Source organism: Camelina sativa, chromosome 18 (genome assembly GCF_030686135.1).
Source record: "Camelina sativa cultivar CO46 ecotype springtype chromosome 18, ASM3068613v1".
Taxonomy (NCBI): domain Eukaryota; kingdom Viridiplantae; phylum Streptophyta; class Magnoliopsida; order Brassicales; family Brassicaceae; genus Camelina; species Camelina sativa.
This window is the reverse complement of record NC_141897.1, coordinates 1,130,896-1,268,796: the sequence shown is the minus strand read 5'-3', so window position 1 is coordinate 1,268,796 and position 137,901 is coordinate 1,130,896. Positions and strand designations below refer to the sequence as shown.

The window sequence follows — 137,901 nt, the reverse complement described above, 5'->3', positions numbered from 1 at the left end:
GGGTCTTTCTCCAATGTAGGCATCAGGTGGCTCCTTAGCATAATCTTCTTCTCTACACCTCCGAGTTGTTTCGGCAATACCATTTACGGTTGGCAGCTCCGGTTCTCCCTTACCTAGACCTTCTAGGTCTCGTGGTGGTGGAGCATAGAGTGTGGTAATAGAAAAACAAGCCTTGGTAAGGTTTGCTTCTCCTTCTCCTCGAGAGTGTTTACGTGAGTTGGGGCTGAAACTTTGTAACTTGTCTCCCACGGCTTCTACTTCAAGTTCTTTGGCTCCTAAGCTTGCTTCTCTTTGTTGATTGGTCTCGTGTGGGTTGGGGTTCAAGGTTTCGACCTCCATGGAACCTTGTTGCTTGTTCCCTACCAAATCTTCTTGTGTTGAAGTAAAAGAAAATTTTCCTTTTTCTAAAAGGAAACATGAATGTTTTCCTTTTTCGAGTAGGATTTCCTTTTCCTCTTCTTCTTCCCCATCGAATCGACCTTCTTCTTCCTTGTGTCCAGCAACACGTGAGGTTAGATCCTCAATCTTATCAGCAAGATCTTGGTTCTTCTCCTTTATTTCCGATTCAATCTCCTTAAGCAGCTTATGGTTCTCCTTGGTGAATGTAAACTTTTCGGACATAGCTTCTCCAAAACGGTTTTGTTCAAACTCAAGACCAAACATCTTGCTCTCAGATTCATAGGCTCGGTTCTCAAGCTTCTGCACACGCCTACTTGTGTCTAAATCCTTGTTGAATAAAACTCCAAACGTGGACTCATGGTCCTTTGTTAAGCTGGTGACTTCATTTGCCAAATCTCTAATGTTTATAGCATTGTCTTGAGCACTCTTGAGATGTCTCTCTTGTTGTTCTTCAAGACAATGGAGTCTTCTCTCCAAGGCTTCAGCATCTTTAGATCTTTGATCATCTATGCTTCTAACTCTAACAGCAATGTCATCCATCTTTCTTGAAACATCAAAATCGATTTTGTCAAGCTTCTCATGCAGCATCTTCATAGTATCATCTTGCAGATCAGCTAATTGACTTATTAGGTTTAGCATCTTCTCTTCTTCAGCTCTTTGTTGAGTAGACATATGAAAATTGTCTTGATAGACTTGGTGAGGGAATCGAATTAAATAAGGCTCTCGGCGTGGATAGGGGCAGTTTAAATTGGTATCGGGCCTCCTTGGATAAGGCCTTTGAAAACGTGATGGACGGTGACTTGGGACAGGTCCCCAATCTTCATAAACATCATATGGTGCTGGAGATGGTCGGGTTCTAGGGTTACCTTGGTAGATAGCTTCTTCTTGTTGTTGGTGTTGTCGAAAATTGTAGTTTTTGGGAACTTCTTCATTAGGGAACTGATATGTCATGCAACAGTAGAAGTCTTTGAGATCTTCTTCTCCATCTTCTTTAGTAGATGTTAGATCATAGGACTCATCACTCTCTCTTGGCAAATCTTCATATTGGTTCTCCATGGATTTTGTTTCAAAATAAGCATCTCCTTCATCGGCTTGATAATACTCTTCTCTAGTCCACTCCTTGGACTTGTTAGGATCGATTGGGTACTCAAGTGAGGCTCCATGTTCTTCTTCAGCATCAGCAGGTTGATATAGTTTATCATCACACCAATTATTGCATTCACCGGATTTGTTAAGTAGGGCTTCTACTTTCCACTCTAGGCGGCTCTCGATGGTGTCGATGGTGTAGCCCTATTGATATTCTTCGTTCTGTCATCATCAATATACTCCATATGGTTTAAAACCTGATTGTTGACAATTGATTTGTTCCTCCAAGCGTGTAAGTCCTTGGTGATAATCTCGAATATAGCTCCAAACTCAATGCTCATCTTATCCAACTTAGAATTTAGAACTTTATCAGCCTCCTCTTGACTTGATATAAGTTCATTCATCATCTTCATGAGCTTGTCTTCATTTCAAGAGCTCCTTGATGTGATTGGTTTTCGATTGTCGTAGAAAAAGTTTTCATTGACATCGACTTGCATGACTTCTTACGGATCAAGGTAATGGTCCGTCCCGAAGCATGGTACGTCCGTCTGGTATGGCGTGTAAGAGTGGGAAGCTGGGCAGTAAGCTGGTCCCATAGGTGCTCGGCCTCCAGATGGTAGAGTGAAAGAACTACGACAAGGTCGCCTAAGTGATGGTACAATGGTTGGTCGGGAGTGACCAATGCGTGAACCTTGCAGCGAGTGGGCTTGCGGACCGGATGAGTCTCCGTCCGTGGCTCGGTAGCTTGACATGAGTTCAGCAATAGTGAGATTCTCAAAATCTCCTGGGAGAGCGTCGAGGTTCATCCTCAAGGTCTCCTGAAACAATGAAAAACAAAAACAAAAATTAAAAAGCAAGGTGTCCTAGACGTTACTCTAGTTCCTAGACTCTTGTAAACAAACAATCTCTCCCCGGCAACGGCGCCAAAAAGCTTGATGTGCGTGGTTTTTATCAGTTCAATCTTTTACCTCAAAAAGACCACACAATGGCTGCAAGAGCACAGCTAATCGGTAGTAGTATTTCAGGATCGATCCCACAGAGAGAGAGTTGTTGTTTAACGGAATCCAATGGAAGTAAGTAAGGCTGGGACTAAATAAAATGGGGGTTTTGGGTGTCACGGTTGTAGCAAGCAAATAAACGTAAATAAAATGCAAGTAAAAATAATAAAACAAGCGTTGGGCATCAAGGGAAATCGCAGGGGTTCAATGATCTATCTATCTAGGAAAGTTTAGGGTTAGTTTGTTTATCTAAAACTCGGACTACGAAACACTAATGAACCGCTAACTTAAATTTCTCAAGCTAACCATCTAAGATCTCTACACCCCGTTACTCAACTGTGGCAGGCAACGACGCATAGATCAAAGCATTTAAAACAGGTTCGATTCTAATCCATGGAATTCCATAGGTAAGGGGTATGTGCTTCCTATGTCTCCCCATACATCTAAGCTAGGTCAAGCACACATGCAAACTTTTGGTAAAGCACACACACTTTAGATCATAGTTAGTTCATGAGGCTAACTTAAAGCATTAAGTAAAGACTTAGAATTAAAGCATAGAATAAATAGAATTATAAATCTAACAAACCATAAAAATTGCCACCTAAACTAAGATCATCTCTCCCCCCCCCCCCCTTTGATTATCCCTTTAAATTCAACTAGAAAACTACTCTAGCATGTTTAAGGGAATCATCAAAGCAAGGTTTAATAGACTCATAAACATAAAAGAATAAATAGAGAGAAAGGATTTAGATATTACTTCAATGATTGTCAAACAAAGTTGTAGAATCTTCTTCCTTTTGAAACAAAGTACAAAGCGAATAGAATAGAAAGAGTTGGTGGATCTCAAAGCTTCAAAGAGAGGGACGAGAGAGAGAGAGAGAGCTTCTGGTCGATGGCTGGTCCTCTGGTCGTGTCTCTTGGCTGCTCCAATGATTGCACACCCTAAACCCTAGGGTTTAGAAGAGTATTTATAGGGTTTTGTCTAGGTTTAGGGTTTTGTAAGGGTAGAAATGTCTTCTCTTGTTAAGTGCATAGCAAGGGGCGGCGTAGGAAGCTTATAGAATGTGGTGAAGACTTGGACTGGGCCGCCGTGGTGGTTGCTGGTCAGGCTTTTAATAAAAGCCCATTGGCTTGATGGTTCTCCTTACGTCGGTTTGTAACACGTCTCGGTAAATCGGGCATAACTTCCTGATGATTGAATGGATTGACTTGATTCTACTTCGAGGTGAAAGATGACTCTTCCAGTTTTCCATAGACACCAAGTAAGTCGAAAATGTGAGTTCTTGAAGTTCTTCAAACGTTTCCCGTACTATAAAGCTCTGAATCTTTCCTAAAACGTATTTTCCTTGCCTTTTGTTCCTTTTTGCTATAAAACCTGTAAAACCTTCTTGAAACCTAAAATACTTGATAATAGACAATAAAGCCTTGAAATCATACTAAACTCTTCCTAAATGCATACTAAAACTATAGCTAAAATGGGTAAAATATTGATGTTATCAATGACTAAGTTGACACGGAAGGATGTTCCTTTTGTTTGGTCACAGGAGTGTGAGGAAGGCTTTGCAAGCCTTAAGGAGATGTTGACTACTACGCCAGTGTTGGCTTTGCCTGAGCAGGGAGAACCCTATGTGGTTTATACAGATGCATCCAGAGTTGGTTTGGGGTGTGTGTTGATGCAGGATGGGAAGGTAATTTCCTACGCTTCGCGGCAGTTGCGGAAGCATGAGGACAACTATCCTACTCATGACTTGGAGATGGCTGCTGTAGTTTTTGCCTTGAAGATTGGGAGATCTTATCTTTATGGTGCAAAGGTACAGGTGTTTACAGATCATAAGAGCCTGAAGTACATATTCACTCACCCCGAGCTGAATTTGAGGCAGAGGCGGTGGATGGAGCTAATGGCAGATTATGATTTGGAGATAGCCTATCACCCTGGTAAGGCTAACTTGGTTGCAGATTCCTTGAGTCAGAAGCGGGCAGCTTCGGCTCAGGAGCAGGATATGGAGTCTCTGGTAAGAGAGATCAGTGCTTTGAGCTTGTGTGCGGTTTCTCAGGAGTCGTTGGGTTTGGTTGCAGATGATAGAGCGGATCTGTTTAACAGAGTGCGTTTGGCTCAGGAGAAGGATTTGGGGCTGGTGAATGGCTCTAAGGATGTTGCTTCAGAGTATCAGGTATCGGCTAATGGTACTATTTTAGTGCATGGGCGGATTTGTGTGCCTAAGGATGAGGATTTGAGGCAGGAGATCCTGAGAGAGGCTCACGCGAGCATGCTCTCTATTCATTTAGGAGTGACTAAGATGTACCGTGATCTCAAGAGGTACTATCACTGGGTCGGGAAGAAAGAGGATGTGGCTAGTTGGGTCGCGAGGTGCGATATGTTGTCAGCTAGTGAAGACAGAACATCAGGTCCCAGGAGGGTTACTGAAGAGTTTTCCCATTACGGATTGGAAGTGGGATATGATTACTATGGACTTCGTGGTGGGTTTGCCAGTGTCCAGGACGTTTGATGCTATTTGGGTCATTTTGGATCGGTTGACTAAGTCAGCACATTTTCTGGCCATTAAGAAGACTGATTGAGCAATGGTCTTGGCTAAGAAGTATGTGAAGGAGATAGTCAGGTTGCATGGGGTGCCAACGAGTATTATGTCGGATAAGGATTCTAAGTTCACTTCGGTGTTTTGGAGAGAGCGTTTCAGGTAGAGATGGGCATTAAGGTGCATATGAGTACAGCTTATCATCCCCAAACAGATGGACAGTCAGAGAGGACGATCTAGACGCTGGTGGATTTGCTGAGGATGTGTGTGTTGGATTAGGGTGGTGATATACAGGTTTTCATCCAGGGTACCAATCCCCTATGCAGTTGTAGTACAAAGGGTTATCAATCCAAATGGTTGTGTATTGCTAGCAGGAAGGATATGATCAGAACAATGCAAGTCAAGCCAAGCAATTAGGGTTTTGGTTCTAACGATTCCTAAAATAAACAAAGTAAAAGAATATAAACAAGTAAACCACACGACCTAAGCAATCGATGCAAGCAATCGAGTACAGGATCGAGTGGGGTGATCGAGTATGCAAGTGAGATATGAACAGCTCGACGTATTACTCGATACAGGTTATCGTGTACCTGATCGGGTAAGTAGTCGAGTAAGTGAAAGAAATGCAAATAAATAAAATACGAAAGTTCCTAAGGATGGGGGTAATCGAATCCTAAGTGTTCTAGACCAGTACGGATGCCTTACATGCCTCAAGCAATTATTTCCTATATAATGAACCTCTAAGACCTTGTCACCACACTTTCGCACTAGCAACAATCAACCTTGAACACATTACCACACTGTCGCACTAGCAATATGAACAAGCAGGCATTAAGAACGATTCATTATTGTCAGTAGACTTAAACTCATCTAATTTTGTTACTCAGAGTTAAGTAAACCTCTAGCATTGGCTAAATCAAGCATTTTATCTACTCCTTTCGGCTTGTACCATTTGTAAACGCCCTAGATCTAATCTCAACCTTTCGGTCTGTTGACAGCATTAAGAGCACCAATCTAGAAGGAAATCTATCACTCATTTACAATCAACTAAAGCATCCTAACCGATCAAGAACACAAAATCATCTATTCCATCTCTAGAAACTTTACTACACTACTCGGGCATAGAAGCGAATAACAAAGCAATCAAAATGAATGAAAATGACATTGTATTAAAAGATAGAGTAGAGTAGAGAAAGTAAAGGATAAAAATCTAAGAAAACAACAAAATAAAAATGCAAAGCAAGAAGAAAAATGTTGAGTCGCTCAGTCCTCTCACATAAGCTCTCGATCTCTGGTTTGAGGGTCTGCGGCGTGCTCCTTTGCAAGCTAGGGGAAGAGGGGGTTTATATATGGAAACCCATTTGACCTAGCTTCCCAGACCTGCCTGATGATCTACTCGATGGGGTAGACGAGGGTGAAGTTGGGTTACTCCTCGGGTGGATCTTCGGGTTGCTCTTCATGCTCTTGGATCCTCCTCGATCGTGTTGGGGTTCGGACTTGTTCTTGCAGCTTGATGGCTCCTTCGGGTACATGCTCCAGTTGTCCTTGTTTTTCCCCATTTTTGGCTCTTTAGCACCTGTTTTCATCCAAAATATGCAAATGCAGAAATTCAACATCCTAAATGCTCTAAAAGTGAATTCCTACAGTAAATGACCTAAAAATGCTAAGTTAGAGGTATGAACAATGCAAAATATGGACAAAAAAGGATGCTAAAAACATGTAAATTAGAGAGTTATCAGACCCCCAAACTTAAATCTTGCTAGTCCTTTAGCAAGGAAGTAAGAGGGTACGGTTTGAAAGTGGGGACTCATAACCTTAAGATGCTAACCGAAAGATTCAAGCTATAGTCCTTAAAGATATTTTAATGGTGCTAAGATCAATCAACATACTTAGAAATATTTTTCTATGCTTATTACCATGTATCGATCTAGCTCAACCTCCAACTAAAGATAAGGAACATCTCTTTCACATTCAATTAAGTGTTTGGCGAATTCTTGCAAATGGAAGGTGAATCAAGCTCAATCGGTTTCAAGGGTAAGGCTTTTTAGTAAGGTGGTTTCAAACAAATTCTTTGGGTGGTTTTCTCTCAAAAGATGGAATGCTAGACAGTTGTGAAAACTATCTAAGACTGAGAACAATTTGGGCATACAAAGCTTAACTCTTGATGATCTACCCTTTTCTCATTCACTCTCATTTTCATTTTTTTATTTATTTAAATCCCCTAGAATTTAAACTACCCACATCCTTGATTTTAACTCTCTTTTTTTACTCCCTAAGGTTTAGAGTTTTAAACTTTAAACTTCTAGCTCTCTCTCTCTCTCTTTTTTTTGTTTACTTAGAGACTTAGAGCTAATTGATTCTAACCTTAGGGACTTTTTCTTCTTCTTTTTTTTTCTATTCCACAACCCAACCCCAAATAAACATTCTAACCACCTAACCTTCAAAACCGAATCTATTAGCTAGTTCAAATTCTAACTTAGCTAAATCAAGAGGCAGTTCTTTGTCGTTCTCAATACTCTCAAGGTTTCACAACCTATAGCACAATGAAAGAGGCCTCACTCAACAATTTACAACAAGGTTTGAAAGAAAGGTTTGGGTTCATGGGTAGGACAAACGAATCGGGTTAAACGAAAAGATTGGTAAAAAGTGGAGTGCTAACCCGAGTTTGGAGTTACCATGAGCAAGTATTCAAATTCCATAAGCAAGACAATTAAAGTTCAAATTAAATCCAATAATATAGATCTGTTCTAATGTTCAAGCAAGTGGAGGAAGCATTCAATCGACAGAAAGGGTCTAAGCAAAGATTTTTCATTTTTTTCCAAAGACTGATCTAGCAACAATGAATTGTGACTAAGGGCTATAGCTTCAATCCTAAGGTTTGATTTTAAACAAGGTGGTTTTAATCATTGTTCCTAAGATGCATATGCGACAATCCTATATGAAACAAACTAGACTCAATCCTAATATGCAAATGCAACTACATGAACACTCTTTTCTTTTCTTTTTCTTAAAATTTATAATTTTTTTTTTTTTTTGGGTTTTTAATGCACATTGATGCAATGCAGACTCAAATGAATAAAACTAGCATGCAAAATTTTGAAATAATAAAAATTAGAAAATAAAACACAATGTTAAATACATTCTAGGACCCTTCCCCAAACTTAAATTACACAGTCCCTGTGTAAATAAAAGGTTGAAAAAGAATCCAAGAATCACACAAAATGAATTAAACTAAATGCAATGTTATATACAAAGATCGGATGAAAGTGGTACCTCATGGGTTGGTGAAGAAGGAGGTTGCAACAACCTCCATACTCGCCAACGTGTAGCCTGGGTCATCTCCGGCTTCAGCAAGTGCCGGTGTTTGCTCGTCAGAGAGCTCAGAAATGCGCACTGACGACTTACTCGGACCAGCATCCGAGGTGTTGATCGAGGGTGGGATCGCGTAGTTCATCGGGTAGGGCATCGGGTAGTACGATGGAAATTGTGGAAAAGGTCCAGAATGATCACCCGTGTATCCACTCGCAGGGTGCATCGTGTATGGCGTCGTGAATGGCATCTGGTAAGATGGAGGGAAGATCCCTGTGTACTCACCCGATTGGGTGCTCAATGGGTGCATCGAATAGTTCATCGTGTATCCCATCGGGTTGGGCATTGCATAAGCATCAGAATGGCTTCTCCGTGATGCCTCAGGTCGGGTGATGTTCTCCTCGGCTTGGGGCTCATATGATGATGCTCTGTAAGGTTCTGGAGGTGGCAGTCCTTGAGTTCCTCCTAGCGATCTGCTTCTGCCCATCCAAGTTGGTGCTTGTGCCGAGGTAGGAGCTGAGGCACAGCTTGCCTTATCTTGCAACTCCTTGATTTGACCTCCCATTGTCTTCACCGAACCGGTAAGATCTTTTACTTTCTTCGCCAAGAACTTGTTCATCCTCTTCAGCCAGCCGATCCTCTTGTGAGCTTCCCTCACTCCAACCGGTTGCTTTTGAGAGCATACATACTCCTCAAAATCGAACTCCTCTGAGCTATCTCCCTGTCTCTGCTCCTCCAATGGTGGTGCGAAGTCAATGTTGTCGCCCAGCCGAACCTTGGTGCATATGACATTAGGTAGAACCATTTGAGCAGCTCCGGCGGTTGGACGGACAAACTTTAACAGCATCATGTCATTAGGCCTCTCATGGGCCAAAAATCTCGCCAGCACGAGGTAGTCCGCATCCAGCCATCTTGGTTCATGAACAATTCCCTTTAAGGGCACATCGCATGCCACTAGGATCGGTGTGACTAGTCCCCCAATGGAAATCTCTCCGCTTCCTTCTCTTCTTTTCACGGCCCACGATTTCAGGTGGAGGAATTGATCGAGTAACACAAACAACATGCTTGTATCCGCAACATCTCCAACTAGTGATGTACCATCCCTAGTATTGTCCAAAACTCCACACAGTGCAATATCTAACAGCTGGAGCTCATGGTCGTTCACATTCCCAGTCTCTTTTCTAGCAAAAAGAGTACATGCAAGGGACTTGTGAAAATACCTCAAGACAGGGCTCCTTATTTGAGCGGATTTGGAGCTTGTGGACTTGTAGGGGTTCTTGTCTCCTATTGTCAGCCATAGGGACCTCATTTCTTCTTTGCCTACCTCCATACCTTCCCCACTACCAGATTTGAAGCTATACAGCTTCTCCATCTCTTTGAAACTGAGTCGGTAGTCCTTGTTCCTCACGGAGAAGGTGATGAACCCGATCCCCCCATCGGGTAGTAGGGTCGGGTGGTCCTCGAAATAGTGCAGCTTCAAGGTTGAAAGGAAGTGGACCGTCTCCTCCTCATATGCTTCAAGGTGGGCTCGCATCAATTGGCCCAGGTGGCACATATCGAACAGGTACTCGTCGTCTCTAGCGATGCCCAATTACTTCATTGTTTCTCGGTGAGGGTAGCGGGTAACAACAAAGCTCATCTTCCGGAAAAACTTGAAGAGTCTTGCCAGAGTATCCACCTCCTTCTGCTTTATCCTTCGAGAGGCTTGGCGGGTCCTCTCTCTCTGCTCCTCTTCTCTCTCTCGGTCCTCCTCCTCAGCGTGTTGATCCTCTTCCTCAACTGCTCTCTCAACCACCTTCTCAGCCTTCTCCGAAGCCGTTCTCTTCCCCATTGCAACCGCAGCTCTGCTCCTTGATCGAGAGGTGTGGATCTCCCCTTGCTCTTCGGCATCAAAATCGACCTCCATAGGGTCGGTAAGGGTCTTTTCGGACGTAGACAGGTCCCTACGTCGAGGAGAACAGCGGACAGCACTCGCCATTGGACTCGGTGAGCGAACTCGGGGGCCTACTCGATCGGTTACTCGAGAATCAGGTCGGGTGGTGGATCGGGTTATGCATCGGGTTGGGGAGGCTAAACGTCCACCCAACGGTTGGGAATGTGGAACGTTTCCTCTTCCTTGAGACTCTCGAACTTCGACGGCATCACCTCTTGTTGTAGCAGCGACGGAGGTTGATCTTCTTCCCTTCCTTTGGTAGATTTTAGCGATTGGCTCCATGTTTGGTTCCTTGAGAAGAAAAAGGCTAACTCTCGTGGTTAATAGGGTTAGTCCCAAAGAAATCGAATAAAGCTCGAGTTTGAGAGAAAATAGAATAGAAACTTTGGAAAGCAAAAACTCTAGGGTTGAGAGATACTTATCGGTGATGGAAGGGGAGAGAATGTCGAAACCCCTTAAATAGGCTAGGGTTTGGTTGGTGGGCTTCACTGAGAGTGGGCTTCCTTGTGGGATTCGGACTCCACTCGCCACCCGAGCAGGGACATGATCAGGCGAGTCGAGTACGGTGTCGGGTTGACCCTCGGGTTCCTCAACTTTCCTCTTCTTAATTTTCCATTTTTTTTTTTAATAAAATTGCAAAAAGAGAAAAAGTAAATAAAAGTAAGTAAAACAAATAAGCTAAAATTAAAAGATACATTTGGTACTTCCTCCCAAGTGAGCTTGTTTAAAGTCACTAAGCTTGACTCTTTATGCTCCTTAAGCATGGGGTCCATGTGGAAGAGGTTCTGGAATCCTCTCCATTGCAGTAGGCTGGTTCAACAGATTTTCCAGGTCTTGTCCAGGTTCTAAGGCAAATGTGGTGTTGACCTCTTCAAGATGTTGCACCTTCCTTTGCTTGGTCTTTGTAAAGAAAGCTTGACCATCAATGGTTGGCCTCTTAATCCTCTTTTCCACATCAAACTCCATCTTGAAATGCTCACCATGTTCTATTCTGATCTTGCCTTGCTTCACCTCAATCACAGCACCAACTGTTGCCAAGAATGGTCTTCCTAGAATCATCGGATCATCCGGTTCCTTGTCCACATCGAGGATCATGAAGTCGGCAGGCACTTCCAATCTTCCAATCCTGAGAGGCAGGTTCTCCAGGATACCAATCGGATGCCTCACTGTTCTGTCGGCCAGAACCAAATACAATTTACTTGGTTTAAAATCAGTGAATCCTAGCTTGTTGGCAACTGAAAGCGGCATAATGCTAACTGAAGCTCCAAGGTCGCACAAACAGTTCTTGAAGATCCGAGGTCCTATCAAACACGGCAAGGTGAAAGAGCCAGGATCTTCAAGTTTTTCCTCAATTCGCAGCTCAAGATCCAAGCAAACTCCACTTCTCAGAATTTCAAAACCGATCTCCTTGACAGCTTCCTTGACCTCATCCTCCAATCGAGCTTCTTCCTTGGCAGTTTCCTGCTGAAGCTCGTGTGGGAGCAAAAACTTAGGTGGTGGAGCTTTACGCTTAGCCATTTGCTCTGCAAGCGCCTCCAGCTGGATGTCAAGTGCAGCATTAAACCTTTCCTCTAACTCCCCTTCTACTAGTGCAGGTGGTTGAGGCTGATCTATCTTTTCAACATCTACTCGATGCATCATCCGATCAACACCATCGTGTAGATCATCGAGTTCCACTTCGGGTTGTTCTTCGGTTTGCGATTCTCGAACTAGTGCTCGATCATCAACTTGATCAGTCTCTTCGGGTGAAGACTCGGGTTCATACTCGGATATGTAGTACTTGGCCTCATTTCGCATTGGGTGTTCCACCTCCTCCCCTTCTTGATCATCACTGTCCCCAGTGAGGTAGTCCTCATAGTCATCATCAAGGAAGATGGCTTGAGCAGTTGCATAATCCTTGGGGTTTTGAACAGCTTTACGTGGGAGTTGGTTGATCTTTGGGGCTGGTTGGTTGTTGTGATGGCCTTCCAGGTATCGAACCTTTGTGTTAATTGATTCGTACTTGGCATTGAGATCATTGTACCCTGAGTCAATCTTGTTGCTCATCTCTGCGAACCGTTTCACGATGTCCATAAAAGCGGTAGCCTGATTCTGAATCATTTGCTAAATGAGACCGCGTAACTCAGCTTCTTGTGATTGGTTTGGTGGACCTTGGTGTTGTTGGAATCCAGTTGGTTGGTTGTAGGTTCCTGAATACTGCTGCTTAGGTGCATAACCTTGGTTGTATTGGACAAAAGGCTTTTGTTGGATATGGTTCCCTTGAACTGCAGATGGGTAAGTTTGGTCCTGAGGATTCGCAACATTCGGGTTCCGATAAGACAGATTCGGATTCGGCTTGAAGTTGTTGTACCCTCTGTTGTACCCTCCTTGGTTGTTGATGTAGTTAACATCCTATAGTTGCATAGTCTCCCCATCTTGTTGTTGAAACTGCTCTTCCTCTGATATAGCATGAACATGCTTCTGCTGGTTGAGGAGCTGATCGAGCTTGTCATTGAGGGCTTTCATGTCCCTCTTGTACTTGGCATCTTCCTATCCTGTAGATCGCACAGAGCGATCATATTCCTCATTGTAGTTGCCATCAGATTGAGCCAAGTTCTCAACTAGGTCCCAACCTTCATCAACATCTGTGTTGAGGAAGTTACTGTGGCTTGCGGTTTCCAGCAACATCCGTATCTTGGGGACCACGCCTCGGTAAAGTGTGCTCAGCAATGAAGCATTACTAAAGCCGTGATGTGGACATCGAGTAGTGTATCCCTTGAAACGTTCCCAAGCTTCACTAAACGTTTTGTTGTGCTTCTGAACAAAGCCGGAAATGTCATTTCGCAGCCTTGCGGTTCTGGAGTTGGAGAAGAATTTGTCCAGGAATGCCTTCTTGCATGCTTCCCAAGTGGTGATGGACTCCTTAGGGAGTGATTTCTCCCAAATTCGTGCTTTGTCTCCCAAAGAGAATGGGAAAAGCCGGAGCTTGAATCCATCTTCACTGACTCCATTGATCTTAGTGAGGCTACAGAGCCTATCAAATTCATCCAAATGATCCAATGGGTCCTCCATTGGCAATCCATGAAACTTATTGCTCTGTATCATCTGGATGAGACTACTCTTGATCTCAAAATTATTGTTCTGCGCAGCTGGTGGCAAAATGTCATTCCTTTGAGTGTGAGTAGATGGAGCATTTCCTGCTCCTATATTGATCCTTGCTTGAGGAGCTGGTGGACCATTCTGATTATTCATCGTCTCCTCAATGATTGATGGTTCTTGTTGAACTTGTTGTTGTCTGAGTAGCCGAGGTCTGTCGATGAAAGGACTCAGGTTCTGGCTACCTCTGGATCGTGTTTGCATGCACAGGTATGTGTCCGAGTGTGTACACGAGGATCAACTCGATCCAGGTGATCGAGTGAAGGATCGGGTGGGTGCTCGGGTTGTCCCTGAGATTCAAAACAAACAATGCGAAAGCAAACAAGTCAGTATCCAAACCAAATATAAACAAACGAACTTGATCTAGCAAGCGCTAAAATCCGAAACGTAGCAAAAGTAAAACAACCAAATGGCAACGGCACCAAATTGATAGACAGGTTTTCACCCAGGGTATCAATCCCCTATGCAGTTGTAGTACAAAGGGTTATCAATCCAAATGGTTGTGTATTACTAGCAGGAAGGATATGATCAGAACAATGCAAGTCAAGCCAAGCAATTAGGGTTTTGGTTCTAATGATTCCTAAAATAAACAAAGTAAAAGAATATAAACAAGTAAACCACACGACCTAAGCACTCGATGCAAGCAATCGAGTACAGGATCGAGTGGGGTGATCGAGTGAGATATGAACAGCTCGAGGTATTACTCGATACAGGTTATCGTGTACCTGATCGGGTAAGTAGTCGAGTAAGTGAAAGAAATGCAAATAAATAAAATACGAAAGTTCCTAAGGAGGGGGGTAATCGAATCCTAAGTGTTCTAGACCAGTATGGATGCCTTACATGCCTCAAGAAATTATTTCCTATACAATGAACCTCTAAGACCTTGTCACCACACTTTCGCACTAGCAACAATCAACCTTGAACACTTTACCACACTGTCGCACTAGCAATATGAACAAGCAGGCATTAAGAACGATTCATTATTGTCAGTAGACTTAAACTCATCTAATTTTGTTACTCAGAGTTAAGTAAGCCTCTAGCATTGGCTAAATCAAGCATTTTATCTACTCCTTTCGGCCTGTAGCATTTGTAAACGCGCTAGATCTAATCTCAACCTTTCGGTCTGTTGACAGCATTAAGAGCACCAATCTAGAAGGAAATCTATCAATCATTTACAATCAACTAAAGCATCCTATCCGATCAAGAACACAAAATCATATATCCCATCCCTAGAAACTTTACTACGCTACTCGGACATAGAAGCGAATAACAAAGCAATCAAAATGAATGAAAATGACATTGTATTAAAAGATAGAGTAGAGTAGAGAAAGTAAAGGATAGAAAACTAAGAAAACAACAAAATAAAAATGCAAAGCAAGAGGGGGTTTATATATGGAAACCCATTTGACCTAGCTTCCCAGACCTGCCTGATGATCTACTCGATGGGGTAGACGAGGGTGAAGTCGGGTTACTCCTCGGGTGGATCTTCGGGTTGCTCTTCATGCTCTGGGATCCTCCTCGATCGTGTTGGGGTTTGGACTTGTTCTTGCAGCTCGATGGCTCCTTCGGGTACATGCTCGAGTTGTCCTTGTTTTCCCCCATTTTTGGCTCTTTAGCACCTGTTTTCAACCAAAATATGCAAATGCAGAAATGAAACATCCTAAATGCTCTAAAAGTGAATTCCTACAGTAAATGACCTGAAAATGCTAAGTTAGAGGTATGAACAATGCAAAATATGGACAAAAAAGGATGCTAAAAACATGTAAATTAGAGAGTTATCAGGTGGCCATGTTGCAGGGTCCGAACAGGTCATTGATAGAGACTAAGTTAAGTTCGAGGTATATGGGTCCGTTCAGAGTGATTGAGCGGGTGGGACTGGCAGCATATAGGCTGGAGTTGCCTGAGGTTATGTGTGCTTCTATGTCGTGGAAGTGTCTCCGTGAGGATGATTGGGTGTTGGCTAAGATTCCTAAGGATCTTCAGCCTAACATGACTTTGGAGGCGAGACCAGTGAGGGTTCTCGGGAGGAGGATCAAGGAACTTCGGAAAAAGAAGATTTCTTTGATGAGAGTCCTTTGGGACTATGATGGTGTTGAGGGAAAGTTTCCTGAAATAGAAGTTTCTAAAAGAGGAAAGATTCCAAAAGTGGAAAGTTCTAAAAATTGAAAGTTTTATGGGAGTTAGAATTGTCCATTTTTAGTGGTTGTGGGCCTTGGAAGGGCTAGTGTGGCCTTCGTGGTCGACTTTTGAGTCATTGTGCCCGGGTGTGGCGGTCTTTTGAGACATTGTGTGGCCTTCGTGGCAGACTTTTGAGTCATTGTGCCCGTGTGTGGCAGTCTTTTGAGAAATTGTGTGGCCTTTGTGGCGGGTTGTTTAGCCAATTGTGTGGCCTTTGTGGCGGGTTGTTTAGCCAATTGTGTGGCCTCTTTGGCGGGCTGTTTAGCCAATTTTGTGGCCTTTGTGGCGGGATGTTTAGCCGTGTATGGCCTTTGTGGCAGGCTGTTTAGCCATTGTGTGGCCTTTATGGCGGGCTGTTTAGCCGTGTGTGGCCTTTGTGGCGGGCTGTTTAGCCAATTGTGTGGCCTTTGTGGCGGGCTGTTTAGCCAGAGTTGCCTGTTTAGGCGGTCCTTCGGGACAATTGGTCTTTGTGACGGTCCTTCGGGACGAGTGGCCTTGGTGGCGGTCCTGTTTAGGATATTTGTTTGGCCTTTGTGGCGGTCCTGTTTAGGACATTTGTTTGGCCTTGGTGGTGGTCATGTTTAGGACATTTGTTTGGCCTTGGTGGCGGTCCTGTTTAGGACATTTGTTTGGCCTTTGTGGCGGTCCTGTTTAGGATATTTGTTTATCCTTGGTGGCGGTCCTGTATAGGACATTTGTTTTTCCTTGGTGGCGGTTCTGTTGAGGACATTTGTTTGGCCTTTGTGGCGGTCCTGTTTAGGACATTTGTTTGGCCTTTGTGGTGGCTCTAGTGGTAGTCAGATGATCCATGTGTGGTCATGAGGTATTCCAGTGAGGGGATATGTGGTTGGTAGGACATTGTGTTATCTTACGCGAGCCACGTGAAGGAAACCTGGTTAGGGATAGGACTCAGACGTGTTCAGAATTGTTTGCTCGCGACTCTTAGGGGACGTTAGTTCTCCTAGTACTGCCATATACTGAGACTTTGTGGCTTGAGAGTATGGTTGGTATATCGACTTCGGATGACGATCCGGGGGCGCGCTGTACGGTGGCAACCCGAGAGACGAATATTGGACTTCCTTTATATATTATGGCATGCGGGCTTAGGCCCGATGAGGAGCCAATATTATGGCATGCAGGTTTCAGCCTGATGAGGAGCCAATAAAAACTCAAGGTCGAGACCTATGAGTAAAAAAAAGTCCAAAAGTCGAGAGCAAATAATGCCTGGAGCGTGAGTCTATCGCCTAGAGGTAACCTTCGTAGGTCGGTTGGAGAAAGTGTCGGTCGTGGAGACGGTTGCACTGTAGTTCTTGGCGGACGATTATTCGAGATTCGAGGACGAATCTATGTTGGTGGGGGAGAATTGTAACATCCGTATTCCGGGAATAGAATTTGAGATATGTTGAGTAAACCAAAAGAGTGAATTTTAATTAATTTTGGTTTAATTAAATTCTTGTTTAATCTAATTAAACTAAAAACTCCTAATCTATTTCTCAAAGTCACACCTCCTCTCCTGTTTTTGCTATTGTCGACATTTTTACGAGAGAGAGAGGGAGAGAAAGGGAGAGAACTCTTGGTTGTTTAGTATAAAGGAGGAACAGAAGGAGATGAAGCATTTTCTTTAGAGTAATGAGAGAAACAGAACTGTCAGGGTTTGAAAGAAGGAAGATCCGATTACTCAAACCGTTTCAAAAGGTATTGATTTTTGGTAGGGTTGTAGCTAAGAGTTTTTCGTACACTCTCCTGTTTACAGAAGTTAATTTGAGTTAATATTCTAGGAGATATTGGCAGTTTTGTTGGGCGTTTTGTCTCAGTCGCGGATTGAGACCAGCGGGTGTTTTGGGACCGATTGCGGTTTCATCTGAGCTCTGATCGTGCTGAAATTTTGTGGAAAGCTTCGGGACGTATAGACTTTTCTTTTAACTGGAGGGATTAGAAAGTTAACGGTTAGTTTTGATTTCGTAGTTTCACTTGTGAGGTTGTTCTTTTCTGATTTTTCTAGCAGTTTTTTTCAATGTTTGTTTATTGTTGTGATTGGTTGTAGGAGCGAGTTTGGTTGTTCTTGGATATTGGAGAGCCTCTCATTTGGTTGTTTTTATTTTCGTGAATCACTTGTTAAGGTGAGTGCGTGACCATGAGGTTATCTAAGCGATAGGGTTGTATGACTTGTTTTGTGTGATGATGTGTAGGTGTGGTGAAAGTGTTATTGGTTGTTCTGTTTAATGGTTGGTTTATTATATTTTATTTAGAGTTGTACTCTTGATTTTCTTGTGTGTATAGCTCTTAGATGGGAGGATCGCCTCACTGGGTATTTCTGGTAATACTCACGCATCTCGTTGTGTTTGTGGTGCAAGTAGAGGCAAAGTGTGATTGTGGGATCATGGCAATGAAGAGGAGGATGTTCTAGTGGCTCGCTTGGTTGTTGTATGACTTTTGTTAGATTGCTAGAGTTGATTCCTAGAATGTTGTTTAGGATTGTTGGTTTTCTGGTTTATGTTGATTGGATCTTTAGTTTATGGTTTTCGAATTATTACGGTTTATTTGATATTGGTTATTGGTTTATTGGTTATTTATTGGTTTTATTATTTCTGCTGTTTGGTGTGATTGTGGTTAGGTGGCTAGTGGGTATGAGACCACTAGCTTAGATGTTCATTATTATATTATATTTATATATTTATTATTTATTAATTAAAAAAAACGGGTCAGGTCGTTTCAGTTCAATTGGTGACAGCTTGTCCTGTGGGAAGGTTGTTAAAGGGTGGGGACCAGGGTTCGAGGAATGCCTAGTGCACCAATAACCTACTGGTGGATTTGGATAAATAGTTCCTATCCACAGTAAGAGGTTAGGATCGATGCCCTTGGGGTCTGTTGGGGCGGCTAGCGGTGGGCTAGTGGGGTCTGCGGGACGGGTTGTCACACCTACTCACCAGAATTTAACGGAGTTGCGGAACGAAAAAACCGAACTCTGAAAGAAATGATGAATGCAATGTTGTCGGAGTCAGGGTTACCACATAACCTGTGGGGGAAGCTTTGCTTACCACAAACCACATCCTGAATAAAATACCGCCCAAAATAACTGGCGATACGCCTTATCAACTTTGGAAAGGAAATGTACCATCATACAAATCACTTAAGTGTGGGGGTGCCTCGCTAAAGTCGCAGTGCCATTGATTGTATTTTTATTGGATATGCACACAACAGTAGTGCTTATCGGTTTCTGGTTCACAAATCAGATATTCTGAATATTCATGTTAATACAATAATGGAATCAAGAAATGTGTCTTTCTTTGAAAGTACTTTCCCGTGTAAGGATAAACAAAATCTGAAACGTACTTGGGAAGTGAGAGATGCAATAACCGCTACTAATGAAGCCAATACCTCTGGTACCTCGGTAAAACAAGTAGAAAAAGAACCTAGATGTAGCAAACGAGCTCGCCAGGGAAAAACTTACGGTGAAGATGTCTTGATGGTTCTTCTTGCCGAGAACGAACTAAGAACATATAATGAAGCCATGACTACACCCGACGCTCCTTTGTGGAAAGAAGCCGTTAATAGTGAGATCAGCTCCATTATGCAAAATCATACATGGGAGATAGTTGACCTACCCTTCAGGTTTAAACCACTAGGGTGTAAATGGATCTTCAGAACAAAATTAAAAACCGATGGCTCTGGTGATAAGTACAAAGCTAGACTTGTGGTGCAAGGATTCTGACAAAAAGAAGGTCTGGATTTCTTTGACACCTATTCTCTTGTAACGAGAATAACGTCAATCAAAATGCTAATCGGGATTGCAGAATTAAGAGACCTGGAAATCCATCAAATGGATGTAAAAACCGCCTTTCTAAATGGTGATTTAGACGAGGAAATTTATATGAAATGCTAAACTGCTGGCAAGCCATAAGAAGATTATTAAATTACATAAGATAGACAAAAACTTATGGGCTGCACTATGGTAAAGAACCAGCAGTTTTAGAATGATACAGTGACGCCAATTGGATAGCTGATTCCAAAAACCCAAAATCCACAAGTGGATATGTCTTTACTTTAGGAGGTGCAGCACTTTCATGGAAATCTGCGAAACAGACTCTAACGGCTGGATCAACCATTGAGTCGGAGTGTATAGCTTTAGATAAAGGCGTAGAAGAAGCAGACTGGGTTCAAAAAATTTTGGAAGATATTCCGATGTGGGAAAAACCTGTGTCGGCATTACGTATACACTGCGATAGTCAATCAACTATTGCCAGAGCACACAATACTCACTACAATGGCAAGAACCGTCATATTAGAAGACGTCATAAGACCATTAGAAACTTGATCACTACTACAGTAATCTACATAAATACAGTTTTTAATCTTGCGGACCCCTTTACTAAAGGGCTAGCTCGAGATCAAGTTGTAAAATCATCAAGAGGAATGGGTGTAAAGCCTACAATCTAGGAGGATGTTTGATGGAAACCCCACCTAAATGACTGTAGATCCCAAGAATTAGGTTCAAAGGGAAAACTAAATCAAACAAAATCAATTTGGAGTATTGTATGACTAATAGTCACATCCCAGTTCCCAAGATGAAAAACAGTACTTCTTGTGTCTTTAAAGGTTAAGCAATGCTTTTAATGATCAAGTCCATAAGCTTTGATATATCAGTGGAGCATTTCCTATATGAAAACTTCTTAAAACAAATGCTAATGGCAAATCACCTAGTGAGTATGAAATGAGGCCGTTTCTAGGAGAATAAAATATAAGGTTATATTCTCAACTTCATTCATGAAATCCAGGCATGTTCACAGCCAAAACGAACACAATAGAGAATTTGGTTCTTCGAGAAAAAGAAGTTGGGTTATACCTATTGTCTCGGTTTACATAAAAATCTGGGTGGTTCAAGACATCATGTTCACCTCCTAGCCAAGTAAATCCGACAGATATTAATAATGAGTAGTTCAAGGCTGAAAAATGCTACTATCTCATACACAGTTATTTTTCGCATACACTCTTGAAAGTCGAGTCTCTCTATTCAGTCTAGCTTTTATTTTTTATTTTTATTGAGTCAGTAAAATCTTCATATGTTTAGGGTAAATTTTGTTCATGTGGGGGATTGTTGGAACTACACTTTTGACAACATGGTTTTAGCCAACTTTCCGGTGAATTTTACGGTGATTTCTGTCATCAGAATGACCGGTTTAAATGACTCTTTGGATTCCTTGTAATGAGCACTATAACATAGTGTAGTTACTTGTCAAAATCGAAGTTATAATGAATGAGAAATTAATCTCCAAAGTGGTTAGCTTGAAAGCTTATAACTGCAAATATTTGCATTTGTTCCACGTTGGAAGATTGGAAAGTTTTCCCACTAATATATGGGAAGAGGATATTACGTTGTATGGACCGGACTTGTTTTAATATTTTGGAGTAAATTTATTTGCAACTTATATTACATTTCATGTTACGTTATTACGTATGTTGCATATAATATTCAGAATCTTATTTGCAAAGTCAAATCGAGTTTGTTGTGTTTAAAAACAAACAAAGTCGAAGTCTTATCAACTGAAACGGAAGAATAAGTCGGTACGGAGATCTCGCCAACGTGTGAGACTTGATCGCATCTTCACCTCTCCTCAACTTCCCGAGATATCAGCCCACGAGCCAGATTTTGTGGAGAGCATCTCGTCCTCCTCTCCATATAAATACAGAGCTCTCTCGTTCATTATTTTCACGGTTGCTAAGAAGATTAAAACTCTGAAACAAAGATCCAACTCTCTCTCACTCATCTTTCTCTCACTACAAAAACGTAAGTGTTATCGTCAGGCGTGTATCGTTGCGCCAACGTTCGTTTGAGTCCGTAATCAAGTGTTGTGATACGGTCTCGTCTTGGTTGTATCATGGGATCCATGTACTCGTTAAACCGCCACACTGCGGGAACTACTTTGGGTTAAGGAAAGAGATCGTATCTCGCCTCCGAGAATCTATTTCTACTCCTTTCTTTTATCGTTTTACATAGGTGTTATAATCATTTTACATAGTCTATCTCATATTCGGATTTTCGCGGTCCTACAGAAAATGACAAAAATATTTATTTTACTATATATATGTGCTAGACTAAAGTACCAACTCTTTTCAAACAAAGATCCGTATAAACTAATATTGAACGAGAGAGAAAATGGCAGTAGAAGAGGTAGCAGATGATTATACAAAAGATGGAACCGTTGATCTTCGAGGCAATTGTGTACGAAAATCTCAAAGAGGTCGTCGGAAAGCTTGCTCTTTCATCGTTGGTATGTATCATCTAAAGTTTTTTGGTTTTTGCTTTCTCTCATAATTTCATATGTTTTTGTGTATATGATTCAGATTTAATTAATAGTAAGGATCGACCCGCACATTAATTAATTTTTTTTTTATTTGATTTAGACAATAAGAATGATCCGATTAGTTTTTGTTATCAGTAAAGATAACTCCACAAAAATATAGTAAGAGAAATATGATAAGTTTATTCAGGATACTAGGGATCGACCCGCACGTATGGAATTGATTTTTTAAACTAATTTTGCTACAAAAGTTGCAACTTCTTATGTATGTGTTGGATTATTTTTTTGTATAAAGTATGTTTGCATACAGTTTGAAATTGCTGAATATGTTAATTTTTATGAGTTTGTAAACATTTTTAAAATTTGATATATTTAAAATTATTATATGACAAATCAGTCTATATATAAAAAGAATTATAAGTAATTTGAACCATTAGTTAAGACATACGTACGGAGTTATGTTTGTAAACAGATTAATTTAATATAGTACCCGAACTCATATTAGTTGGGTATTTAGTTTGAAGATTTTTGTTTCAATATGGTTTGTTAATGTTTGAATAGTGGTTTTACAGATAATTTAAAAGTCAGAATGATCCAAAGGTCACACCAAGATCAAACTAAACCAAATTAATGGCCGATTAGATTATACTCGTGATATATGCATAGAAAACCGTTAAAAATGATGAAAACCCTAGAGAAATACATATATTTAGGGATATGTGTAATTTATGTTTCCGTTGCATTCGTGGTATGACACAAATTTTGTTTTCTTGGTTAGAAATAAGATGAAATAGAAATTTCCGAAGTTCCGTTTCGGTCAAACACAAATATAATCAATATTATATATCATATGATATAAAAATATTATAGAATTCATTAGTTGACTACTTTATTTTATGTATAATTCATTTACATTGGATCACATATTTTTTTAAAAATTTAAACTATTAGAAAACATAGTTTCGTGTTTTTATTTTTTAAATTTGAATAATTTTATCTTAGATAAATTGGAAAAAAACATATTAAATATAAGATTGCAAGCGTTAATGTATTTTAATTGTAACATATTCTAAGACTTTATTTTTAAAAATTTATTACCAATTTATTGAGATTTCTTAAACTATTTAGAGTTTTTAAAATTAAAGTAATTATTTTTTCAATTCTATTAGTTTGGTTTGATGCAATTATTATAGTAATATAATAATAAAAATCTATACTATATAATGGTGTTTTTAAATATAAATTTCCATTTTGGTACTTATCCATAAATAATATTTTAAAAATTATCACAATTCTAGTAATTATGGCTGTGTAAATCTAATTAATGTTTGTTTTGAATTCATTTTTTTATTAGCATATTCGTGTGAATCAAGAAGATGGTGGCATGGCACAAAATGTAATCTTTACATAATAGTATTTTATTAAAAAACAAACTATTCTAAAGTAATTAGAAAAGAAAAGGGGTAACAAAGTATAAGGTCAAAGAAACAGAAAAATCTTTTGCCCAAAAAAAAAAAAAAATCTCGGCAAATAGAAAACAAATCTGAAAAGGAAAATGGGACTGAGAAAAACTCTTTTGACCAAAATTTCTTTGACACCTCCGCTTTCTGAATCAATTTCTTTGACCTAAACTTACATTAGTCTAATCTTGTAAACTCTGGAATTTCTGGATGGAAGATAAGTTGAAAACAAACATCTCCATTAGTAATTTGAATGTAAAATAAATAAAAACAGAATTCACTTAATATAGATGTAAAATAAAAAGATGAATAAGATTTATGGTACCTTATATTAAATATGTAGAAGTCAATGTGTTCCTCCTGAACTCCCTTTCGCTTTCAGATTCTCTAGTTTTTTACACGAATTTGCTAGTCTGATCTCTGTGAATGAAGATATAAAACATCATTAAAGAGAAACAACAAAAAGGTAACTTTTATAGATTTAAACGTAACTCCGCGAATATGGAAAAATATCAAACCAGTATGGATTACTTTGGCACGATTTTGACTCTGATCTTCTATCCTGTTTTGAAGGACTTAATATCGGACACATGAGTGATGCCATCATTGGCGGCCATCGATACTATGAAGGTGACTTTCTGAGTGTTATTTTAGGTTTGATGTGTTTGGTTGTGTATGACGTCGTGTTTATAGTAGTAGTGGAGGTGCTTTTTTACGATATTCTATGTAATCAATTAAAGATTTTCAGTTAATGTTTACCGGAACAGTAAGATTATGTTCCAAATTATTTTGATTTGAGATGTTATTGTAGAGGATTTTTAGGGATATCATTTGATAGAGTCCAACTTTGTTAGTTTTGGAAATGAGTTAGTTTCGGGTCTGAAATATTTGTTGATTTAGGTTTTTAATTTAATGATTGATATTTATTCAATTTGATTTAGGTTTTTAATTTAATGATTGATATTTATTCAATTTTAAGAATGGATAGTTTCTGAAAACCATATTGTTTGGAAGAACAGATTTTGGGGGTTTAAATGTCGTTAACTGTTGATTTGGTAGGTACGTAATTAAGATATCTTTTCTCCCTATTTATTATTTGAATTTCCTAACAGGTTTCGGCGGAAGAGTATGTTTGGAAACGGTTGTAATATTCCACGATCCGAATAAGATAAAACCGGATCATTTAGGGTCCGCGTGTTTTGACCCCTTTAAATTACTTGTTTGCCCTTGATATAGTTTCTTCTTTGTCTTCCTTTTCTTTTGTCGTGGGGGCATTGAATGGAATTTTCTTGTTTTTTTTTTTGGTTTTTGCTTTTGTACTCCCCAATTAATGTATAGATAAAACCATTAAAACGATTAAACTCTGTTAAAGACAAACACAAATATTTTAAAGGTAAAAATAATTTATGTTTCGCATGTTTCCTTTCATCATGTCCCATTTTGTTTTCTCCTATACGCGTTCTCAGATACATGTCGCATAAAACAATGCATTCCCAATATTGGATATTCCTCATATGGGAAACATTTTGTATTTCTTAAAACTGAGACGAAATGAAAACAAAAATTCCTAAAATCCTGTTTTGTACAAACACAATATAATATACAGTATATAGTATATTTACATACCATATTTAATAGTAAAAATATTACAAAATTAATGACTTTTTTCTTCTTATTACTTCGCATGTTTCCTTTCTCCCTATTTATTATTTGAATTTCCTAACAGGTTTTGTCTAAATGACTTTAACATCCAACCAAAGAGTTAGCTGTGGATACTAAAACAAATCCAACCAAAACAAATCCAACCAAAGTTTTTTGTTTCTTTGTCTAAAAGACTTTAACATCCAAGCAAAGTGTTAACCGTGGGTACTAAAACAAATCCAACCAAAGAATTATGTTTCCCAATATCAGTCACAAGACTGATATTTATTCAACCGCGAGTCCAATTTCGAACTGGAAAATATTCCCAAAAGAGAATCTGACACAACACCATTAGTTTGAGTGTTTGCTTGTGATCTCTCTTGGGTTCTAAAGAAAACCAAACTACCGAAGAAAGAAAACATGAGCAACAACAAAACACAAAAATATGCTTCACTTTTTATTTTAAAAAGAAATATGTATTGAGAATACGTTTTGGTTCTGGAGATGTTGGGGTTTGATAGTTTTTGGTAAATTGTGAGTGATACAGACCCTAATTTCAATTAACACGATGACTGTATTTATAGGATAGGTTAGTCGGTTTCAGAATATTCTTTGGAATTTCTTAATATGCCTAATTGTTTAATATATTCAATAATTCAAATAATACCATCCAAACTAATTATTTGGTATGAATCTGATTAATGCTCCTAGCTAATAGTTAGGGATACTGATTTAGTTTTGATTTTCTTAAATATTTTATATTAATAGTTTTTCGGTTTAAATCAAATTTATATAGGGTTAGTTTTTTTTCAATTGCATTATTTTGTATGAATGATTTGCGGTTAATGCTCTCAGCCAATAGTTAGGGATACTAATACGGTTATGATTTCTTTAAATGTTCATATTAATAATCTTTTGATTTAAATTGTTTTGCAGTTTTGGAATCTGTTTGGATCAGTGTATATCGATTCCAGATCCGAATAACACATGATCCGAACTTAGACATGTTGGCTAACAAACATATCCGCACATTTAGTATATATTAAGTTTCTGATTTTTCTTTTTTGTATTTTTGTTCTGCACACGTTTTTTCAAAAAGAGCATTTCATGAAATTCTCTTCTTTTTCTTTTTTTTTCTAAGTTTACTCTCCAATTAATAGTAAAGATTTTTTTTTTTAAAAGCCATATTTTTATAGGATTATATTTCCGACCCATCACGGTAAAATATAGTTTTGAATTGCTTAATTTATGAGATATGAATATGAAATTCAATTTTTTAAAAAATATTCCGGCTTCGAGTAGTTATGGCAAGTCCAAATAATTAAGATCCTATATTGAATTCTGATTTCTTTATTAAAGTATCCTAACAAAATTTTAAAACTATAATTAAGGTAACAAACTTTATTTGATTCTGATTTGAAGTTTCAATGCTTGATTATGAAGGTAACATAATAAAATTATTCCCTAAAATATAGGTTAGTTAATTTTATTTTAAATTCAGTATACGATTTTTTTGCAACATTGATATATTTCGATCAAAATTTAATGGGACAATTGCATTTTTTGTACATTTATTTGCATTTGAATGATATCGTAGATCTCATATTCGATTTTCGAGAAACATAATCACTAAAGGTGCTGAAATTACAGTTGACTCCCTTACGACCAAACAAAAAACAGAAGCCGAAATGACAGATGTAACCCGAGGAAGTCTGCAATAGATTTCTTTAACGTGAATTACAAATTGACGTCAACAAGAAGACATAAAAAGACGTCTACTCCTTAATTATAATTTAAATTTTAATTAAAAAATTATAAAAAATAATTTGATAAACCTATTGATCAAATAATAACCACATAGACTTCATGCATTAAAATGATATAAATTTACATATAAACGAGTCAAATTAAACAAGAGAAGGTTGATTAGGCAAAAATTATTTGATTTAGGGTTTGCTTAAGTAGACTTCTGTGCAGATTATTGGTGGTTGGCTTTGTTATGCCATCAACCATTAATATTATATTATCTTAATTTCACCGATAATTTAACCAAACCGATAGCTGAACCTAACCGAATATGTACTGATTCTTTGATTTTAATCTAACCAGATATTTTAATTTAACCATATATATACTTCTCTCTCTAAGTCAACGCTAATTTTTTATGTGATCTCTCTCTCTCTAAAATTTCTCTCTCAAAAATTCCAATATTGTTGCTCTAAAAAATTCAGCTACATATACCCACAAAATATTTCGTGGTTACAAAGATATATATGAAAACCCTAGATTCTATTTTATTTTACTTGCCTCTCTCTCAAATATATCTTGGCTCTCAAAAAAAAAAAGTAGATCTAAAACTCCAATCTATCCTCTTTTTCTATCTTGTTTTTTTATTGAAGAAGTTCTGCGAATGTGACTCTACGAATCTCGCTCCAGATCTGACTTTCATTCATATTCAAATCTAATCCCAAAAGTTTTGTTTTAATATCTACCTACCAAATCTAGGTTTTTAGTTTTATGTTGGTTGAATTTGGGTTCCACATGGGTTTTCTTATTTGGATCTGAGAATTGTTATTGGGTAATCTGTTAGAAAAATTTTAGTTCTTTCTTTTTCGAGTTTGATCTCAACTTTTATTTGGATTTTTATGATTTAATTGCTTGATGTCAGATTTTTTACCAAAGCTTGTTCTTGTCTTTAATTTTACAGGCAGAGGAGAAGATTAAACAGGAGATGGTGGAGGCCGAGAATTTTACAGCCAGAGGAGAAGATTAAACAGAAGATGGGGCGGTGGAGCAGTGACGGTGGAAGAGAATTACCCAGAATATGTTTGTAAGTAATTGAGATTTTGAATATTTTTTATTTTATTATTAATTTAATTATTATAATAAATAATTTTTGAGATTTGTAGTTTAAAGTACGGTTTAGATTTGCATTTGTTAAATAAAAATTTGAGATTTGTTACCACTTCATCTTCGCCGCCGTTTCATCTTCGAACTAAAAAATCAAAAAAAGTATTTTTATATTTTCAATTAAAGACTTTTTCAATTATACAAACTTCACACAGAACTCCCACACGTTAACTTCCAAAATAAGTCTAAGTTAATGACCTAACTGCCTGAGAAAACCAAAAACGTGATTTTTCCATATGTATAATATATAATCATTTCAAAAACATACAGAGGCAAGTACATAGAAAAATACTTAGGTTCACCCCTAGGGGGTTTACAAATGAGATGGTTAGGGTTTAGATTTAACAATTAGAACGAAAGTATATTTCGGTTTGGGTTTACAAATGAGATGGTTAGGGTTTAGATTTTATAATTACAACCAAATTATATATCGGTTTGGGTTTATAAAAAAATGGTTTAAGTTTCTAATTTTATAATAAATATGTACAGATTTTATTTCCTTATTTTATATGGGGGTGAATGAAGAGGTTCACCCCTAGTATTACTGAAGTACATATCATATATCAAAGAATGCAACAAGAAAATCTTTAAAATTATTCACCAATTTGCAGTAAATTGGTTTTCAAATTATGAAGACTTCATGTTGATGTCAACCTTGTAGACATAAACTAGCCTATACTTCTCTTGAAGTCTATCTTTTGTGGTCTATTTTTGCAATTACAATTTAATAAAGCAGACACCGGATGAAGTCTACTAGGATGTTGATTTCTTTTGTTGTCTTCCTTTGTTAATTTTTTGGTCAGTTTTGCAATTAAAAACATAGAACAGAGTAGACTTCTTTGAAAGTTTCAACAAGTTAACTTCGATTACAGTCAACTCTAGTTATTTTTGCAATTGACCAAACCATTGACTTTGTAGTAGAATTCTAGCTAACAAGTAGACTTCATCTATCTGTTAACTAGAAAAAGTAAACTTCGTTGTGGTTAGTTTTGCAATTGACCAAGTTTGACTTTCGCCAAGTAGACTACATACGAAGTCTCCAGGAATGTTGACTTCTTTTGCAGTCTGTCGTGGTCATTTTTGGTGTTGACCAACATTTTAATTTTTAATTAGTTGACTTCTTTTGCAGTCAACTAATTAATTTTATATCAATAATATTACGGTCAATGCTTAAATATTTTGGTCAAATCCAAAAATAGCCACTATAGAAGTCTACTCTTTTATTATCGGAAGAAGACTTCGTCTGACAGTCATAACTAAAAAGTCAAGAATTTGGACAATTGCAAAAATACACCTTAGTAGACTGCAAACAAAGTATCCGACATAAAGATTATAATGCAGTCTGAATCATATTTTTTTGTTTTCAAATGAAATTAAGAAGACTGAAATTTCAGTCTGCGGGCTCGAAACTCGATAAACTTTTAATTGCAAAATTGACCACATAGTAAACTTTACATGATATTATGACAGTTAGACTAACAAATGAAGTCTAATTTCGCAAAAAATCAAGAAAAATCACGAAATCTACCGGAAAATAACCTTATCGGTGGTTGTTTCGCAATGTCAAGCACCGAGGACGACGTCTTTAGTCACCACAGAAGAAACCCAGCACCAATTTAATCACTATCCAAGAATCATGACATATAACAAGATAAATGCACTTGCAAATTTTTTTGGATTAAAATGGAGAAGAGATGGAAGAAAATGAAGTTCTCATAGCATTGGATGTTATTTAAGCTTACAAATTCAGGTTGTTGAAGCTTTAAAAGCTTCAAATTTGGTTGTTCATGGTTGTTGGTAAATTGATGGCGGTGGCACAACCGTAAATAAAAGAAGAAGATGAGGATATGGATGCAATAAACATTTTCGCAAGAAATTCAAATAAATCAGAAATAATGGCATTTTTGTGAATATAATGAATGGCCAAAGATTTAATAGGGAGAAAGTGGCAAATGTTGGAGAGAGAAAAATAGGGGTCTAACATTGCAATTGACTCAAGTTAGGGGTCCAATTTTGCAAATGTTCTGTTTCTCTCTTTATTAAAGTATCTTAACAAAATTTTAAAACTATTATTAAGGTAACAAACTTTATTTGATTCTGATTTGAAGTTTCAATGCTTGATTATGAGGTAACATATTTAAACTATTCCCTAAAATATAGGTTAGTTAATTTTATTTTAAATTCAGTATACGCATTTTTTGCAATATTGATATATTTCAATCAAAATTTAATACCATACAATAATTAAAAAATAATTACAACAAGAAAATAATGAAAAATCTAAATTTAAAGAACTGGAATAAGCCAAACTTTAAAGAAAAAATATATAGTAAATAAGCTAAAGTTTTCATATTTGGTAACAAACTATCAACATTTTTTCCATATGTATTAAGCCGAATTAATTATCCTAGTTTTGTTTAGAAATTTTAAAAATCTGAAATAAAAGATAATATTCAAATATTTAATTAGATTTCTATAAATATCTTAAAATTAAGAACCAAAATAAATATGTTTACATTACAATTTCAAATAGTTTGGAAAAATTTTAACCGACACAGTTTTACGGATAAACGCCTGAATAGATATTTTATTCATGAGCCTTTTTGTTTACAGAGTTTGTAATAATAATAAATTAAGATCCTCTAACACATATGGTTTTCGGAAATCTAGACATAGCCATTGATCTCTTGGAAGGTTTTAGAGTTTACTCCTTTCCTTGTGGGATCTTCCCCTCTCTCCCCTCTTTTACATTTCAGGGACTCTTCCTAGTTGGGTTAGGCTTAGTATTGTTGATCGCAACCTCATGGGTTAGACTTAATATATATAGGTCAGTCATATGAGGATTATATATTAAAAATATAACTTATTCCTATTTTTATGTTGAATATCCACAATATACATGACCCTCCACATCTATATATATAGTTTGGGAGACATTTATGAAATAAATCCTGAAGTTCATACTTATTTACAAACATGTCATTGACATTATTTTTTTTATTTTATAATTTAATGAATAAATTTTAACAACCCAGATTTACATTTTACAGAAATCTATACATTAACACAATTAATTGTCCAGTAAAAGATTTTCTACCCGATATCACGGATTGACGGCTTCTCTCCAAAAAATTTCAAAATGATTTTTAGAAACAAATCAGATATTACAAGATATCTTTTTCCATCGTTTCCTCTAATATATGTAAAAATCAAATTAAAGAAACAATGATAAATGCCAAAGAGTATAATATTCCTTCAATCTTCCAAAATAAAACCGATTACAAAAGATTTTATACCTATTTTGTTTCTAAAGCCGTGATTTTGGCATTGAAAGATCATAAGAATTATCAACCTAATGATTAGCCTAAATACTCTAAACCATCACGCCAAGTACTATCATCACCAATACAAAACACACAAAAGCTTACTTAGATACTTGAAGATCGCCTTAGTTCTCTTCACAATGGAAGATGGCTTTGTTAGATGAAGTAGTTCTCTTCACTAATACAGTTTTTCTCTATTCATTTCAGGGTACAAAAATTCATTCCTTAGTAAAGAAGGATTTGGTTTCCAAATATGTGAATAGGCTCCATGTTGGTGACTGGATTTTTGTTAAGACATTTGGGTGAAGAAGGTAATCATAAAGGTTGATGATTAGAACTTAAACATCTTGCTCTCTTTCTATGCTTTATTTGATTCTTTAAGTTACTTATCTAATCAATTTTAATTAAACAAAACCATTTACGTAACTCTAAGTGTGGGTCGAATCTAAAAATCCGATTGATGAACTACTAATAACACTTTTGTTTTTTCTTCCTCACCGTCTTTTCTTTTTCCAGGTCATAACGCAGTCTGTAAGGAAATGAGAATCAACTGGATAACCATGTTCACAAGCATCGTGAGGTTCAATTAGATAACCATGTTCACAAGCATTGTGAGGTTAGAGGTCTCGCATCACAAGTAAAGAAGAACAGAGGTTTGCGTGGAAATGGTCATAACAACCATAAGAATCGACCCACACTTAGAGCTACTTGATAGAAAAACAACCTTTTAACCCCGTTACCGTTGATTCTCTTCATCATAAAATAATTTCCACCCTTGATTGGCCTACAAGCCTAACTCAATCGATGATTTCATGTTGAAAGCAACCCTCAATCGCTAATCTACAATGTTTTTCATTTTTAATCCATTAACATCTCCGTTCTTGCACTTGATGTCCTATTTGATACCTAAATTGAAAGTGGGATCGAAAAAAACCAAATTATGAAGAAAGAACAGAGTCTCTTACCACGGTTCCATTTGATGAATTGTTTACATCTGGATTTGCGGAGTATGGTCTGATGAAATCATCAAATGACAGTTCTAATTATCAAAAAAGAACAAAAACAAAAAAAAAATGTAATTCAACACTAAAGAGATACTTAATGAACTCTACGATATAGTTCCTATATTTTAAAACACAAACATAGTCATTGTACACTATATAATATATAAATAATATATAGATATAAGAGTTGTACATTTAATAAATATAAAATATTAACTATATATATAGTAATTCTATTAAACTAATATTATATTTCTTTTTAAAAAAAAAATTAACCCCACGGTATACCGTGGGTTCCTATCTAGTAATATATAATCTTGTAAACATGACAGACGGTCTATTAAGATAACTAGCATCAATTTAAACTTATCTAACCAGAGTGTAACCAAGAGTGAATTTATTTTCTCCAACACAAATTTAATAATTTAATTTTGCTTTTATGATAACAAATTTAAACCATTTCCAAAAATATTGGATAATTTTTATTTCATAATTAATTTCGTAATTATTGTTTCCATAAATATTAGATTTTCAACTAACAATTTTTGTTTACCATATATAGTTTATTTTTTTTTTGTAATTATATAGACAATTGAACATGTTTGGTAACATGAATATATGATATATATATATATATATATATATATATATTTAAAAATCTCTGTTTTGTACTCCCTAATTAATCCCCTATATAATAAAACAGAAGTACACAACATTGTTTTGTAGACTATATAATTTTAATAAGTTGGTTACAAATAGGTTATAGATCAAGGTCATGCACTCACCTTAACAAGTGATTCACGAAAATAACAACAACCAAATGAGAGGCTCTCCAATATCCAAGAACAACCAAACTCGCTCCTACAGCCAATCACAACAAATAAACAAACATTGAAAACAAACAGCCAAAAAATCAGAAAAAAAACAACTTCATAGGTGAAACCACGAAATCAAAAAGAACCGTTAACTTTCTAATCCCTCTGGTGAAAAGCAAGGTCTATACCTCCAGAAGCTTTCCACAACATTTCAGCACGATCAGATCTCAGATGAAACCGCAATCGATCCCAAAACACTCGCTGGTCTCAATCCGCGAATAAGACAAAACGTCCCACTAAACTGCCAATATCTCCTAGAATATTAACTCAAATTCACTTCTATAAAAAGAAGAGTGTACAAAAATCTCTTAGCTACAATCCAACCAAAACTCAATACCTTTCGAATCGATTTGACCTGTCGGATCCTGCTTCTCCCAAATCCTGACAGTTCTGTTTCTCTCTTTACTCTAAGGAAAAAGCTTGATTTTCTTCCATTTCTCCTTTACACCCAATAACCAAGAGTTAACTCTCTTTCTCTCCCTCTCTCTGATGACATTGTCGACAAAATCACAAAAAAAGAGAGGAGGCGTGACAATAGAAAAGAGAATTAAGGGTTTTTGGTTTAATTAGATTAAACCAGAATTTAATTAAACCAAAATCAATTAAGAATTTCATCTTTCGGTTTTCTCTACATCCCAATTTTAGAAAGGGGATGTTACAATTCTCCTCCACCAACATAGATTCATCCTCGAATCTCGAACAACCATCAGCCAAGGACTCCCGTGCAACCGTCTCCACGGTCTGCACTCCTCCAACCGATCTACGGAGGTCACCTCTAGGCGATAGACTCACGTTCCAGGCATTATTTGCTCTCGAATTATGGACTTTCCTTTACTCATAAACCTTAACCTTGAGTTTTTATTGGCTCCTCATTAGGCTGAAGCCTGCATGCCATAGTGTTGGCTCCTCATCAGGCCTAAGCCTGCATGCCATAATATATAAGGAAGTCCAATTTTTATCTCTCGGGTTACCACCCACAGTGCGCCTCCGTATCGTCATCCGAAGTCCATATACCAACCATACTCCCAAGCCACAAAGTCTCAGAATATGGCAGAACTAGGAGAACCAAGGTCCCCCAAGAGTCGCGAGCAAACAATTCTGAATACGTCCGAGTCCTATCCCTAACCAGATTTCCTTCCCGTGGCTCGAGTAAAACAACACAATTTCCTACCAACCACATATCCCCTCACTGGAATATCTCATGACCACACAAGGATCATAAACATGCCACAAAGGCCAAACAAATGTCCTAAACAGGACCGCCACCAAGGCCAAACAAATGTCCTAAACAAGACCGCTACCAAGGTCAAACAAATATCCTAAACAGGACCGCTACCAAGGCCAAACAAATGTCCTCAACCGGACCGTCACAAAGACCACTTGTCATGAAGGATCGTCACGAAGACCACTCATCCCGAAGGACCGTCACGAAGACCACTTGTCCCGAAGGACCATTACGAAGACCATACATCCCGAAGGACCGCCTAAACAGGACATTGGCTAAACAGCCCACCACAAAGGCCACACAATGTCTCAAAAGACCGCCACACACGGGAACAATGACTTAAAAGTCCACCACGAAGGCCACACAAGCCTCACCAAGGCTCACAACCACTAAATATGGACAAATTCTAACTCACATAAAACTTTTCATTTTTAGAACTTTCGAACCACTTCTTGAACCTTGCCTTCATCCTCGCCTCTGGCTCCCAAGGCTGCTCCTCAACACCATCACAGTCCCAAAAGACTCTCAACAAAAGAACCTTCTTCCTCCGAAGTTCCTTTATCCTCCTCTCGAGAACCCTCACTGGTCTCGCCTCCAAAGTCATATTAGGCTGAAGATCCTCAGGAATCTTAGCCAACACCTGATCATCCTCACGGAGACACTTCCGCAACAAAGACACATGGAAAACCTTGTGGAACGCATGCATAACCTCAGACAACTCCAGCCTATATGCAACCTGTTCCACCCGCTCAATCACTCTGAGCGGACCCATATACCTCAGATTTAACTTAGTCTCTGTCAATGACCTGTTCGGACCCCGCAACATGGCCATCTTGATGCACACTCTGTCTCCTACCTGAAACTCAAGATCTCTCCTCCTCCTATCGGCATAAATCCTCAGCTGATCCTGAGCTTTCTTCATGTTCAGCTTGAGAACCTGAATCTTCTCTGAGGTCTCCTGAACAAAACTAGCACCATACATGTTCCTCTCCCCCACCTGAGTCCAGCATAACGGTGTACGACACGACCTCCCATACAAAGCCTCATAAGGAGTCATCCCAATACTCGTCTGATAGTTGTTGTTATAAGCAAACTCTACCAAGTTCAGGTGATCTGCCCAATGGCCACCCCAATCCAACACGCACATCCTCAGCAAATCCTCCAACGACTGTCCATCTGTGTAGGGATGATAATCTGTACTCATATGCACCTTAGTGCCCATCTCTGCCTAATATGCCCTCCAGAACACCGAAGTGAACTTAGAATCCCTATCAGACACAATACTCGCTGGCACCCCATGCAACCTGACTATCTCCCTCATATATTTCTTAGCCAAGATCGCTGCTCCATCTGTCTTCTTAGTGGCCAGAAAATGTGCTGACGTAGTCAACCGATCCACAATGACCCAAATAGCATCAAAGGTCCGAGACACTGACAATCCTAACACAAAATCGATGGTAATCATATCCCACTTCCACTCGGGAATGGGTAGACTCTTCAGTATCCCGCATGGAACCTGATGCTCAGCCTTCACTACCTGGTAAACATCGCACCTCGCGACCCAACTAGCTACATCCTTCTTCATCTCGACCCAGTGATAGTACCTCTTGAGATCACGGTACATCTTAGTCGCTCCTAGATGAATAGAGAACTTGTTCGCATGAGCCTCTCTCAGGATCTCCTGCCTCAACTCCTCATCCTTGGGAACACAAATCCGGCCGTGCACCAAGATAGTACCATTATCTGAGACCTAATACTCTGAATCCACTGCAGGGCATCGATCCTAACCCCTCACTGTGGATAGGAACTATTCATCCAAATCTACCAGTAGGTTATTGGTGCACCAAGCGTTCCTCGAACCCTGGTCCCCACCCTTTAACAACCTTCTCACAGGACAAGCTGTCACCACTGAAACGACATAACCCATTTTTTTTTTTATTAATAAATAATAAATATATAAATATAATATAATAATAAACATTTAAGCTAGTGGTCTCATACCCACTAGCCACCTAACCACGATCACACAAAACAGCGGAAATAATAAAACCAATAAATAACTAATAAACCAATAAATAACTAATAAACCAATAACTAATATCAAATAAACCGTAATAATTCCAAAACCATAAACTAAAGATCCAATCAACATAAACCAGAAAACCAGCAATCCTTAACAACATTTTAGGACTCAACTCTAGCAATCTAACAAAGGCCAGACAACAACCAAGCGAGCCACTAGAACATCCTCCTCTTCATTGTCATGATCCCACGGTCACACTTTGCCTCTACCTGCACCACAAACACAACGAGATGCGTGAGTATTACCAGAAATACCCATTGAGGCGATCCTCCCATCTACGAGCTATACACACAAGAAAATTGATGTTCATATATTTTATCCTGTTTTCCCTTAATATATTCACATCTTTTGCATCTTTTGCTATCCTTTTTGACCATTATTGCATAGTTTTAGGATTGTTCATGCATTAGAGTATAGTTGCATTGCATTTGCATCTTTTCTTGCATAAACAGGTGATTTTGGAGCCTAAGGAGCATGGAAACAATGCTGAAGAGGAGAAAGCAAGGGAGTTAGAGCTGAAGAACCAAGGTCCGGAGTTTCACTCGACCGTCCACTCGACCAGACACTCGACCGTGTGCGGAGAAGGACTCGACCGTGTGCGGAGAAGGACTCGACCGTGTGCGGAGAAGGACTCGACCGAGTGGAGGGAACAGAAGAAAAGCCAACTTGACCGGTCACTCGACCGAGCACCTGGTCGAGCCGACCGAGCCGCCTAGCTATTTTGTCTTCTAGCATTTTTAGGGCTTCCACTCCTTTTTCCATATAAGGCCTTGTACCATGCAGCCACCAGGAGTCCAGTTTGTTTAGATATTCTCAAACCTATTATTTACCCTTTTGGGAATTTATGCTCTTTGCACTTTTATTTTCTTAGGACTCTCATCTACTTTTGAAGGAAAACAAGAGATTCCTTGATATTTGTTGGTTTCATAACTTTCAAAATATTAAGAATTCGAGTTTGATTCCTTCTTCAATATTGTAGATCTCTGTTTCATCTATCTAATCATGCAAGTTTCGTTATTTTCTGGGTTTATGACTTTGCTCATCATGTTTAGCATTTGTGAGTAGTTGCTTAGGATCTTGAGGATGGGTTAGGCTGGATTGTGGTTGAGGTTTGTTTAGCTAGGTCAAGCTTGATTATTATAGATCTCTTCTAGGCTAGATGTACTCTATGCTGATCCTATAACCGAGAGGGTAGGGTTTGATTTTAAGCTTCTTAGCATCACACCAATGTCTAGGTTGCAAGATAAGGCTAGATCTAGAGATTATCATTAGGCATGCTAAGAGATTAGATGTCTTGTTTAATTTTTGACATAAATGATTTGTTGTTTCATGCTTGTTTGTATAAGTTCTTTGCTTTGTGAGAACAAGTCTAGAAATATATGAGCTTGATTATTTTTGCCATGAGAGTGGATTAACATGTTCTAGGAGATCATTGTCTAGAGATTAGCTTAAGTTGATTGAGATTTGTTGACCAAGTTAGATGACCTTAATCATTAGTCCAGCCCATGAATCCCTCCTCAAGACCTTCCTTGTCTATTGATTTCTTAGTCTAAATCATGTTCCTTCATCGTTGTTTGATTTACTTTTGTCTTGCTCTGTTTTGTTAGCATTGCTCTGTTTCTCGCATTTGTCCGACTCGACCCTGTACTCGATTGCACACTCGATCGAGTGTTTGCTGGAGCTCATCCCCAGAATTCTTGTTTATGCTTTGTGTTTGTCCTGTTTCAATTCTTGTTTCATTTTAGTTGTTTTTCTGTTACATTCATTTAGTTTCCTGTTCATTACTTGCCTTGCATTAGTTTATTACTTGCATTACTATAGTTTATATTTCTGTTTCATTGCATTGTTGTTTAGATCATCATGTTCTCTTTACTTTTAGCATCTAGTTTTATAAGCTTTTACATTCTGCATTTTACATTCATCATTAGGTTGTTAGTGACAAACATCCTTTATAATTGGCTCAACTTAGATAATTGTGCATGTCCTGATTGCTTGCATCTCACTCAGATTTGGATTGACACCTTTCATACTGTAACATCATAAAGGGAATTGAAACCCCTTGCTTTCTACTCATTCATTCATATCTCATATCATTCACCAATCATCACCACCACAAGAAAGCAGAGTTCCAATTTGGCGATGTTGCTACTTTTGAGTGTTTGTTTGTGAAATTTAGGATCCACATAAGTCTAAGATTGAGTTCTGTATCTACTTTTTTCATTACTAATCTCGAATTCTTCCTCTGCTTGTCTGTGTTGCGTTTCAGGCACCACTCGACCTTCAACTCAACCACCACTCGACCGAGTGAGTAATCGAGTACTTGATCGAGCCAAGTCTCGGATACAAATAGACCTCACTTCCCAGTCGACTCGACCATCAACTCGAGCCTGTGCTCGACCGAGTACCTGTCCGAGTGGGCGATCGGGTTTGTTAATGCAAACAAGGTCTCAGGGTAATCACAATCTCCAAAGGCTTCTTGATAACATCAACAGGCTACCTAGAGGTTTAAGACATCAGAGAAGAAGAGTAGTGCAAGAACAAGAGGATCAAGTAATCATGGAGCAACAAGATAACCATGATCAAAGAGCTAGACACATTGGTGATGGGGATGCACCAAACACACATAACCAAAGAGTTGGTATTGTGCCTCCTGCTGTTGCTAATAATAATTATGAGATCAAGAGTGGATTGATCTCTATGATTCAAGCCAACAAATTCCATGGGTTGCCAATGGAGGATCCCCTAGACCACCTTGATGAGTTTGACAGGATTTGTGGATTCATTAAAATCAATGGTGTGAGTGAAGATGGCTTCAAGTTAAGGCTATTCCCATTTCCCTTGGAGACAAAGCTCATCTCTGGGAGAAGACTCTTCCTACTGGAGCAATAACCACATGGGATGCTTGCAAGAAAGCTTTTCTAGCCAAGTTCTTCTCCAATGCAAGAACTGCTAGGTTGAGGAATGAGATTTCTGGTTTTGCTCAAAGGAATAATGAAACCTTTTGTGAGGCATGGGAGAGATTCAAAGGTTTCCAAACTCAATGTCCTCACCATGGTTTCAGCAATGAGTCCTTGCTCAGTACCTTGTATAGAGGAGTCCTACCTAAGATAAGAATGCTTCTGGATACAGCCTCCAATGGAAATTTCCTCAACAAGAATGTGGAAGAAGGTTGGGAGTTGGTTGAAAATCTTGCTCAATCAGATGGGAACTATAATGAGGACTATGACAGAACAGTAAGGTTCACCTCCAGTGATCAAGAGGAAAAGTATAAGAAGGACTTGAAGGCAGTTATTGAGAAGTTGGACAAGATTCTCCTAAGCCAGCAAAAAGCCATTCATTTCATTGGTGAAGAAGAGGTTCCAGTTCAAGAAGGAGATGCAGAGTTTGCTGAGTTGTGCTACATACAAAATCAAGGAGGATTCAAAGGTTACAACCAAGGAGGATTCAAGAACAACAATCTCTCCTATAGAAGCACTAATGTGGCCAATCCTCAAGATCAAGTCTACCCAACTCAACAACCTCAACAGCCTCAACAGCAACACAACTATGTACCCAAGCAGCAACATCAAGTGTTCCAGCCCCAATTGTGTCCCCCACCAGGGTTTCAAACTAACCAAGGCCAAGAACCAGATTTGAGAGCTATGATGCAACAAATGTTGATTGGGCAAGCCAATGGAAAGATGGAAGAGGCAAAGCAGTTTACTGAGTTGAACTAGCGGTTAACATCCCAGTATAATGATCTCAACATGAATTTTGAAGGTCTCAACTCTAGAGTGAAGTATATGGAGAGCAACCTTACTTCTACTTCAGCTCCTAAGCCTAACCAACTCCTTGGAAAAGCTGTTCAAAACCCAAGGGAGTTCACTGCTAAGGCCATTCATGTCTATGAAGAAGAAGTCACTGAGGACAGTGAAATTCAAGCTGGGGAGGATTGGTCATTTCTTGAAGCCCAGAGTGAAGATTGTGCAAAGCAAACTGAATCCGGCATTTCACTCGACCATGTGCTCGAACCAGCACTCGACCGAGTGTCAGCTCGAGTGGTCGATTGAGTTGAAGGATCAGAAGCTGTCAAGCCTGCTAAGTACATTCCTCCTGCTTACAAACCGCCTCTACCATTCCCAGGACGTTCCAAGGCAGAGAAGCTGAAGGAACTAAGGGAAATCATTGAGAGAAAGGAAATGATGGCTTTGCAACAAGAGGAAGTGAGGGCTTTGAAGGAAGAAGCTGTGATTGAGAATAAGGAAGTGATGGCCATACAAGAAGTCATCATTGCTTACCAAGAAGAAGAGAGAGGACCTGCCTTGGAACAATATGATCCATATCCTCTCTATCAGGATTGTTTGCTTGAAATGTCAAAGAAGAGAGCCCATGCTCAAGACGAAAAGGACCTTGAAGAGCTTGAGGGAGTTATCATCCCAATTAAACTTGAGGATCCAAGACCATTCTATCTGCCTTGCTCACTTAGCTATCTTCAGTACAACCAGTGCTTATGTGACTTGGGAGCATCTATCAGTGTGATGCCTTACTCTATAGCACAAAATCTTGGGCACGCTGAATTCAAGTCCACCAACCTTCACATATGCCTAGCTGATGGGTCAAACAAAGATGTGGTTGGTAGGTTGGAAAACATTCCAGTCAAGATAGGGAAGGCAAGGATTCATACAGATTTTGTGGTTCTAGAGATGGATAAGGAGCCTGAAGATCCTATCATTCTAGGGAGGCCATTCTTAGCCACTGTTGGAGATGTTATAGATGTCAAGGAAGGTCTTGTAACCTTGAACATTGCTGAGGATTTAACCATGAAGTTTGACATCTATAACCCAACCAATCTGCCTACCATTGATGATCAATCTTTCACTATCAAGGACAAAGTAGGTCATGAGGTCTCAAGTGAAGTGGCAACTCCAAAGGCTAAGCTCTCTCTTCAAGAGGATTCAGTGGAAAAGCTTAAGGGTTCTGTTCAAGAGTTGACTGAATTGGTGAAGAATCTCCAAATCAAGCTTAACAAGAGGTCTTTGAAGAAAGCAAGACCAAGGCTCAAGATTAAGAAGAAATATGGTTTGTGTGTTAAGGGTGAAGTGATCAAGGGTCAACTTCACATTTATCAAGTGGTACCAGGGAGGATTTCATCACCTCCTTGGTCTCTAAACCAAGCCTGAAAAGGCATCAAAAGTCAAGCTTAGTGACTTTAAACAAGCTCACTAGGGAGGAAGTCCTTAAGGTATCATTGTACATATACTTTATTTTCCTTGTAGTTTTGATTTCTTTTCTTTTATGTTTGTGCTGGGCAGGCTTTTTAATGAAAGTGTAGATGGGTATGGAGAGATTTGGACTTGGGGAAGTAGACTCGCGAGCCCACTCGACCGGCCCATGAGAGGTACTCGACCGAGTTATCAAGAAACTAAGGCCCACTTGATTCCCATTTCTCTTGAATGATCGAGTGGAGGGAGAAAAAGAAGAAAAAATTTTGAATTTCAAACTTTGGTCAAGGAGCTCGACCACTTGCAGTCGAGTGTGGGGACGAGTGGCAGCAAAAAGCAGGTCAAAGATTCCCATTTCAAATTTGAATGGTATGGACGCTCCACCCTTGTCTCCTAGTCCCCTTAGCTTCTTTAAATATAGCTTGACTCGATTCTATGCCTCTCACACTCTCATTTGCTTAAAACAGTTAAAATCAAGTTTAAAATCTCTCTCAAAGTTCATCTTTTTGCTCAAGCTTAGCTCTTTTAGTTTTTGGGTCACTAACCTATTAACTTTAAGCTTTGAGTCTATTCCTTTCAGTTCTATTCCAAAATGTCTTCAAAGATTACTAGGAAGTCTCGACAAGCGGCTGAAAGCTCCCTGGATCGTCGTGATGCTCGTCTTGAATTAAGAGGAGAAACTGGAAGAAGCACTCGACCCACCACTCGAGCAAGCACACGACCGAGTGGTGGTCCAAGTAGGCGGTCGAGTGAGGTTGCGAGATAGAGGCATCAGTCAGCTGAGGAAGACCCTGAGCGAACTGAGAGTGAAGAAGAGATGAAGAAGAAGAGGGAGAAGATGATGGTGAAGAAGAATCTTGTGGCTTAACTCAAAGGCAGCTTTATGAAGCCTTCTTGAGGATGCAGTTCTTGGGGACTAGATACCCACACAAGGAAACCATGGAGAAGCTAGGCATTGATGAAGATGTCGAATGTCTTTTTGAGAAGTGCAACCTAAGCAAGTTCATGGGGCTTTGCATGGAAGGGTATAAAAAAGAAAGCTGTGAATTGTTAGCCACAATCAAGATGCATTGCTACACAAAGAAGGATAAGGAGTTTGGACCTGGTCATGTTGACTTCACTATCAAAGGGAGAAGGTATGAGCTTTCATTGAAAAAGATAGCCAATATATTTGGCTTTGAAGTTGGTAGTGAGAGGAGCATGGTCATACCAAGAGAAGAGCTCTATGCTATTTGGGAAACCATTGGAGACAACATCACATACTCATCCTCCAAGACCAAGGGTTCCAAGATAAGAAGCCCAGTCCTAAGGTACTTCCACAAGGCCTTAGCAAACACCTTCTTTGCTAGGAAGGAAACTGGAAATGTTAATGAGGGTGAGCTCAAGATGATTGATGTGGCACTCAATAGCATAATCCTTCAAGCAAAAGATGGAAGCATCATCCTTGAAAGCAGAGAGGGAACTGACCTTGCAATGGTGCTCATTGACCACATGATATACTTGAGAAGCTGGGTAGGCAAATTGCACAACAAAGGCTCAATGGGAGCCCTAACCATTGGAGGCATCATCACTCCATTACTACAAGCTGCTAAGGTGCCACTTAGAGGAAAGAAGGTCATGCCAAGATGGATTGATTCAAGCTACCTCACCTCCACCTTAATACTAGCCAAGGAAATGCATCAAGGAAATCACCTTTTCAATTTTGAGCTTCCAACAATTGGGAAAAGACAGCTTGTCCTACCCAATCAAGAGCTCACCACCATACAAGAAGGAGCAAACATTGACTTTTGGCCAGCTGATGAGTTCTTGTTTGATGGGACAGCTCAAGTTAGAATTGATGAAGCTAGAGATGTAGAAATGGCTGATGGAGAAGAGCAGTTTTACTTTGAAGATTATGAGCCTAACCCAAGAGATAGTAGAGGAGTGAGAGAGACTAGCAAGAGGTTGACACTCCTACAAAAGTGGAACAAGTGGCATGGGAAGAAGTTTAAAAAGCTGAAGAAGAAGGTGGGCAATATGGCTAAGTCCATCAAGGGCTTAAAGAAGGAGATTGCTGAATTGAAGAGTGCAAACTCATCTCCAAGCCATTCTAGCCCTTTGAGGAGGTGTAGCTCAACTAGAGCACTTTCAAGAGCTGAAAACTCTGTGGAACCGGCTAGAGCTTCAATATACGAGCCAATTCAGAGGAAGAGAAGTTCAAGTAGCCGAGAACAACAATTTTCGAGGCACTCGACCGGTTCACTCTTGCAGCCACTCGACCGAGCACCCCAGAAGCACTCGGCCGAGTTCTAACCCAGAACTCCTTATGGCTTCCCAGCTCCAGCAGCATATCCAGGCTATCCAGGTTACCCTCCCTTCCCACCCCAGTACTTCATGAATCCAGCACTCCTGCAGCAGTTCTACCAGCAGCAAGGTCAGCATTTTCCAACTCGGCATCAAACTCGACCCCCCCCCCCCCCACTCGACCAAACACTCGACGGTGTACCATTCGATGGCAATAGTCGAGTTGCCCCAATCTCCTTCTCCAAGTCAGCAACAAGACCCCAACTACACTTTGGAGAGCATTAATGAGGATGTGGATAGCTTCTTCCACAATCCATGAGGTAACACTATCACCTTCCTTGTAAATACCATTGCATGTCATATTGTGTTTTGTTTTAGTCTTGAATCCTCTATCAAATTTCTTTCACACAGAGGACTGTGTGATTTAAGTTTGGGGGAGGGTTTGAGATAGTATTTGATGTTGTGTTTGTTTTCTTATTTCAAATTTTTAGCATAATCATGTTAGTAATTGCATTTCATCTATGGCATAGAAAAACCCTAAAAAAATTGAAAAGTTTTGCAAAAAAAAATCTTTACAAAAAAAAAAAAAAAAAAAAAAAAAAAAAAAAAAGAGTGTTCATGTAGTTTACATTGCATATTAGGATTTTGTTAGCATGTTTCATGAAGAACTGTTTAATATTTGCATTAGGGATCTATGATGAGTTTTGCCTTGTTAGCTTGCTTAATTCACTAAAATAGGATCAATGCCCAAGTTAATAGTACTTTGATGCTAGTTGAGTAGTTAGAAGCATAAGATTGAACCAAGCCTTGAATTCCTGCATTGCATTTGGTCTAAATTAAAACATGTTGTGATTTGATGCCATTTCCTACTTATAAGAACCTAATATTGACTTTCAATTATCAACTTGTGCATTGCTTTAAACTCATGGATACCATACACATATTTGGATCATCTTTCTCCTTTTTACCACTCTTGTTGATCCAAGTAGCTGATTTCACTTTTAAATCAGTTTCTCCTACCCTTAACCAACCCTTCTTTCAAGCCATGTTTATTATTGTGAGTGTGAGGCCTATTTTGGGATTGAGCTTGGTAGAAAGTGTTAGGTTTGAACTGACAAGAGCAAGGCCTTGTGTAGTTCTAGTTTGCAATTTTCAAACTAGATAGGACTAGGTGGTTCACTTGTTGGGTTTGGGACTTGGCTGTTTTGAAAAGAAAAGAGGAAAAAGAGAAAGAAAAGGTTAGAGTCTTTAGGAGGGAAATGTGTTTAAGTAAAACCAAAGTCTAGTGAAAGAATGGGAAGTATAAGGTTGTTTAAAGATGGTTCTAGTTAAAGAAAAGAAAGAAAGAAAAGAAGAGTATAGCAAAATGCTTTTATGTCTTAAAGAATAAGAAGAAAATAGAACCATAGCAATAAAGTAAGAAACCCCATTCTAAGACTTTAAAATAAGATCAAATAAGAAACCTCTCCTAAGACTTTAAAATCAAAAGAGAAAAGGGTGAAAGAGAAGAAAAGAAGTTAAAGGGTAGCACTAGGACCAATTGGGTTTAGATTGATAGGATAAACACTTTGGGTGCCTTTGGGTAGACAAGGTTTTGTTCTTGTATGTGTCTAAGTGTTCTTACCTTTAGCATTCTTCTAAAGCTCAATTCATTTTTTATGAGAGAACCTTGATATTGATAAGCCCTACTCTAAAAAGAGACCATCATTGTCTCTAAACCTTTTACTGCCAAGCCAAATGAGTTTAAGCATTGCATAGAATTGATTCATGTTCTTGATTAATGAATGTTAAAGGAAATGGTTGATTTGAATGCATGTGGATGTCTAAGGCTCAAATCAGTGAAGGTTGTGATATGCTTGTCTAAAGTCTTTAAGTATAGCTCATTCAACTTGCATCATAGTACTAGTAACTTGGACATTGATTCTAGCTGGTTTATTGGCAAGCTTTAGGAGCTGAGATCCCACTTTCAAATCTCATCTACCTTCTTATGTCTTGTTTATTTGTTTGAGGGCAAGCAAATACTAAGTTTGGGGGTGTTGATGTTCATATATTTTACCCTGTTTTCCCTTAATATATTCACATCTTTTGCATCTTTTGCTATCCTTTTTGACCATTATTGCATATTTTAGGATTGTTCATGCATTAGAGTATAGTTGCATTGCATTTGCATCTTTTCTTGCATAAACAGGTGATTTTGGAGCCTAAGGAGCATGGAAGCAATGCTGAAGAGGAGAAAGCAAGGGAGTTAGAGCTGAAGAACCCGGAGTTCCACTCGACCGCCCACTCGACCAGACACTCGACCGTGTGCGGAGAAGGACTCGACCGAGTGGAGGGAACAGAAGAAAAGCAAACTCGACCGGTCACTCGACCGAGCACCTGGTCGAGCTGACCGAGTCGCCTAGCTATTTTGTCTTCTAGCATTTTTAGGGCTTCCACTCCTTTTTCTATATAAGGCCTTGTACCCTGCAGCCACTAGGAGTCTAGTTGTTTTAGATATTCTCAAACCTAGTATTTACCCTTTTGGGAATTTATGCTCTTTGCACTTTTATTTTCTTAGATCTCTCATCTACTTTTGAAGGAAAACAAGAGATTCCTTGATCTTTGTTGGTTTCATAACTTTCAAAATATTAAGAATTCGAGTTTGATTCCTTCTTCAATATTGTAGATCTCTGTTTCATCTATCTAATCATGCAAGTTTCGTTATTTTCTGGGTTTATGACTTTGCTCATCATGTTTAGCATTTGTGAGTAGTTGCTTAGGATCTTGAGGATGGGTTAGGCTGGATTTTGGTTGAGGTTTGTTTAGCTAGGTCAAGATTGATTGTTATAGATCTCTTCTAGGCTAGATGTACTCTATGCTGATCCTATAATCGAGAGGGTAGGGTTTGATTTTAAGCTTCTTAGCATCACACCAATGTCTAGGTTGCAAGATAAGGCTAGATCTAGAGATTATCATTACGCATGCTAAGAGATTAGATGTCTTGTTTGATTTTTGACATAAATGATCTGTTGCTTAATGCTTGCTTGTATAAGTTCTTTGCTTTGTGAGAACAAGTCTAGAAATATATGAGCTTGATTGTTTTTGCCATGAGAGTGGATTAACATGTTCTAGGAGATCATTGTCTAGAGATTAGCTCAAGTTGATTGAGATTTGTTGACCAAGTTAGATGACCTTAATCATTAGTCCAGCCCATGAATCCCTCCTCAAGACCTTCCTTGTCTATTGATTTCTTAGTCTAAATCATGTTGCTTCGTTGTTGTTTGATTTACTTTTGTCTTGCTCTGTTTTGTTTGCATTGCTCTGTTTCTCGCATTTGTCCGACTCGACCTTGTACTCGATCGTACACTCGATCGAGTGTTTGCTGGAGCTCATCCCCAGAATTCTTGTTTATGCTTTGTGTTTGTCCTGTTTCATTTTAGTTGTTTTTCTGTTACATTCATTTAGTTTCATGTTCATTACTTGCCTTGCATTAGTTTATTACTTGCATTACTATAGTTTCTATTTCTGTTTCATTGCATTGTTGTTTAGATCATCCTGTTCTCTTTACTTTTAGCATCTAGTTTTTTTAAGCTTTTACATTCTCCATTTTACATTCATCATTAGGTTGTTAGTGACAAACATCCTTTATAATTGGCTCAACTTAGATAAATGTGCATGTCCTGATTGCTTGCATCTCACTCAGATTTGGATTGACACCCTTTATACTGCAACATCATAAAGGGAATTGAAACCCTTTGCTTTCTACCCATTCATTCATATCTCATATCATTCACCAATCATCACCACCACAAGAAAGCAGAGTTCCAATTCGATGATGGTGAAGAAGAATCTCTAAGAACTCAAAATCAAGATTACAACTCCAAATAAAATATAACAAACCAACCATTAAACAGAACAACCAATAACACTTTCACCACACCTACACATCGTCACACAAAACAAGTCATACAATCCAATCGCTTAGATAAGCTCATGGTCACGCACTCACCTTAACAAGTGATTCACGAAAATAACAACCAAATGAGAGGCTCTCCAATATCCAAGAACAACCAAACTCGCTCCTACAACCAATCACAACAATAAACAAACATTGAAAACAAACTGCCAAAAAAATCAGAAAAGAACAACCTCACAGGTGAAACCACGAAATCAAAATAAACCGTTAACTTTCTAATCTCTCCAGTGAAAAGTAAGGTCTATACGTCCAAAAGCTTTCCACAAAATTTTAGCACGATCAGATCTCAGATGAAACCGCAATCGATCCCGAAACACCCGCTGGTCTCAATCCGCGACTGAGACAAAACGTCCCACTAAACTGCCAATATCTCCTACAATATTGACTCAAATTCCCTTCTGTGAAAAGAAGAGTGTACGAAAATCTCTTAGCTACAACCCTACCAAAACTCAATATCTTTCGAAACAATTTGACCCGTCGGATCCTCTTTCTCCCAAATCCTGACAGTTTTGTTTCTCTTTTTACTCTAAAAAAAAAGCTTGATCTTTTTCCCTTACACCCAATAACCAAGAGTTATCTTTCTTTTTCCCCCTCTCTCTGATGACAATGTCGACAAAAGCACAAAAAAAGAGAGGAGGCATGACAATAAGAACGAGAATTAAAGGTTTTTGGTTTAATTAGATTAAACCTGAATTTAATTAAACCAAAATCAATTAAGAATTTCATCTTTCGGTTTTCTCTACATCCCACTTTTAGAAAGCGGATGTTACATTTTGGAATATTTATATGATTAGTGTACGAGGTGTTTGAACGGAAGGCTTTTTACGGGATATCAAGCAACCTAGTGATTTACATGACAACCATATTGCACCAAGGATCAGTCAAGTCGTCGAACAATGTGACCAATTGGGTTGGGACTAGTTGGCTCACTCCAATCTTGGGTGCTTATGTTGCCGATGCTCATCTCGGTCGCTACATCACCTTTGTCATCTCTTCCGCTATTTATTTATTGGTGTGACTAGGGTTCTGTTCGTTTGATGAACCAAACACAGTATATGTATACAATGTCAAGACACATCATCTAAATTATATTCGTTTGTTTTTTGTTTTTTTTCTTTTTTTACAAACTGTTTGTATCTCGGTACAATATATGTAAAATGATCAAAAAGCCATCTATTTTGTGTAAATATATTTTAGTGGTTTTATTTATGTCTTTAGCTAAATAATTTTCATATTAAAATTAAATAAACATAAAATAAATATTTTGAAATGAATTTAATCAATTATCTTGGCGAAAAACGTAAATTTACTTTTTTGGTAGAAAACGTAATTTTTCAGTTTTGGCGAGAAAACGTAATTTTGTGGTTTTGGCGGGGAAACGAGATATTACGGTTTTTTTTTGGGGAACGTAATTTTACGGTTTTGACGAGAAAACAAGATTCTGCGGTTTTGGCTGGAAAACTCATCTACCTATTCCAGTTCAAGTTCTTTATTGTCACTAAACGAACACAACATGCATCTGCATCTTATTCACCAAACGAATAACATGTAGCTTTTTAAAAATATTTTATAAAATATATATTTGGTTGATTGGATGATATTTAATTTGGTAATGAGTAGTAGAAAACATTACAAGACATAATAGGAATTGAGTTTTTGGTTTAAAACAGAATCAATAAAAGAGATTGACACAATTTGTTCAAAAGCTTATAGGTAGTAGATCACAACTTTGAAAATGATGAGAAGATACAAAAAAAACGACTACATTTGGTTTTTAAATCTCGTTACATTTTTGATCAGTACACGTAGAAGGTAGAACTCACAATGTGAATCCAAGTCATGTTTCCATCAGATTAGACGTGGATGCATGGCAAGAAGTGAAGATTGCGTCACAAAAATTAATTGATTTGCTTTAACAAAACAAATTTATCCAGTTTGACTTATAGAAGACAATCATAATCTTCACTTAAAAAAAACATAGAGTCAAGTCAAATGGTGATCTTGTAAATTCTTTTAGTTATTGTTATCAGTCATAAAATTTATCATAACAGTTTTCTTATGGCATAACTGCAGGGAATGGCATTACTGATGTTATAAGTATCTCTACCGCAACTGAAACCACCAAAATGTTCGACGGCTAATGTTGAAGACTGCCAAAAAGCTTTGGTTTTACAATTAGTTGTATTCTTCGGACCGTTATACACTTTTGCGATCGGTACGGGTGGTACAAAACCGAACATTTCAACAATAGGAGCTGATCAGTTTGATGAATTCGACCCGAAGGAGAGATTCATAAGCATTCTACTTGGGACTAAACCATATGTACAATTGGGCTTTATATTGTTGGGCTTGTTACGTATTAGTCACGTCTATGACAGTTATGTAAACCCTTGTGGTGTCGTGTATATAAGATGTTTCATAGCAGAATAATAAAACTAATGGTATCAGAGCTAAGATCTCATAAAAATACATAAAAAAAATTTCACTGTCTTTTTTTTCTTCTTCTTCTTTTGTTCGGTAGTTTCGAACTCTCTCAAATCTCTCTGGTTAAGAATTGTTCTTTTAGTTTGATAGTTTCAAGTTTTTCTCTCAAAGTTTGAGAAGTCATGTCAAATTCTGAAGAATCCTCTGTTACGAAAAGTGCAGCAGTGGCGATGCCTCAATCCGCTTTCGTGATGGTCTCGCCGTACACCCTCGCTAGCTCCGACAACCCTGGTTCCATGATCTCTGCTGTTGTTTTGACCGGTGATAATTACAACGAGTGGGCAACCAAGATGTGGAATGCTCTTCAAGCTAAGCGTAAAACATGGTTTATTAATGGTACAATTCCTAAGCCAGCAAGCTGTGATCCTGAATTTGAGAATTGGCAAACCGTGAATTCCATGATTGTTGGGTGGATTCGAACTAGTATTGAGCCAAAGGTGAAGTCCACTGTCACGTTTATCTCTGACGCTCACCAGTTGTGGGTGGATTTGAAGGAACGTTTTTTCGTGGGGAATAAGGTGTGTGTCCATCAAAGAAAAGCTCAGCTTGCCTCTTGTCGACAAGATGGACAGTCTGTTCTGGATTATTATGGGCGATTGTGTACTCTATGGGAAAAGTATGGTACTTACAAACCGATCAAAGCATGTATTTGTGGTTTGTGTGTCTGTGGCGCTGCTCTTGAGCCTGCCAAAGAACGTGAAGAAGTGAAGGTGCATCAGTTTGTGTTGGGGCTTGATGAATCCAGGTTTGGAGGAATTTGCACTAACATTATTTCGATGGATCTGTTGCCCTCTCTTGGTGAAATGTACTCGAGAATCATAAGAGAAGAACGTTGCTTATCTATTGTTCGTGTTCGTGAGCAGCAAAACGAAGCTGTGGGGTTTCTTGCTCGTCGTGACCAAACTGAGATGTCGCCTAATGTTGGAACAACGCGGACTAATTCTTTTGTTGGCAACAAGTCTGAGTCGTTGCTTGTGAGGGCTAAGGTGAACTGTTCTCATTGTGGATGTGTTGGTCACGAGAAGGACTGTTGGAAAATTGTGGGTTTTCTGGAATGGTGGTCGGAACGCAATATTGGTGGTCGTGGTTCCGGAAGACGCGGTCGTGGCGGTGGTGGTTCAAATTTTCATAGTTATGGTTCTAATGTCTCGGGTCGTGTTCGTGGGCAAATTGTTGCTGATCATGCTACCAGTTCCATTTCTCCTACGTTTCCAAACTTTACTCAAGATCAGTTGAAGGTTCTTGCTCAGATGATAAGAAGAGAAATCGGGCACTCCAACAACTGAAAAATTGTCTGGTAAGATAGCTCTTGGCGTTGTTGTTTTAGACACCAGCGCGTCTCATCACATGACCGGCAACTTGTCTCTTTTACTTGATATTGTGCCTATTCCACCATGTTCTGTGGGGTTTGATGATGGCAGTAAAACAAATGCAACAAACATGGGAGCTCTCCCTCTTTCGAACAAATTCAAGTTGACTAATGTTCTTTATGTTCCTACTTTAAATTGCACACTTCTCTCTTCAATTGGTGGATGTTTAATTAGTATCTTCTTTGGTACTTTTTTTTCCATGCACAACTGTTCTTGTCTATGTACAAGATAACATAGAAACTGATCTTAGGTTAATTGATAAACAAAGAGTTTTTGTTTAGGGTATAATTGCTGATTATCTTCTTCACAGGATGTGACTGGGAGTATCAGTAAGCTTTGGATGCTGCTAGCCATGGAAACTTCAAGACAAGATTTTCACATGAGGATGAGAATCTTATTGAAAACCTAGCTTCAAGCAATAGCACTAAGCGAGCCGATGCTGAGAGAAAAAGATTACATGGAGGCTATGATTTAAACCAATTAGCTTCGGTTAATGCCAAGCTTGATACAGTGCAGAACCTTCTTGTAGGTAAGAAATATGTCCATTTTGGTGCAGAAGTTGAGACATATGAACCAAGGAATGAAGAAGAAGCTGTAAACTTTGTCTATGGGAATCACGACCAGAGATTCGGAAATCAGCAAGGCAACAGGCCTTTCAGTGGGAACTCTTCCGGATATCAGTGGGAACTCTTCAGGATACACTCCCAAGCGAGAGTATCAGCAGGAGCAACAGAACATCGGTTATACCCGAACCTATAAGAATTCATCTTATCAGTCTCCTCCTCCTAAGAGTTCTTCTGAAAATAGGATGGAAGTCATGCTTGAACAGATTCTTCAAGGACAGGAGTAGTTGACAGTGAACTTCAATGAAAAAATCGATAATGTCTACACTGAGCTTAATGGAAAGATTGATGCATTGAATGTTCATGTTAAGAAGCTGGAGAGTCAAGTTTCACAGACAAAACAAGAGAGTTTTCTTTCTGGAAGAACTGAGTAGGAGATGAAGATGCCATATTAGTAGGAGATGAAGATGATGATGAATTTGCTTATTCAGAACATGGAGAGAAATAGACCAAGCCCGAGATGGAGGTGTTAACACCAATTGATGGTGTCGATCGACACCAACTGGGTGTCGGTCGACACTCATCTCAGACAGAACCTGCAGTTATAATATCTCCAATTCCAGCTGCGGAGAGGGTTTATTAACCTAAATTTCCTTTTCCTAAGACTAGGAGATCTAAGAAAGAGATGGAGGAAGCTAGATGCAAGGCAATGATGTATAAGGTAATGATTGAGTTACCTTTATTAGATGCAATAAAGCTTTCACAACCACTTAAGCGATATGTTAAGATAATGGTATCAAATGGTTTGAGCCTTGAGGAAGGAGCACTGCTTACCAAGGATGTCAGCGCGATATTTGTTGAACCAGCTTCCACAAAGGAAGAAGGAGAGGAAGCATGAAGTGGTTGCCTCTAAGAAAGTAAGTGCAATGATTTAGAGTAGGGTTGCAGAGAAATTACCAGATCCTTGAAACTTTGTACTTGATTGTTCTATCTCTGCAGAACGGTTTGCTCACTCACTTTGTGATCTCGGTTCTAGTATCAACCTGATGTCATATTCTGTTGCTGTAAGACTTCGGATGACAGAATTCAAGTCAACTAAGATATCTCTTATTTTAGGTGATCAATCCCAAACAATTACTGAAGGTGTTTTAGAGGATATTCCAATCAAGATCGGAAATTGCATGATTCCCACCGACTCTGTGGTAGTGGAGTATGACAAAGAGCCTAGTGATCCACTCATCTTAGGAAACTTATTCTTGGCTACAGCTGGTGCCATCATCGATGTGAAGAATGGACTCATAGCGCTGAATGTGGAAGGTTTGGTTTGAACTTTGTAATGGATAAGCTGAGGAGGGCTCCCACTATTGATGGACAAACATTTTCTGTGGAGATTTCTTCTCATGATGATCCGATAATCGAGATTCATGAAGACATTACTGATGGGTTTGTCAAGGAGTTAGGTACTGTTGAGAAGATAAGCTGCAGAGAAGAAGCGAAGACACAAGCATCAGGCTCAGTGTCGATCGACACATCTTCTGTGTCGTTAACTCACTACTCCATAGTCCATATTCCTCAGGTAAGGCAAAGGTATGCATCTTCTTGTGACAACCCGTCCTGCAGCCCCACTAGCCCTCCGCTAGCTTCCCCGACGGACCCCAAGCTGGCCCAGTAGGGCATCGATCCTAACCCCTCACTGTGGACATCCAAATCCACTAGTAGGTTATTGGTGCGCCAAGCGTTCCTCGAACCCTGGCCCCCACCCTTTAACAACCTTTCCACATAACAAGCTGTCACCGATTGACCTGTAGGGCCAGCTTGGGGTCCGTTAGGGCGGCTAGCGGGGGGCTAGTGGGATCCGCGAGACGGGTTGTCACACTTCTTTACCCAAACCTCCTCCTATCATCAATAATACCTTCAAAGGTACAAAAACTGTTTTGCAGTTAACCAAGCCACGAGATTATCGTAGAGCGCTTGTTTCGTCTGTTGATGATTTTGCAGGACATGAAAGAAGCAACAACATCCCTAAGTCCCGCCCAGGTTCTGTTCCTTATGTCCTTGGTAGACCTCATGCATCTAACGCTTATACACCATCTTGGATGAAGAGGCCATTTTTTCAGAGGAATACATTGCCACTTTCCGATCCACCAGACGCCGGAGCTCCATCACAATCAAGCTAATGACTGAATACAAGCGTTTAGTGGGAGGTAACCCACTCGTAGTTTTTTGTTCTTACTTTGAGTCATTTTTGTTCTTGCATTTGAGTCATTTTGTTTATGAATTTTGTATGAAAGTTTGAACTATATCTCTATCATGTTGCTTTTAACCTGTGTTCTAGTGCTTTTTAACAGAACTAACATCCAAGGATTGACAGAAACACAAAACTAACTGCAAATAACAAGGAGCTTCGAACACTTTTCTGCATTAACAAAGGGTATCGATCGTCACCTTTATGGCATCGGTCGACACCAGTGTTTACAACGGGTAACCCGATTCTAGTTCATCTTTTTCTTACTATTTTCAATACATTTTTGTTTATTCGTTCTCTTTCCCTACCTTGATAACACTGGGGAAAATGTTGTTTAAGTCTGGGGGAGGTTATCTACAAACTACGTTTTTTTTTTAAGCTTCAGTTGTGTCAGTCAAAACCATAAAGTTTGAGTCAAATTTTTCAAATTTTTCTTTTTGTCTTTGGGAATTATGATCTGGACTTATGATTTCTCTTATTTGGCTAACACTCTAATGATTATTTTACTATTTTTGGTCACATAACTGAAGCTTAGAAAGATTATGAGCTGTATCAACAATCTTGAAAGCCCTTATTCAATGGATATCTGATTAATCTAACGTTAACACTAATTTTTATCAGGATTTTAATTGGACTTAATTCTCTTTCCCACGGAGTTGGTATACAATGGACTACACTTCTTCTTCAGGCCTTAAAAGACACTGCACTTCTTCACAAAAGTATGTCTCCCCTCTCTCTTATATTCAGTACTCTTAAAAAAATCAAAAAGCAGAAAAGACTAAAGGAAGTGAGCTTAGGGATGTCGTGTAAACCAGTGCATACTTCAGAACTCATGGAATTCCTGTCCAAAGAAAAGAAAAAAACAAGAGCAAGGGATTGATAAAAAAAATACAATGATACCCTAGAAAATTAGGGAAAAATCAGTCTCTTGGAAGTGAGAAAAGAGAGAGGAAAGGAGATGTATGAAGAATGTCTTGGCCTGAAGAGAGTCCATATGCCATTGATCGATATTCCCTTGGTAAGAATTCACCTTATTTCGGCTTTAATATTGACTAATGAGATGACAGTGGAGATATCAGAGATTCCAAAGGATTGTGGGGTTTGAGTAAAGAATGTTGATGCTTCTCATGGTTAAGTATAGGAAGTAAGTTCTTTAGTCTTGTAAATGAAGAGTGCGAATAAGAATCATCGTGGGGTTGAGTGAGTCCCCAGTTTTCAAACCTCTTTCACAGATCTAAGTTTTTGTTTTGCTTGAGGGCAAGCGAAAGCTAAGTCTGGAGGAGTTGATATATCATGGTTTTTCTATTTTTTAATCATGATATAATGAATTTTTAAGAGTCTTTTGATGTGTTTTTAGGTTTTTTGTGAGTCTTTTCGGGTTTTATAGGATTTTGGCATGGATGGAGCAAAGTGGAGCAATTTGGGACATTTTGGAGCATTGAACCGAAGGAAATCAACTTGGAGACATTCAAGAGTGATGGTGTCGGTCGACACCCCTGTTAGCCTACAGAAGAAGCCCAAGTTTTAAAGATTTACAAAATTAATCCAGAAGTTTTCCATATATGCATCATTAGTCTTTACACGTGTTTTAGGAATATAAATAGGAGTTTTAAGGTCATTGTTTAGACCTAAGTTTTATTTTGGTAAAACCTTGAGAGATTTTTAGAGAGAGTTTTTGGAGAGAAGAATCAAGACTCCTTCAAAGATTCAGAACTCCCTTACTTCTTCTTTTAAATTTCTTAATGATATCTATTTTATTCATGATTTGTGTTTCATTGATCATGTGTGAGTAGATCTCTTGTTAGGTTTAGGGTTTTCAAAGGAATTCATGAATTATTAGGTTATGAGATTGTTAGGGTAATATCTGTAGAGTTCTTCATCTAGATTGGTTTATTGTGTATTCTAGAGTAGCTGAGCAACCTAGGATCTGATTTTAAATTAATTGATAGACATGAGAGTGTTACTAATTTCCTGAAATAATCTTAGAAGAGAAAAATACCTATTCACAAAGAGATTTAGTTTAGGGATCTTGTGAACTTATCAAACCTGAATTTAATGCTAGTTTAATCATTAGAATTTGCAAAGAGATTTGTAATTCTAGTCTTTAGACTTAGATAATTTTCGCAGAGAGAGCTGGTTAATTTTACCATTGTGATTTGAGTTCTAAAATTGTTCTTAATAAATCCTAACAATTATTTAATCTGTTTTTTTCTGAATTTCCTGAGAATTTCGCTGAACCTATCTTGTCTCTTATTGAATTAACTCTTTTTTTTATTGCTTTTCTTGTTCTTTTAATTTTAATACAATATATTATGTTTAGCATAATTAAAAAACTATTAAATCCATTGTGTGAGTGAGTCTTTGTGGATTCGATCCCAAACTACTATACCTTGATTTTTTAATTTGAGAGAGTAACTATAGGGTAAATTTGAGCATATCAACAGTCGATGGTGGTTTCTTGTGCATCATGCTTGTGACAAATGTTATGAAGAGGACAGATAACCAGTAAATGGATTCTGTGCGATAGTGCTGAGACTCTATTTATTGGTTGATCCGGTTTTCAGTGAAGCTCGATCTAAGAATCTATAACACAGTTAAACCTTAGTTAGGTACATGTGATCCGGTTTTGAGTGAAGCTCGATCTAAGAATCTACTCAGACATGATCAATGAAACACAAATCATGAATTAAATAGATATCATTAAGAAAATTAAAAGAAGAAGTAAAGGAGTTCTGAATCTTCTCTAAAGGAGTCTTGATTCTTCTCTCCAAAAGCTCTCTCTAAAAATCTCTAAGGGTTTTGCCAAAATAAAACTTAGGTCTAAACAATGAAATTAAAAATCTTATTTATATTCCTAAAACACGTGTAGGGACTAATGATGCAAATATGGAAAACTAAATCGTCAATTTTGTAAATCTTCAAAACTTGGGCTTATTTTGTCGGCTAACAGGGGTGTCGACCGACACCACCCTTGGTGTCGGTCGACACTATCACTCTTGAATGTCTCCAAGTTCATTTCCTTCGGTTTAATGCTCCAAAACGTCCCAAATTGCTGCATCCATGCCAAAATCCTATAAAACCCGAAAAGACTCACAAAGAACTTAAAAACACATCAAAAGACTCTAAAAGACTCATATATCATGTTAAAAACACAAAAACCATGATATATCAACTGTCGTCTCACAAAAAACTTCAGCATCCCTCCCAAAAGTCTCTTAGCCTTCACAACATTCTCAATGCTTGTCTTCATAGTCATATACGACTGTTTCTTTGTTAAACTCACAATACAGTTCACAGAAAACCCAAGAGAATGGGAATCGGTATGAACCTTCACTTCTTAATCATGATCATCGCATCCATAATTGAACTGTTTAGGCTCAAGGTCGTTGCTGAACACGGGCTAATCCACCAGACCGCAGTACTGATTCCATTGTCAATTTTTTTGTTGCTTCCACAGTATGTGCTAATGGGTTTGGCTGATCCTTTCATAGAAATAGCAAAGCTAGAGTTTTTCTATGATCAAGCACCAGATAGTATGAACTCGGGACATCATACACGACCACAATTGTGGCTGTCGGGAATTTTATGGGCAGTTTTTATCCTTTTGTCAATGTCTCAGATAACAAAGAAGCAGGGAAGAGGATGGATTCTAAACAAATTAAATAAGTCTAGGTTGGATAACTATTACATGTTCTTCGCAGTACTTAATTTGGTTAACTTCCTCCTTTTCTTGGTTTTAATTAGATTTTATTAGTACATAGCTGATGTTACATATTCAGCAAATGTAGAACAAAAGGAACAAACAGTAATAAAACATGGGAGACTTGCAAAATTAGACCCCTAACTTGAGTCAATTGCAAGACTAGACTCCTCTTTTTCTCTCTCAAATATTTGCCACTTTCTGCCTACTAAATCCTTTACCATTTATTGTATTCACAGAAATGCCATTATTTCTAATTTATTTGAATTTCTTGCGAAAATGTTTATTACATCCATATCCTCATCTTCTTGTCTTATTTACGGTTGTACCACCGCCATCAATTTTCCAACAACCATGAACAACTAAATTTGAAGCTCTTAATGCTTCAACAACCCGATTTGTGAGCTTAAATAACACCCAATGCTATGAGAACTTCATTTTCTTCCATCTCCTCTCCATTTTAATCGAAAAAAATGAAAGTTCGTTAATCTTGTTATATCTCGTGAACAAGGAAAATTGGCGCTGTGTTTCTTCAGTGGTGACTAAATACGACGTCCTGGGTGCTTGACATTGCGAAACCACCACCGATAAGGTTATTTTCCGGTAGATTTTGTGATTTTCTTTGTTTTTTGCCAAACTTAGACTTCATTTGTTAGACTAAAATTTCAGTCTCCTTAATTTCATTTGAAAACAAAAAAATATGATTCAGACTGCATTATAATCTTTCCATCAGATGCTTCGTTTGCAGTCTACTAAGGTGTATTTTTGCAATTGACCAAATTCTTGACTTTTTAGTGATGACTGCTGGCCTAAGTCTTCTTACGATAATAAACGAGTAGACTTCTATAGTGACTATTTTTGGAATTGACCAAAATATTTAAGCATTGACCGTAATATTATTATATTAAAATAATTATTTGACTGCAAAAGAAGTCTACTAATTAAAAATTTAAAATGTTGGTCAACTCCAAAAATGACCACGGCAGACTGCAAACGAAGTCATCATTACTATAGACTTTGTACGTAGTCTACTTGGCAAAAGTCAAACTTGGTCAATTGCAAAACTATCCACGACGAAGTTTACATTTTCTTGTTGACGGATAGATGAAGTCTACTTGTTACACAGAAGTCTACTGTAAAGTCAATGGGTTGGTCAATTGCAAAAATAACCAGAGTAAACTATAATTGAAGTTAACAGGTGGAACTTTCCATTGAAGTCTACCTATTTTTATCTATTTAATTGCAAAACTGACCAAAAAATTAACAAAGGATGACCACAGAAGAAGTCAACCGGTTCTAGTAGACTTCGTCCGTTGTCTGCTTTGTTAAATTGTAATTGCAAAAATAGACCACAAAAAATAGACTTCATTTGAAGTTATTCTCGTATAGTCTAGTTTATATCTACCCGTTGACGTCAACATGAAGTTAGCAGATTTTGAAAACCAAATTATTGCAAATTGGTGAATAATTTTTAAGATTTTCTTGTTGTATTCTTTGATATATGTTATTTACTTGCCTCTATATGTTTTTGACATGAATCCATATTATACATATGGAGAAATCAAGTTTTTGGTTTTCATAGGCAGTTATGTCATTAAAGTAGACTAATTTACAAAGTCAGACCGTTGGAGTTATCTGTGAAGTCTGTATATTTGAAATAGTGTTTAATTGAAATTTATAAATTTTTCTTTTTGATTTTGTAGTTCAAAATGTTTTGTATCGGTTATGTACTTGCCTCTGTCTATTATTGTCATGATAATATATTATACTTTTGGATCAATCATGTTTTTGGTTTTGTTAGGCATCTAGGTTATTGATTTAAGACTTCTATGGATAGTCAGCTATGTAATGAGTAATTGACTTGCTGCTTACTCTTTCAGGTAGATGGCGCAAATACCTGTTGTTTACGGAGTATGGGTGACGAGAAATGGGTCCTGGCATTTTGATATGGATGGACGCAAAGGTGGGAGAATGTTTTTTTTGTGACACGGTTGTACATACGCTGAGCTTCGTGAAATGGCTGTAGAAGATTATCTGATTGACAAAGAAACAAAGATGGTTCAGTTATCGTATCCCTTAACAGAGATGATGCTTCAGAAATTGCCCCAAGATACCCCTCCTGTCTATGTCACAAATGATAGATCAGTTCAGAACTTGATAGATTTTAGTAGTAGGAATGTTTTTCGCCTTTGCGTCTCTACGCGATGCATGGATGGACAGTCGGTTAAGGGATGTGTTAATGAAATAAATAACTCTTGTTCTATTGCCGATGGGGAGCCAACAGATGAATTTGGTGACGATGTAAATCCAGGTGCCGATGAAGCTGTAGAAGAATGTCAAGAAACTCTCCATGACACTACATATGAGAAGCCAAAAGATGTTGACGACATGGATTTCGATTACAGTGAGTACGGGAAATTTGAAGATGAAGATGACGATGAAGATGGAGATCACCTGGATGTAGATGTTGAAGAAGGGAAACCATTTGTTGTTGGTATTCATGGACAGTTAAATAATCCTTGGATAGACCAACTGAAAGTAGGTCAATGCTTTCCATGCAAACATGATGTCATAACAGAGGTGCGTTTGAACGCTATTATGCTAAAATTCTCTTTCACAATTAAGAAGTCCACAAAGTCTCGGTTGATGGCAATATGCTCTGTGCCAGGATGCACGTGGAGGGTCATGGCCACTGTGAAGAATGATCCAACCACTTTTTGGGTCACCAAATATCTGAACGTGCATACATGTTCTATTGTGGACCGCATAGCTCACCGTAAGTGTTGCACCTCCAAATATATTGGGATGCTTTTTGTAGACCGGGTAGGAATAGTAGATGGTTTTGTCCCACAACATATCCAAGATTCAATGAGGACAATGTTCGGCATGACATTGGATTACACAACTTTGTATACGGCTTTACAATATGCCTTGGAATATGTGAGAGGAAACGTCGAATCTGGATATGAGAAGTTGCCTTATTGTCTTAGAAAAATAGAGCAGTCAAACCCGGGAAGTGTCGTTGACCTTGTTGTTGATGACGAGCATAGGTTTAAGTACCTTTTCCTATCTTTCGTGCTTCAATTCGTGGTTTCAATTACGTGAGGCGAGTTATTGTGGTTGATGGGACCCATCTCACCGGAAAGTATGAAGGTGTATTGCTAGTCGCTTGCGCACAGGATGGTAACTTTCAGATATTTCCGTTGGCTTTTGGAATTGTCGACTCGGAGTGTGATGCTTCATGGGATTGGTTTTTCACAAAATTAAGTGAGTGTATCTCGGATGAATATCCACTGGTGGTAGTTTCGGATAGGTGCAGTTCAATAGCTAAAGCATGTCGCAATGTTATGCCATGGGCAACATGAGGGATATGTTACTACCATCTCCAACAAAACATAATTTCTAATTTTCGTGGGAAGCAGCTGATGTACTTGGTGAAAGGGGCAGCATATGCGTATACATATGATGATTACAACCGCTACATGGCTTCCCTTACTAACGTAAATCCGGCCCTTGCAGCGTACTTGAATGAGGCAGATCCAGCTTTATGGTCTCGGATTTACTGTCCAGGAGATAGATACAACAGCAAGACTAGCAACATTGCGGAATCTATCAACTTCATGCTTAAGAAAGCCAAAGGTTATCCCATCACATATCTCATTGAGTTTATTACAAAAAAGTTAGGTAGGTGGTATTGGAAAAGACGAGAGGATGCACTTAGTTTGACAACCACTTTTAGCCGGGGTGTTGAGTTCTTATTGGCCGTAAGGGAGCATTACGCAGATATGATGACGGTAGAACGCATTGATGGCTGGCGTTTCTACGTTAGGGGTGGGCAACGTACTGTTTGGTTGACTTGGAAGCAAAATCTTGTTCATGCGGGGTGTTTGATGTTGAGAAAATGTCATGTTCACATGCAATTAAGGTTGTCAAGTCAAGCGGATGGCATATGTCTACCGTAGTCAAAGCTTACTATAGAAAAGATTATGTTTATGCGTCGCACGCGGCTACAATCATGCCCAATGTCGAGCACGATCCAATTGGGCCAGATATTCGATGTATACCTCCCATATCGAAGCGGAAGCCTGGAAGGCAAAAGAGTCTCGTTGGCTAACATGGCTATAACTGTCATGTAAAAATGGGAGCAAGCCGAGGAAGTCTCATAAGCAATATGCTTGTTCAAAATGCAGACAGCCTGGACATACTCGACCTCATTGTGTAAGTAACAATCCCACTTGATACATTTTTAACGTTTTGTATATGATCATCGGTTACACTAACAATTATTTACATAGGTTGCTGAAGACGACGAGTAGAAGTTAACTTCATCGTGAAGTCATCTAGAATTTCCCTAGATATAATTTGTCTCTGTAATTTTCAGGGATTATCCCACGTGTTCAAGTCGACATTATTAAAGACTAGTACGTAACTATCATTTACTCGTAAGACCATTTTATTTTACGATACTCCTCTTCTTGAACAACCACAATCAGCTAGAGAATGATGAGCCAAATTTCGGGGTCAGTTTCTGATACAAATTCGCATATACAAATAACTGGTCCAATCTGCAACTACTGCGGTAGATCAACGATTATTGTGAAATCATGGACATATGCAAATCCGGGAAGAAATTTCTTCAGATGCACTGTTCTTGGGTTTTCCCATTGGTCAGACGCAGAACCATCACATGGTTGGCAAAGGCAGAGCTTATTGGATGCGAGGGATGAGATCCATTGGCATAGAGAAGAAACAAGGTACTTAAAGAATCTCTAAGAGAAATGAAAGAACAAGTTGTTAACGGTTTGGTGAACTCTGGGTGGTTAACACATATGAGGAAGACAAGAAGAAGTTTGAATGTGATTTACTGGCAGCCAATGAAAGGGAAAAAAATGCTTCAACAATTCATGGTTCTCTCTTGGAAAGGTTTCTTGTTGTCATCGCAATGTGTCTTGGGATGTGTACCAAGTCTCTAAGTTAACTTCAATCTGATGTCTACTAAGATTTCGACTTCAGATGTGTTTCTCTCTACATTCATTGTACCCTTTCGATATCTTTGCATTCGTTGTACCCTTTCGCTATCTCTACATTCGTTGTACCCTTTCGATATCTCTACATTCGTTGTACCCTTTCGATTTCTCTACATTCATTGTATCGTTGCCGTCTCAATTTCACCTATAAATATCCTCTCAATTTCCACTCAATCTATTGCATCTCCTTCTTCGATAACAAGTGAATAAGTTGGTTACGAGCTATGGCCGGAGAGAGTTCCAGTAAGCGTAAGCGAAGCAGTTCCGATTTCGAGTGGGAAGAGGAAGTAATAGATGCCATGAAAGACGCTTTTGAGAGGACGAGAGTCGTGGTTGAAGAAGAGACGAAGGACCGCTTTAAAGCTATTCTTCGTATGATGAGAGATCACATGAAGAAGAAGGAAGAGGCTACCGCCCTTTTGCATCAAGTGGATCTGATCGACGCTCAACTATCCCAACTGAATCAAATATTGGGTCAACAACTTGTCGACTTCGAGGCAGAGCACAAGAGGTTAGAGGAGATGAGAGAGGTTGCGGAAGCTGATGTCAAACAGTGTGTGGTTCCTCCTCCTATTGATTGGGGCAAACTTCATGTCCGTCTTGACGATTAGTTGCATCACCCAAACTCCTATTTGTATTTTATTTTTGAACTTAATGTATGCATTCAGAATACCTATTTCTCTATTTCTATCGGTCAACTCTACATGTCCAATGTGCATCAAGATCCTTTCGAAGTCTCTAAATTAACTTCCGAAATATGTCTACTAGGCTTTCGTCGTACGCTATTGTTTAGAGATGACTACAAGTAATTACTATTTTAATAACTAAGTAATGAGGAACAGACAAATGTAAAAATAAACAGAGGCGACAAAAAAAAAAGAAAAACAAAGAAAAAAAAAGCATCGGTTCTCTCTTCTTTTTCTCTTTTCTGTATTATTTTATTAATATTTTAATAAAAAAATAAAATAACACATTTTCCGATAAAGTTTATAACTCTGTCATATTTTATATTATTTTATGTTGCTTCTCTGGTTCTGACAGCAAGAGTAGAGTATCAGCGGGAGAGCAGGTAAAAAAACACTTTGTTGGGTTTTATTGAAACTCTGTAGATGAATTGGCATTAGGTCCGACATCAAAAGGATAAACCACTGTTTTAGTATTGAGATGTTAGGTGAGAGGATTCCACAAAAATATATGGATAGCAGCCTATCATCATAGTTAAACAAAAAATTTAACTACAAGAACAAAAGTTCTACATGTCTATTGGACAACAATATCCATTTGAAGTCTCTAAGTTAACTTCAGAAATATATCTACTAGGCTTTCGCTGTACGCTATTGTTTAGAGAAGACTACAAGTAATTAACATTTTAATAACTACCTAATGAGGAACAGACAAGTGTACAAATATTATTAACGTTTAACGTTTGAAGTTATGTATATATTACAAAAAACTGTACAAAAAATACCAATATCCCACGTATAACTAGTAGACAACAAGAACAATCATCCTTACACATTAGAGTTTAAAAGGAGGATCACACAAAAAATATCAAGATCCCGCCCATCATCAGAGTTTAATCAGTAGGATCCCACCCACAAAATATAAAGATCCCCAAACAGAAACAAAACATCAACCCTACATCATCCTAATGAGTCATACATACTTAAAACAAGAGTTTAAGTCTTTCAAACAAATATTATAGCTAGTCGCAGATTGGGGGAGGATCATAGAGCCCAAAGTCGTCTATGTAGTTCTCCTCATTTGGTCCACGGCATTCAATCTCGTGAAATAAGTCACAAGTCATCTTCTCTCTTATCCGTGTGATGTTTGCGTCGCACAAAGTAGTAGGAAAGGCTAACCCAAGAGCATGACATTCTATGTACTTCAAAGTATACACACCACAGTCACCTGGCTTCTTGTTCGGAGGCACTCCCTTTTTGACCCGCTCATGAGTGAACTTCTCGTACAAATACATATGCTTTTGGTCAGGGCTGGCTAACTCTCGCAGCACGTAAGGAACCAAGACGCCAATAGGCTCGATAGCAGATGCAAGCTCTTCGTCGTTGGTGACACTCGGGATGCTGTCCCAGACGACGATGTGTCTCATGGGAATCAAAATCCACATAGCTACCCAGTGCGTCGACTTCACGTTTAAAGGCGCGTATAAGTCGTCCACTTCGAGACCCCATTGCTTGTTAGTCTGAGCATACGGTGGATACTCCCCTGCATGGTAGCTGAAGGCACCGGCCGGCAACAGTTTCCCATATCCATTAGCATGTGCCTCAGAATTGACAAAGTCAAAGTACTTCGTTGTCCACAGATGAGTGAACATAGCGTCTAGGAAAGCCAATCTACTCGTTCTATATATTTGAGGATGTTGCGCGTGTCGATGTCTCAATAGATTCAACCTCGCATCCATGTGCTGGATAACCACATGGATTTAAAACGAAGTTATATAAAATTGAAGACTGACTCGAAGTTTTCTAGTATACTTGGAGACGAAGTTTTCTAGTAGACTTACCGAATCTCGTAGCCAGACTGTTTTTGTCTGCAGTTCGTACCACCAAAGACAGCATCGGGATTTCTCTGGGACCTTGTTCTTGTACGTCCTGCGGGTGATGAATAGTTTGGATACATATAAGTTACTAGAGTTTCGACAAATAGAATTTTTGAAACATAACAGAAAAGTTAGTAGACTTACGAATCTTTCTTTAAGAAATCAAGGAAAACCTTCTTCAATTCCATGTCTGCTTTATCAAAAGGATCGTACGATGACGTGGCTGATTTATCACCCATGATAGTCTTGGCTGTGTTATCACCAACAAAAGGAGAACATTGACTTGACGCCAACCTCTTAACCCTTTCAGCCTTTCCATGTGCCGCAATCCTAGCCGCTTCTTTCCTTGGTTCTTGTTTCTTGGCTCTAGTAGTCAAGTCGGCAGCTGTTGGGATTCCCGTGCGAATAAACACAGGTGGGTCTGACTCAGTGTCAGATGATTCAGAGCTGACTTTCTTTGGCACCTTCGTATCCGTACGAGTAACAGACGGAGATGGTTTCAGGGTCTCAGATTGCCCTGGTTTGTTCTGCAAATTCCGGTTTAAAAGTTACATGGTCATTTTTGGAAACAGATAATATTAAAGTCGCTTCATATATTTAATTTGTCTCAAATAAAACAAACAAAGAAAACACGGATATAGAAGTCTACTTCACATAAGGAAGACAGTTGTTTTTATGTCTTCGAAGTTGACAACTTCTGGAAGTCTATTTTTTCCTCGCCTTGTACCTGGTATTGTGATTGTGAGGGATCATAGTAGGAAATTGCAAGTGTTCAGAACTAACCATTTTCGTCTGAGAGTCCTTTTGTTCATTTGATACAACCTCTTTCGTACCAATGGCTGCATGAGAGTCCTTCTGTTCCTTTGATAAAGGATCATCCTCTTTCGTACCATTCACATCTCCCTTCATTTTGGTAAGATCCGAAGCCAGACTTTCAATCTTCCCATTAAACATGTTGAAACCTTCCTTCATCTGATCGAGTAGAGCTGCTCCCCACAGGCCGAGCTCATCTTTAATAGACTCCAAGATATTGAATTCCAAGGCAGTTGAAGTACATGGACAGTGCCTCTTCCCACTTGGCTCATCAAATGTACCGGCTCTCTTCTTCTCACTCTGTTCCTCCACCTTCACCTTCGCTTTGTTGGATTCATAAATACCATCCGTCTGCCACAAACCTCTCCCCCACCTCCATGGACCAAAATCCCCATTGAATGCCCTCAAAATGTTATCAATCTTCTCATTTGCTTCATCGTCTTCCCAAACAGGACTAATCATGCCACCAATGGTTTTGAAGTGTATGAAGTTTGTGTACAATTGATATAAAACAGTGTACTAGTTCAAATCTAACACAATAATGGTTACCGACTCATCTAATATCGTAGATAAACTATAGACAAATCACAGAGGTGCGTACCTGTTTTAGAATGCCCTCTTTGACATTTTTTCTACCGCGAGAACCGCAGTAAGCAAGCAACGGTGGACTTGGATTGTTCCCCAACGGTTCCCCAATTGATTTACCAAAATCAGGCATAGATTCGTACACCCATTTCTGCAGAGCTTTGAGAAATCCGTCTATGGTGTAACTCTGCTTGTTTAAGCCCTTCTCCTTAAAAGATAGAATCAGGTTCTTGAAAGCAACTCTTCCCCAGGGATAATCAATAAATGCATCTAAATCCATGACTAGCCTAGCCATATTTAGACGGGTGGGCGTTGATGGTTTCCTATCTTCTATAACCCCAGCGTAGATAGCTAAATAACCCAACCTAATATGCTCTATTCTACCCCAATCGTTTGAGTTCTTACATGCTGCAACCAGTTGCTGAATACTCGGACCACTGTCTAAATTGAATCCAAGCTTCTCCCAAAACTCTTCCATCTCGTCTGAAACCTCAACATGTGGCTGCTCCAACGACTCGACATCGTCATAGTTAAGTCCAGTGATGGCTTCAAACTCATTCAAAGAAAATCGTAAAGGGTTAGATCCAACCAGACTCCAGATCTCGTACTTTTTGTTGCAGACTATCTGTAAGGTGAGCATATGGTGAACCAGTCTGGAAGCCCATTCGAATTCGAGCTTGTTGAACTGTAACAAGACACCCAGTCGAGATTGATAAATCTCGTCCCATTCATCCGGCTCGAGAGCTTTGTACAGTTCGTCAAACAACTTCGTATGGTTGTTGTAATAGCCGATGCTTTTTCTTGGAAGCGGCTCATCACCTTTCGTGTAAAACCTCCGAGGAAATTCTGGTTTTCTCTCCTCATCCATTCTGCAAGATAAGATTAGGTTTGGAGGGGAAATTAAAAAACGAGAGATTGAGAAAGAGGAAGACTAATCCAATAAGTCTATGCGTCAAATTGAAAAAGAAGGCTACTATCAAATTGCAAAAGAAGTCAACCTTCGGTTTGATCGAAGAGGACAACGGCGGCGAAGACGCGGCGAAGATGAAGATAAAGCGGTTGGGTTGAAGAATACAGAGTTCGTCGAGATCTGGTACAAATAAGTTAAACAAAGTAAGTAAACTGACAATCCGAAAGATAGAGATTTAGGTTTAACATGAACAAAAAATGGGAAAATCAACCATTAGTGATAAGCGATATAGATAAGCGGAAGGATAAGCGGAAGAGATAAGCGGAAGAGAATCGTTTTCTAGTTGCTTATGAGGAAGAATTAGAGATAACTGTCCTATATTATCTCGGTTTTTTTAGTTGTATAAAATTACAATAATTATAATAATCCCGGTTTTATAAAACCAAACTCGTTTTATTAGAAACAGTACCAGAAAATTAGGAAAAAATTATAAAGAAACCGGTTAAAACCGGTTCCTGCTTATCGGTAAATTAAACATATAAATATTACCGCCAACTAACGTCAAATCAATTTATACCTTGTAATGATTATGTTGACGACTTCTCTGGCAGACTTCTCCACGGGAAACTGGACCGTCTGCAAATCCATCAAATCAAATTAATTTTTGTACTATTATACTGAAGACTTATCAAGTAGACTTCTTTCTGGGGAAACTAAAACATACTTTAAACTGCAAATCCATCACATCAAATTAATTTTTGTACTATTATGCTGAAGACTTATCAAGTAGACTTCTTTCTGGGGAAACTAAAACATACTTTAAACTGCAAATCCATCAAATCAAATTAATATTGTACTATTATGCTGAAGACTTATCAAGTAGACTTCTTTCTAGGAAACTAAAACATACTTTAAACTGCAAATCCATCAAATCAAAATAATTAATACATCGTTAACGACGATGAACGAGTTTCTATGGTACAGGGACAAAAGTTGCGTATATATAGAATTCTACACTTTTAAGTATAAAGTGATATGATATAGAAACTTTCCAAGAGTTACACAGACGTGAATGATAGATGATTATACACTTATATGATGAAGTGAAGTGATATAGAGAAAGTTTCAATTATCCAACCGTGATCAGTCTCCAATTAAGCGTGGATGATTTATATTGACCAATACAAGTATATTGACCAATCACCAATTTTCCGTTGTGAAGATGAACTACGTACTATTTTTTTTTAAAGAGAAAAGAAATGATGTACAGATAACTTTTTTGGTTGCAGTTATAAAATAATCAAAAGGCCCCGGGCTGGTTTATATATACGAGACGAAACGGTTACAATGAACAGTTACATAATTAATAACGCAAACCATCGTGTCATAAATCATTAACGAGTAGACTTCGTCTACTGACTTCTTAATGTAAACGGGGGAAGTCTACTAAATAGATCATCTAATGAAGTCAATGATATCGTCCAAATATTACAGAAACTGAAGCAAGTTCACAGATTACAGACATAAATACGTCATTCAAACAAACGGCCACGATAAAGAGAGGTTCACTGATTTTAATTGAAAGATCTACGAAGCAAAAGAGATTAATACAACAATAAAGATTATACCGGCGATTAAGACATTCTCGACCACCGAGCGTACACGACGGACTGACAAACATAATTCTTTCATCTGATCTTTTACCTTGTCTAGCTCCTGCTGAACCCATAGCTTTTCATCATTTTCCTGGATGGCTGTAATAGAATTCCTTTGGTCAGCAAGTCCACCTCTCATTGCTTGAAGTTCTTGCATAATAGCCTCATCCCACCATTTCATAATATGGTCCTTCTCTCCATCCTATACCGTACCATAGAAATAAATATACCATAAGAATATTATCTATACTCAAATAATAATTATACCAAACGAATAAACCATAATACAATCTAACAACCTCATGGTTATTGCATCCAAAGAAAATCCTTCCAGGATTCTCGGCTATGGTGGAACATTTCATAACGGTTTCCCTTCCGCATAAACATTTGTCAGGAATTCCAACTGTCAGGCCAAGAAAGTTTACTTCGGGTGGACCTTCACTCCATACTTGCAAAGAACTAGAAGATGGCTGAGTGTAGCTGTGTAACCCCATATCTTAGTGCAAAATGAACAAAAAACTATGAGAACATATATATTTTCGAACAAAATTTGCTAAAGCGTTACAAAAGCAAATAGCCGACGATAAATGATGAGAATATTTATCTGAGATGTCCTTGAGTTTCGAAGACGATAAATGATGAGGATAGAATATGAATTTTCGAGAGCAACAATATCGGAATTTTAGAGAGAGAAATTGTGGAGAGAGAGAAAGCACATACAAACTAGGGTTGACTTACAGAAAGAAGTATTTATATGGTTACGGAATCCGATTAGGTTAAAATCAAGGAATCGGTATGCATTCGGTTAGGTACAGCTATCGGTTTGATTAAATTGTCGGTGAAATTAAAATAATATAATATTAATAGTTAATGGCATTATAAAGTCAACCACCAATACTCTACATAGAAGTCTACTTAAGCAAACCCTAAATCAAATAATTTTAACCTAATCAGCCTTTCCTCCCTTAATTTGACTAGTTTATATGTAAATTTATTTTATTTCAATGCAGAAAGTCTATGTGGTTATTATTTGGTCAATAGGTTTACCAAATTACTTTTTATAATTTTTAAAATTAAAATTTAAACTATAATTAACGAGTAGACATATCTTTATGTCTACTCGTGGACGTCAATTGGAGTCTCCCTTAAATGTATCTATTCCAGACTTCTTCGGGGTTACATCTGTCATTTCGGCTTCTGTTTTTTGTTTGGTCGTAAGGGAGTCAACTATAATTTCAGCACCCTTAGTGGTTATGTTTCTCGAAAATCGAATATGGGGTCTATGATTTCATTCAAATGTAAATAAAAGTACAAAAATGCAATTGTCCCATAAAACATAAGTTTTTTTGTTTCAATTTGGTTGCAATAAATGTTTTGATTGGAACCAGTTAAGAAAAGCATTAATCCACATACAAACCATCATACACTGTTATTTTTATGTTTCTCTATTAGACGCTTAGAAATGTAACATCCGCGAACCGAAATCCCGATGCAATCGATGCATAGCCGGTTTAGGAAAATTCACTTCCTCATCTTGGTCTCTCACTAAAAGGAGGGTAATTTAATCATTTTACACATAGAAAATTATATTTTTGAAAATGAACAACAAGAGAGTACTTTTTGCAAAATGGTATGGAAAAAGCTACCTCTATAAAAAAAATTATTTGTTTGATTCAGTTTCCTCATCAAACAAAACATGAATTTTCAAAAACAGAGCTATTGGTTCAACTTCATTCTATTGGTAAATTTTTTTTTATGTTGTCTCAAATTATATAATAAAGTTACACAACAATTCTTTAGCTTTTTCTTATGAGATTTGTCATTATGAAGAGAACATTTTATTGCTTATATTTTATATATTTAGTTCTCCAAGTTTATCATGTTATGTGGCACACATATGTTTCTATAAACAAGTAACTAAGATCAGAACTATATGTTTTTCAAATGGAGCTATTGAAGACATTTTATTCTTGATCAAGCATGCATAGATAAAATTATTATAGTATCTTATGATTATTAAATTTTCCTAATTTTAGTTGTTTGTTCTTACAATTTTCAGAAAATGTTTATCATTCAAAAGACACTGAGCACTTAAATACAAAATTTGTATGGTAAAACAAATAGCTTTAGGGGTTTTTTTTTTTTTTGGTAAGACAAAGGGAGACAAGCCTCCTTTAAAAAAATAAAAATAAAAAAAAATAGGAAAGCTTTAAGTGAAAAAGAAAACATTTTACAAAATTTGTATGGTAAAACAAATAGCTTTAAGTGGAACAATAATAAGATAATCAATTGTCAAATTTAAGAAAGAAAACCAATTAAAAAATTATTAAACCTCATTTGGAATAGAAATAAGAAAACTAAAATATTTGAAAATATATGAATTAGAAATAATATAATAGAAAATTGAGAATATCAAAATAATAATTTCTGATTTTATTTTCGCATATCATCTATTTTTCGTTTTGGGCTTTTCCATTATAGTTATATATATATATATATATATATATATATATATATATTAAATTAAAAACATGAGGGTCTTAATCTAGTAATCTACAATAATAAAACCATAAATACTAATAAATACTCATAAGAGATAATATTTACATGTGGATTCTACTGATTGATTGAAAATTTTGCAAGAAATAAAGAATTAATTCCACATCTTTATATATTGTTTCACATCCTAGAGGCGCATGATGAATCAAAAAACATAAATGAGGAGAGAGCCATGGACACTGTAATCAAATTTAAATAAAGTAATTAACGAGGTAAATGTATGTATTGAGAGATAATTTAATTACTGGAATCCACTGACTTTAGAATGGATCAGTTTCTTTGATTTTGAAAAATGTTTAATTCTCCGAATCATAAATTCATCAACTCTTTTTGATATAAATAGTTGAAATGAGTAAAAAAAAAACAATATAGTGAATTTCTTTGACCAACAATCTTTGGAGAAATTTTATATATCTTCTTTTTGGTGTAATGTTAAATGAAAGTTTATATATCTAATATTTTCCCGGGTATTAATTTTTTTTAATGTAACGGAAAAAATGTGAAAATAAAAGTACGTAAAGAGAAACACGTTACAATAATGATTTAACGAGACATAAGAAGAAGAAATGATTATTTAAATACACATTATTCATTTTTTTGCATAATAACTGTTTTTTGAAACGCGAAGTTTCTGAATCTCGTCGAGTGAGTGATGACATTTTGGTTTCCTTATAAATAAAGAGATATACACATTATTTTACAAAAGGAAAAAAAAAAAAAAAAAAAAAAAAAACAAGAAAACTGAATTACTCTCTGCTTTCAGTTTATTTCGTTGCGGTTAACATCACACGGCGATGGTTGTAATCTCTGAAATTCCCGGCGGCTCTAATGGCGGCGGCGATGATCCAAACAAGAAACCTCCAGAAGAAACGGAAGATAATAAGAACGAGGATCCTCAAGATGAAGAAGAGAATCAAAACGAGAATCTTCAAGAAGTAGCAGAAGCAAATCTTTCTCCGGTTCTTCTAGAACTTCCTGAACATGTCATGGAATTCATCCTCGCACGTGTCCCGAGACGTCATCACGGGAGGCTTCAACGCGCTTGCTCCACGGTTTCACCGAACCGGTTCTTTATACGCTTATCGGATCACCATTTGAGCCTGATGACCCAAGATGGTACGTTCTCGATCGTAGCGACAAGCCTATAAGATTGAACCGAATCAATTCCCTGCCTTGCATGTTAAGAGGAACTGCTGCCGTCACAATCGGACACAAGATTTACGTAATGGGTGGTGTCGACGCCGTTGAGAAACCCCAAACGACTGCTATTGTAATCAATTGCAGACTGCATACGTTGGAGTATCTCCCGGCTATGAAAAGGGCTCGTTACTGTGCAGCCGCTGGAGTGATCAACGGAAAGATTTATGTTATCGGTGGTCGCCGGAAACAAGATGATGATTGGGTCGAAGTGTTCGATGTAGACCTTGAGGTTTGGCAAACTGTGCCTAGTCAGTGCCCTGAAGATGGTAGTAACGATGTGGTGATGCAGGGGAAAATCTTCATTTTGGATGATTTTTGTTGTTTGGCTTACGAACCAAGAGAAGGTTTATGGCAGTCATGGGGATATGAAAGTGAGTTGCACAGACTCTGGAGCTCGTCCCTGTCGTCTTGTGTGGTTGGAGATTTACTGTTTACCCTTGATCTTACGTGTCCTCTTGGTTTGCCAATAGCGGTATACAATCCAAATGAGATGTATTGGAAACCTCTGCTGACTGTATACATGTCCAGCTTTACTTGGTTTGGAGGTTCTCCTGTGTGGAGCATGGCGAATTTGGGTGGCAAGTTGGAGGTTTTGGGCGATTTTTGTCGGGACAGTACGGATATTGTGTGTGTAGAAATTACGTTTGAAACTCGTGAAGAAGGTCATCTTTGGGGGAATGTGGAATCAACCACGGCTGTGTATACTGACGATCACAAGGAAACGATGTTTCCTATCGTTAAGCTTTGTCAAACTGTTACGGTTTGATTATGCGAATCGTGGTGGACGGTCTCTTGCAGTACCAGCAGGTATGTTTCTGTGACTACTGATCATGATGTTTCAGGCAATTTCTTGACCCTCAAGTCTTAATTAGTCTTTCATAAACCTGCAGGTGATGAGAGCAAATGTGAAGCAAGTGTTACAGAAGCTGTTATTTGACACATCAGAGAGTAACTCACTCTCTAGCCTTTCTTTAATCTTTGTGCAATGTCTAGAGTCGGCCATTGTTTTGCCTTAATACAACCAAAACAAACAAAAAAAACTACGATCAGACTTGTTGAAATGCATCTTTATTTTGGGGTTTTTTTTTGTTTCACTAGATCTTTACTGTAAGTTTAAAAACCAGAGTAGTTTAACCTAATCTCTGCTTCTACTGTCTGAGACCAGAGTAGTTTAACCTAATCTCTGCTTCTACTGTCTGAGCAATATAAAATCTTGGTTTAGAGATAAAGCAAACACACAGTGATTTAGTTAACCGAAACTACAAAAGTCCTGACGAAGACTGAAGTTACTTAAAATATATCCCATGGCTTTAGATAACCATGGTTTTTTGTCCTGCCTAAGACCATCTCTCTTAACCATATTTATATCAGAAAAAAAAAAAAAACATATTTATATCAGAAATATCACACAAGCTGTGCTTTGTTCTGCTCGATGAGGTAAGTTACGTGGTTGAGTCCATACTTGACAACAACGGGCTTCTTGGATCCAGAAGGCTTTCCTTCGGTCTCAGCTGGAGCCTTCTTCGAAATGCGATCCTTTTTTGCAGCTTTGTCCTCTGGCCTGTACTTGAGAAGAATCTTGAAGAGATTGGTCGCTGCAATAACAAATTCATGTTAAGCAACTGATCATTGAAAATCAAAAGAGAACAAACATATAGATCTCCAATAACAAGAACAAAGCAAAGTGAAACTGATGAGAAGCAATCACTAATATAAAGCAACACCAATAACCAATCTAAGAATTTGGAACCAACTGAAACTGAGAAGCAGATCAATCAACTAATCCAAAAACTTAAAGAGTTAAGCTATATGTGCATTATATCACATATATCATCATGATCTTCACGAACAAGAAGCATATGCAGCATTCTAGTGACAAGAAAGAGTATCAAAGCCTAAAAGTGACAATAATCGTGTACCTAAATTCCATAGTCACTGAATTATTAACCTGCTGTGTAAAACAAAACAAAAACAAAACAAACATCAGTTAAAGAAGCAAATTATTAACCTGCAGTAACAGTAACAGAAGCAGCAGCAGCAGCAATTGTAAGGCTTCTCAACAGGATTTTTCAAGTCGACATATCTATATACACCGTCAAGAACATACACATTGATACAACAAGAATCCCTCCAATAAAATCTCTTCATTTTCTCAGCCAAAAACAAGTAGCAGCAATAAGAGATATAGAAACTCCAAGATGGTACTCTGTTACGGACCAACGTCACGTATCATACTCTAAGCCATAAATCCGTGGGCGAGATTACCAAGATTCAAACCTAGAGTAAAATGTTGCTAACGTTTAATTTCAATCAATCCCTGAAACAGACACCAAAAGATGGTTTTTGATCATTGACAATACATAAAAAAATCTCAGGACAAGCCAATTCAATTTCAAAAATTCCTCAAATTAACCATTGAGCCAACAGATTCAGGATCAAAGCTTAGTCTGGGAAACTTGACGCAATTTGAAATCACTAGATACGATCAACTCAAATCAGTAATGCCCAGAACCAGATGTAAACTTACTAAACAGAAATTGCCACCACGAATCCTCCGAGCTTTCGTGTTGGATCCGCGATTCTCACGACTGCCTCTCTCACTTTCACAAATTTGTTTCTCGATGTAAACTTGAGCCGAATCCGGATCGGAGGTTTGCCGCTGTTTTTTGCGACGGAGATGGCTGCGTTGGGGCAAAGAGTCAGAGATAAAACAGAGAGAGGCGGAGACAAAAACACACGCGCTGATTTTATTTTTATTTTTAATTATGCCTGAACCAATCAGACACCTACACGTCTTACACTAGAACCGGTTCTTAGTTAATTACTTGTTACTTTTGATTAGATAGGTGAATTAGGCCAAATCTCGCATACTAATCCGATCCGCTCTGAAAAATATCATGTTCAAGCTTAAATATATATATATATATATATATATATCCATAAAAATGCAGTTCGTTTTGGCTCTAGGATTTTTAGGGTTTAGTACGATTGGGTTCGGGCCGACTTGAAGACTCCTAAACAAATGTATTTTTATTTGTTTTGTTTGATTTGTAATAGTTGATTAATGATTTATTGTAAATATAGTTTAAAATTCTAACTCTAGTTTTTATATTTATATAATAACCTTATTTATTACTTTTAAAATTTTTATCTATCATATTTTATATAATTTATATATTGCTTTGTTTGGTTAAAGTATTGAAAATTATTTGGTTTTAAACTTTTACTTTTAAATTAAGTTAGTTTTAGTGAATATTGATGAAATATTTAAATTATGATTGATTTGTTTTATAATGTATTTTTTAAACACTGCTTTTTAAGACTTATTATAAACTTATAAGTTTGATTTTTTATTTCTAAGATAAGTCCGTAAAATCCTGAAAAACTCTATAATTCTGTAAGAACTGAACCAAGCTTTAAAATATAGGTTTAAAAATATTTTAGACCAAACTAGGCTAGACTGGATTCAATCGTATTCAAACTTTGTGGATTTCAGATTGGACCGGATTGGACTAGCCCAATTGACACCTCTACTTTTTATATAATTTTAAATGTTTTAATCTTAAGATACACCATTGGAGGTGCTACGACACTTTTCAACCACAAAGCAGATATATGAAACCATCGAATCAATTGACACCTATAAGTTTAGGTTTTCCTTTTTAAAAAAAAAATCGACGTCTTTCCCAAAACATAATTGAATCCATCAAATTTATATTCAAATTTAGTCCAATATATAAAAAAATATATCATATTAACAATGAGTTATATCCAAAAAATATATATGTAATAGTTTATTAAACTAGATTAGACGTAATTATTTATTTTTAATTTTTAACACAAAAACCAATACCTTAATTATTTAGTTTGCTTTACTCTTTTAAATATTGTACAATGTCATTGAAATCAAGCTGAAAATAAAATTCTAGGAGACAAATGTTTTTTTTGTATTCTTCTAATAAAAAAGAGCAAAATTTGGAAAAAAATGCATTGTTTTTTAGTTTACTTTTGAAAATAGTTTGTTGAAATTTAAGAATTTTTTAAAAAAAATTACACAATTGAACGAATATAATTATAATCTTTGATTAATTTGTTAAAAGCAATCTAGATCCGTAAATAATACTCTCAGATCTATAAAAAATATACTTGAATACGTTTGAAATTTTGGAAATTATGTGGCTTTATATAAGCTTAATAAATATTAATTGTAAAATCTAATATAATTTTTAATAAACTATCATTATCTTAAAAAGAAAAAAAAAAGAATTTATCATCATAATAAATTTATTAAAACTGTTATTGTATAATTTTAAAAATATCCCCATGAGTAATTTAACCAATGGACTCTTTTAGTGTCTTCGTTCTTCCAGAGCGTGAACCCTCCCTAGATTTGCTCTCGTCTTTCCCGCCTTTATCACTTGTAATCAATCGTATGTGTGATGGGTCTTAGCATTTGCTTCCCTGATGTGTATGTCTAAATAAGTGTTAAGCTTGATAATAGTATCGACCTCTCCCTTCTAATCTGTTCCTACCTAGGTGACATGATTCTTTATGTGGTTGTTTACTCTCGGTCACTAAATTAACAGATTTGCAGCATAGTGACAAGTACATAAAAAGTCATTAGAAACAAATAAAAGAAGGTACCAGACTACCAGCATAATATGATCATCAACTGAAACATCAATTATAAACAAGCAGTTACATCACAACATCAAATTATGTTATAGAGAAATTCTATTATCCCAAATTACACGAATGAACTTAAAACGTATCACATAAGCAATCACAACATCAATATAATAATGATGCTGGTGACTGGTGAATAGAGAAAAAAACAGCGGTTCTTTATGTTCTTTGGTATCATGCGTTGCAGCCACTGCAAAAGCTAATAAAAATAAATATCTTTAAAAAGAGAAAAACTGGACAGTAATTTTTATTTTTTGTAGAAAAAAAAAAGTGGACAGTAATTGTAAGTGTGAATTATTTTTGGAGGTGGATTAACCGGTTTTTAAATGCAAAGTATAAATTGACCTTACTATTAAAATACATTTTTCTATTAAGATTAGCCCTAGGCATTCGGATTTTCGGTTCGGATCGGATCGGTTCGGATTCGGATCGGTTTTCAATTTTTTTTATAATCCGAACTTAAACCGAATACTTTTTATATATCATTTGGAAAGTAAAACCAAAAAAATGGCATAGCTCAGATGGTTAGCGTGTGTATCCCTTATCTATAAGGTCCGAGGTTCGAATCCTGCTTCCCTCGATTCTATATTAAATTTTTAAAGGAGATCCATTTATAGCTAATGGGCTTGGGTAAGGCTGGGCATTCGAGTAACCCGTTCGTGTTCGGGTATTACCCATTCGGGTTCGGGTAAATGGGTTTAGAAAAATAGAACATATTGGGTATTTTTAGATATATGGGTTCGGTTCGGTTTGGGTACTATCGGGTCGGTTTGGGTTACAAATTTTAGAACCCGATTAGTACCCGAACTACCGGGTACCCGAAAAAATATAATTAAATTTAAATAAATTTAGTTAAATTTTGACTTACATAACAAAATATTTTAGATATTTTGATTATTTTGATATTTAGGTATAAAACTAAATGAAATATTCAAAATTATAATCATAATTTTGGGGTAATTGCATTATATTAATGATAAATATTATGAATATGTTTATATGTTTGGGTTTAATGGGTACCCGAACGGGTACCGGGTATTATCCGACCCTAACCCGAACCCACGGGTATTAGAAAATAGAATCCAATAAGGTTTTATAGGCAAACCCATACCCAATCCGAACCCGGTTTTTCGGGTCGGGTTCTGGGTTGGATATTAGGGTACGGTTTTTATGCTCAGGCCTAGGCTTGGGTTAGAAGCCCAAAAAATAATACCAATGCCTAAAAATTAACTCGGTCCAAGCCCACAAATAATATCAATGCCTAAAAATTAATTTCGAATTCGGTTTAGTGGATAACCGATCGGATTTCAGTTCGGATCGATTTAAAACCGAAATCCGAATTACACTCAATATAAAAACCGATCTGTTTTAACAGAGAAACCGAAACCGATTCAAATTGGTATTTTTGGATCGGTTTGTTCGGTTTCGGATTATATGCTAATTAAGATAACTGAATATGAGTTTACCTTTATAATTTAGTTGTCATAGTTAGGGAACTGCTAACTTCCATAATCTGTAGTTAGAGATGGAATGAAAAGGGTTTAGTCTAACTGACGTTTGAGATAACGATTGAATAACAATGATGAATTCACAATTTGTGAGACATACCTAGCAGATTTTGGAATATTTCTTTATAAACAACATTCGTAGTTGTCTTACCACGTTTAGCCTCCTCATCGATGATAAAGAATCTTCAAACCTCGCCGACTCTTAACTCTCGATACCGCAACGTATAGTTCTCTTTGTCTTCTTAGTATTCATAACTCATAAGTAGCACATTTACTTTGCAATAAGCAAGTAGTTATGAACATTCCTACATTGTCAGTAAATTTGGGATCATTTCCCATCAACACATAAAAGAAAGAGAAATCAAATTCTCTATTTCTAAAATTTTCATCAATTCTTGAGAGTTATTGATACCACCCACACTGATCAAAACTAAAAGGAATATGTTATTCTATCATTGTAATATTTGTAACGTCTACAAGGCTTCTCACAATATTTTATTCGAGAATTTTTTTTATGTTTATAAATAGTAAACTCTTAATAAAGCTGATGATCACAAAGATTCTTTGCTACGTTTTGGATCATGATAAATAAAACAAATCAAACAAACAAACTACGATCTAATAAGGATTCCAGAATTTTTACTTGAATGCTTCATGTAGAGTAGAGTAATACCAAATCAATTCAGTTGAAATTTAACAAAACAAACCCCAAAAAATGAGAATCAGATTTCATTTTAATTCCTAATCAAAAATATTAATAATATTCATTTACCTATTAAATATTACATTGTCCGCCACACTTCTTCATCTCCTCCCTCTCCGTCTCTCTGTATGTGTGTGTGTGAGAAGAGAGAGAGACTCAAAGTTGTTAGCTCATTCACACGCTTTTAGCTTTGTAATTTCTATTTTCTCGGAATTCACAAAACAGAAAGTTTCAACCTTTACGAAAATTAGGCCGAAAGAAACAATCTTTGAGTTTTTTTGTTTGTTTGTTGATTCCTTCTTCTTCTCTCTTCCCTTCTCTAATGGATTCCAGAGATAACCCACCACAACCACCGTCACACCTTCAACCTGGTATGTTAATGTCTCATCATTACCGTAACCCTAACGCCGCCGCTGCTTCTTCTGCATTGATGGTTCCCACTTCCACATCTCAATCGATCCAACATCATCATCGTCTACCTTTTGGTCATCCTCAACAACAACAACAATCTCAAACGTTTCAACAACAACAACAAATGGATCAGAAGACGCTTGAATCTCTTGGATTTGGTGATGGATCGTCCCCTTCTTCTCAACCGATGAGATTTGGGATCGAGGATCAGAATCAGAATCATCAACCACAAGCCAAGAAGAAGCGAGGTAGGCCTAGGAAGTACACTCCTGATGGTAGCATTGCGTTGGGTTTAGCTCCCACGTCTCCTCTTCTCTCCGCCGCTTCTAACTCTTACGGTGGTGAAGGTGGTGTTGGAGATAGTGGAGGAAATGGTACTAACTCTGTTGATCCACCTGCTAAACGAAACAGAGGAAGACCTCCTGGTTCTAGCAAGAAACAGCTTGATGCTTTAGGTATATAACAAGAACTCTAAAAGTTTGAATCTTTTTAACACATTTTTGTTTTGGATTACATGCAATTTGATTTGATGGGTTTGTTTTTGTAGGAGGAACTGCTGGAGTTGGGTTTACACCTCATGTCATTGAAGTTAAGACAGGAGAGGTAAAGTGTTGTTGTTCTGTTTTAGTATTCTCAAAATGAGTTTTGTCTCATGCTTCAAGATTGGTAATTAGAAAAGATTGGTGGAAGTAAAATGTTCTTGTTTCAGTGAATTTAGATGGAAGAATGAGTTTTGGATGTTCTTCTTTTGTTAAATTGGTATGAAATTTACTTAGTATTTTTTTTTTTCCAGGACATAGCGGCAAAGGTGATGGCTTTTTCGGATCAAGGGCCAAGAACAATATGTATTCTCTCTGCAAGTGGTGCAGTTTGTAGAGTGACGCTTCGTCAAGCTTCTCATTCTGGTGGAACCATTTCTTATGAGGTTTTTTTTTTGTTTGCTGTCTTTAGTGTTTAGCTTTAGTCTTTGTGTGTCTTTGGTGTTGAGATTTGTATATTATGTTCTTTTGCAGGGACGATTTGAGATCGTTACTCTCTCAGGCTCGTTCTTGAATTATGAGGTAAATGGTTCCATGAACAGAAGTGGTAGCTTGAGTGTCTCTTTGGCTGGACCTGATGGCCGGATTGTAGGTGGCAGTGTTGTTGGTTCACTGGTAGCTGCAACACAAGTCCAGGTACAGAACGTGAACTCTTGTTGCGGAAGCCTAGCCTTTTTCATTGTATTCGAGTTAGGAAGAAGATGGTTTAATAGGCTAAGCGCAAATATAATCACAATCTGTTTAATAATTTGATGTTCCAACATTGTGTCGTGATGTTGATATATAGGTCGTAGTGGGAAGCTTTGTTGCGGAAGCAAAGAAACCTAAACAAAGTAGCGTTAACAATGCTAGGGGACAGAATCCTGAACCGGCTTCTGCGCCTGCTAACATGTTGAACTTTGGATCAGTCTCTCAAGGGCCATCTAGCGAGTCATCAGAAGAGAATGAGAGCGGTTATCCAGCAATGCACCGTGACAGTAATAATGGGATTTATGGAGCTCAACAACAGCAACAACCTCTTCATCCTCATCAGATGCAAATGTACCAACATCTTTGGCCTAATCATCATGGTCAATGATATGAATTTGCTGCGGAAACCTATCTCGGTTTTGGTTTTGGTTATGGTTAGGGGGGGAACTGATCTTTCTTTCCTTTGAGATAGTCTGATCGCTTCTTCGTTGCTTACACAATCTTAAGAGACTAGCTTCATCTCGTTCTTTCTAGCTTTTTCTTTTTAGGGGTTATTAGATAAAAAATATAGAGAGATCTTGAATTAGTCTTCTTTCAGGGTTTTTTTTTTTTTTTTTTTTGTTTATTGCGACTTTAGTTTCTCAGTCATTATAATTGTCTTTTTGCTATGATATTGAACTAGTGATTAGAAAAAAGAAATAAAAACCTTCATTTTCTATTTTTGAACTGAATTATACATATTATTAACTTGACCTTCTATTTAAAATTCATTTATCACCCACAGTGAATATTATTTGTTTTTAGTTTTTACATCCTTTTTGTTAATATTTATAATTCAATTTAGTACTTCGTAGTAAGTTTCGAAGTGCGTCAGACAGAGCTGAGCCGTTGGATGTGATGATGAAAAGTTATAAAAATTATTAATAAACCATGCGATTAAAAAAAAAAGGTACTTTATAGTACCTCTGATGTTGAAACCATACTCACACAAACTTGATCATCGTCGTCATCATCATCATCATCACTTCATGAAATGCAGTCGTTCGAACTCTGGTCTGGTGTTGATTCACAACATGTTTTAGACCAACGAGCCGAATGTAACGACTGCAACCACTTTGCAGCCAGTATTATTTTAAAGTAAAATGTCGACATGACATGTCTTTTGTCTCATTTCTTAGCTACGTTCATATCTTTTTTTGTTTCAATTTCTATGATGGGAAGTATTTTTTTGCCATGGGTTATTTTTTATTGGGTTTGAGACTTTGAGTTGATTGATTAGTTTTTTTATTCTTTTTTTGGCTGAGCATCAACTTTTCATTTCCAAGAAACGATTACACACATTTGCTTAAATAGTTTTTCTTTTTCTTTTTTTGGGGTGTGTTTTCTCTATTTGGTGGTGTTTAAATCCCATCATTTTAAAAAAGGAAAGGTATTTGGTGGTGACCATTTGGTGTATTTTCTATTTTTTTTTTTTGCAAACTAAATTAAAATTTTTTACTATTAAAACGCTTGGAAAAATATCAATAAATAAAATTTTAGTGGAACTAACCAAACAGTCTTCTTTAATATTTGAAATATAAAGAAATTTAAAAAGCGAAAGTAGCGTAAACTGAATTTATATTAAACCAAATTCTTGTAGAAATTTGAAAGAAAATAAAATAGATCATTAATATTATAGGCAAATGATACCCACACCCACTTTCTCACAAACAAATACCACCCACACCCATTTTCCACTCTTCCTATACTTTCTACCTGTAAAATTATATCTTACCCCTCAAAACTCTCTTCAGTCAATTTATTTTTACTTATCGATCTCACTTTCTTACCGATCTCAATTTTTTTTCCAATCAGTACATTTATTTTTTACAACCGTAAAAAACACAAAACCCCAATTCCCCCCCAAACCCGACATCCCCAATTCTCTTCAACCCTAATTTTGCATTTCACGAATTTCGAATCCCTTGTTTCCTACCGCTCCTTAATTTGTTCCGTTTGTTCCATTAGCTCCATTTGTTCCGTTTTCCGATTAACTTGCCGCCGGTAACCGCCTTCGGACATGGCAGAGCCCCGTCGTCGCATCTCCAAATATTCGACCGATGAACCGTCATCTACAACTGTTGGTGATACTTCTGGAGAAAAATCTGCATATTGGGATGATCGGCTCCCTCTCCGTCTGTTTGCAACTGACCGTTTCCCCGACGCTAGGTTGAATGTTTACTCACGACCTGATATCCTGACGACAGTCCACAATGTTCTCAAAGGCACTCCCCAATTCGATATGATTCTTAGCTCAAGTCTGGGTTCTCTATTCCGGCTTCGTATTGGTGAGTCTCCTATCTCCTGCAAATTACTCCACGCTTTGCTATGTAGGCAGGTTCTGTCCAAAAAAAAATACGAGTTGTGGACTGTATTCGGTGGATACCCTTTGAGGTTTTCTTTAGTTGAATTTGGTGTTGTGACTGGCCTTCAATGTGACGAATTTCCGGAAGATTACGACCCCGAAGACTACCCTGCTCCCGAACCTCATGATGAATGTTACTGGGACACGTTGATTGGGAGAGATCGCAAGGCGACCCTGGGTGATGTGTCCACTATTTTTGAAGACCCTACTATCAAGGATTTGGATCGGAAGCTTCGTCTAGCGTTGCTACTCATAGTCGATGGTGTACTCATTGCCTCCAGCCAAACGAGCCGACCAACTTTGAAGTATGTTGAGATGCTTGAAGACATCGACTCGTTCCTAGCATTTCCTTGGGGCAGAGAATCCTTCTTGAAGACTATTTCCACTATGAGACCTGATCTCAAACCGCAATCCATACCAGTGGCTAAAAGACTTAAACGGCAGGGCAAGGTTCAACCAACGGACTCCGTGAAGAGTTTCACGGAGAAGTTACAACAGAAGTCCTTCCGTTTGCATGGCTTCCCTCTTGCGCTTCAACTGCTCGCATATCGTAACATTTCTGGATTACGAGACAAGGTACCAGGTGCTGGTGACAGCCGCACTTTCTTGGAATGGTGTTCAGTTGGCCTACCAAAGAATAATTTACCTTTGACAGACGTCATAAGTGTTGAGCATTATCCAGATGTAAGTTGTCTTATATACACATTATTAACTTGGATTACATTATCCACGTGGATACACACATTATGACATTTTGTCTATCCCAACCGCAGCTATTAGTTTCTCCGTTTTTGGAAGCTGTCCAACACGAAGGGATTGTTGAATCTGGTTGGGGAGAGTGGGACGATGAGATTAAACACAAAAGGATTGCTTATATGGAAAGTCTCATTCAGGCAGGACATATCTTCACCAAAAAGGAACGGCCAGGGGGTGATTGTTCTTTGCCTTTAATAACTTTACCTGATAAGAAGGGCAAAGGGCTTCACAGGAAGCACATTATTCCTAGGCGGAAAGAGATTTCTGCCAAACTTTGTGTCAATCAACCTTCTCCCAAGTCCCAATGCTCGAGTTCTAAGAGGCCCCGTGTTATCTTCTCCAATACTGAGGATAATGGTTTCGCTGATTTCAAAGCTGCTGTAGAGAAAGAACTTAATTCTATTAGGGATGCGGCAGATAGTAAGTTTAAAAAGCTGCAATCTGAGAACAGGAAACTACAGCAGCAGATTAACTCCCTTCGGTTCTGTAGGCGGTTAAGACTACCGCTAAGGCGCACCATTAGGAGGCCAGCATCCGTCTCTCCCTCTACTGTCAAGGAATCACCACCGGCCCCTATCGCAGTCGATGAGTTTACCTGTCCGGAGAACGCAGCAGAGAATGTTACGGTCGGGACGTCACCCCCAACTCCTCAACAATCTCCGACCAAAGCAGTAACGTCTCCTGACGATATCCTTCTTAACCAACACGACTGGGAACAATATGTCCACCCGTTTGGGACAACGGTATGTTGTTGTTTTCCATCATCTTGGAGCTAGTCTGAATGCATTGGTATTCATCTTAGTCAAATTATACAGGAACGTTCCGTTGGAAACTGCTCGTCCCCTATGAAAGATGTGATTCAGGATGATTCAGGATGTCCGAACTCTTGCCTCAATCCCATTTATGACACCGAGACTAAGGTTAGACACACTTGTACCTTTTATATCAAACTTCGAGTAGCTTCCTTTTTGTTAATTAAACTACTTTTTGGAAAACAGCAATCCCCGGTATATGACACCGTCACCAAACATGTTCCCTTGGATGACCAATCGGTACATATCCCATATTTTTTCTTTTTCAACATTTACCCCAGTTTACAAACTTACACTGTCCATGTGGATACATTTACAATATCAACATTCACCCCAATTTCCAAAACTTACATTGTCCATGTGGATACATTTTCAATATACAGGCTGCGACAGATATTGATCAAAACGGAGTTAACTCCGCTGCTAATGCATCTCCACAACCCCTACAACCTTACACCAGCTTGTTACAGGGATTTATTGGGAACTCTAATGTCAATCCTCAATTGCCTGCTCCTAGTCCTGTCCTTGACGGTACACCTTCTGACAATATTGAGGTATCTTTTTACCAAATTAATATACTTTCCGAGTAAGTCTCTATCCTCAACTATATCTCACTACTCAAACACTTGCTAACCTTCACGCAGAAAATTGACGCTGATAATGTGTTGGAAGCCACTCCCCTAACGTTAATTGAGGTAAGCAATTCCGTTTATTAATATTTCCTATCATGAATATCCTATCCACATGGACACCTCACTTAGGCTAGTTGTTTAATCACAACTTTAATGTATCCACATGGATATGCATCATCAATTCGTTGCCTTTTTCTTGCAGGACACCAATGTTGACATTGACAGAGCTTGTGCCGATGAGGTACGGCAGACAAATACTACTTCAAAATCATTTTGTTAACTTTTACCTCATAGTTATTTAATTGGGACCCCAACTTGCTTTACTAGGATGATGGCTGTGAGTCCCCCATACAACCTAACGAATCCGACAGCGAAGCCACCGAGGTATTCCATCCTTCTCTACTTTTCATCGAATCCCTGCCTAGTTTTTTGCTGCCTAATAGTTTGCTGAAAATGAAATCTTCATCACCTCACAGAGCAATGCTACGCCCACAGACCTTGTTGATGTCAGTGATTCTTCGCCAGGCAAACCTACACAAAAGGGTGTTCTCTCGGGACCAGAAGAGACCCTTATCTCGGCTGTTTTGCGGATTCCTACACTTTCACCGTCCCAACTGCCTGACCTACTACCCATTGTCGACAAAGATTTAGCATCCCTCATGAAAAAATCTCTGAAATCATGTCCAAACACGTAACTTTCTACACACCCTATGCCATTTTTTATTCTAACAATATCGGACCACTGAGCTAACCGTGGATACCATTTTCAAAACCTCCAGGGTACACATAACAAAATGTGGATACCCAGTTGACAACTTGTTTTTCAAACAGTTAGCGAAGCCTCAGAATTGGGTTAGTACATTGGTAAGTATTTCCTATCTACCAAAATCTGAAATCGTTTTTAGTTAATCTATACTTACACATTATTTTCACCCTCTTCTCACAGCATATGGAGGTTTTAGTGGATTTTCTACAAAAAAAGCTGCAAACGTTCCTACTCATTGAACGCTCTCTCTTCCTCTCACCCTGCCTTGGGAACTACTTACAAGGGAAGTATCCTTCCTTCTGTCAAGCAAAAGTGAAGGCCAGAGTCAAGTGGGACAATAAGCTAAAACGTAAAACCTATGGTTCTCCTTCAGAGTGGTTTGTGGATTGGAACACAATATATATTCCGATGACTTGGGACAATTCTCACTGGGTTGGCTTAGTCATTAACCTCTCCAATTGGAGCATAGAAATCCTCGATCCTAATGTCAGTCTATACGACGACGCTAAGGTTGCCACCTACATAGCCCCGTTCACAGAGCAGCTGCCATACCTTATTTCAAAACTTTGCACACCGCCTCCAACTCAAGATCATGGCTGCACTCCATTCACTTGGTCGAGGGTACAGGAAATTTACGTCAATGAGAGATGTGGTGATTGTGGTCCCCTTGCCATGAAGTTGCTAGAGATCGTCGCAACTGGGTTTGGTCCAGAACTCATGTCTCAGATCACCGACCAAATCGTCAATGATATCAGGTCACAATACGTGTTGGACATCTATAAGGAATATGTCGCACCCATCTACTCCAACTAGTTTAAAAACTTTTATTCGCACCCTCTGTTAGGTTTCTCTCTGTATGTTTGTATCATGCCGTACTTTTAGCTACCTGTATCCTTGAACTTCTCTGTCCGTATGCCTATCTACGTTAGGATATCGTTACCTTCAATAACCCCTCACAGTTATCCCCTGTATCCAAATGGACATGTTACCTACAATAACCCCTCACAGTTATCCCCGGTATCCACCGATGTCTGACCACATGACAAGTACGATTTCTCAGCTCATGTACACTATCTATTTGCGGCTTAGTATTAATCCATAACATACACCCATAACCATATCATATAGCCACGTATATCCACGTGGTCAGACATCGGTGGATATCTCTCACTACTTAACTAGTTAGCAGTTTTCACTCAAACTTAATTTACACCGAAAAATACATGTTGCTATGGTAAACCTGATAATACATTTCTTACATAAACCACTACGATCAGCTCCCCCACTGTGTTGATTCCAGAGTGTAGATTTAACAAAATGGAAGGAATCAGCCTAAACCCTAAACCCTAAACTCTACACCCTCAAACCAACACCCTAGACCCAACACCCTTTAAACCCTAAACCCTAAACCCTAAACCAACACCCTCTAAACCCTAAACCCTCAAACCAACACCCTTTACCCAACACCCTCTAAACCCTAAACCCTAAACCCTAAACCCTAAACTCTAAACACTAAACCCTAACCCCTAAACCTTAACCCTACCCCATGAACCCTTAACAGTAAACCCTAAAACATCGTCTGGAAATAACCCTAAAACCCTAAAAAACTCCCAACTCAATGAAATTTTGTGTCAGGAATTTGAAGATTTGGTTGGTGAACTCTAGAGACTAGAGGAGATGCGAGAATTGGTTCCTCCTCCAATTGATTGGTTGAAGATGAAAGTGAAATTCAACGATGAGTAGTGTTATGTCATGTCTTTATGTACTCGTTTTAAATTTCGAACTCTCTAATCCACTTTCTTTCTCACCACATCCAAACAATTTATAACATTGTTTTCCGTCCCTATTAAGCAAGCACCAAATGGATACACGTACATGTCAACCGTCCATGTGGACATATATATTTGGATACAGTTACATACATATCCATGTGGACTCGTACAATTGGCCCCCGTTACCCTATTCTACACTCATCAGATGGCCAACATTTTAGAAATAACTTGTCGAGAAGATCATAAAACAAATAAACACACAATCCACTAAAAAAAATAGAGAAAAAATAAGGGATTGATTACATTTCCAGACCACAACAACATCTCATAACAGTCCACAGCCACCAACCATATTACAACCTTAACGTAAAACATAAGAATCTGTTTGGCACACACTACATCGTCCACATGGATACGAACTTTGTTCTTGTAACTTTCCAACCTCTATGTGGTTACAACCATGTGGATAAAGTGTTCCGAGTAGTGGCGTATTCCGCTGGATAAATCCATCTACTCCATTTTTCAAAGATTTGTCAGAACTTTAAACGTGTTTTCAGTATTCCCTCTCTCTCCTAACTGTCTGCTCTGTTACACATTAAATGCTCCTTCAAAAGCATTGTTGTGATGTAACATTTTTGCGCCTACAACCGTAGGCTCACTGTGCTCTTCCGTAGACTACTCCGTCTGTTGGCTCAGCTTTTAAAGATGTCTACACCAACTGCAATAATTACCTCACAACCATTACTCTTGTAACAAATAATCGATAAGAACTTTTATGACCAAAATATACTGTCCACGTGGATGTCTGTACTTAGCCCATTGTTTTGATATTAAAGTTGTTTCTTCCTAATCATGCAGAATTGAACATTATCTACTATCCACTAAGATGCTTACGAATAAAGTTTCCCCTGGATACGTCCGCGTGGTTAGGTTTTTGCAGTTACTATTTAGGGCTACGTGTTAGTGTCTTCGTTTTCTGATTCTACATAACCAGAGTATCTATCTGTTATGAGATAGCTGAAAATGATTCCGACGTACAAAATCGTCTGTGAAAACTGCTCTCAGGGAAATTGCGGACATGGCCGAATTTTACCTAAAAGACATTTCCCTCGCCCGCACAGTGCACTGACACCGGTGACTGAACGCAACCAGCGGAAGAACCAACCACCCAACCTCTTGTTCGCCTGAATCCTGAGGTTTGTTTCATTCTTTTTACAGTACGAATCCAGATAGATTTTTAAGCACTGGTAAATTTAATATTTTTACTTGTCGCTATTAAAGATTCCAACACGTAAAGATCTACACTTCCCAGCACCAATTCTGGCGAAAATTGTCAGCTGCGTAGCTCAGGATGGCATCAAACATTTGAGGAACTGGCTTGTCGCAGGGCGTGCAGGTAGAGTAGCAGTTCACTCGTTGGACACACTTTCATCGGTTAGGTTGGATCGCCATTCCAAATTCGTTAAGTGGTCAAGACCGGATTCTGTGTACTATGATTTTTTTGGGTGGTGTTTATACGCTAAAAATCCTTACGCTTTGTATGTGAAAAGTTTATTCTTAGCTTTCCAATGTTGTGATCTAAAAGAGGCTGTCTCTTTGGTGAGTACCATTAAACATGTGTACCCAGTTGCTGAGTTGTTGTGGATTATGTTGAAGAGCTGCGAAGGGACGCTGGATTCGGATTGTTACTGGAAATACAAAAAAAAGTATCGTTTTGGTGATGTTGATAGGATGGCTGACTCTCTAATGTACCACATCTTCAGCATCCGGCCAAAGCGATGGGGGACTTATTCTAATACTTGGCGCTTTGAAGATGTGCCAAGTTGCGGTAATAAACACACAGCATTCGGGGAATTCAATGGGGAAAGGTGTATCGACTGTATCTTGTACTATCTATCCAGAGATATAGTGCTTCTGTCTTAGATATAATGTTTGTATGTTGCTTTTAAATCCGCTAAAACTCCTGTCCTATAAGATCTGCTTAAGATTTGCTACTCTAATATGAATTCTACTTTTAGCATTTGAATTTTCTTAATGCAGCCGACAATCTAATGATGTCCACTCGACTCAAACAAGAGTATCTACACACATATCCACAGCAAACCTATCCACAAGCTACTGCAGGTTAACTCTACCTCTACATACATTTCCTAAAAAGACAAAGGTTTCGACCCACAGGGTAATTGTAGGTGGCTATATTAACGGGTTAATTGCAGGCAAAGGTTGCTTTGTAGTTTTGTACATTATCCGTCGGCTAGATAAGAAATGGTTATCTGTCCACTTGGATACTAAATATGTGGATTACAATAAAAAAATATCATACGTCGTTGAGTTTACTTACTTTACACAATATTCCACAAACTGTTAAGATTAAAAGTTCCAAACAACTTTAACCCAAAAAAAAAAGGTTGGAAACAACAGCATAATAGGTTTAACGATACTTAGTAAATGCAGACAACAAGTCTTACCCGTAGCAAAATATAATATTCATAGCAAAATGTCGTACAAAACAGCAAACCCTAATCTTAACCTTTCACCAAAAAAAAAACAACAAACCCTACTTAAGAAGCTTCTTAGACGTGAAATCCCTTCCATCAATCTGCGTTGAGACGAACAGCAATTTCCGACCAATCAATCGGAGTAGGAACACCACACTGCTTTGCGTCGTGATCCGCAGCAACTCTCATCGCCTCTAACTTCTTGTGCTCTGCCTCCAAGTCCACAAGTTGTTGTGCCACTACTTCATTCAGTAGGGAGAGTTTGGCGTCAATTAAATCGACTTTATGCTTCAGGCCGGTACACTCTTCCTTCTTCTTCATATGATCTTTAATCATATGAAGAATATCTTTGAAGCGCTCAGCCGCCTCGGCCTCAGCCACGGCTCTTGTCTGACTGAAGGCTTCACTCACGGCCAAAAGAGCTTCCTCCTCCCACTCGAAGTCAGCTTCCCGTATGGGGCGTTTGCTGGAACTCTCCTCGGCAACGGTCAACGAGCGTGTTGCTTCGTCTTCCCACTCTGACATTGGTTTTGAACGTTTCCTTGAACTCTCTCCCGCCATAGCTCGACTCTCTAATGGAAGAAATCGATGGATCTGAGAGTTTATTTATAGTTGAAATGATTGAAGAGAAGGGAACGTCTCACCGCTTTAAGAGGGAGAAGGGAACGTATTCAGAGAACCAAAAGACAAGAGGCGCCAACGTTTCAATGCCACAAATAACCTCCAGATATCGGAACGACACCTAGGAATTCGAAACGGTATAAGAAAATATCAAAACGATGCACTGAATATCGATGTTCATGTACACATAATAACTACCACGTGGATAGCAATAACCGAATAACATCCACGTGGAGAGCAACAACGCGCACACTTAACAAAACGATTAATGCTATTTGTATCCACAAAATAATAATCCACAGACTATGTGTAAGTTATCTTCTTTATTTATGTTCAATTGTCCTTCCAATCACATTCAAATGTGTACACACCTGATAAACAAAACTCTAACACTTACTAATACATAGAAAAGTATGCGTTTGATCAGGTCTACTCGTAACTTTCCAACCAAACTTCTAGATTTATCATCAATAAAATTAGTTTAGTTAAATTAGCCACAGAAATTCACCCAGACTACAATAACTTAGGATAAATACACAATATCTTTAGCTAGGTAAAAGTAGATACACTCCATGCATCTCTCCCCGTTCGCTTCTTTAAGAGCTTTGTGTTCCCACAAACACTCTGGAAAATCTTCAAAATACCATGTCTTCTAGTATGTGCTTTTTCTTTGAGGTCCGATAGAGTAGATGTGGTACATCAAAGAGTCCGCGAGTTTGCCTGCTTCACTAAATCCATACTTCTTCTTAAACTTCCAGTACACATCCATATTTAGAATGCCAGCACAGCTGCTCAACATTATCCACAATAGTTCTGCCACTGGGTACAGACTCTTCACCGTACCGACCAATTCAATTGCCTCATTCAATTGAAGACATTGAAACGCTAAGAACAAGCTTCTCACATACAAAGCATACGGATTCTTCTGGTTTAGACACCTTACAAAGAAACCATAGAAGACATGCGAAGGCCTAGACCATGTCACAAACAATGGATCTCGATTCAACTTTACCGACGAAAGCGTCTCTGTGGAAAAAACAGCTACTATTCCCTCGCGACCAGCAAGTATCCAGTTTTTCAGCGCCATCGGGCCATCATCAGATACCAAACTCACGATTTTGGCAAGTATAGTGGCTGGGATGTGAAGATCTCTTCGCGGAGGTAGCTACAAAAAAATCCAAAGAAAAGGGTCTCACATAACATATTGGTTCGGAGATCTAAAACAGTATATGTAAGAAAACGAACCTGTAACTTTAGTTGCTCAATAGCATCGCTGATTGACTCCTCTTCATTTTTTCGGTCACATTTCCTTGTCAAAGCACCGACACGGCCAGGGTAATGTCTACGGCTAATCAAACGTTTAGCAGCCTCGTCGGCGGTGTAGTATGTTGGATCCATGTTCTCCTTTTCTTTGTGCTCTGTTTGCGAGACCTTACCTCCTCCTTATAAAGCTGATTCTCCTAATTCAAACGAATCCACATGGATAATGATTACTTAAACTACTTCCTACTAAAAAAACGTAATCGATGCACATTGGGGCGACATTACTATCCACTTTTTATTAACCACATGGATATATTTTCCATGGTTCCCTATATACTTGCCTAAACATCAGAATCCACAACAAACCATCCATGTGTTCGAAACATTCATTATATTAGGTACCTGTAGCTAATAAATACGTGGATAGTAATTAACAAAGGAACAACACTATATTATCTAAATTGATTGAATACCTACTAGTAAACTGCCTAAAAACATTGGCGTACAACGGTTCATGTATACAATCCATATCTCCAAAACGACAGACCAAATGGGGTTGACAGGTGACCACGTGGTTATAGGCTATGTGGATACAATCAACAAGTCTTAAGTAACCCTAAAAATTACTCTACCTCTATATAAAGATTTTCAACCTGTTTACGCCCCCTACCACGACTAAAGAAGCAAAACATTTAATTCTGCTCATGGCCAATCTTGAGCGTCATGAGGTTTCTCTTAACGTAAGTTTCGTTTCACTTCATTTCATCCTTATTTATCCACTAACAATGACAAACACTTATTTAGCTAAACAAAACTCCCAGGTCGAGTCCAATTGAGACTTTCACATGCCCACCGACTTACTAGACAAAGTAGATTCAATTCTGGGTGAAGATGGTGTGGAGGCCTTGAAGAACTTGCTACTCTCTGGAAAACAAGGTTTGGAAGCTGTTTATTCCCAGGAATGTCTCTCTACGGTCCAAATAGACAAGTCGAAAGATCTTTTGTGGTGGTCAATGCAACACTCAAAATACTACTGCTTCTTTTCTAAATGTCTAGATGCCCCCGTTGTGCACGACCAAACACTAGCACGCATCAATTCACAGATGAACCGGCATGTCCTCATCCTTTCCACCTCTAATCGTCGAATTTTGAAACTCCCCTAATCTGACACCTGTCGTTACTTTCAAATAATTCTCTTCTATCATTACTGATGTTAAAATATCGAATTGTTGACCCGGTATCCAAATAGAAGGCACCTTCGCTTTTTCGATAACTAACAAATACATAAACGTTTCAATATCCACATGGATTATTCTTTATTGTTATCCACATTTAAATATCCACATGGATATCCACATTTTAATTACATGTCTATAGATATCCCAATAATTTGCATCTGTTGTGGATAGACCTAATTAACATATATATGTGTCCACATGGATACGTTTCTAAGAGTTTTAATTTAAACGTGTCCACATGTATACGTATCTTATAGTATCCAAACCGTAAACTTCACCATGACTTTAACGATTGAGAATAAAATGGAATATAGATAAATTAAAAACGTAGAACAAGGTTAGAAATAGTGCGGAGGTTGTGAGAAAGAACGTAGTTTACAGAGTACGAAAATAGAAAAAAACAACTAAAAAACATAAAATAAATCTAATAAACCGGCATGTCCTCATCCTCCGCACTATTTTCACAGATGAACCGGTATGCCCTCATCCTTTCCACCTCTAATCGTCGAATTTTGAAACTCCCCTAATCTGACACCTGTCGTTACTTTCAAATAATTCTCTTCTATCATTACTGATGTTAAAATATCGAATTGTTGACCCGGTATCCAAATAGAAGGCACCTTCGCTTTTTCGATAACTAACAAATACATAAACGTTTCAATATCCACATGGATTATTCTTTATTGTTATCCACATTTAAATATCCACATGGATATCCACATTTTAATTACATGTCTATAGATATCCCAATAATTTGCATCTGTTGTGGATAGACCTAATTAACATATATATGTGTCCACATGGATACGTTTCTAAGAGTTTTAATTTAAACGTGTCCACATGTATACGTATCTTATAGTATCCAAACCGTAAACTTCACCATGACTTCTAACGATTGAGAATAAAATGGAATATAGATAAATTAAAAACGTAGAACAAGGTTAGAAATAGTGCGGAGGTTATGAGAAAGAACGTAGTTTACAGAGTACGAAAATAGAAAAAAAAACTAAAAAACATAAAATAAATCTAATAAATCTTCCATTAAGCTTCAACTTTCGACCAATCGATTGGAGGAGGAACCCGACACCCTGCGTAATCGGCGTCCGCCACTTCTCGCAACTCCTCAAGACTCTGCAACTCTCCCACCAAATCTTCAATTTCCAGAGACATGATTTCATTAAGTTGATGGATTTTTGCATCGATGGTTTCCACTTGATGAAGGAGGGCTGCTTTCTCTTCCTTTTTCTTAAAATGATCCTCCATCATATGAATTATTGCCAAGTAGTGATCCTTAGTCTCCGCCTCGGTCACCTCTCGTGTCTTAGTTAGCGCGGCTCGCATGGCCTCCATAACCTCCCCTTCCCATTCGAAATCATCATTCCTTTTGGGGCGTTTGCTCGAACTGGCTCCTGCGGTTGGCTCCTCTGCGAAGCGTTTAGGACGTGCTGTTGAACCCTCTCCGACCATTGCTGCACTCTTGAAATGATACGGTTGCTTGCAGGAGTTTCGGTCGACAATGAGAGGAGTTTTATAGGGGTCATGATCGAACAGGCACATAAGGAGAATGAGACGATTGAATGCATATAGACAGATTCAATCGATACAATGAAATATCGGGGATCGAAACAATACAACGTTTCCGACTCATTTATAGTGTATTAAAATACGACAACGTTTCTACTTCAATCCCACCTGCTATTGGTTGGGTTAGGGATACAAATCTTAAATAATCTAATTTTTTGGTTCGGATAACCCTTACAGTATGTATCTTAACATAAACCTGAACGACAGATTAAAGTAAATGACACCCAACTATCATGTACACCCAACTATCATGTAAATGACAGTATCCACATTAATAAAATCCTTATGGTTACATTAACATCTCTATTTTGATCTACATAATATGCACGTTTAAATATCCACATGAATTATGTTCTGTTATTCTCCACATTTTTAATATCCACATGGATTATATCACGTCTGCGTTTCCGCATAATATAATCCACGAGGATACTAAAGCGTGGATACTAAAATCCTAACCTCATAATATTTTACTTTCAATTCCACATCAAACCATAACAAACTAACAACGTGGTTACTAACCTTTCTTCTCGATTACAATCCAATAGAGTACACCAAAAAAATCCGTTACTGACTACCCAAAATAAAACCATATCCATTAAAACAAGATGGAATGGATACCTTATGTATTTTCTAAGATAGCAATGTAAGCAACAGTGTTCCCAATTACATCCACAAAAAACAACAAATCTGGACACTTCCAATTGACTACTATCCGCTCCTAATCCGGTTAGCTTCACCCCAAGAATAACCCAAAAAACAGTGCTCTCCCAATCTACCGCCAGATTGTCTACCTTCATCCTCATGGCAACGGGTTCGAACAACTTGTTCGATTGTGTCCAATCTCTTTGCACCTACCACAACGATTCACTTTTGTTTTCCCGAGTCCATTACTCTGCAAACAACATAACATATCCAAATGTTTATGTGGATACCAACACTACACATTTAAAAAAGGATTTCTCACAAATTAAGCCCACTTACACGAAATTCACCAATTGAAGGAATCCTACTCTCTTTTGGACGCCCAGCGGGACGTCGCGCCTTAGGAGGGTATAAAACACGGTTCTTTATTTCAACAGGAACTTCAGCATCACCAATTTCAGGATTAATTATCCCTTCGTAAGTCCTTCTCTATGTTTCTGTCTTGTAACAGTCACCCACCAAAGTCCCATAAGGGATCCCGTGCGTATCAGCTGCTATCAATGCATGCCCGCATGGTATTTTCAGCCTATCGTACTGCTTACAAGAACACTGCTTCATATCAAGCAAAACATGATGCTTTCCATTCAATAAACTAATAACATCGCACGAATGTACTTAAGTAGTTCAATAATATGACAGGATCTACCCTTTCCTAACACATGGTTTAAAGACTCTGCAATGTTGGATGTCATCAAATTGTAACGGTTCCCTTGAAAATAAGCCCTACTCCAATGAGCAGCTCCAATTTTATCCAGAAAAGCAGCACATTTGGCGTTTTTAGCTTTGATTTGTCTGTAGATTTCAAGGTAACCAGTTACCTTATAGGCAAATGCTGCATTTGACAAAAGTTTTGCAAGTCCTTTACTATGAAACTTCGCATTAACATTCCGGGCTAGATGTACTATGCAAGATCCATGATGTGACAAAGGAAACACCCTCTTCTTCGCAATGTATATTGACGGGCACCTATCTGAAATTATGGTCAGGCTCTTACTATCAGCAACGATTCGTTCTAATTTCTCAAAAAACCAAGTCCATGAGTCTTCGTTCTCACTGTCCACAACAGCAAAAGCAAGCGGAAACACCTGGAAATTAGCATCTTGTCCACTCGCGGTCAAAAGAACTCCATTATACTTCCCATTCAAATGAGTCCCATCCACAACAATAACACGCCTAAGCTTCTTAAAACCTTCTATGGAAGCCCCAAAAACCAAAAACATATACAAAAACCTTTCTCTACCATCTTCAACCACTTCAGTTTTAATATCGGTTATAGTACCAGGATTCGCTTCTTTTAAAACATGGAGATAACAGGGAAGATCCTCGTAAGACTCATCATCAGGACCAAATATTCCTTCCAAAGCCTTCCCCTTTGCCCTATGACATTTCCGGTAGGACGCATCGACCCTCAATTCTTCTAATACCATCTGCTGGAGATCCAAAGGTGCCGGTCCTTTAGTAGGATCACTGAACTTCGACTTGTACACTGCTGCAATCACCTTCGAGGTCGCTTTCTTTTGGTAATTGGACCTAGTCTCTATTGGGCATGTGTGTTCTAGATTAGCTTTCCTGGTCACATAGTACCCGGATTCTTTCATTTCACAAGCTAGTACCCTCCAGTCACACCTATCTCCAGAACAACTAACTGCAAACGACTCTTTCTTGGTCGTCGTCTGCGTGAAGTGAAACCTGTTCTTGATGGCGTATATAGCTAAAGCTATCTGGCAATCCTCTTTATTGGCAAAAACCTTACCCTTATAGATACCTTTCCCATCATCCTCATAATGAAGATCCGGTATTTCAGAACTAACATAATCTGTGTCGTCAAACAGAGGAGGAATTTCAAACTCCTCGTCATCTATATCTTCTAGCCTGCGACCATCCAGTGCAGTTGAAACTCCCTGACCACGACCACCTGTCCACGTGGTTACATCAACATATTCGCCAACAACTACTCCAACCTGTTCCAGACCACCAGTTGTCCTCACTTTATTCTCCTCTTTTAAAGGAACAGCTCCGTTAACTAAGACAGTGTGATCAAAACAGGAGTTTGTGTTACACATAACCTCCACCACGTTCACCCGACCAAACTGATCGCCAATGAAATTCCCCCAAAACTCTTTATCATAGCGCCTTGGGCTCACAGCTACATCGGCTAAAACAGATTCTTCTTCTTCGTCTACATCTTCAAAACTATCTTCCAAACCGTCAATTTTTTCAACACAACCTAATTGTGTACTTGTCATCCCACGACCAACCCCATCTTCTACACCCTTACTGCCCTTCATCTTTCCCTCTATTTCTGCCAACTCAGCCATATATTCTTCATCAACCTGGCTTGTTTCAAAAGCAAATGGCTTCGAACCGGCTGTTGAGGCTTCCCCTAAAAACCCTTCTTCACTACCGCTGTTACTAAGCCCAAACGAAGAACCCAAACTACGTCTCTTCCGACTTAGCTCTCTCCAATCGGAAACCTCAGCGTCGTTACCCATTCCTCTCTTCTTAACATCCTCAAATGTTACAAATAAATTCAACCCACAGTTCTGACTAAGCATCTGAATATAATACTGAAGTCCTAAATTCGTTGTCACAACCACCGGAGGCGTCCTCACCCCCGTCGTCAAATCCATAAACGTTGGTATGCAGTAACTCAGATTAGCCTTCTTCTCCACCAATCCGAATTCACCAACGACAGAAACTTCTAACTCTCCTAACGTTGTGGTCGAAGACAGTGGAACAACACGCGAGAGAAGTTTATTGTCAACTTTGAATCCCCAAACGCCGTCGTCAGAACAGCTCCAGCTACCAGAAATTACCACACAGAAACTCGGATCTTCACCCTGCATCACAAATCAAAGGAAGATATCACACCCATCCACGAACATCAAACAGAGTTGCATTAATACGACCCTATCCACACAACGTAAACCCTACCTGCGCAGCCATGTTTCGTTCACGGGGACACAAACCCTACATTCAACTTATGTCTCCTATCCACAAACAATCTTCAAATCTAACAAGGAGCATACATCCAACGGTGGAGAACAAAGAGAGGTAAGTAAGGTAACTTTTAAGAAGAGAGGTAAGTTGTTAGTAAAGGCAAAAATGTAAAAGGAAAGTTGACACATAAGCAAAAAACTTGGGAAAGTATACCATGAGTGGAAAGTGGGTTTTTGTGACAGAACTCACACCCAAAGTGGGTTTGAGTGACATTCACCCTAATATTATTATAATTAGTCATGTGCGTTTCATCAACAAGTAATTATTAAGTTTGAGTAAAAGCATAATTTTTTTATTAAATTTTGACAGAAAGAAAACTGATAAAATTAAATCTAAAACAACAAAATTCAGAGAAAAAATTAGGTATTTATTATTTAAGAATACTTAACTACTCGAACACTCGAACACATGCTTGCACCACCAGCCTACGAGTAGTTGCAAGATTTTTGATGCCAAGTAAACAATTTAACGTTTCTTCTTCGTTTAATGTTTGGCCATAAAATATTAATTACACTAGATAAATCTTAACATCGGACTGAACCTATATTATGTAAAAAAAAAAACTTTAGGCAAAGTACACAGCATTCTGTAAAATATAACTCAGGTAAATCACACCACTATCAAAAACTCATTTCCAAATTAAGTCACAAAATTTTCAAAACACAATACACCTTCTTCGTTTTTCATATAAATATATGTCTACTTCGGAAAATCAAAAGCATTCAATTTTTTTAGCCATCAAATTGAGCAATTTATTTTATTACATGAAAAAATATTCACTATTAATCTGAAAATAAAATAAAAAGAGAAGGTATTTTAAAATACCTTATTTATCTAGGTATACAATAATAGAGAGAAGCTTGTATGTGGTGATGGATGGAGATGGCACAACTACTCGAACAGCTGACTGTAGAGCATTGACACATGCTCATATACCACCAAACTGTTAGAATAGTCGCGCAAAGCAAAGCAACCCAAAAAAAATTTATATGGCAATTTGTTCTTCCTCTTTTTATTTTTGCACTTTCTTCTTCAACGTTCAACGTATGAGCCATATTGTTTAGCATTTATCCATAAGTAACTTAATCCACTGCTCAGCCAAAAGAAAAAAAAGGTACTTTAAAGTACCTCTGATGTTGAAACCATAGTCATCACAAACTTGATCCTCGTCATCATCATCATCACTTCATGAAATGCAGTCGATTCTGATCGAACTCTGGTCTGGCGTTGATTCACAGCACGTTTTAGACCAACGAGCCGAAAGTAACGACTGCAGCTACTTTGCAGCCAGTATTATTTTATAGTAAAATGTCGACATGACATGTCTTTTGTCTCATTTCTTAGCTACGTTCATATCTTCTTTTTATTTTTTATTTTTTCAATTTCTGTGATAGGAAGTATTTTGCCATGGGTTATATTATTTATTGGGTTTGAGTTGATTGATTAGTTTTTTTTTTTTTTTTTGGCTCACCATCAACTTTTCATTTCCAAAAAACGATTACACATTTGCTTAAACAGTTTTTTTTTTTTAGGGTGTGTTTTCTCTATTTGGTGGTGTTTAAATCCCATCATTTTTAAAAAGGAAAGGTATGTGGTAATTTAATTATTATTTTTTTGCCAACTAACTTAAAAGGTTTTACTGTTAGAATGCTTGGAAAACATCAATAAATAAAGCTTTAATGGAACTAACCAAAGGGTCTTCTTTAATATTTGAAAGATGAAGAAATTAAGAAATCTAAAATAGCATATATTGAATTTGTATTAGACCAAATTCTTGTGGAAAAAAAAACAGAGATCATTAATCATGAGATTGTATTATTATAATTAGTCATGCGCTTTCCTCTTCAAGTTCTTGATAATTTAATCAATAAGTAATTCTTAAGTTGGAGTAAAATCATGATTTTTTTTATTAACGTTTAACAAAAAGAAAACTAAGAAAATTAAATTTAAAACAACGAATTTTTTTTTTTTTTAAAGACACGGAAAAGACACTGATAATATATAGAGAAATTGGGTTGTATAACCAAAAAAATACTATAATTTACAAACTAACTACACTAACCATGTATTATATACCGTATATTATATGTATAATGCCAATTTTTACCCCTTCATTACCCTATCTCCAGCCCCCACCACCATCCTCTCACCACCACCACCACCACTCTCCAACCACCGGCCATCGCCATCACCTCCGGCAACCATCTCCGGCGATCACCTTCACCTCTTTATCATCATCACCATTTGGGTTCTCAATGTACAATCTTTTAGAATATAGTTTTCCTCTTCCAGCGAACTTTTCCGGCGACATTTCCGGCAAACTCCGGTAACCACCACCGGCTGCCACCTCCTACCAACTTCTCCGGCCATCACCGCTGGCCACCATCACCAGCCATCGACGCTGTCCGCCCACGCCAACCAACAACCACCACTGCCCTCCACCACCTAAAAACACTAAATTGGTAATTTTACACTACCTTCATCATAATCTTCTATTTTTTTTAAATATAGTGTTATTTTCTACTGTAGTTTTTTTATTTTGGTTATTGGGCTAATTCAGCCTATATATATATATTAAAACGATAAATCAATTTAGAAGAAAAAAAATAAGGACAAACACAAAAAAAAGAAAAGTATTTAAGAATACCTCATTTGCATCTCCTAATAGAAATTAGTGAGACGACATTGACTTTGGTTATGCACAGGCGCAACTACTCGACATTGACTTTGGTTTTGGACTGACGCAACTACTCGAACGCTTGTAATTGCCAAGGCAATAACACAACCTTGCACCACTATCCCACGAGTAGTTACAGGATTTGTGGATCCACGTAAAACATATAAGACGTTATCTTTTGTCGTTTAACGTCTGGCTAAAATACATCATTCTGTAAAATATAACTTACGCAAATCACACATGACACAACTATCACAACTCATTCCAAATTAAGTAAACGGATCATAACATATACACTCACATTCTCATCAGTCACAAATTTTTCAAAACAATACCTTCCTCGTTTTTCATAGAAATATATATATATGTCTACTTGTGAAAATCAAAAGCATTCAGATCAAAAGAAGAGAGGTATTTTAGAATACCTCATTTTATATTTTATATTTTTTTGTTTTTTGTTTATTTATTTATTTATGGAGAAAGGTATTTTAGAATACCTTAATTAGGTGGGAAAGCTGTTTATGATGATCGGATAGCGGGAGAGAGTATTACATAGTTTTTAAAGGTGCAGAGACTATGCTTATACAAGGCGCACACTATTCGTCGAACTGTGGATAGAGTTAAGCTAAGCTCACTCTCCCATATGACCATATCTTAGCTGCACCACTAAGCCAGCTCGAATAGTTGCACTCATCTACCGTCTTACTCGTATATAATTCATTCTCCTCTGTTGTTTGCGTTTAGTGTAAGTTAAAATTGTATTCAAGTAGTGCGTTACCGTTTAAAAGCTTTTTTTTTTCAGAATGCTATTAAAAATAATAACTTAAATTTAATCGACCCTTGTTACAACTTTTCAGAGTGTATGTAGCTTATGCGGTTTAATCGTCAAAACAATGTCACTAAAGACTCGTTCAATGCAACTTAAATCAATCACACACACGACTTACAAAACTCATTTCTAAATTAAGTAAACAAATTCTAAGCACATACACTCTCTCACATTGTCACCATACACAAATTTTAACACACTTAAGAAAACTTATTAAATTAAACAGAAAATATATATCACAAAACCAAATAAAACATTTTGTCGGAGATAAACCATCTCCGACACACTTTTCTTCAATGCCGATTGCACAACCGATCAATCGAAACACTACTTCTCAATATCCACCGCCACATTACAACAAACCGCCTCTAGTCATAATCCTAACCGTGATCCTCCTCGTCGTCTTTTTTATAGGTTTCTTCGCTCTCTATTTTTGCAAATGTTTCTTCCACACTCTCACCGAAGCTTGGAATCACCATTACCGGAACGGATTGTCCGAAAATCAAACTCAAGCACAACAAGACAATAATCCCGGTCCACCACCGGCTAACCCCGGTCTAGAGCCACACGTCATCCAATCCTTCCCTACGTTTCCATTCTCATCCGTCAAAGATCTTAGGGAAGACAAATGCGGTCTCGAATGCGCGATTTGTCTTCTTGAATTCGAAGAAGAACACATCCTCCTCCGGCTCTTGTCAACTTGTTACCATGTTTTCCATCAAGAATGCATTGATCGATGGCTTGAATCTAACAAAACATGTCCTGTTTGTCGCCGGAATTTAGATCCGAACGCACCCGAAAACATCAAAGAGTTGATCATCGAAGTCATACAAGAAAACGGACATGAAAACCGCGATCAAACGCCATCTCTTCCAAACGAGGTTATGTTGTCGAGACAAAGTAGTAGTAGTAACAACGAAGGAAAGATCGAGACGTTACCGGATAAGTTCTCGAGATCGAAAACGACTGGTCATTCAATTGTTAGGAATAAACCGGAGGAAGAAGATAGGTATACATTGAGGTTACCGGATCATGTAAAGATTAAGGTTACGAGAAGATATAACAATAATCAAACAGAGAGTTGTATTTCGTTTGGTGAGCTTATGAGAAACAAAGGAGGCCGGTTTGGTGAAGTTTCTGGTCAATCACTTGTACCGGAATCAGGAAGTTAAAAAAAGATTAACAGTTTTTGTCGTTTTTTAAAAAAAAATTAACTAGTTCATTATTTTGTTGTTGTTTTTTGTATTTCTTAATTAGATAGGTTTTTTTTTTTGGGGGTCAAAATATAGGTTTTAAGATACATTATCCAAATGAGTTTAGAAAAATTGAATAGTTCATGTCAAACAATTTTTGTCAACTATAACCTAAATTTATTGTATGTTGTTACTTGTTAGTTGTTAGTACTATTTTTAGTAATGATAACATCTAAAGACACTCTTATATTTTATTCAAATATTATTTCTGTTTCGTATATACGGCGCCGTTTACTTGCGAGTATTTTATTTAGTATTAGACGACGACGTTTATTGAAAAGACCAAAGATTCATTTTTTGTTTTTTTTTTGCCTTTTATCTTGTTCGTCAAGCTCTGTTTCCAAATTCAAGTTTCTTTACAATGTGGTGGATTCGATTTATTAGTTCATCTCTCGAAGAATGGTTCGTGGGTTAATGAATTTCCCAAGAATCTCAACCAAGTTAATGAACATATGCCTTGATTCTCTCTGTAAATTCCGAAACTTGGAGAAAGCTGAATCCTTACTCGTAGACGGGATCAGATTAGGTGTTCTCCCCAATGTTATCACTTACAACACTTTAATCAAAGGGTACTCTCGTTTCGCCGGGATCGATGAAGCTTACGCTGTAACTCGTCGTATGAGAGAAGCTGGGATCGAACCTGACGTTGCTACTTACAATTCATTGATCTCCGGAGCTGCTAAACAGTTGATGCTAAATCGTGTACTCCAACTGTTCGACGAAATGCTTCACTCAGGTTTGTCTCCTGATATCTGGTGTTACAACACTTTGATGTCTTGTTACTTCAAATTAGGGAAACATGGTGAAGCGTTTCGGATTCTTAACGAGGATATAGAGTTAGCTGGGTTGGTTCCTGGTGTTGATACTTATAACATTCTTCTTGATGCGCTTTGTAAAAGTGGTCATACGGGTAACGCGATTGAGCTCTTTAAGCATCTGAGGACTCGGGTTAAACCTGAGCTTATGACTTATAACATTCTCATCAATGGTCTTTGTAAAGCGAGAAGGGTTGGTTCCTTGAATTGGATGTTGAGAGAGCTCAAGAAATCGGGTTACACTCCTAATGCGGTAACGTACACAACAATGCTTAAAATGTATTTTAAGACTAGGAGGAATGAGAAAGGGCTTCAGCTGTTTATGAAAATGAAGAAAGAAGGGTATACCTTTGACGGGTATGCGAACTGTGCGGTTGTTAGTGCTTTGATTAAAACAGGAAGAGCAGAGGAGGCTTACGAGTGTATGCAAGAGCTTGTGAGAAGCGGTACACGGAGTCAAGACATTGTTTCATACAACACGTTGTTGAATCTGTATTTTAAAGATGGGAATTTAGATGCGGTGGAGGATCTATTGGAGGAGATTGAGGTTAAAGGATTGAAACTTGATGATTACACGCATACGATTATAGTCAATGGTTTGTTAAACATAGGTCATACAGGAGGAGCTGAGAAGCATATGGCATGTATGGGAGAGATGGGGACGCTGCCTAGTGTCGTCACTTGTAACTGTATGATTGATGGGTTGTGTAAAGCGGGTCATGTAGATCGTGCGATGAGGTTGTTTGCGTCGATGGAAGTTAGAGATGAGTTTACTTACACTTCTGTTGTGCATAATCTATGTAAAGATGGGCAGCTCGTATGTGCTTCGAAGCTGCTATTGTCTTGTTACAATAAAGGAATGAAGATTCCGTCATCGGCTAGACGAGCAGTGTTGTCCGGTTTACGGACGACGGTATCTTACCAGGCAGCAAGGAAGACACATTTTAAAATCAAAGCAGCTATTGAATCCAATGCATTAATGTATCCTTAAAGACTTTAGAAACTGTATCTTATAGAAGAAAAATATTGATTCATCCATGAGCCTCAAGCTCAAGGGTCATCGGAAAAAATAGTATGTTATCGATCAATATACCCGATAAGATAAGAGAATATAAACCAAACCTTGTTTAACAACACTAGTGACTTGAGATCAGTTATATGTTTAAGAGCTCTTAACTATATCTAAATTTGATAACTTGTAAGGCTAAATGTAAATTCTATGTGTTTAATTTAGTTATTTGATTAGAGGTTGGTTCAGAGGACACCAAAGCAACTTCAGGAAAATGACCAAAGACGCCACTTTTGGAACAACTGGTCCCAAAATGAAGCCATGTTACTCATGTGCTGCTTCTGAACACAGTTAAAAAGCTAATCTTTGAACTTTGAACCTTCTCTATACGACTTTTAACTATTTGGGTTCCTTTTTGTTTTTAACAGAAAACAGTAAGAAATTTTGTTTTTGGCAGAGGACTAAAGATAAGACTGAGTCTACCCTCTCGACGTGGACAAATCTGACAAAACAACAGTTTCTGCTCTTCGTCCTCTTTGTTGTTATTGTCTCTCTCTTTCTCGGAGTTCGTAAATTTGATACACTTTGTTTACTCTTAATCTCTCTATACATAAGTACAAAGATCTATTGCATGTTACGTTAGAGATGATGCATTCATCAGAAATGTTAAGAGACATGAACACGTGTTTGTTTGTTGATGCAACGAATCAGATTAGAGTAGACACGTTTTCTAGGTTTGGTAAAACATTCACAGGAATCTTCAAGATAAATTCTTGAGAATAGATGGAGACGTTGGAACTTGGTAAGCAAACGGTCTTTGTTTCTTGTCAAAGAAATTTTCAGATTGTGGTTTGAATCGTTTCGTTAACTAATAAATTGAGACTGATTGATAATTGTTAAGTGTGTAATATACTTATGTAGTTAGCTTTTGCAACCGAACCAAATCAATCAAAATGCATTAAAATTTATTATTTAGTTAATTATATGCAAATATACATTTCAATATACAATTCTAATTTTAGTTATATAATTCTAACCAAAATAAGTATATTTATTGAGAATAATAAGTTTAATAAAAATGAAATAAAAACACACACGCTATATACTACTAACCAAAGAATCCAAGCCACTAATATGATTCTTAAAAGAAACACACTCTTGCTATATTTTCGTATGCTATAAAACAATATTGTTGGTTTTTCGTTTGCTATTGTCAAATTCGTGAAAGTTAATATTCTCGTTATTTAATGGATACTAGAGCAACGTTAACGGTCATTGTTGAGTGTTAAACGAATAAAAAAAATTTAGTAGTTGTGGTCTAATTATTTAGTTGTTAACTTGGTTTTGTATGTTTGATCAATTGTAGAATTTTGCATGGGGTGTTTTGTTTCTGCTACCAAAAACATTTGATAGATCTTGTGTCCGGAGCTATTGTCTAATTCGTGAAAGTTGACGTTTTTTGTTTTTATTTTTGTTTTTGAGAGATCTGACAATTTGTATCAGAAAAAAACACAGAAAAGTACAGATAGTTTAAAACTAAATCAAATAAATAAAAATGAATAGAGAAATTTTTTTTTTGTGTAATCACGGGTTGTGTTTTTTACCTTCTTCATAGGTTCTTCTCTGGTCCTTCTAATGTGCAAACAAAACTGACTGATGAAATGGAGACAGTCCTTTTTTAATTATAAGCGTACAATTGCAATTAATAATTTATCACTTTTCCCAATATCATACATATACAAAATATATATCTTATAGATATTGTACAGAATTTAAGCACACAACAAATATATTCAAGAGGAATATATAAATAGGAAATGTGAAATTTTGCTTTCTTCCAGCACTAATTTGTCTCTTTTTGTGTATGTTATTGTCCGGTCCCCACGGTCCAACATTGCTAAATACCGAACCGGTTTTGGTCCCATTTGTTTTTCCTTCTTGAGTCGAATATTTGGAATTTCCTCTCCATTTCTATGATTGAGTTTGAGTGTTACTTTTTTTTTTTTTTTTCGAATACAATACGTACCACAGATTTGCATTCTAATTTGTCTTCAAAAATATCAAATTTGATATACAAACAGTAATTCTCAAAAATATCATATTTGCTAAGATTTGAAGCTCCCATATATAGAGTTTGAAAATGCAAACAATTGCGTTAGCATTTCTGTATAGATTTCTGAATTTTGGAACTACCAAGAATTATGTATGATGATGTATAAGATTCTTTAGGGGTTGCTTCTTGAAAAACTGTAAGAATAGCTAGAGGTTATTTAGGGTAGTAAAAAGGGTAAATTAAGTGAAAAAGAGAGAATGGTCCAGAGTTTCGAGAAAATAACAAGACCTTAGACTCTATCTGACCCATCTCACGTGCCACCAGCACTCCATTGCTCTTCCTTCCTTCTCAAATCCTTTTCTGATCTATGAAAATGTATACATGTGCATTTTATATATACACTATGAATTGGAAAAGAAAAATAAGAATTCATACATATTCATTTTGGAAGATGATTACAATTTACACAGCTTGTGTCATTTTTATTCTGCGGACTCTTATACATCTTTTATGACCGGCGGTCAATAGTAGCATACATCAGTTGAATTTAGAGTCAATCATTATCTACTTTATGAATTTCATTTCCGAATTCTTATTAAAAATGAATATATAATGGATAGATGTCTCAGATTTTAGTAAGTTATCTTTTTCTTGTATATTGAGAAATCATATGATCTTCCTATTATAATTTAGGTTTGTAATAAGTTAACTAAAATTTACGAACTGATAATATATGTGGAACCATAAAAATGATTTATGTGATTATGCATGTTTTTATCAATGGTCAAACTATTACAAAATAAATGAAAAAGTATGTGATTCAGCAAAGTTGATAATTAACCCTTCCATGATAGTACCGATCACAATCAAATAATGTCTCACATGTACACACTCAGAGCACCATAGCTTCAACATTTGTCATTTTTTTTCTCATTTAATCATTGCCTTTTATTTTTCCGAAAAATGTCGTTTTCGTCCGCAAGTTTTTTTTTAAAAACTGAATATATATATATATGTTTTTTCAAAAATTAGAAATTAGAGATTTGGAGTGTTGCTATATAAATCAATGGTACTTGGTAATTCAATAAGGTAATAAACGACGTCAAGAGCAATGACTCTAGAAGCTTTATCATCAAATGGTCTCTTAAACTTTTTACTCTCCGAAACTCTTTCACCAACTCCATTCAAGTCTCTCGTTGACCTCGAGCCGCTGCCGGGAAATGATGTCATCATATCTAAGAACACAATTATGGAGGATATATCTCGTCAAGAATCTCCACCACCACCGCGACAACCACCGGCCACAAATCGAGGGAAGAAGCGGAGGAGGAGGAAACCTAGGGTTTGCAAAAATGAAGAAGAAGCTGAGAATCAACGAATGACTCACATTGCCGTCGAAAGAAACAGGAGAAGACTAATGAATCAACATCTCTCTGTCTTACGATCTCTCATGCCTCAACCTTTTGCTCACAAGGTTCAGTTCTTATGGATAATTTCAAAATTCTTATTAAGTTGTTTACGAATTTTAAACTAGGGTTTCAATTTTTTTGAGAATTCAGAAAATTATGAAAATTTTCTCTTTTCTTTTATATATGAAAGAATCACTATAAAGGTTTCAATCTTTAAAAAGTTTTTTTAATTTAATGTTTTGGGTTCACTTATACGCGTTTATTACTTTTCGTTGAAAGGGTGATCAAGCTTCAATAGTAGGTGGAGCCATAGATTTCATCAAAGAACTCGAACACAAATTACTATCTCTTGAAGCTCAAAAGCTTCACAATGCTAAACTAAACCAGTCGGTTACTACTTCAACAAGTCAAGACTCAAACAGCGAACCGGAGAATCCACATCAACAGTCTCCGCTATCGATATCACAGTTCTTTCTTCACTCCTACGATCCGAGCCAAGAGAATAGGAACGGCTCAACAAGCTCGGTGAAAACCGCTTTGGAAGATCTCGAGGTAACTCTAATCGAAACACATGCTAACATCAGAATCTTGTCGAGGAGGAGAGGTTTCCGGTGGAGCACGATGGCCACTTCTAGGCCACCGCAGCTTTCGAGGCTGGTGGCTGCTCTACAATCGCTTTCACTCTCGGTTCTTCACCTTAGCGTCACAACAATGGACACTTACGCTATTTACTCCATCAGCGCTAAGGTAATAAATCAACTTATAACCGTACTAAACTGGATTAGTTCAAAACTTCAAATGCAAGTTTAGCATTTCATATTTCTGCTACTTACTCTGTCAGTACTAGGGTTATATAAGCTCTTATCATCTTAGTATACACAAAACCAAATTAAACCGGACTAAACCGAATTTGTGGGATGTTTTTGGGAATGTATGTTAGGCATTTAAAGCAAGACGGGTAGATTATGTGCCGTCCAAGGGACAGAGCATATAAAAGGAATGTCTATGAACTCTTAACTAGATTTGGTCCAACATTTATTACCATACTTGGTGGAGTCATTTTTCTTATTTTTCACCTATTTCTTGAAAACAGGTTCAATTATTGCCACGTGAGTTGATAACAATTTAAACCTTTTTTTTACAAATTCACATAATGTTATTTTATTTAATATTTGAAATTTTATATCATTTGTTTTAATTGGATTGTAAAAGGTGGAAGAGAGTTGCCAGCTAAGTTCAGTAGATGACATTGCAGGAGCAGTTCACCACATGCTAAGTATCATTGAAGAGGAGCCTATTTGTTGCTCATCAATGTCAGAACTACCCTTTGATTTCTCTTTGAATCACACAAATGCCACTCATTCTCTTTGAGAAATCTTTTTTTTGGTTCCTTTTTTAACATTTTAGTTTTATTTATTTTTACATCTTTTGTGTTCAGAATAAAGAAATCTTACTTCTTTCTTTTTAATTTCCTAGGTTCTTTTCTGACTCTTGTAAAGGCTAAATGTGAATTATGTGGATTATAGTGGACCTTAATACGTTAGTTGTTTTACTCTTCTTTTCGTGCATTTTCTGATAGTAAGTTATAAATTAGTACACTTGTCACACTTTGTGTTTAATTTATTTATCAATCATCACATTTGGATTGCTTTGGGTTTAATTTATTTATCAATCATCACATTTTTCAGATAGGTTATCTTCTTAAGTATTTCGTTTATATGAAATTCCAAGGGCTAAAGAGATGTGATATGCTCAAATTTACCCTAGACCTACTCTCTCAAATTAAGAGGTCACTGTAATACTTAGGGGTCAAATTTCACAAGGATTCAAGTGTACACAATAAATTATAGAATTTTCTAATTAAGCTAAACAAATTTATTTAAATAAAGAAAAGCAATGCAAAATATTAAATAAAACTGTTGTAAATTCAGAAGATCAAAAAGCTAGGTCCAGGAAATTTCTCAGGAAATTACAAAATATTAAATCAATAATTAAATAAAGCAATTAAAAATCAGATCTAGAACTCTAAACTCTTCTGTAAAATAAATCAGTTCTCACTGCAAATATTATCTAAATTTAAAACCAGAAAATTCAAATCTCTTTGTAAAATTCTAGGTTAAAAATAGGTTTAGATTGTTCACAAAATTACTAAATCAAATCTCTTTGCAAGAAGTAATTTTGCTCATCAAAAGATTTTATCAGGAAAATCAATTATATTCTCATATCAATCAATAATCCTAAGATCTAAATCCAGATGGCTAATCAAAGATTTAGCATTAAAAACAACCTATCATGAAGATCTAGAAAGATAAAGAATCCTAAATAAACAGATCTAATAAATCATAAAATCCCTATGAAAAACTCTGAACCTAACAAGAAAACTACTCAAACATATTCAATGAAGAACAAAACATAATTCTGAATAATAATCAATTGAAATTAAAAGAGTAAAGAGGGAGTTCAAGAATTCTTCTCTCAAAGCAGTTCAAATCTCTCTCCCAAAAGCTCTCAAAATCTCACAGGGTTGCAGAAAACTAAAACTTGCTAGAATAAAACTTCAGGGTTTGTAAAACCTAAAAATACTATTTATATGTCCTAAAACACGTCAGGGACTTGTGTTACAAATATGGAAAACTTCGGGCAACTTTGTAAAACTTCCAATTTGGCTTCTCTCGTAGACAAACAGAGGTGTCGATCGATGCTAAGGTAGTGTCGATCGATGCTCTAACTCTGATCCGACTCCAAGTTCTTTTCCTTTGATTAAATGCTCCAAAATCATCCAAATTGCTCCATTTTGCTCCATACGTGCCAAACTCCTAGAAAACCTGCAAAGACTCAAAAACATCCTAGAAAACAAATCAAAAAACTCAAAAAGACTCCTTATATCATGGTTAAAAACCACAAAAACCATGATATATCAACTCCCCCAGACTTAGCCTTTGCTTGCCCTCAAGCAAAACAGAAACTTAGACCTGTGAAAGAGGTTTGAAAACACATAAACTCATTTTCTCTCTAAGGTAATGTCATGATCATCCAAACCATAATATATATGCTTAGCAGACAAATCCAAATCGAACCACCATGTACTTCTCCGTTGACATTCATAGCATCCCAAATTCAAACCAAATTTCACTACTTCCTCCATTAAGCCTTCATTTGTGCGTCTCATCAATTTGATCAATGTCAAGAACCTTCTAGACTCATTCCCGTACTATACCATAACAAGCAAATATAACTTTTTACAACATGTGGTATTCTTCCTCTCCCCCAGACTTTTTCTATTATTATCCTCCTTTGATCTTTGTTGTTGTTTTTTTTATTCTTTTTCTCAAAGTTGTAGGCGAATAATGGGGTCATTGGTAATTTACCTACCTCTTGCTTCCAAGGTTTGTGTGATCATTCGACTCAAGAATAGAATAATGAGCTCACAGGTAATTTACCTACCTCTCTAAACTGATCAAAATCATCTCATCTTTTATTCTCTTTTTTTTTCTAAACAAAGCTCTCAAGAATAATCTTTTCAACTTAAATAAGGGAGAGGAGTACCATTTTCTTTTGAAAATCTTACTTGTCAGGTATGAACAAGGAGTCAAGCTCTATGAACATCAATCTCCTTGATGAGATAAAAGAAAAGTGCAGAAGTTACCTCAGGCTTTTATGAATTCCGTTGGAAATTTGGATGTCTCTGGTTTACTGGTCAGCCATTAGATTTTTCATTAGTCGGATTAGTGGATTCAATATGCAGTATTAATCAACCAAGGCAATACACCTAAAAAGAAAAATCATAGTTCCCAACACAATTTTGAAAAATTTGACTCAATAAAAAAAAAATCGGTTTTGACACACTAAAGAACAAAAACTATGTTAGTAGTTAGTACTAACCTCCCCCAGACTTAAGCGACACTGTCCCCAGTGCTTTCAAGTAAGAGGAAAGCTAAAAAAACAAAAACGTATTGAAAATTGTAAGGAAAAGATGAACTGTTTCTGGGTTACCATGGGGCGTCGACCGATACCATTTCAGTGTCGATCGACACTCATCACGAATGGTGTTTTTGGCCGTAACTCCTTGTTAGTTGCAGATAGTTGTGTTGATGGATCAATCCTTGGATGATTATTCTGTTAAGAGACACTCAAACACAAGTTAAAAGCAACATGATAGATAGATAGTTCATGATTTCAAACAAAACTGACTCAATGCAAAAAGAAAAATGACTCAAAAGGAAAAGAAAAACCTATAAGTGGGTTGCCTCCCACTAAGCGCTTGTTTTTAGTCATTTGCTTGACTATGTTGAAGCTCAGGCATCGGGTGGATCATAACGTGGCAGTGAATGCCTCCCATAGCATGACCTTTTCATCCAAGGTGGTGTATAAGCTTTAGGTGCATGAGGTCTGCCAAGGATGTGATGAACAGGACCAGGGCGGGATTTAGGATTGAGTTTGCTTCTTTTATGTCCTGCAAAATCATCAACAGAAGAAACAAGCGCTCTAAGATAATCTCGTGGCTTGGTTAACTGCAAAACAGTTTTTGTATCTTTGAAAGCCTTGTTGATGATAAGAGGGGGTTTGGGTGAAGAAGATGCATACCTTTGCTTTACCTGAGGACTATGGAGTATGGAATTGGGAGGTTTTTGTTTGGAAACATGTTTCTGACTAGGAGCAACTGTTTTGGACAAGTTCGGTCTCGGATGTGGAGGGGTGTCGACCGATGCTAATGTAGCATCGATCGATGCTAAGCCTGAAACTCGTGTTTTTTGAACAATTTTGCAACTAACCTTAGCAATCTGTGTTTCCAATACAAAAATGTCATCTACCAGCAACTTGTCATGGCTCAGAACCTCATCATGGTCTCTAGTACTGATTAGATGATCTCCACTCCAATCTTCAAGCTTAAAAGCTTTCTTACTCACTTTCTCAGCAGTCTCCAACTCTTTGACATACCCAGCAGTAATGTCATCATGAAGTTCTATGAGCGGATCATCATCAGAAGCAATTTCCACAGAAAATGTCTGACCATCAATAGTAGGAGCTCTTCTCAGCTTATGCATCTCAAAGTTCATAACCAAACCTTCCACATTCAGTGCTATGTTTCCCTTCTTCACATCTATGATGGCACTAGCTGTAGCCAAGAAGGATCTTCCTAATATGAGAGGGTCTTTAGGCTCTTTATCATACTCCAGCACCACAAAGTCAGTGGGAATCATGAAGTTTCCAACCTTAATTGGAATATCCTCTACGACACCTTCAGTAATTCTTTTGGATCTATCAGCTAAGATAAGAGCAATCTGAGTTGGCTTGAACTCTGTCATCCCAAGTTTCATAGCAACAAAATGTGGCATCAAGTTAATACTAGAGCCTAGATCACAGAGTGAGTGAGCAAACCGTTCTGCAGAGATAGAACAATCAAGTACAGTAAAACCTCTATAATTTAATACTCTATAAATTAATAAACACTATAAATTAATAAATTTTACTAGTCCCAAGTCGGGACAGTGTAAAAATTAACAAAATTCGATAAGATAATAAGATAATATTTTTTTTGAAATCCCCATGTAAAATATAGTCCCAATAATATCATAAATTAATAATCATGTAAATATATATATTTATATATATATATATGCTGATATAGTAAAGTATGTTTCTCTTAAACCTTATATATATAAAAAAATTGTTATGTTGTATCTTCAAACTATAATGATATAAAATATTCTATAACATTTCATAAAACAGCTAAAACTTTTTAAAATTTTCAATTTCTAAATATGCATCATTTACATTTTTATAGTTTGATAGACTATTAAAATACGAGAATTGATATTCTTATTCATAAATTTGAATATTTATGTCATATGTATAAGTGAATTTGTCTATAATATTTGTAATTCATTGTCAATAATATTTTTTAATTATTTCAAATTCAATTCCAATACCATAAAATTTACAACATCCAAAATTCTAATCTTATTTTGCAAAAATTGTCTCAATTCATAGTTTTTTAAAAATTAAACAATTCAAAATATACCTATAAATTAATAATTATTAATTTACACTATAAAATAATAATTATTAATTTATAGATAAATTAATATCACTATAAATTAATAAAATTTCTTGGTCCCAACATTATTAATTTATAGAGGTTTTACTGTACAAAGCTTCCAGGATCTGGTAATTTCTTTGCAACTCTACACTGAATTATTGCACTCACTTCCTTGGAGACAACCACATCATGCTTTCTCTCCTTCTTCCTCTGTGGAGGCCGGTTCAAAAGAACTACACTGACATCCTTGGTAAGCAGTGCTCCTTCCTCAGGGCTCAAACCATTGGATACCATCCTCTTCACATACCGCTTAAAAGGTGGTGAAAGCTTAACTGCATCAATCAAAGGCATCTCAATCATCACCTTGTCCATCATTGTCTTGCATCTAGCTTCCTCCATCTCCTGCTTGGACTTTCTTGGCTTAGGAAAAGGAATCTTAGGTTGGTATACCCTCTCAACTGCTGGAACCTGAGATTTTGCAGTTTCGGGTTCTGTCTGAGAGGGGTGTCGACCGACACCCAGGTGGTGTCGATCGACACCATCATCTGGAGTTGAAAAATTGGCCGATTTCTCTCCTAGTTCTGCAGAAGTAATTTCACCATCTTCTTCATCCCTCACTAATATGGCATTGTAAGCATGCTTGGAGTTTGACTCAGTTCTTCCAGGGAGAAATCTCTCTTGCCTTTTAACAGACCCAACAGTCTGGGCAACCTGATTTTCCAGCTTCTTGACATGAATGTTCAAAGCATCAATCCTCCCAGTAAGCTCATTGTAGACATTATCAATCTTTCCATTGAATGTCACTGATAATTGTTCCTGATCTTGCAAAAGTCGCTCTAGTATAGCTTCCATTCTACTTTCAGAAGAAGTCTGTGGAGGAGGAGACTGATAAGAAGAGTTCCCATAGGTTCTAGTATGACCATTGTTTTGTTGCTGCTTCCGGTAATCTGGTTTAGGAGTGTAGCCTGAAGAGTTCCCACTGTAAGGCTTGTTGCTTTGTTGATTACCGAATCTCTGACCCTGATTCACATATACAAAGTTGACATCTGCTTCTTCATTCCCAGTCGCAGGTTGTGGCTCAAATGATTCAACTTCAGTAGTAAAGTGAACTGATTTCTTACCAACCAGAAGATTGTGAACTGAATCCAGTTTGGCATTAACAGAAGCTAGTTGTTTTGAATCAAATCCTCCATGCAATCTCTTCCTTTCAGTATTTGCTCTCTTAGTGCTATTGCTGGAAGCCAAATTCTCAATCAAAGCTTCAGCATCTTCTGGGTATCTTGTCTGGAAGTTTCCATGGCTTGCAGCATCCAAAGCTAGCTGATATTCCCAGTCAATCCCTCTGAAAAAGATACTCAACAGCTGCACTCTTGAAAAGCCATGGTGTGGACAATCCCTTTGATATGCCTTGAATCTTACCCAAGCTGCCTTGAAAGCTTCATCTGGTCTTTGCTTGAAGGAGGACAGCTTGACTCTCAGCTCATCTGACATTGCATCATCATAAAAGTAATTGAGAAAACCCACCTTTACTTGTTGCCAAGAGGTCAAAGATCCAGTTGGCAACTGTTTTAGCCATTGAGATGCTTCTCATTCAAGTGAATATGGGAAAAGCTTGCAGTAGATGTAGTCTTCAGTTACTCCATTGGCCTTGATACTGGTCACCAAGTCTTCAAAATTCTCAATATGGTCCAAAGCCTTCTCATTTGGCAGGTTAGAGAAGGGTCTTTGTCCAACTAGCTGGAAGTATGCAGGCTTCAGCTCAAAGTCATTCCTTGGAAATGGAGGTGGAACAATTGCAGAGCGGTTTTCATACATCAAATCAGTTCTGTTGAAGTCTGCAATAGTCCTGATTAGATCCCGATTTTGATCCTGTCTTCGAACTGGGTTGTGGACGTGGTTGGCAGCTCCACGTCCGTCTGCTGGAGGCGGGTGTCGATCGATACCCTCTGGTTGGCGTTGATCGACACCAAGGTTCTGATCCGCAGCGATAACAACTTCAGCAATTACGTTGCCATCCGCATCAAGATTTTGGCCTTGCTCGTTGCGCAAGTGGCCCTCTTGATCCCTTAAAGCACCATCCCCATCACGTATCAGAATGATTGTGTTAACCATCTTCAAGGATTTGGCTGCTTTTCTGATCTCACGCTAAAGTTTTCCCAACTCTTGGTTTGTAAGCTTCACAGTAGGACCAGTCTTGTTGCTCCTTGTGTGAGGTCTAGGAGGCATGTAGCTGAAACACACAAGAGAAAAGAAACAAAAGCGTATTAGTTGAAAATAAAAATAAAAAATTAGACAAAATCAAAAACTCAAATCTAATGGTAGATCAAAGAGTCCCTAGCAACGGCGCCAAAATTTGATATGCTCAAATTTACCCTAGAGCTACTCTCTCAAATTAAGAGGTCACTGTAATACTTAGGGGTCGAATTCCACAAGGACTCAAGTCTACACAATAAATTATAGAGTTTTATAATTAAGCTAAACAAGTTGATTTAAATAAAGAAAAGCAATGCAAAATATTAAATAAAACTGTTGTAAATTCAGAAGATCAAAACGCTAGGTCCAGGGAATTTCTCAGGAAATTACAAAATATTAAATCAATAATTAAATAAATCAATTAAAAATCAGATCTAGAACTCTAAACTCTTCTGTAAAATAAATCAGTTCTCACTGCAAATATTATCTAAATTTAAAACCAGAAAATTCAAATCTCTTTGTAAAATTCTAGGTTAAAAATAGGTTTAGATTGTTCACAAAATTACTAAATCAAATCTCTTTGCAAGAAGTAATTTTGCTCATCAAAAGGTTTTATCAGGAAAATCAATTATATTCTCATATCAATCAATAATCCTAAGATCTAAATCCAGATGGTTAATCAAAGATCTAGCATTAAGAACAACCTATGATGAAGATCTAGAAAGATAAAGAATCCGAAATAAACAGATCTAATAAATCATAAAATCCCTATGAAAAACCCTGAACCTAACAAGCAAACTACTCAGACATATTCAATGAAGAACAAAACATAATTCTGAATAATAAGCAATTGAAATTAAAAGAGTAAAGGGGGAGTTCGAGAATTCTTCTCTCGAAGCAGTTCAGATCTCTCTTCCAAAATCTCACAGGGTTGCAGAAAACTAAAACTTGCTAGAATAAAACTTCAGAGTTTGTAAAACCTAAAAATACTATTTATATGTCCTAAAACACGTTAGGGACTTGTGTTGCAAATATGGAAAACTTCGGGCAACTTTGTAAAACTTCCAATTTGGCTTTTCTCGTAGACAAACAGAGGTGTCGATCGTTGCTAAGGCAGTGTCGATCGATGCTAAGGCAGTGTCGATCGATCCTCTAACTCTGATCCGACTCCAAGTTCTTTTCCTTTGATTAAATGCTCTAAAATCATCCAAATTGCTCCATTTTGCTCCATCCGTGCTAAAGTCCTAGAAAAATTGCAAAGACTCAAAAACATTTTAAAAACAAATCAAAAGACTCAAAAAGACTTCTTATATCATGGTTAAAAACCACAAAAACCATAATATATATATGAAGATAGATATTTTATGGAGATAGTTATCCAATTTAAGATTCTAAGTTCTAACATGCAAGCGACTAATTCTAAATAAGTATTTTACGTACGTGTTGTTATCGTACGTAAATTATGATGTAAATCATTGTGTTCGGTTGCTTATGTTCCATTATCATCTACATCGACAACTCTATTTTATGGACCAGTGGCCCATATTAATAGTTTATGATATGGGCTTTGTTTTGTGTATCCTGCACTCATTCAGTCTATACACGTACACGATGAACTTTTTCATTATTTAGTTGTTCTGTTCATTGCTTATCATTTTCTACTCCACTCGAAACCCAATGTTCTTGTTGTATTCTTGTACTCGTATAAAGAAGTGGAAATCTTGACTTTTCTTCACGTAATAAAGATTCTCTTCATTATCTCCAAATATTATTTGAACTATTCACAATAATTCTTTTCTTTTGTCATGTCTCTTTTGGATATTGAATTTGGTCAACCTGTTCACATTTTCCTCATATACTATCTGGTTCGTACGACGAAAGTATTGTGTTGTTTATTATTAAATGGAAACAAATTTATTTTGTTTTTGGACTGTATGCATATATATTATATACAATCAATGTCTATATAAAACGAGATTAAGAGATGGATATAGATTTTTGTTTAGGTTTTATTTATATATTTTTATAGTTTCTTTAATTTGAAAATGAGATAAAATTTATATAACTGTTTGTTGAAAGTTGAAACAATAGGTTAAATGATCTTTTTTTTGTTCATTAGCAAAACACTTTTTAAAGAAGCCTAATGCTAGATTAGACATCGCACTAAGATTGTCATCTAATAATGAGGATTAAGAAATATGATCCTTTCCTATGGGACAAGATATTTGCATTGGCTCTTCCTCACAAGAGATGCATTCGCAAATAAAGTTCTTCATCTCCTCTTGAACCCAAGGTACCTTTTATTTTTATTTTCGCATGAAAAATTTGTTCAACTCATAAGAGCATCCACCACCCTGTTATGAAATATCAGAGTAGAAAAATATGCTCATAACAATTGAAATTAAGCTGAATGAATTACACAATATCTTTTAGGTTGTATGAAGATTTTCTTGTGGTTGGTTACTAGAATTTATTTATATCTAGTATATAGCTTTTGTTATACTGAGATTATATACTTGTATGTTAAGTTTTTTTTTTAAAGGTTATACATATTGTTTCCTGTTCTTGAAAATACAATATAATTGCAATAATAATTTAATTTGAATTATACAAATATATTATTTTTATAAATAAAAGTTTGTAGTGAAAATCTTAGTCATCTCATTAATATGGTTAGATTGTCTATTAATTTGAAGATAATCTATAAAAAATTTGCAAATATAACTTTTCTTGTCTTTAATAGATTAGAAGTTTGGAAATATTTTTGTGTTTCATTATATACCCAAACAACTTTACTAGTTTGTTTTCGGCAGTAAGTTTAAATTCAATACGTACTTGTTTGTTTTATTTCAGCAAAAAATATTAACTTTCAAATTCATTCCATCATATAAGCAGCCTACTTTTATAAAAAGAAAACGAGAATATCAATACAGCAGAAGAGATCAACAATGGTGTTGATTTTTTTTTGAAACAAAGAGGGGAATACCTTGCGGTGAAATGGTTCCTCATGTTGAACATCTGAAACACTGATCCTATAGGTAATATGTAAAGTTAATGATTTTTGTGGTTTGATGATTCTATGGTTAAAATAAAATTATTATTTTCATTGTAGAGAAGAATGGTACATCTAAAATAAAAAATCGCTAGTGAGAATTGATACAGGAACGATGCAATTCTGACTATGGGTTTTTAGTTAATTTTAACATTTTCTAACATGAATTGTTAAATTATCAAGAATTTATCATTATAAGTTGTTCAGAAATTTCTAAAAACATAAATGTAAGCGAAAATTTAAACAAGATTAAAAAAAATTACGGATTAGTTTTCAAATTTAGAATAAGCTTATTGAAATTATTTAACCAAAAAAAAAAAAGAATTTTGTTCAATTTATAAAATAATGATTTTTTTACTCATCTTAAATACAATAATAATGAAAGCATAATAAATACACTTTTAAGTATTTTTCATTTTGTGTGTCATCTACTTATCTTCCGAAAATTTTCTTATGATTAGTTCATTAAAATCTTAGCAAAAAAAAAAACTCATTAAAATCAACATTATCTTGTATTCACCTTTGCTAATTATCAAAATTTGAAAACTATACACTAATTTTTAAAATATATTTTAAAAAATGCAATCTGTAGTTTTGATATTTTCAAAAATGTAATCTATAGTTTGATTTTCTTTTTCTCTTTTAAGAAAGATATAGTCAATATACCTAATTTAAGAAATGATAAATCCACTTTTTTTTTTCCTTTTCAAATACTTAGTTCCTTTATTATATAGCATGTTTCATTTTCATCCCACATGTAATCTTTTCTCTCTCTAAGTTATTATTACCATTACCCTGCCTAAATCCCCACAAACCAAAAAAAATATTTATATAACATTATTTACTTTTCACACATGTGAATCTTTTTCTTTTTTATGTCTCTCTGTCTCTCTTTCTCTCTCCCTCTCTCAAAGTTATTCTTACCCTAAAATCCATTTCAAGAACACAAAAACCAGAGTTTAAAGTTTCCTCTCCCCCAAAAAAAGATGCCTTTGAGCAACAATGTAATCGGTTGCATAAACTTCATCTCCGTCCTCCTCTCCATCCCGGTCATCGGCGCCGGAATCTGGCTAGCCATGGGAACAGTTAACTCCTGCGTCAAGCTCCTTCAATGGCCAGTTATAATCCTCGGGATCTTAATCCTCCTAGTGGGTCTCGCTGGTTTCATCGGAGGGTTTTGGAGAATCACGTGGCTTCTTGTTGTTTACTTAATCGCCATGCTTGTTCTCATTGTACTTTTAGGTCTTCTTGTCGGGTTTATTTACATGGTAACCATTAGAGGCGCTGGTCATCCAGAGCCAAGTAGAGCTTATCTTGAGTATAGCCTTCAAGATTTCTCTGGTTGGTTACGTAGAAGAGTTCAGAGATCTTATAAATGGGAAAGGATCCGTACTTGTTTGAGTACTACTACTATCTGCCCTGAACTGAACCAGAGATTCACTATGGCTCAAGATTTCTTCAATGCTCGTCTTAGTCCCATTCAAGTAAGTTTCTTACTTGTCTTTTTTCAAGATTTTGTTCTCTTTATGGTTTTTGTGATATGAAACATTGATTGTTCACTAATCGAAGAAAAAGTAGGGTGTAAATTGATAAAAAAAAAAGTATGGGGTGAAAGTCGAATACCCAAGAAAAGAACAGGGGTTGTAATGGAAGATAAAATTGGTACTTTGCTTGTTAGGTTTGTCTAAAATAAGACTGAAAAGTATATCCTTTAATTTAAATTCTTAAATTCATATGAAGATCTCTTTTGTTTACAAAATTTCAAATCTAGGGGGTGTAAATTGAATTAAATAAGAAGTACAGGTGGATGGGGGTAATGAAATTATAAATTATACTTAGCTTATAGGCTTTGTGGGAACAAAAACTGGAAAAGTTTAAACCTTTTAATAAAAATTATAAAACTCCCCAACTTTTCTAGATTCTTCCACTAGGTGCATTTTGGTACAACTCTTTTGACCCCAATATTTTATATCTTATTTAAAATCTAACTCCGTTTCTTTTATTTTCAGTCTGGTTGCTGCAAGCCCCCAACAAAATGTGGTTTCACATTCGTAAACCCAACTTATTGGATAAGTCCTATAGATATGTCTGCTGATATGGATTGTCTACAATGGAGCAATGATCAAAACACGTTGTGTTACGGTTGTGATTCTTGTAAAGCCGGTTTGCTCGCAAATATTAAGGTAGATTGGTTAAAAGCTGATATCTTTCTCCTTTTGACGCTTATTGGATTGATCATCGTTTACATCATCGGGTGCTGCGCCTTCCGAAACGCCGAAACTGAGGATATTTTCAGGAAGTACAAGCAAGGTTATACATGATCGATATGAGAAGTTAAGCGGCAAAACTGAGAGGAATTTTTATAAATTTATTGGATTCCTGTATTTTCGTTTCTCTACGTTTTGGCCCCTGTAGTCTGTTTTATGTATAACTACTACCAGAACATTTGCTTTGTAACATGAAGAATATTTTGTATAATCTCTTTGGTTTGGGTTTTGTGAAACTTTGAATATGTAATCCGTATTCCATGTATGTGATTCTCGTTATTGTTAGGTAATCTATCAAAAACCAAATTGAAAAAACACCATATTATCACTCACTGTCTAGTCTCATTGCACCACACTACCACTTTACACAAGAACGTATCAAGAAGATAAATACACTTACTACTATCTTTAGGCCTTTCTTTGGTGGTATAGACACTTAAGAGAAAGTTCAAACCCTGCATCTATAAAGCTATATAACCTTTGCCGGAGGAAGTCTCTAAATATATTAAAGAACCCTGAAAACATTACAAGAGCTTTTTCTTGATCCAATCTCAACTCACTGCAGCTCGGTGAGGAATTCCCTTTCTTTGTCGCTTTCGGAGAGAACCAGGAGGAAATTGAGGTCTTTGTGGGCTGACACACCGCAGATTTGAATTGTCATTCTCTACTCCTGAACTGTTATTCTCTAATCCAGAACTGTTGAGAGAATTCTCTGATTCATTCGGTCTCTTCTCAAAGCTTCCAGATGTTCCAGCAACCTTTTGATTCAATTGCCACAAAACACAGAGAAGAAGTTTATCAGATGAAAGACTATTTCGCTCAGAAAAAAAAGAGGACCAAAACTCTAAAGTTCAAAAATTTTCTTCTGTAACTAGAAGTAAGTAACCCCAAAACAAAAGAAAGTTTGGTAATAGATACTCGGAGTGTAAGTAGGTATATGATACCTTGCAGCCAATAGAGCAGAAGCGGAAGCCATTTTCAGAAAGGCTACGATCACAGACCTTGCAGTTATTAGTAATCCCTTTACCATGCCTAGGCTGAGGCCTCTCTTTCAAGAAGACAACCTTTGCGCCATTGATCACATATGACTGAATGCCTGATATGTCTAAGTGCTTCTGTATCTCATTGATCCTTATCACATTATGATAAGATGATATCCTTATCTGCAGCAAACCAACAACTTCTTAACATTCAAAGCCAAGAAAAAGAAAACAATAAGAGAACTTTGGATAGAGAAATTGCAAAACACACCTGAATGGTACGATGGTTCTTGTGGTGAGGAAGACAGAGAGAACAAAGCGAGTCATTGGTACAGTCTAAGCAATACATATTGCATTCGCTTTTAGGTGAGTGTCCATGAAACTGGCATTGAACAAAAAAATGTTCGTTTAGTAAAGGTTTCAACCAATGAGGCCACTTAAGTTCTTCTTCCTCAAGTCCACCAGCTCCCTGCAAAACACCATTAACAACATAACTCATTATTATCCCAAAGAACTCAAAACAATATAACTTTCAATATATAATCTAATACCAGAAACACCATTGACTTCAACATATCGAAACAAAAGTCTCCTCCTTTACATAGACTTGAGAAGACTCTTGGTTTTATAAACCAGATTATCAATAACATTTTTTATAATCTTGCAACCAAAGATAATAAGGAATCCCCAAATTCGTCTCGGAGAATATATTCTGGCTTTTTAAATTTTTTTTTATAAAAACATAAAAACAAAAGCAATTTGAACGGCAACAAGTACGGAATCGAAAAACACGCCGTGAATCTAGTTCGAAGAAGATCCTATTTACTAATCCTAAAGATTCGTCTTTCTGCTCCATTTCCCCCAATTTGAAACCCTAAACTACATTATTCAATTCAAGCACTTCAAGCCTTTGGTTCTTCGTGACACAGAAGGTAATAAAGTAATGAATCAATAATGACAAAAAGATATGAAATTTCAAAAGAACATTGTTTTGCTTCTTCCAATAAAATCGAAAGCATTGTTCTTTACACCAAAAACAGAGCATTTGAACATCTGAAAGAAAAAAACACAACTTTTCTTGTTTTTAGTGAAAAATAACTCCAAGTCAACTAAAACCCAAATCTTGTAATTGATAATTAAATGAGCAGAAGATTCGTATGAACACAAAGAGTACACATTTCGTATGAACACAAAGAGAAGACAATGTACAAAACAGAGTATGAACAATGTAATAATCTAGAAAAGGGTTAATGAATAGAAATACCATGAATCTTCTGTTCTTAGGTTTGATTTCTCGATTTGGGTTCTCGTAATCTCCAATCGCCATTTCAGAATGCAGTTAAAAGACCAAACCTTTTTTCGAGTCAGCACCTAAACTTTTTTTACTCAAAAAGGTAGGTTTTTTAGAGAGAGAGAAAGGGGTTTAAGAAAGCGAAAGAGTAGAGAGAGAAAGAGAGAGAGAGAGATTTGTTTCTTTTACTTGCAGCGAAAGAGTTTGAAGAAACGAAGAATTAAAGAGAAAGAGCCTCGCCTTCTTATCTCCTCTCCCAATGTCGACTAAAAAGTATTCCGAAGCTAATTCCGAACCTAAAGCCCCGAGCCTAAGAAGCGTTGGGTTCAAGGAACCATCCTTTGGTCTTTCCTTGGAATTTTCTTCTTTGATTTGATTTTTTCTCTTTTTCTTTTTTTTTTTGGTATTTTTTAAAAGTATCTTTCTGTCCTTCTTTGGTATTATCATATCTCTCCCTATTATTTTACTCTCTTTTATTTTTCTCCAAAATATATTAGTAGTAAATCTCGTCAAATTTTATTCTTCTTTTTTTGGTGTTTTTTTTTTCCCAAAAAAATAGATACTACTACTATTATATATAGTCATCACATTGATTGGTTGTTAAGAGTTTGATTACTATCTCCAATGCTATAAAAGTTGTGATTCTCTTTTTCTTGAAAAGTTGATTTATTGTGTTGAGAAAGTTCTTGCTCCATTATTGCAATTTGACATCTCATATCTATCTTTACATATTTCTTTTGTTTCTTCATCTGGTGCTTTCTCTAAATTTTTGAAGTTGGGTTTCAAAATCATTACGTCGATTAATGGTGTGCCTTTTTCGATAAAAGTGTACCAATTATTTATGTTTTCATGTTTTGAATATATAATTTTGCTAGTATTGTTTTTACTTTTTATAAGTCACGATGTAAAAAAAAAATCATGTGTTTAAATTTTTGAATATGATTGTGCTTATATTTTGAAATACGTGTTAAAGTAAAATTTTGAAAAGGTCTTTAATTTACAAATTTTATAGATTTTAGTCTTTTACTGAGAAAATATAGTATATTTTTATCATTACACTATGTTAATAAAATTTCATAAAATCAAAATACTATTGTTAGTTGATTATTTTTTTTATCTTAATTACTATATCTTTATCTCATTATAATAAAATCCATATCCAGTCACCTAACCGCTCACTCAATGTGACAGCGATGCAAAGCTATCTTTTTAAAAGTTTAAAAAACATCATTTAATTATGCTTTTATACATAAAAAAGCTTGATTAATAACTTCATAAGAATGAGTTGGAAAGAGTGTGATGTCAAACAACGAACCGACGTTGATAAGCTTTTTAATTTGGACAACTAAACCTGATCCATATATATTTTTCGTTCGTTGGTTTAATAAAATCAGGAGGAGATTACTGCACAAATCTAGGTTTAAATATGAGTGATTGTACAATGCTCTTTTGTGATTTAGTGTTTGGTTTGTGTACTGATGTTTCAATTTAATTCATTAATTTGGAAATTAAGTTGCAAAGTCAATACTAACTATTCCAACATGCATCACTTGAGAGGGAAGTTCGGTTTAAACTAATACCGTCTTTGATGGAATACAATTTTAATAACTAGTTTAGTATGTTGCAATCAAACTTTGTAGGTGGAAAATTTAATATTCTTGCTTTAAATTAATAAAAACTAATTTTGTAGGTTGCAACCAAAACAAACCAAACTGAAAACATTGATTAAGAAAATAAATGTATATTCTGGTTCATGTTTCTTATCCTGAACTAAATTAAAGATTACAAATAATGAAATTTTGAAAATGATAGATTGATATGAATTATGGATGACAAGAATTGTCAACTAGCTAGTGACAAGAAGTTATAACTTAAAGAATATATTTAGCGACAAGGAGATTTTAGACCATATGAATTGTATATGGATTAAAGTTCAAATTTTACACTTTTATCTAAATTAAATTCAAAGGATAAATTTAATTTAAAGAAAAAAAAATACTTTATCAGCTCAAGGAAATGATAGTTAATACAATCTTACAAAACTGAACTATACCGTAACCCATAATGCCAAGTTACTAAGTTAGTTGATGCTTTGATATAGTGCACCATTTTCACTAGGTTCACTCAGGATCTTTGATTATGAGTTTTGATGGTGATTAAATATCACGTTAATTACGTAGTTAATTTTGCCTCCATGAAACATGCATTATTAGAAACATTTACTGGCATGACAAGTAAGCGTTCTTGTGTCATGATACACACCATGCATAAGCTATGTCTTTAGAGATTTAAAAGGCCGTACACACATGTTACTTATATGACATCCGCATCAAAAATAGAAAGAAATATAACACAAGACCAAACTATTATAATAAAGAAGACAGATAATTTATGTGCAAATTTATGATCTCGAATTCTCGAACATCATGAGAAGTCTTTTGTTCATTTAAACAACTTTTTATATTTTTTGCTAAACAATATATATACAACTTTTTGTTCAGAGTCACAAAGATTTTGGACCAATTAATGTATATATATATATAGCTATATTGTAGAATCTGCAAAAGAGCGATAATATGCTTACAACAACAGATATTATTCATAAACTTCGTAAAATATCTTTAAAAAATATAGTTGGAGAATTTTTCTGTTCCAAAAATAATTAAAAAAAAATGATAGTAACTGAAATTGGATGTGAAGAAATCGAAAGTATTAATTATGATTCATTTTCACAAGATTAATATATATATACTAGTTGAAGCCAAAATATTTGAGGGGGAGATGGACGAAGCCATCTACAGTCAATTCATGGTGGACAGAGATCTGGCATACGTTTTGGAAGTGCGGTCCAACATGCAGAAAACATACAAAGAGATCGAGGATTCAGGTATAATTAAAAATACTATTGAGAATTTCAATAAACTCCTTGAAGGTAACAAGAAGACTCATGACTCTTCTGCAGGTGGGAAGAGGTCCGAGAGAAATATGGGCGATGATGATGCAGATCAACCCAATCCAAAGAAGCTGACTCTCTCAGCCCCTAGGAGACGGTGTAATAATAATTTGTTTTATGGTTTTCGATTAATAATCTCCGAAATTTGAATTTTTTTTCTCATGATAGTTTGTTTGTTATAAAATAACAAATGGTCAGATTTATATGTGAAAGTTGAGGTAAGGCTTACCTATTTTTTATTACTTGGATTCAAAACCTGTCACTCTTATTCTTATGTTCTCATGTTGGGAAAAGAGTCCATTTTACGCTTCTTAGTTTGATTATCATTGATGTGCATAGACAGTGCCCGCTCAAACATTTTTTAGGCTCTTAGGCAAATTTTAAAAACTAAACCTTTTTTTTTTCTACAAAATCAAAACTAAACCTTTTAATATATTAAAATTTTGTTAAAATTTTTATTTATTTTGATAAAAAGAAAAAATAGTTCTATATGAACCCTTATATACATATAAAGTTTTATTTTTACCCCTTTTATTTATTAAAAAAAATTGGACCCCTTTTATACATATATATATACTAGATTAAGATCCGCCCGATATGCGGGTTTGGAGTTTTTAAAATAAATGAAATTTAACAATGAATATAAAGTAAAATTTTTAGTAAGTAAAAAAATATCTATAAAAGTAAATAGATACACATAGATATCCAATGTGATATTCGGTGTACAAGCTACGATTATGTGGTTAAGACTATTAATCATATGTTTTTTTGAATGCCCTCGCTAGTGTGAAGTTTGAGATTTATCTCCAATTCCGGTCTCGTCAGAGGGTTTTCCAGATGAGTTGGTGTATTTAAATTTGGATTTTATTTTCTGGAGGGATGCCTCTCAAGAGGGTGATTATGATCAACTTCTTCAATTTCCATGGATTTTATTGGCAATATGAAAGACCATAAATATAAAAAAAATTAAAGGTTCAGAGATCAAGGCGAATGATATAATTGCTCACGATATGGGTGATAATTTAGCCTCGGAAGAGGCGCTTTCTTATACGGCGGTCATGTCAGCTCCATCTTTGTCTTTGGATGTCCATGTTTCTTTACCTCGTTGTCAGATTGATGGTTCTTGGAAAACAACCAATGTGCATTCAGGATTTGGCTGGTGGTGTTCGTTGGTGAGGAGCGAACCTTGTTGTTGGGGGCCAAGTGTCTAAGACGGAGCCCCTCCCCCTTGCATTCAGAGTTAGAAGCGTTGTTGTGGGCCATGGAGCGGATACGTGCTGCAGAGATCACTTGTCAACATTTCGAGACTGATTGTGATGTGTTACTCACTATGGTGCAGTCCCATGAAGATTGGCCGTCATTCTCCAACATTCTCGATGAATAAATTATTTGATTAGTGAAAAAAATGTGAGACAATCTATTTTTATTTTATTTTATTTTACTTCAAGAATCTTTTGCTTAACGTAAAGGTGATTATTTACATTTTTTCTATAAATAGTAATTAATTATATAATTTTCACAATCATTTATTTATCTTATATAAAAATTAATCATTTTTCTTGTAAAATTAGCAACTTAAAATTAAAATAAGTATATATATATATATATATTTCTAGTTTCCTTATAATGATTTTTTCTAAATTTTAAACCTGTTTAAATTTTTATAATTTTCTTATAATTGTCTTTTAATATTTTTAAAACTGTTAAAAATAAAATTATGTTTTACATTTGGAAGTTTACAAAGTTTGTTTGTTCTTTAAAAGATTTTAAATAAAATTAGGTTTTCTTTTTTTCTATTTTACTTTTATATAAAATCTTTTTACGGTAAGTTTTGAATTTTTCCTTTTTTATTAAATTTTAGTAAATTTAGAATTGACATGTATCAACTTCTGAATGATACAATTGACATGTGTCATGATCTTGTTAATGGGTAACTTTGACATCAAACATTATATAATAAGATATATATAGTAATTATGTCTTCTTGTATGTTTAAAAGATATTTTCATGTTTTTCTTTGTTATCCTATGTTTAAAAGCAGGCCAACAAAAAAAAAAAAGTCATAGTAGATCAGGTTTTTTTTTACCTAGTTCCCTTTCTTTCTCAACTTTCAGCCGCCGAAGAAGAAAAAAATTTTAGATCGAGGCTGGATCTTGGTGGCTTGTCTAGCACCGGATCTGGCCTCCCCCACTTTGTTTCTTTCTAGCTTTGTTGTTTTTGCTCTCGATCCATCTAGCTCCAGTGTTTCGATGATGAAGAGGTTAGATTGGCTGATACAGCGGGTCTTCACGACAAGCTTTGTAAGTTTGTAGGCGGTAGGCTTCTCCAGAGAGAGTCGATGTTGGGACTCCAACTTCAGCAGTGTTGTCTGATCCTCTGTGCTTGTAAAATCCGAAGAAGGCTTTGGTTTCTCTTGGAGAACAGAGTGTGTTCTTTGTGGATCTGTGACCGTTTTTCCGTTATATCTTCTGATCTGGTAAGTAGACTTGTGGGTCAGTTCCTCTTTTACGGTATGCTAGGGCTAGTTTGCTTCGTCTTAAGTTGTTTCGTCTTAGTTAGTTTCAAGAGTGACCCTGTCTGGTCTTCAGCCATCGTTTGAGGAGCTGTTTAGTTTGGTTTGGTGTATGACTTTGTGTGTCGAGGAAGCGGTTATAGCGGCTTTTATCTGTGAGGGTTCTGATTACAACAAAGATGATGATGCCGGATCAGTTAGATCAACGGATAGCTCGAAGAATAATGCCATTGTGGTTTGTTGTTTCCTGTCCCAGATCTCAGAGCCGGTTTTGTGCTTGTCATTGCTTCAATGAGCCTTGTGGAGTGGTTGTGGGTTCTTGTCCAGCCATTGCCTTTCCTCTCGATCTTTGTCTAACCATATCAGCCAGCGGCTCCCTTTTGGTTCATTCCCTTTTAAGCAGAGGCTCAGTTTATGTCCGAAGCTGTATTAGTTCTCAAGTTTGCAGGTCCTCTTCTCTTTGGTGTTGTTCGCTGTGGTTGTTAGCATTCTCGGGTTATTGCCTTCCTCGCTCTTGAGTTTGGTGATAATCGAGGGCTTAGACCTTGCTCCTTGTCTTGCTTTCCAGGTCTGTTTAGATTGGTGGCATTTAGAAGGTTTCTAGCTAGACGTGAATAGGCGCATCAGACGTCGTCGTCACATCCAAAAGTTTGTTTGAGTTTCTCATAGTGGTTTTGCTTGCTGGGTTATGAAATCTTTGGGTTTTCGAGAGATCAGCTCTCATCATGATAGGAGATGGTCGATGTTATCTTTGGGTTGGCCGTGGGCAAACATGATAAATCGCTTCCACAAGAGCTTCGGGAGAAGATGTGTTTTTGCTTTCTTAGGTCTAGTGTATCTCCTAGGGTTCTATCCATTTGGTTTCTGTTTTTATTGTAAAGGTTTGTTCTTCTTCGTATGGTTTGAAAATCTTTGTTTGTTTGTTTTTAATTTCCTTTCTATAGGGCTTTGTGTCCGAGGACATTACTTTGTCTATCGACTTTCACTCTGAAGATATCACTTCGTCTGTCAGTTTTAGCTTCCCTAATTTGGGATATATTGTATTCTTTCTTAGGGTGAAACCAAGTTATAAAAAAAAATTGAGATGACAAAAGAAAAAAAAAAAGCAGACCAACAACAACAAATATCAACGAGAAAGATAACAAAAATATCATCGAGAAGTGGACTGGCCCCAATAGAAAAATCTAGATACCGTACATATATATGCTACAATGACAAATAATCTTAAATATATTCAAAACATTTTATTAAATAAAGTGAAGCAGTGAGACACGGCACGCCATATCTGACCCAGAAATATCCATCTTTCGCACCCATTTTTATTGTATTTGTATTAAACGTTACTTTATTTTTTTATGGTATCAATCAGAAATTAGTAATTTTAATATTGATATTAATGTTTAGAAACTTTTATACATTTTAAAAAAATAATTATTATTAAATTTAAATATATTTTTTTCTTTGAATAAAAAATATTATTTAATTTTAAATTAATAACAATTTAAAATTTTAAATATTTTCAATAATTATTTTTTGAAATTTACAAAACATCAAAATGAAATAAAAAAATATTTAAAAACATTAATTTTTACGAGACAGAACAAATATAATCCAAATCGAATAATAGACTTAAATTGTTGTCCAAAAAAGGAAATTAAGATAAATACACCGTAAACTAAAAAACCGAATCCAATCAGTGAAATTTACTATATGATTAATATAATGTGAAGCAAACCAACCGGTTGAGTGAACCGCCGAACCGGCATTGTGTATTGCTATTTGCGGCTATGAGCGGATTGACCGCTGACTTACTACTACTACTGTTTTTCTGGGGTCAACTGTTGACTTACACCAATTCACATTTTTGAAGTCTTCCGTACGGATTACATCTTTTTCTGCACGATTTTTTAAAAACACACGAGGTCAGTATAATTATTAGGGTTATAATTTTCATGCGTTCAAAGCGGTTCAAAGTTCACCTAAACGCTTCTCTGTCGTCTTTGAAAGAAAAGTATAGAAACCAAAAACTACTCTTTGATGCCACGATATGGAAACCAAACCTCTTTTAAAACTATGTGTATCTTTTACATTATGCATGAAAGTTCAAATTCGCACTCGGACATTCTCACTTGAACATATAGATTTAGCTACAACATGGACTTTCATATATGTTCACAAAACATACCAAAAATCCACAAACATAGAATGACATCGTTAAAACACGTTCAATATTTATGAGATTTAGTTCATAAACAAATCGACTAGAGCAAGATTGTAGCTACAATTTTAATACTCATTTTGTCTCATAAAAATTGATGTTGTGGAATACTTTTTTGTCCCACAAAGATTGATGTTTTGTAAACTTCAAGAGAGTAATCATTGAAAATATTTAAAATTTTAAATTGTTATTGGTTTAAAATTAAATAATCTCTCTTTAGTCAAAAAAAAAATATATTTAAACTTAGTAAATCATTGTTTTCTTAAAATATGTAAAAGGTTCTAAAAATCAATCTTTTAGAGACAGAAAGAATAGTATTTAGCGCTATAATACCTACTATATTTTTCATGGTTAAACTATAAAGATAGTATCATGGCAACATGCTTGACTATCATTCGACAACACCAAAGCATCATCGCCTTCTCAACCGATGCAATCTTTATATACAATTTACCAGTTTACAACCAACATATCTATAAATATTTGTGGTGGGACGATGCCATACACCTCGTATATTTCTCTCAAAATTTCTTAGGCAAGTGACTCTTCATGAGACAGACCTCCTGGTATATTTATATCAATCACTCAATTCTAAACTTCAGAATACCCACACGATCTTTCCTTTTTCTACAAAGACAAGTTTCTTCTTTGCTTTCAATTTCCTTTTCTATTAGTTTCCAGAACTTCCTCTCCAAGCTAATATGCATCTCTTCCTTTTTCCTTCGTTCATATCACTTCCTCTTTTTTCCTTTTCTCCACGTCACACGAATGTTGTGTTATGCACCAACTTGACTTCTTAGATGATCGACCATTGTTCTTCTTCATATTGAATTAAAACTGAGTCAGTAATCCATCAACAATGTATACAAGCTGGCCAATCCATTTTAAGTTTGGGTATATGGACGAAATTACTAATTAACATTATAACTTCTAAAGTTTGATTGAATCGACTACATCTTTCATCAATTATCAGATATATGAAGGAAAAATCAATTATAGTTATAAATTTCCACATAATTTAAGTAGTCAGGCTAGAATACAATTATTTCTACACTTTACTATAGCTAGTTACAACTTACAAGTAGCATAGAAAAACAGACTGAATTAAAAAACAAAAAATGTCTAGTTATATTTAAGGAAAGTAAACTATTAAATGAAAATTTAGATAAAAGAAAATTGTTCTCTGTGTGTTATTCCAAATTTTTCTTTTTCTTTATGTACAAGATAACCCAAGTATAGATATCGGGTTTTGCTTGAGAACAAACATAGTATATTCATTGTGTATATAGTGCTTTTAGAAAAGAAAACATACACAATGTGTGATCAATGAGAAAATGCTGCTACTGTTAAACATACACTAGCTAGGATATGAAATATTTATTTATTTCCAAGCAAATTTGGCCGACCTCTTCCTTCACTCCTCTGTTAAAAAGACCACATAATATATCTCTGAGCTCATTGGTCATTGGTGGATCAGTGTATCACAACAATCACACATTTGTCGACCAGATATTTGCTAAGTTTATTGTACAAGACAAATGACAATGACACTCGGAAATAAAAACAAGAACAATGAAGATAACAATAAAAAGTCGCCAATTTATGTGGACAATATAAAAAACCCCAGTGATTTCGGGCAATTTTCGTAAGGCTTAAAGGCCCAATAGTAGTTACTAAAAGCCCATAATATGCAAGGAATATAAAAACATAAGTCATATTTCTTTTTTCTTTCCCGAGTTAGAGACACTGACCGAGTTACAGTATTCATCCCGAGTCAGCAGCCACCAACAACAACTCCAAGAAACTAGTAGTGGCCATGGCAGGAGAGGCACCCAAGAACCTCGTATTCGTGTACGGTACGTTAAAAAGAAACCATGCAAACCATTTCCTCTTAGAAGATCTGATCTCATCGAACGACGCTGTTCATATCGGTCAACGCACGACCCGGTTACAGTACCCGCTCGTCACGGGTCTCTACGGGATCCCTTACTTGATCAACAAACCCGGGTCGGGTCAAAAGATCCGAGGCGAGCTTTACTCGGTTTCGAAACGTGGGCTTGCACGCCTCGATGAACTGGAAGGTATCAAAGTCAATCACTACGAGAGGTTACAAATCGAGGTTAGTGAGGAAGAATCAAACGGCGCCGTTTTAGCGGAGGCTTATTTTGCTCATTGTAGGTTTGGTGAGAGGTTGTGGGAGAAGAGAGGGAAGTGCGGGATGTGTGAATTTGGCCAAAACGATGGCGTTTCGTATGTTATGGTTAAGGATAGGCCAACGTTTAGCTCTTTTTTCGATGAAATCGAAGCTTTTGTGTCTTCTAGTAACAGTTGATTACTAATTTGATTCAACGGATTTTGTTAAATTCGATCTTTGATGCTATGTTTTGTAATAAAATATTGTTTTGATGATTATGCAATTTAACAGCTTTTGGTTACGCTCAAAGTACATTTACATTTTGTCTAATAATGCTCAAGGTTATAAGCTTTGACGATTGATCATAGATCATCATGTTTCATAGATTGTAATGATGAAAGGTGTATGTACTAGATTTTGAAGTTTTCAGGTGTTAAAAAATGTTATTCCCATAAGGGTTAATACCATTTTGTACATGTTAATGTTATGAAACCTTTATATTCAGGTTTCAATATTTACCTGACAAGTGTCAGAATCTTGTGTTTAGAAAGAGTCGCCGACTGATATAAGTTACACGGATTGTTGAGTGAGTGGTACTATATCTACTGTTTATTGAAGTGGTGGTAGGAGAAGTAGGCAAAGGAGATTTAATCTTTTTGCGGCTCTATAATGCCTAACCCTACTACGCACTTTGTTTCTTTCTTTTGTCCATAGCTTAGCTTCAATCTTTTTTTTTGATGGTGTCATGTGTGAGAGAAACCAAATTACTAGTAGTGGACTTTTTGTTGTTGTTGTCAGACTATGTGATCTCCATTGTCAGAGAGGGACCCCAAACGCTTTGTCTTGAATTGTCCAATTTCAATAAGACTCTTTTAGTACAAGGCCGCTATGTTCCGAGATCCTTAGTAAAGATTTGGCTTAGCAAGTACCGTGAAAGTTATAGAATTATATGTTGTCGTAGACTAAAGATCCATGGCCGATCTTTACATAAGTTTGATGTTAAAAAGTTGAGAGTTCCTCGGTTCGGATCAGACTACACCGTCAAACCTATATGTCTACATTTTGTAAACTAACTAAATTAAATGCACAAGATTAAATCAAGAACGTCAGGGTCGATATCCAAATCATATCATACTAAGCTGAACTAGATCCGGCCCATTTATATCCAAATCGTTCGTTCATGAGGAATAAGTTGGTGACATAATAATATATTCCAAAATGTGATGTCTAGGATAGTTGATTATTAACCGTGTTGTTTTGAACCGTTCTCATTATATGAAATTTTACTAATCTCTTATGATTGAACTTGCACATTGTACTTGATGATGATTCAAAGGAACACACTTTCTTCAGATCATCAACTCAATACGACAATGTGTGGGATATTTGATTGAGAAAACCCAAGTGATTAAGCTTTTTTGGGGAAGCGTGGGAGATAAGTGAAAGAAGAAGAGCACTATGGTACTAGTACTGGTCCTACTACTTCTTCTTCACGCCATTCTTCAACAACGACGGTGTGTGTGCTTTATTCCATGTGATCTCCCACTTTGTGTTTTTGTTTTTGTGTGTATAAAACGGTACATATACTCATTTATATCTACGTGTTTGTACATATTGTATCATCATCACCTTCCTCTATATCTCTCACTCAATGGAACAAATCGTATATTGCTGGAACCAATTATGGGTAAATTGAGTGCTTATCCTTTTGACAAAGCCTTAAAGCTTGAGCTCTTCATTTGTCAATGTGTTTACACACTTTTTTCTAAAAACTTATTTGCTAAATTCACAGAAAATAAATTTAAACCCCATGAGAATAGTCAAATGAACCGAAATTTGTGTGATTAGTCTAGTGACATGGTAGTATACACTTAAACTAAATAAAAATAACTATGCGATTATGCGGGTTATTGCAAATTTTACTGCTTTACAGTTTCTTGAGTTATACGTATAGGTAAACTTTCACTTACTAATTATATCAATTACTGTGTTATTATTGTGTTATCAATTAGTCTATCTTTCAAGCGGCTATCCAATTATGTTTGAAATTCCAAATATATAACTTCATATATTATATCAAGAAAATGCTATTTAGAGATAGTGCAAAATGTATATACACCTAATGA

The 137,901-nt window shown here is 36.9% G+C and overlaps 7 protein-coding genes, 3 long non-coding RNA genes, 3 other non-coding genes and 4 pseudogenes across 16 annotated transcripts; 12 read left to right on the top strand and 5 right to left on the bottom strand.

The window, feature by feature from the left end:
• The first annotated feature begins 12,981 nt into the window (after positions 1 to 12,981).
• Positions 12,982 to 13,088, top strand: LOC147921331 (small nucleolar RNA R71). The gene has a single exon (XR_015589868.1). It is a non-coding gene; the product is annotated as a small nucleolar RNA R71 (small nucleolar RNA).
• Positions 13,089 to 39,343: 26,255 nt separating this feature from the next.
• On the bottom strand, positions 39,344 to 39,450 carry LOC147921330 (small nucleolar RNA R71). Its single transcript, XR_015589856.1, has one exon. It is a non-coding gene; the product is annotated as a small nucleolar RNA R71 (small nucleolar RNA).
• An 18,210-nt stretch (positions 39,451 to 57,660) lies between these two features.
• LOC104763046 (protein NRT1/ PTR FAMILY 5.3 pseudogene) lies at positions 57,661 to 58,337 on the top strand (annotated as a pseudogene).
• Positions 58,338 to 61,046: 2,709 nt separating this feature from the next.
• On the top strand, positions 61,047 to 63,430 carry LOC147921329 (uncharacterized; annotated as a pseudogene).
• Positions 63,431 to 64,925: 1,495 nt separating this feature from the next.
• LOC147921328 (uncharacterized) lies at positions 64,926 to 70,237 on the bottom strand. The gene is made up of 8 exons (XM_087499714.1): positions 70,043 to 70,237; positions 69,793 to 69,945; positions 68,666 to 68,724; positions 67,195 to 68,047; positions 66,564 to 67,112; positions 65,925 to 66,307; positions 65,745 to 65,832; positions 64,926 to 65,645 (listed from the first exon to the last, which is right to left on the bottom strand). Exons 1-8 carry the CDS (start codon positions 70,235 to 70,237, stop codon positions 64,926 to 64,928), a joined length of 3,000 nt encoding a protein of 999 aa, XP_087355840.1.
• A 2,806-nt stretch (positions 70,238 to 73,043) lies between these two features.
• Positions 73,044 to 74,105, top strand: LOC104760235 (putative F-box/kelch-repeat protein At2g29860 pseudogene; annotated as a pseudogene).
• Positions 74,106 to 74,719: 614 nt separating this feature from the next.
• Positions 74,720 to 76,399, bottom strand: LOC147921327 (uncharacterized). 2 transcript variants are annotated; one of them, XR_015589336.1, is made up of 3 exons: positions 76,030 to 76,399; positions 75,511 to 75,819; positions 74,720 to 75,097 (listed from the first exon to the last, which is right to left on the bottom strand). It is a non-coding gene; the product is annotated as an uncharacterized LOC147921327 (long non-coding RNA). The 2 variants fall into 2 exon arrangements; XR_015589337.1 differs by having other exon boundaries at positions 75,422 to 75,819; positions 76,030 to 76,269.
• Positions 76,400 to 78,133: 1,734 nt separating this feature from the next.
• On the bottom strand, positions 78,134 to 80,576 carry LOC147921326 (uncharacterized). Its single transcript, XR_015588158.1, has 4 exons — positions 80,469 to 80,576; positions 79,797 to 80,001; positions 79,655 to 79,701; positions 78,134 to 78,387 (listed from the first exon to the last, which is right to left on the bottom strand). It is a non-coding gene; the product is annotated as an uncharacterized LOC147921326 (long non-coding RNA).
• Positions 80,317 to 82,759, top strand: LOC147921325 (AT-hook motif nuclear-localized protein 8-like). Its single transcript, XM_087497556.1, has 5 exons — positions 80,317 to 81,265; positions 81,358 to 81,413; positions 81,604 to 81,735; positions 81,824 to 81,985; positions 82,137 to 82,759. Exons 1-5 carry the CDS (start codon positions 80,722 to 80,724, stop codon positions 82,425 to 82,427), a joined length of 1,185 nt encoding a protein of 394 aa, XP_087353682.1. The 5' UTR covers positions 80,317 to 80,721; the 3' UTR covers positions 82,428 to 82,759.
• Positions 82,760 to 103,796: 21,037 nt separating this feature from the next.
• On the top strand, positions 103,797 to 105,043 carry LOC104760234 (RING-H2 finger protein ATL30). Its single transcript, XM_010483124.2, has one exon. The coding sequence runs from the start codon at positions 103,893 to 103,895 to the stop codon at positions 104,766 to 104,768; it is 876 nt and encodes a 291-aa protein (XP_010481426.1). The 5' UTR covers positions 103,797 to 103,892; the 3' UTR covers positions 104,769 to 105,043.
• Positions 104,838 to 106,803, top strand: LOC104763042 (pentatricopeptide repeat-containing protein At5g46680 pseudogene; annotated as a pseudogene). The gene has a single exon (XR_015588249.1). The product of XR_015588249.1 is annotated as a pentatricopeptide repeat-containing protein At5g46680 pseudogene (transcript).
• A 2,954-nt stretch (positions 106,804 to 109,757) lies between these two features.
• On the top strand, positions 109,758 to 111,690 carry LOC104760232 (transcription factor bHLH71-like). 2 transcript variants are annotated; one of them, XM_010483123.3, is made up of 3 exons: positions 109,758 to 110,200; positions 110,415 to 110,882; positions 111,348 to 111,690. In XM_010483123.3, the coding sequence occupies exons 1-3, from the start codon at positions 109,838 to 109,840 to the stop codon at positions 111,504 to 111,506; spliced, it is 990 nt and encodes a 329-aa protein (XP_010481425.1). In that variant the 5' UTR covers positions 109,758 to 109,837; the 3' UTR covers positions 111,507 to 111,690. The 2 variants fall into 2 exon arrangements, with proteins under 2 accessions (XP_010481425.1, XP_087356334.1); XM_087500208.1 differs by having other exon boundaries at positions 109,764 to 110,200; positions 111,076 to 111,690.
• A 5,860-nt stretch (positions 111,691 to 117,550) lies between these two features.
• On the top strand, positions 117,551 to 117,657 carry LOC147921324 (small nucleolar RNA R71). Its single transcript, XR_015589936.1, has one exon. It is a non-coding gene; the product is annotated as a small nucleolar RNA R71 (small nucleolar RNA).
• Positions 117,658 to 122,136: 4,479 nt separating this feature from the next.
• LOC104760231 (protein TORNADO 2) lies at positions 122,137 to 123,923 on the top strand. Its single transcript, XM_010483122.3, has 2 exons — positions 122,137 to 122,904; positions 123,430 to 123,923. Exons 1-2 carry the CDS (start codon positions 122,407 to 122,409, stop codon positions 123,739 to 123,741), a joined length of 810 nt encoding a protein of 269 aa, XP_010481424.1. The 5' UTR covers positions 122,137 to 122,406; the 3' UTR covers positions 123,742 to 123,923.
• A 70-nt stretch (positions 123,924 to 123,993) lies between these two features.
• LOC104760230 (protein RGF1 INDUCIBLE TRANSCRIPTION FACTOR 1) lies at positions 123,994 to 126,415 on the bottom strand. The gene is made up of 4 exons (XM_010483121.3): positions 125,932 to 126,415; positions 124,939 to 125,136; positions 124,632 to 124,850; positions 123,994 to 124,445 (listed from the first exon to the last, which is right to left on the bottom strand). The coding sequence occupies exons 1-4, from the start codon at positions 125,992 to 125,994 to the stop codon at positions 124,239 to 124,241; spliced, it is 687 nt and encodes a 228-aa protein (XP_010481423.2). The 5' UTR covers positions 125,995 to 126,415; the 3' UTR covers positions 123,994 to 124,238.
• A 2,307-nt stretch (positions 126,416 to 128,722) lies between these two features.
• LOC147921323 (uncharacterized) lies at positions 128,723 to 129,156 on the top strand. Its single transcript, XR_015588374.1, has 2 exons — positions 128,723 to 128,845; positions 128,921 to 129,156. It is a non-coding gene; the product is annotated as an uncharacterized LOC147921323 (long non-coding RNA).
• A 6,200-nt stretch (positions 129,157 to 135,356) lies between these two features.
• Positions 135,357 to 136,084, top strand: LOC104760229 (putative gamma-glutamylcyclotransferase At3g02910). The gene has a single exon (XM_010483120.3). The coding sequence runs from the start codon at positions 135,458 to 135,460 to the stop codon at positions 135,971 to 135,973; it is 516 nt and encodes a 171-aa protein (XP_010481422.2). The 5' UTR covers positions 135,357 to 135,457; the 3' UTR covers positions 135,974 to 136,084.
• Positions 136,085 to 137,901: the final 1,817 nt, after the last annotated feature.

What these genes read in the sequence shown, in the direction of transcription:
- LOC147921325 (XM_087497556.1), top strand. Translation starts at nt 80,722, where the DNA reads ATGGATTCCAGAGATAACCCACCACAACCACCGTCACACCTTCAACCT. An exon ending in GAAACAGCTTGATGCTTTAG is followed by an intron (nt 81,266 to 81,357) that starts GTATATAACAAG and finishes TTGTTTTTGTAG; the next exon opens with GAGGAACTGCTGGAGTTGGG. An exon ending in TAGCTGCAACACAAGTCCAG is followed by an intron (nt 81,986 to 82,136) that starts GTACAGAACGTG and finishes GTTGATATATAG; the next exon opens with GTCGTAGTGGGAAGCTTTGT.
- LOC147921328 (XM_087499714.1), bottom strand. Translation starts at nt 70,237, where the DNA reads ATGGGGTTACACAGCTACACTCAGCCATCTTCTAGTTCTTTGCAAGTA. An exon ending in GTCAACATAATCATTACAAG is followed by an intron (nt 68,048 to 68,665) that starts GTATAAATTGAT and finishes CTTATCTTGCAG; the next exon opens with AATGGATGAGGAGAGAAAAC. An exon ending in AGGACTCTCAGACGAAAATG is followed by an intron (nt 66,308 to 66,563) that starts GTTAGTTCTGAA and finishes CGGAATTTGCAG; the next exon opens with AACAAACCAGGGCAATCTGA.
- LOC104760229 (XM_010483120.3), top strand. Translation starts at nt 135,458, where the DNA reads ATGGCAGGAGAGGCACCCAAGAACCTCGTATTCGTGTACGGTACGTTA.
- LOC104760230 (XM_010483121.3), bottom strand. Translation starts at nt 125,994, where the DNA reads ATGGCGATTGGAGATTACGAGAACCCAAATCGAGAAATCAAACCTAAG. An exon ending in CTAAGAACAGAAGATTCATG is followed by an intron (nt 125,137 to 125,931) that starts GTATTTCTATTC and finishes GGTGTTTTGCAG; the next exon opens with GGAGCTGGTGGACTTGAGGA. An exon ending in AGAACCATCGTACCATTCAG is followed by an intron (nt 124,851 to 124,938) that starts GTGTGTTTTGCA and finishes GGTTTGCTGCAG; the next exon opens with ATAAGGATATCATCTTATCA.
- LOC104760232 (XM_010483123.3), top strand. Translation starts at nt 109,838, where the DNA reads ATGACTCTAGAAGCTTTATCATCAAATGGTCTCTTAAACTTTTTACTC. An exon ending in CTCAACCTTTTGCTCACAAG is followed by an intron (nt 110,201 to 110,414) that starts GTTCAGTTCTTA and finishes TTTCGTTGAAAG; the next exon opens with GGTGATCAAGCTTCAATAGT. An exon ending in TTTACTCCATCAGCGCTAAG is followed by an intron (nt 110,883 to 111,347) that starts GTAATAAATCAA and finishes GGATTGTAAAAG; the next exon opens with GTGGAAGAGAGTTGCCAGCT.
- LOC104760234 (XM_010483124.2), top strand. Translation starts at nt 103,893, where the DNA reads ATGCCGATTGCACAACCGATCAATCGAAACACTACTTCTCAATATCCA.
- LOC104760231 (XM_010483122.3), top strand. Translation starts at nt 122,407, where the DNA reads ATGCCTTTGAGCAACAATGTAATCGGTTGCATAAACTTCATCTCCGTC. An exon ending in CTCGTCTTAGTCCCATTCAA is followed by an intron (nt 122,905 to 123,429) that starts GTAAGTTTCTTA and finishes TTTTATTTTCAG; the next exon opens with TCTGGTTGCTGCAAGCCCCC.